General features: G+C 38.9%; 3 protein-coding genes and 1 pseudogene across 4 annotated transcripts; 3 read left to right on the top strand and 1 right to left on the bottom strand.

The window, feature by feature from the left end:
* Positions 1-11,954: 11,954 nt before the first annotated feature.
* GOPC (golgi associated PDZ and coiled-coil motif containing) lies at positions 11,955-53,953 on the bottom strand. Of its 2 annotated transcripts, XM_044917286.1 has the most exons (9): positions 53,456-53,953; positions 31,446-31,610; positions 29,880-29,903; positions 26,593-26,768; positions 25,384-25,549; positions 22,760-22,855; positions 21,135-21,299; positions 18,280-18,460; positions 11,955-15,007 (listed from the first exon to the last, which is right to left on the bottom strand). In XM_044917286.1, exons 1-9 carry the CDS (start codon positions 53,741-53,743, stop codon positions 14,877-14,879), a joined length of 1,392 nt encoding a protein of 463 aa, XP_044773221.1. In that variant the 5' UTR covers positions 53,744-53,953; the 3' UTR covers positions 11,955-14,876. The 2 variants fall into 2 exon arrangements, with proteins under 2 accessions (XP_044773221.1, XP_021548776.1); XM_021693101.1 differs by lacking the exon at positions 29,880-29,903.
* Positions 53,954-63,064: 9,111 nt separating this feature from the next.
* Positions 63,065-82,739, top strand: LOC110583517 (nephrocan-like). Its single transcript, XM_021693565.1, has 3 exons — positions 63,065-63,253; positions 72,181-73,082; positions 82,298-82,739. The coding sequence occupies exons 1-3, from the start codon at positions 63,065-63,067 to the stop codon at positions 82,737-82,739; spliced, it is 1,533 nt and encodes a 510-aa protein (XP_021549240.1).
* Positions 82,740-94,055: 11,316 nt separating this feature from the next.
* On the top strand, positions 94,056-121,870 carry NUS1 (NUS1 dehydrodolichyl diphosphate synthase subunit). The gene is made up of 5 exons (XM_021693245.1): positions 94,056-94,568; positions 107,268-107,393; positions 108,306-108,455; positions 114,908-115,007; positions 119,080-121,870. The coding sequence occupies exons 1-5, from the start codon at positions 94,154-94,156 to the stop codon at positions 119,168-119,170; spliced, it is 882 nt and encodes a 293-aa protein (XP_021548920.1). The 5' UTR covers positions 94,056-94,153; the 3' UTR covers positions 119,171-121,870.
* Positions 121,871-125,898: 4,028 nt separating this feature from the next.
* Positions 125,899-126,029, top strand: LOC123325545 (annotated as a pseudogene).
* The last annotated feature ends 6,260 nt before the right edge of the window (positions 126,030-132,289 follow it).

Below are 132,289 nucleotides of genomic sequence, written 5' to 3'. Positions count from 1 at the left end.
CCAGATTAGCCCAGACCTCAGCTGTACCTCATGTTCAGTGCTTTTAATCTGTTTGCTTTGAGTTCACTGTGGACGATTTGCCCTCTTTTGCCAAAGAGGAAAGTGTGTTTAACAAAAAATGTGGACCAAAAAAATACTTTACCTAAAAAATGTATTATGATTCTGTTTGTAGAACTATGACTTTCTGTGAAACTATAAATATTAAAATAGGGTGTTGGAAGTTGACAGACTTTTTGGGTATTTTAGAGGATAAACCGTTTACTTTGTGGAGTTTACGTGGTTTTATATGCATACTAATTGTAATAATAAACTATGCCAAATCACAGTGCCCCTGCCTCTCACTGGTGTCCTGCTGGCCAGGCTGTTGAAGGCCTCTGAGGCTGAGCCTTCCTAAAAGGGCAAGTGATTACCGTGGAAAGAGCTGGGTTTGTTGTCAGACAGGTCTTGGTTCCAGACCCTGCCAGCCACACAATAGCTGAAGGATCTTGAGCCAGTTATTTTGGAAATAAATGAAGACCGACCAAGCAAGTGAAGTCTCTTCAAGCTTGCTATAGCAAGGGAGTCTGCCACCATCACTTGCATTTTGGCAGAGAGAGGCCAAAGGGCAGCAGAGGGCTGGAAAGCTTCATGGTGGAATAGGAGGGAGGGCTGCAGGTGTGCCTTGATTGGAGGCTGTTGGCCTGGGGAAGCTGTAGGATGGGTTAACTAGATAACTGGTTAGGGATCCATATCTGGCTTTCTCTGCTTAGCCGTAGGTTGGAAGTGGAGACAGAAATTAGAGAGGCTATCAGTTAGTAATCAAATCTTAGTGATTTGGAGTTGACTGTAGCAGACATTCTTGCTTCCTGGTCTGACTTCTGCAAGCCTGACTTCTAGCACGGGCTGGCTTTCTGGGCTGGTTCCTGTGGATAATGGGTTGCTTTCCTGCGCTTATTGCTGTGGGTTTGTAAATCAGAGTTCTGTTTTTATATTTGGTCTGTCCGTTATCCATTTGTATATTCAGTCTGTCGTCTCTAACCCTTAGCCTCAGTTTCTTCTTGTGTAAAAATGATGTTAAGCGCCTTCCTCCAAGGCTTACAAGTTAAGAATTAGTCGGGACAACATTTATCAAAGTTTTTGTTCTATAATTGGCTGTTTGTCTAATCCAGGCCCTCGGTGGGCTGCATGTTGCCTTCTAACATTAAAATATTAGTCCACAGGAATAGACTTGTTTACCGTGAATTAAAGTTATTTTCATCCATCACATTTCTTCCCCGTACTCATGATCTAATCATGACAGAGAGGAGAACAGGACTTTGTTTTGGACCAGCACTTCCCCAGGGTGGCCTCACTGTGTAGACGGGGTGGTTGAGTGGAAAGGTCTGATAAAACCCTACACTGCCAAGCCCAAATTAGAGGATAAGAGCGGAAAATACTATGCCTTTTTCAGTGTTTTGCAACACTAGCACATGTGATAAGGTGAGAATGAGATCATTCTCATTGTCTGGTGTCTTCTATGTTATCAAGTCCTATTGGGAGGCTTTGCATTCTGTCACTTCTCACAGTTGTGGCTGCAACACATCTTCTCTGACAAGCAAGACTACACTGGCCACAGAAGCTGCTGAAACTGCTCTGGGTTTTGTTTCTATTTAAAATGTTATTAATATTTGTAATCAGCCTAGAAAACATCTAGAAAGGATATGATCTGTTTATTACACTTGCTTTCGAATCTTAGCAGAAAATGAAATCAGTTATGTTATAGACACAACTAGAGTCACCATGAATAGCCTTTCATAACTACATCCCCGCGAAGCCTTTTAGAAATACATCAGTTTGGCAGTCCCAGTGCAGGTACCGGGTTGGTCTCACTTTTCTCAAAATGCCTTTCTCTCATTCATTCGTGCACCAAATAGTTGCTAAGCTTCTGAGAGCAATGTTCACCCTGTACTTCCTTGAAAGAGCATGCCTAAGCTCGCTGGGACCTTGGAACAGTTGAGGCTGCGAATCGAGGCTAGGGCTGAGTACAGTCGTGCTAGTGGTCCTTGCCCCAAACAGAGCAGTCCAGCCCCACCCAGCCCCCCCTCCCCAGCGCTCTGCCTGCACCACACCACTGTTTACCACCTGCCCAGATCGCTCCTCTCCTACCCCAGGTCTCTCTCCCAGCTCTCCCTCTTCTAGGAATAAATTCACCTAGAGGCTGGTAAAGATGTTTGCTCTGCCTGTGGTGTGCCTGTGGTGTGCCTGTGGACTGTGAATTCTGTGAGTTCATTTGTATTCATGTTACTTGCGACCAACTCCTGCATCTTGAACCCTAGGATTCCTCTTTCTCCACGGTGACAGATTCTCAGCCATCCTGTTTTGCACTAACTACTTGCCTCTGCTGTTTTCTTTATTCACTCCTGGAATTCCTAGTGCATGTTCATTGGACCTCCTCCTTCCATTTCCATCCCTGTCTCTTAGTCGCTCTTATTTATCATCTCTTTTATCTTCCTGTGCTGAGTTCTGGCTAAACTCCCGAGAGACAATATGACACAGTGGTTGGGTGCATAGACTTGAGATTGTCCGGAGGAGAAGCCATCACCTCTCTGCGCCCGTTTCCTTGCTTGTTCTGTGGGGAGGAACAATACTATCCACTTGCCTATGCCTGGTGTGAAGATTAGCAGAAGCTTCTCAAGCATTGCCGGGCCCACGTGAAACACTGTATAAGATTCCGTATCATACTCCAGTTTACCAATTCCATCTTCTATCGCATCTGCTGAATCAAACCACTGAGGTTTTCATTTCAGTTTCTAAAAAATGTCTAGGTCTGTGGGTTCTTTTTCAAATCTGCCCTTTTTTACACTGTCTCGGTATCTTCTTGGGCTTTGATTCCTTCTTTTAATCATTTTATATTCTCTTTCTGATTGTCCTGTTCTCTTCATCTCATTTGGAGCAGGAGCCGCTGTGCTGTGATTTCTAAGGCTCTGGCCGCGCTGTTCAGTCGAACTTCTGCCGGGAGAGCGACATCGTCTGAGTTGCTCAGCGCGGCACTCGTTACTTACACGTGGCTGCCAAGCGCTGGAATGTGGCTGGACTGCCTGAGGAACACCTTTTTTATTTTACTGAACTTTATTTATTTAAAAGTAAACAGCCACCTGGGGCTGCTGGCTCCTGTACTAGACGAGAGCAAATCTGTGATCTGGCCCCCTCCGTCACGGTGTCACCCCTCAGACCTCTGTTCACCCCACTCCAGCCACATGCCTCTGGGCTGTCGCTTGAACCTGCCGGGGACACACCCATCCTGAAACCTTTGGGCTGGCTGCTCTCTCTTCCTAGAAGGTTCCTCCCCCACATCTCCTGCTTTCACTTCCTTCAAGTCTACACTCAATCTCCAGGAGGTCTTCCTTCCTCTCCCTGTCTGAAAAAGAGCGTTCTTCCCCAAACATTTTCTCTCTCCGTTCCTGCTTTACTTTTCTTCGTAACGTTGACCACTGTCCCACACGGCACCGCTTCTGTTTTCTGGCTCTCCTGCTAGACCCCGTCTGTTTGTCTGTTTTGTTCCCTGTAGACCCAGCACCTTGAACAGTGCTCCATAAATATTTGCTCAGTGAATGAATGGGCCGAGTTCTTGAGGCTCTGTCCTGTTTGTTGTTTCTCCTGACTCTTGTTCATGATGGTTTGTGTCTTTATATGGTTTCATATGTTTTATTGTGAGCCCTTCCTTAGCAGGGCTTTTCCCTCCCTGTGAAAAACCTCATGATAATGTCCTTTCTGAATGGTTTTGCGCTTATATCTGTCAGGTGCACCAGGTAGGGTTGCCAGACAAAATACAGGATATCCAGTTAAATTTGAATTTCAGAGAAAGAACAAATAATTTTTTTAGTTTAAGAATGTTCTGTGTAATATTTGGGACATATGTATACTAAAAACTATTCATGTCCTATATATTTTTATTTGCTGAATCTGGCAATACTAACACCAGGAATCTATCAGCCCTGTACCAGTTTTTAGTTTAACTTTTGAGTCGGTGGTTCCTAGACTGTGCTAAAAACGTAGACCCAAAACTGTGTGTGAGGCACAGGCCCCAGGTTTTCATTTCTCGGGGGAGACTTCGCTGGTCATCCAGGGCCATTCATCCTTTGTTGTCTGTTTTATTGGGCAGATTTTTTTTAGGTTCATCCTTTCACTGTTCCAACTCCCTGTCATGCCAAACTCCAAATCTCGTCTCCTATCTTTTCAAGGTTACATACGCAGCATCTGAGTAACCAATACCCTCCCACAGCCCCAGGATGCTCAGAGCCTCAGCTCCAGTGCTGGTCACTCTGTTTTAAAGTGTCTTCTTTAATTCTGATGCCTGGGTATTGCCCTGTATTTCTTGAGATTCACGGGGCCTTTTAAAGAACTCTGATTTTATTGTACCTAACATCCCTAGGAACTTACAGACAGGTTTGCGTCTCATCTTGCTGGAATGATGCCTCCCCAGCAGGCAGGAGATAGCGTATTTATTACAAATAGCAAAGCATTTAGAACCATATAGAACTCAGGTTTAACCTGGGATTTAATCTTTTTAACTACACATTTCAAGCGCATTATTGATGCTCAATCAATTAAACAAGTAGGCCACCGGCCTGAGGTGGCTTTAATGCCCTGGTGGCCTGCAGAAGCAAGCCCGAGTCTAAACCTGTAAGGGCCGCAAGGTTTTGAAATCAAATGCTAAGGACAACCAACGACGAACAGCCAACTAGGGTTAAAGCTATAGCCAATCCAATAATTTCCTTTCTTTGCTCCCCCATGTTCTCTAAGTCTTTCCCCGGGCCTCTATGGTGGAGTGCTCCTAACCACTCCTGGTTTGGCAGCACCGGGTTAGAATCTATAAATACTCAAATAAACTTAACATTTTTAAAATGCCTCAGTTTATCCTTTAACATTGGTGATTTCTAAACCCACTTCTTAATCCCTAAAGTGGAAATGATTATACAAGGGCTGCCGTGAAGATGAATTTATATCCGTCTTTTGCATACAGTAGGTGATCAATAAATACTAACTCCTCTCTTTCCAGCCAATCTGAAGTCTGAAACTGTCCTCCAGGGGCAGCTCAGTCAGTTAAAGGTCTGCCTTCGGCTCTGGTCATGGTCCTGGGATCCTGGGATCGAGCCCCGTGTCTGGCTCCCTGCTCAGCAGGGGGTCTGCTTCTCCCTCTCGCTCTCTCAATTAAAAAAAAAAAAAAATCTAAAACTGTCCTCCAGCACCACTTCCCTTGGAGTCCTTTTCCAGCGGAGGTGGCCTTTTCTCTTCAACAGCTGCAATGGCTGTGGCCAGGGGGCAGGGCAGACCTTCCTCCCGACACCCACTTCCCACCCATTCTCACTCTCTCTCCCGCTTGCAAAATCCTCTCCCTCTGTGATACTCCTGCCCCCTAGCTCTGCCACCTTTTCTTCTCGCTGTGGCACCTAATGTCCCCCAAGCCACATTCTCCGTTCGCTGAGGACTTTTGCCTGGCTCAAGGTCTTCTCCATTCTTTCCCTGTGATCGCACTGGAGAATTCAGTGTCCAGCATGGTTTTTTGACGTCTCCTCTAGTAACCTCCACTCTACTGAAACTCCCTGCACAGATGTCCACACTCCTGTCCACACTCCTTCGGCAAGAACTCCAGCTCAGAGAGCTCACTAATTCTGTCTGCTCCAAACCTCCTGTTCTTTGGATTCCTCACCTTTCACCCTACCTGTGCGTTGACCTCATGAAGATATTGGATGCCCAGATAATCACCATTTTCCTCTGGTTGTTAAACTTTTTAAGTTGAATTTCCTTTCCATCCAGCATGTGAACTGTTTTGTCTCAGCATTTTCATGCCGCTGTCTTTCCAGGAACCCCAAACCTTGAGGCCCTAACGACAGAAGTCCCCCTCAGCATACCACCTGCACCTGTCCACCACGGCAGCAGGAGAACACTGTGTAGTTATTCACACCGGGGCTCTTACCAACTCCTAGTTTCCCCACTTACCTGGGGCCCATTACTCCTCAACCTTATCAAGCTGATTTTCGATAACTGCCCCTCAGCAACTGTTCCAAAGCAGTGCCACTCCTCCCACCTTCCCGTACTCTGAGGCCTTGCCACACTCCTTCCCCTCGTGGTTCTTAAAATCAGACCGGGTACCTGCCTGTCTAGCCCTCTTCCTACAGAAAACTGCATCCACGCCAGTCCTTTTCGTCTCCCGTCCTGGGTCAACGGGAAAGGGGCTCAAAACCTTCACCGGTGACCTAATCCCCATTGGCTTCTCCCTCATCTCAGATTTTGCCCCAACGATTCCCTTTTCCCATGTCCTCACCTCTCCCTCTCAACTGGTATTTGCCTCTTGGCCTATAAAGTTGTTCAAATCTCAAGTGTAAAGAATTCTCCCTTAACACCCCAAGGCCATCTCCTTGCCTGTCCCCATTCTTCCAAGAGTGATCTAACCTGGCATGTTCGTGTGCCTCAGCTCCCATTCATTCTTGTCTGATGTAACTTTTGGTCATACGTGGTTATGCATTGGCTATACATACAAAACGTATAACGCTTTCCATTTGTTTAAGCCGCCTTTTGCATCCCTTTAGGGATTTTAAGTGGTTTTTGTGTAAGTACTGCACATTTTTTGTTTAATTTATGCTTAGGTGTTTTCTTGTTGTTGCCATCAGAAATGGTACCACCTGCCTCCTTTTATAGATCAAGAGCTGGTATAGCCTTGGTGGAAAAAAGTATACATTCTGGAACTGGACTGCCTGTGTTCAGATTCTGCTATCGTTGTGTGATCAAGAAAGTGTTATTTTTTCTCTCTGACTCCATTTCCTTATTTCTAAGTGGAGACTGTGGTAGGATATACTTCATGGGGTTGCGGTGAAGATTACAAGGGTTAATACATGTAAAACCCTTAGAACAGTGCCTGACCCATGGTGGGCACCATGTTGGTATTAGCTATTACAGACGTATTTTTTTTTCATTAAAAGTATTTTTAAATATTAAAACGTATTTTTTCTTCCTCTTTGATTTGTTTATATTCTATTCCTTTACTAAATTTCCTTGTTTCTAGTAGTTTTTAGTTGATTCTCCTAGTTTTTCTGGGAATGTGATCATGTAGGCCAATAGTGCTGTTGCAACCTCCTTTACCAAATTTATATGTACACTTAATTCCATTGGCAATACCTCCCTTACCATATTAAATGTTTCTAGTATCTCCCTACTCAGCATGATGCTGGCTTAGGGGTAGCAATAGATTACACTGAGGTGTATATTAAGAAAGCATCCGTTCATTCCTTTTTTTCCTCACCAAGAATTAGTGTTGGATTTTCACCAATTAGTTTTCAGCATCTATGGAACTAGAAGCAAATGATTTTTGGGGAGCCTGGGTGCCACAGTCGGTTAAGCTTCCGACTCTTGGTTTCAACTCAGGTCGTGATCTCAGGGTCATGGGATCGAGCCCTGCACTGGGCTCCACACTCAGCGGGGAGTTTCTCTCTCCCTCTGCCCCTCTGCGGTGCGCTCTCTCTCAAATAAATGTCTTAAAAAAAAAAAAAGCAAATGATTTTCTTGCCTAGGATCCCTTTCTAGACCCAGCCATATGATTAATTATATCATTGGATGTCCTAATATTAAACAGTTATGGTGTGTGAGTCCATTAAACTGCTGCTGAATTCACATCAATAACATTTTATTTAGGATTTTTGCATTAATGTTCTTTCACGAGACAGGTCTTGTCATTTTCTTTGTGTCAGTCTTCATCAGGTTTATTAGCTTGACAAAAATAATTTCATTTTCTCCTCCTTTTGGTTCTTTTCTTGCTAGGCATTGAAATAATCTGCTCTTTAAACGTTTGGTAGCATTGCCTATGAAACCATATATTTGTGGTAATTTGGGGAGGAGGCAGCACTGACAGTTTTTTCCATGGAAATCTATTTAGATTTTAAAACTTCATTCAGTTGGTTTTTTGTTTTTTGTTTTTTTTTAGGATTTTATTTATTTGAGAGAGAGAGTGCACAAGCAGGAGGAGTGGCAGAGGAAGAAGGAGAAGTAGGCTCCCCCCGAGCAGGAAGCCTGATGTGGGACTTGATCCCAGGACCCTGGGATCATGACCTGAGCCGAAGGCAGACGCTTAACCAACTGAGCCACGCAGGCGCCCCAAAACTTAATTCAGTTTTGGTAAATTACATTATCTTTGAAAAGTTTTCAAATTTATTCATATAAAATTAAAATAGTTTTTTATCACCCGTTCATTCCCTCTGTTTTTATGGTTATTTCTCCCTTATTTTGTACATTTGCCTCTACTCTCTTTTTTTCATATTAGTTTAGCCAGCAGTTCATCTGTTGTCTTTTTCCCCTGAAAATTAGGTTTTTTTTTTTTGGTTCAATTTTTCTGCTTTCAGAAGCAGATAACGCATTTGTTACGGTGCTCGGCAGAGAAAAAAATGTCCTTACTGATGGTGAGACTGACACTTGCCCAAATGTCACAAGTATCCTGTTGCAACCCAGCTCCCTGAAGACTACGGGAACCCTGTGCACATGAAGGGGCGAGGGAGGGAACGTTCCCGTTTCAAGAGTCTGCAGCTCTGCCATGGAATGTCAAGAGTCACCCAACTGCAGAAAATCTATTCCTAGTGAAATTCAAATCCAGCTCAACTGTCATTTTTAAAAATCAAAACTTAATCAATCCTAGGCTCCATAAAACCTTGCACCATTAAAAAAATATATAAGTGGGGGAGAAAGACTGAAAAGCTGACAGTTTCATCTGTATTTCCCTTTCTCCCTTTGTGGCCTATTAAAGTAGAATCAAGAGAGGGATTTGAGTCCTGGCTGACACCTACTAGCTGTGTAACCCTGGACAAGGAATATAACTTTCTAGTTCTCAGTTTATTCATTCTCCCAATAAAAAGTATTTTGACAATCTTCATAAAACCTTCCAGTTCTAATAGGCAGAAGTAGAATATCATATTTGGAGAATGTGCTGCCCCCTGCTGGCATTTTGACAAATTGCAAATTTTACCAATCCAAAGCAAAGACTCCAAGTTTGTGTATTTTATATTTTGTGGCTCTAATTTTCCTTCTTATACTTCCATTCATCTATCTTCCTATTTATGAGCCAGATTTTACAATCTTGTTACTTTTGCCATTCAAATCTTCCTTCCTTCCCAAATTCTTTGAAAGTTTTGTTGCAACCTCCCAATCCTGTGATGGCTTTTTATAATTTTCTTGTGGTTCTGGTAATTTTTGCTTTATATAATTTGAGGCTATTTTAAATTAATATATACAAGGTTAGAATTATTTTAATTTTGTACTGAGTTGATTCTTTAAGAATTGAAGTAGGTTTCTCTATCCCTGGTAATGCTGCTTTTTTTCCCCCTTGAAGCCTAGTTTCTCTGACAGGAATAATTATCTCGGTTAGCCTTTGGGGAATATATGCCCAGTGTATCTTCTTTATCATTTCACTTTCAGATTTTCTGTGTCCTTATGTTTTCAGTGTGGATTATTTTTTCCAATCTGAATTCTTTGTCTTAACAAGAGAGTTTAGTCCTTGATCAAGCCCTCTCAAATCCAATCCTAGTAGCACTTGGCACCTGGCAGTATATGCTAGCTAATTCTTACACTTGTGAGGTCTCATCTCTTTTCTCCCTTACCAGGCCCAGCACATCCACAGCCAGGCTGTGCTAGGATTTGAGCCTAGTTACTGGCCTGGCAGCCAAGAGAGGAGATGGGGACAGTAACTGTCTGAGGGGGCGCTAGAGGGACCCACAGGACTAAGCATAGAGCTGCACTCACAACTATGATATTACAGAGAAAGACCACTAGGCAAAATCAGCAAAGGGGAAAGGCACATGAACAAAGTCCAGAGGAAATCTGGCACAAGCTCCAAGAGTCTTCTTCTAATTAAGTCACAGAGGATGAGCTGAATTCCTCCAGCAACGATGTGTAACACATGAAAACTGTCCACCGGGAAGTCGGCCTGAGCCTGGGCAAGCCTGCAGTCCAGGGTTTTTACTGGGCCTCAGTCACGGAGGTACACTCGGCCTGGCATGTATCCAAAGTCCAGATTCCCAGAAGGAAAGCAGGCATTTAACATAAATCTTATTGTTTGTACAAAGGCTTCAGGCACAGTAAACCACCCTTATCAGTTAGGGAATGGGAGAGGGGGGACACTCCTGAAATCCAAATTGCTGGATACTAGCCAGAGGTGAACTCTGCAGGTAGGCCTTTCTAAGGGGAACAGGTTCAGGTACACCATTTATGAAATACGTAGTAAACTGAGCCGTGGTCTCATGCCAACCACTTACCGATCAGGAGGTCCTCCTCTTCAGCCTCTCGGTGGGAGATGAGCCGGTTCCTCACCTAAGAACCTGTTTCCTCACGTCTCACTCCTGATCCACTTGTGTTAGCCTGGGTCCTCCAAGAAGCAGACACCAAGACCAAGAAGGGATCTGCTGTGTAACAGATTTATCAGGAGCAATGCTGGTGAGGCAATAAGAGAGGAAGCTGGGTTTAGTGGGAAGCCAGAAGCAACCAGCCCCCGATGCAGGTAGGAGCTCAGCTGCAGGAGGGAAGGTGGGGAGGAAGCCACTGAGATTAGAATGTAATCCTACGGGAGTCTGGCAAGACTGTCAGGAGTCCTCAAGCCAAGGCAAGGTCCTGTCCTGGGGGCAGCAGTTGGAGAAGCCGGGATGGGTTTCAGAGTGCAGCAGCTGCGGAGCCCGGAGTCACTGTGCTGCACCTGCGGGACGCCTGCGAGCCGCAGTCTCCTAGCCGCCGCCACAGGGGCTACCACTCTCAAAATACACCTGAAAAAGATTTAGTATCAGACGAATATTTAGCACCAACAGCGCATGGTAACTTGCAATACTTTTAGTTAAAAAAAAAAGTTACAAAACCACCTAAAATAGAACACTTATTAAGAATGAAAATGTAAATAATCTTTTAAATTTCATAGATCGAACAACATCCTATGCAGATGAATTCTGGGGTAAAGACTTCTCCAAACTGCTTGCTGAGCTGGGAGCTTAAGCTGACCTACAGACACCATATTGTATGAGGACTAAATCAAGGTTAATCAATGACAAAAAATAAGTGTTTCTAAATGTTCATAACTTAAGTAGTCTTCTGAAATATGATTTGTATTCATCAATACTAAGAGTAAAATACCATTTGTAAGTTTATCTTGCTGATTGACCTCAAATACCCTTAGCAAAGCAAAGGCATTCCTACACATTTTACACCTAGTCCTTAGGTTGACTATAAGTGACCATATGTAAAACTTCTGAAGCAAAGAAACAGAACAATGTTTACAGATGTTGCTAAAAATTATTTTACACCTATTTTGGAAACTTCTCAACTCTGTGGGCTCAGATGATAAAATGGAAGAATGTCCTCTTACACGGTATCTAAAAGGATCGGTTTTTTAATTTGTTTCAATATTATCCGCTTAGAGAACATTGACTATCAAAATCTGTAACATAAAACTAACCCAAGGAGACTAGAGTCTTTGCCATCTGCTAAGTTTCAACAAAACGCTGGTCCCACAGTTGCTCTGACAGTTCCTTCCAACCACCATGTTTTTAACTAACCCAGAGTAAACATTTCCTATGATCACATAGTTAATTCCTACCAAAAAAAAAAAAAAAAAAGTTGCACTATAATAACTAGGTTTCAGCCTTCGCATGGACCTGATGGCTGTTAGTACAAATGATAGAAGCTACTAGAAATAAACCAAAATATTTAATGGGAAAGAAACTTAAAATGTTTGGGGTGCCTGGGTGGCTCAGTCGTTAAGCATCTGCCTTGGGCTCAGGTCATGATCCCAGGGTCCTGGGATCGAGCCCCGCATCGGGCTCCCTGCTCCGCGGGAAGCCTGCTTCTCCCTCACCCACTCCCCCTGCTTGTGTTCCCTCTCTCGCTGTCTCTCTCTCTGTCAAATAAATAAGTAAAACCTTAAAAAAAACCAAAAAACTTGAAATGTTTTTTTAAAAATGAGATCAATACCATTTTAATGTAGAAGATGCCATCTTTATTTACAGGCTAATAAAAAAATATTAAACTCAACTAGATATAATACATTTGTCATAAATCCTATAGATCTGAGGCCGACCCTATGTGGAAGACTGAATAAGTGGAATGGTGGAATACATAATAAAGATGTCAAATAATGTGTGACTTACACATGAATCAATGAATTTTGTTTCTTAACATGAAAACAAAGTAAGTCCACTGTGTGGGGAGTAAAACCAGCACCAAGCACAAGCTGTGTTACCTTTTGACAACTATTCAGTTATAATTACCAAGACTCAGAACCTTTCATTTCTCTTAAACCTGTTTTAACAAGCCTCATAACCCAAATGTTGCTGCTCCAGCATATTCCTAACAGATAACGTAGAAGAGAGTTTTAGAGGCTAAACTGTAAATACACACACCCCTACACACAACCCTCATACTGTGGAACATTTTTTCTCAGCTCCTCTGTGTGTGCATTTGTAGATTTTTTCTTTTTCCTCTTTCTAATGGCTTTGCAACAGTTCTCTCCTTTTCTATTTGGTTTTGTCCTAGAAACTTAGGTGCTAGGAATTTCTTCCCTATAAATGTGAAAATATAAAAACTGCTTCTCATTCAGTCTCTAATTCTTAGCTCATCCCCCAGAGACCAGTCTAAAATGAACTTTTAACTAGGTACTTTCTAAACTCCTGCCAGGAAGCTCACAGTAGCATCTGAGCAACAGGATTCTCATGCAGACTTCGCAAACCAGGGTGAAGCAGGAATGAAAACAGAACTGACTTAAGCAATCTTAAACTACCTGGGAAATCTTTCCTTCTGCTCTTCAGCCCTTGAAAGGAGTTTATGTCATAACCATCCCATATGATCCATATTACATAGCGTCTCCAGAGAAATGCCAATTCAAGGCTCTTAAAATACTCTTTATGGACTTTTTTAGATTGTTCTCGAAAATCAAAAAGTTTTAGCTAGGATCTCCTAAGGATTCTGTCTAGTAGATAAAGGATATTCTCTGGAAAAAAACAAAACAAAACAAAACCGCCGTGGTCATCCCATCCCAGGCTGCGTTTTAAAAAAAACAAGAACATGGTTTCAAGTCACAACAAAAATGTTTTCAGATACACTGCAATGGAAATTTTTTTGGCTAAGTGAATATACTGGCTCAACTACACCTTGCAGATTTCATGTCATGCCTGGGGTATGTGTTTGGTGTAGGGGGAATGCATAAGGATAAAACTTTCTTTTAAGAGGCCTAGCCTGTCAGGAGCAAACAGTAACATGTAGCTTGCTTATTTGGTTGTACAATTAAATACTAGCTTTTGCTGGGAGGCAACGTTACGCTACAAGGTATTTTAATATCAGTAACAATATACACTATGAAGTGCATTTCTATTACAAACTAACATGGTGATATACAAATGAACAAAACCATCGAAAACAAACCATAAATGAGCAATAGTTAAAACATAAAATTTATAAATAGCAAAACCACCAAATAAAGTATATACATTGTATAGATTTACCTATGAACAAATATATAGTGCATCTAGGAAAGACAAAAAAAAATGTGTTCTATATCACGTAACACCTGAATATTATACATGAAGATACTGGTAATATTCTAAAAGCCTCGTAGGCTTGTCCCCCACTTAATAGCCCCTTAAATGTATATCCTTTAAAAAAAAAATCAGTGATACTGGCAAAACTATCACCTCTTTAAATGCAATGTTTTCACTTTCCCCAAGCAGGGTACCAATGACCTGCAAAGCAATAAATAAGACAGCAGGCCCCCCATGCTTAGTCCTGGGATAAGAGAATTAACAAATCTGTAGTTTTGCATATGAGAGCACTTTAGTCAAGCAAACACTGAGATGAAAAGCCAACCCAAACAATTACTACATCAAAATGTCTTCACTTTATCTTGCCCACCAGTGCCTCGGCTTTTTAAATGATTGGCAAATAAGTTACTTTGAGAGAAAACTGCTGTGTAGATGCAATGTAATTTACTGACAAATAAATTTACTGCCAGAAAAATGTATCGTTACATACCAAGACTATCACAACAAGACAAACTTTATGAACAACTCAAAATGTATAAAACTGTCTTTTGTGGATCCCAGAAAAAAAATTATTGGAGTCTAAACATTAATAATGTAATGCTCCAATACCATGCACACAGATCAACATAATTGAGGACAGATATTTTATATTCATCTGCATTTCTTTTAAAAACCAAGAAAGTATAATGTACAATAACTTTTGAGAAAGTATTTCTAGTGCAGCATTGATTGATAAAGGATTGCTTAAAGAAAACTATTTTGTACTGCATTGAATAAAGCTGAAAGGCAAACTCATTACAATAAATGATCATTAAGAACTGATTTAGATATCAGGATGCAAAATAAATTAAAAACCTAAAGCCATTCTTTTAGTTAAAAAAAAATTAAGTCAAGCCTACATTTCTGCAATTCACTGAGTTAGGTTCTGTCTCTGAAATACCACACTTAACATTCTGGAATATATATAATATGAATTCATTTATTCTCTTGTATTTAAAGGCTATATCTTATAAAATTCCGGTTAGCACGGTCCTTCTACTAAATGGAAAAGGAGACAAATAAAACAGTCGTGCTTCATTTGGTACTTAAGAGCCTAGTAATATCCCTTGGGGAAACACATGCTTTGGTGCTTTACAGTTTTACGAAAATCAAAGCTGCTTTACATGCAATAGCTAATTATGGTATACCACAGAAAACTGGGAGTTTTATGCATTTAGAATTGTTCACATGAAGCCCTGAGGTACCCGCCTTTCATTTAGGCTACAAGCCTCCCTTGATCTTGTATAGTCTTTGTCACCGTTTCCCTAGTGCCCCAAACTCAGAAGAGTCTGGTCAACAATCTTGTCCAGAGATACAGTCAATTTAGTACGATTTTTTGTGATACAGACTGTGCAGATCCTCTAGTTTAGAAGCACTGTCTTCTACAGGAGTTTCACTTGAAGTTCCTAGGTCTCCATTTTCATGTCCATCAGCTACTGCCTTCTTATTAAACCCTGAAAGAAAGAGAAAAAAAGGCAGATACTTTCTAATCCAAAAAAAGTCTTAGAACTTGATTGAGCAAAGACAAGGAATGCCCACTATAATTAATAATAGTAATGAGGCAAATAATGGGGCCCTAAATTAATCAAGTTAGTAATTTCTGACAAAGGGATTCTTCCTTCTTCTGGCAGATATCAAACACTGTGCAGATTTTTTCATATTCTCTATTGGACCTATCAAAAAATTATATATAATTTCCTACCAGACTTTCCATGAAACTTAGAATTAATATACACAATCGTAAAATTCAGTTAATTCTACTTACACAAATATATAATGAACAGCCAACTTTATGTCTCTTCTACATTTCGCTTTCAGATTATTTAACTGCAGTGAACTGAGGCACATGCTAGCTTCCTGCTAAAAATCTAAGTTGTTGGCAAGACAATGTCCAGATACAATTTAAAACAAATTTTGGTTAATCTAAAAAATAGACACTAGGCTTGCCAATAAAATCAGAGTTGATTAGGTCATCTATTTAGTGAGCTATGAAGTATGGACGTGTGCTAAACAATAATCAGTGGATATATTTTTTTGTGATTTGAATCCATTAATAGTGATAAATCGTAAGAGCATACATTTTGGTTTTATGAGTCACATTTTAAGTGGTCTGCAATTTACAGAGGTGACACAGAAGTCTTTTAGCCTCAGCTGCAAAAAAGGAAAGGAAGAAGCCTTCTAATGCGGACAGAAAATAGTTGAAAGGGTGAAAGACAATGCAATCACAGGGAAAGCAGCCCAATGGTGTAAAGTTCTGACATACTGCCACAACAGTTTTGTTCAAGATGCATGGGGAGAACACTATTGCTACTGCTGTCTACATGTAGATAATTCATAAAAGCCAGGCTTACCACAAGAACATTAGTTCATTAGTTCACTATATAACTCTGTGCCAGAAATTTCTCATTTTTGGTTTTCAGGATGCCTTCACACTGCAGATTCCAAAGAGTTTTGTTCATGTGGTTTACTAATGTTATGTAGGTTACTGATGTTTACCATATTAGTAATTAAAACTTCTGAGAAATCTAAAAAAATTATGACTCTGTTAAAAATGAAAATAAGTCTAATAAATGTTAACATAAACAACATATTTGTCTCAGTGGAAATAATTCCATTTTCTAAAAATTTAGTCAGAAGAGGAGCATTATTTTCAATTTTGCAAATATCCTTAAGGTCTGGCTTTAGGCGCGCCTGGGTGGCTCAGCTGGTTGGGCGTCTGCCTTCGGCTCAGATCGTGGTCCCGGGATCCTGGGATTGAGCCCCGCGTCAGGCTCCCCGCTGAGCAGGGGAGCCTTCTCCCTTTCCTGCTCCCTCTGCTTGTGCTCTCTCTCCCTCAGTGTCAAGTAAATAAATAAAATCTTTAAAAAATAAATAAATAAATAAATAAAGTCTCGCTTTATAGATAGCTGGATTTTCTTATTTGCCTCGGCTCAATCTATTACAAGTATATTAAAAAGTTCACCCTCACACAGATACATAGTTGGAAGAGGGAAGAGTAGTTTTAATAAGCTTTTCGGATAACTGTCAATATTCTTCTTTGATACTATACCAAAATTGGAAACCACAGATTTTGAAACCATATCCATGAACTGTTCACACTGTTACGTTAAAATCCACTTGTCTATCTTGCTGTCTGAATGGCTCTTTTACCCATGCAGGATTTTGTAACATCATACACTGGTCATTTGAAAAATATTAGATCACTGAGTTATGTAGCAATTCCATGAGTTGACATGTTTCATTTTTACTATATCAAAAAAAAAAATCACATTTATTAACATCACCACCAATCTTATTATACAAAAAAGCTGTCAAGCTCATGGTGATTGGTACAGGTTTTACAAAATTCTAATTGTCACTTGAAAGCTGAAATTTTATCATTGGCACTAAATACTGTCAGCTGTTTCCCTGAAGTGATGGACTCATTTTGTTCCTTTTAAAGAAAATGGCTGCCAAACTGTCTGAACAACCATAATTTGTCAGTCATTCTTCAAGTCAAAACTGTCTTCCATGAAAAAAAACGGCCAGTTCAGCTAGCTACTTAATCACTTAGGTGCTTTTCTTTGAGACCAGCATGCAGATTCAGTGCTTTATGCATACTTCCCATCTCATAACACACAGTACGAAAAAGACAAGTATTCAAGGGTCGAGATTTAATAAAATGAAGTTTTACTATTTCATGAAACTGGCATTTTCTTCTTCTTTTTTTTTTTTTTTTTTAACTCTGAGTAGATGGCAAGAAAGAAACAATGATTACTTTAGTAGTAGTACCACTGCCTTGATTTGTACTAAAGGCAAACAGGTATTTACCCTCACTGCTTTTGCACCATCAGTGCAAATATCAATTCAGGAAAAAACCCACAAATAATGTTTTAGCATTATTATGAACCATTTTGGGGGGGCGTTTTATTTATTTATTTGAGACAGAGAGAGAAAGAGAGCACATCCGCGCGCCTGCACATGAGTTGGGGGGAGGGGGAGAGGGAGAAGCAGACACCCTGATAAGCAGGGAACCCGAAGACACAGGGCTCAATCCCAGGACACAGAGATCGTGACCAGAGCTGAAGGCAGAGGCTTAACAGAATGAGCCACCCAGGTACCCCTATTATGAACGATTTTTATCTCATGAATTCCCTAGAAGGGTCTCAGGGACCCCCAGAGAGTCATAGATCACAATTTAAGAACCACTGCTCTATGTAAAAGAAAGGGCCAGAATTTCTCTTTACAATATGTGTAAATAATAGCAAAGGAACTAAACCAAAAATTCTCAAGATCACATATCCTGACTCTAATAATAATTGCAAGACAATGGTCTAATAACATATTCATATTAGTCTACAAATCATTGTATTATGACAGAAGAATGTACATTAACAGCAAGATGACAGTAAGATGTATCTACTCTAAAAGGCATTTTTATCAGTCTATTTCAGAATCTAGAAAACTTGAATTTTTATTTTTTATTTTTCAAGGATCATTTGTAGTTCAGTAACTGGTAATATACTTGTCTTAAAATCCAAAATGAACCTAAGAGAACTTCTATGTAAATACATTTTAGCATAGTGATCAGTATGCAATGAAACTATAAGCAAAGGAGAGCTATTTGATCTGTTAATGATGATTTCCCCATCATTAAAACAGTGTTACTGAAGAAATCTAAAATTTTGTATTTTAAAAGTTTATTAATAATAAATACATTAACAATAACTTTTAGAGTAACTTTTACCTTGCAGCACTTTGATTTCCCCGCTTGTGTCTTTGCAACCAGCACCAGGATTACTCCCTCCCTCTAACTCATCAAGGTACAAACGGTAGCGATGTCCACTCTCATCTTCATACTCTACATTTTCATCATCAGAATCTACTTCGGGAGCCACATAAACTACTTCAAATTCAATCTCTCCTCTCTAAAATGAAGAAAGAAAATGAGGAAGTCAAGTTACTGTAGTTATACTCAAAAAATGGTTTCCAAATTCCTTGGGGTGAGTGATAGGCATGAGAAGCAGTCAGACCTCAAATGTAGCTCCTTTCAAGACAACCGATAATGAAATTCTAGAATCTCAAAAAGTAGAAAAGCACACAGAGGCCATCACGTCCAGATCAACCCCATGAATTCTAAGTAATTTCCTTTTAATATTACAATAGCTCTTTGTACTAGTTACAGTATTTTTGCTAACAGACCTAAACTAAAAATGAATGCTTAACTACTCAAAAAACTTTAGAACCAATGTTTAAAAGTCATTCTGCCATTTTGTACTTGACACAGCAAATCCATCTAAGTAGTCAGATATTAAAGTTGCACTTAAGGGCATCACACAAACTTTTCCTTGACTAATTCAAGAAACCTCTACACAATGATTTCTTTTTTCTTAGTGAATAGGTCTTGAGCCTTTACTTAACTTTCACTGAGTACCACAGTGTTAATAGTAATTATTATAATAGTTATTTTATTTATTGTACGAGACTATATCCTTCAATCCTTGAATAACCCTATTGTAGTACAGTCTCTTTTACATGAATGAGAAACCTGAATGAGTTCTGGAAAGAGCAGATAATTTTTCCAATATGATGAGCAAGTAAAATAGAAAAACCGAAATTTGACTCCAAAGTCCTTGCTCTTTCTACTAGACTAAATGTGTAATATTTGGGGGCGCCTGGCTGGCTCAGTCAGAAGAGTACTTGATGCCTGATCTCAGGGTTGTAAGTTCGAGCCCCATGTTGGGTATAGAGATTACTTAAATAAATTTTTAAAAATACTTATTATAAATAAATGTAATATTTGTACTGCTATTTTTTTTTTAAGATTTATTTATTTTAGAGAGAAAGAAAGTGCAAGCAAGGGGAAGTACAGAGGGAGAGGGAGGGAGAGAATCTCAAGCAGACTCCCCGTTGAGTGTGGAGCACGATGTGGGGCTGGATCTCGCGACCCTGTGGATCATGACCTGAACTGAAGCCAGACACTTAAGCGACTGAGCCACCCAGGTGCCCTTGTACTACTATTCTTTAATAAAACTTATGTTCAAGTAAAAAGTTACAGGTTGGGCGCCTGGGTGGCTCAGTTGGTTAAGCGACTGCCTTCGGCTCAGGTCATGATCCTGGAGTCCCGGGGTCGAGTCCCGCATCGGGCTCCCTGCTCGGCAGGGAGTCTGCTTCTCCCTCTGACCCTCCTCCCTCTCATGCTCTCTGTCTCTTATTCTCTCTCTCTCAAATAAATAAATAAAATCTTAAAAAAAAAAAAAAGTTACAAGTTATTTTATGTTTAAAAAACATTCCAAGTCATTTAATAAGAGAATACAATTACTACACACAAGTCTGGTATTTGCAACTCTGAAAATTATGGCCTGCCTTTGCTCCAAAGAACGCATGCCATTTTTTACTGCCACTCACTAAGTCAGTCTCTTTGGTGCTCTGCTTTCCCAGCAGTTTAAGGTTATGTTTCAGAATTTTAACACATGCTTAGCATTTCCTTAACAGTTTGTGACTGCCTGTTTGTATTTCCTTTACCACAGCTGCCATTCATCTCACTCTCGTGCTACTGAATATGGCCAGCTTGGACTGAGAAAACACTAACTGAAAGAGGTTAGGGTTGCATTCTGAGATCTCTCTTAGCAGATAATGCTTATAGATACCATCTGGGGGAGACAGATGGATAAGGTAGTAGTCTTCCATAAAGTTCTAGATTAAAGAATTAGGTCTGTGGGTGACAGTCATGGAGACAGATTTTAGACTTAATATGAGGAAGACCTTCCTAAAAATCAGCAATGTACAACAACAGAATGGACTACTTTATCAACAAGTTCCCTCCAATGTAAATATTTAATTAGTGATATTGTAGAGGTTTATACAAAGTAGAGTTGAACCAATAAGCTATAAATTCACTTTCAACTTTGAGATTCAATTCTACAGTGAGGACCCAACAAACATCTCAATGTACTATCAACATCTAATTTCTTCAAACTTCTTCTTGAAGGAAAAAAAGAAAACAAAACAAAAAACCCATCTTAAGTAAACTTGGTAACAAATAAGACTTGTGGGTATGAATTTCAGCTCTATGATTTATTTTCTTTGCAACCTAGAGCAAATCCCTAAGAACCTTAGTTTACTCATTTTAAATAAGAGGGTTGGGCTAAATGATTTCTTAGGACCCTTTCTGTTCTAACATTTATGTCTGTAAAACCAATCTGCTTCTAACATTATGTTTTCTATAATGCCCTCTATTTGTATAGTGTTTTAGTCATTAATGACGTTTTGCTTTCTAAGTACCAGGTCCTGTTCGGAGTACTTTCTATTATGAATCAACATACTTAATCCTTACAGCTTTCCAATAAGGGCACAGTAGCAGAGCAGAGGATTTAAGTAACTTGCTCAAAGTTATGCAGCTGTGGGAAAAAGCAAGTAAAATCTTCTTCAGTAAATCTGGCTGAATATCTTCTATAAAAGGCCCAAATCAAAGGGAACTAGTATCTATATATAAACACTTTACTACTTAAGAAGCCTCAAGTACTGGAAGTATAAAATCTTCAGTAGATTCAAGAAGAACCAACTGATAGATCCAATTTTAATTACATAAAGGGAACTTACCTGCTGGGAAAGAATGGTTACAGCTTCTTTATGCTTTGTGTCTCTTAGGTTAACTCCATTAACAGCCAGAATAGCATCTCCAACGTGCAGTCCTCCACATCTATCAGCAGGTTGCCCTGGGTGGATCTCAGAAATGAGGATTGGAACACCATGTTCTTTCCCACCCTAACCAAAAAAAAAAAAAAAAAAAAAGGCAGTCAATTAGTTTACTCTTTTATAGTCACAGACTTTCCTAACAATAAAATATCTTCTTAAAAATACATTTCAATAAGCATCTATCCTGTATAAATGCTGAGTAAAATATTATTTGCTACTTAGGTAATGGTAAATATATTATTACGAGTATCAAACAGTTATCTCTGAATAAAACAATAACATACATGTGCTTTCTAAAACACATTCCAAAGCCAAAAAAAAAAAAAAAAAACCAAATCAAAAAACTACAATCGGCTGAACTCTTTTAAACATAAGTAAAAATATTTTAGGTATTAATAGTCCACAGCACTATTAGATTTTATCAAATCTAAATCACTATAATAAGACTTACCATTATTTTATGTACTAGAAAAATCACTGAAAGAGTGTAAGAAGAATCTCAATTTCAGAGATATTAAAATGTGAAAAAATATGCAACACAGAATTGATAAAATGCAGTTATTTGGTACCTTTCACCTTTTAGCTTGTGTTATAATTATTTGTGTGTGTGTGTGTATATATATGTATTATTTGTGTGTATGTACATATATATTATTTGTGTGTATGTGTATATATACGTATTATTTGTGTGTGTATGTGTATATATACGTATTATTTGTGTATGTATGTGTATATATATGTATTATTTGTGTGTGTGCGTGTATATATATATATATATATATGTATTATTTCTTCTAAAATTTATGCTCTTTGAGGGCAGTGCATTCAAAAAGGTAGGTATGTATTCAATAAATACCCATCAGGTAAACTTCTTATGATAAAAAAAATTTCTACATTAAACAATACCAAAAAGCAAATGAACTTATGCAGTATCCATATATTACCAAATGAAAGACAGAATAAAGCCATCTTATTCATTCTTCTGGAAAAAAGTACTGTAAGGACAGCAAAATGACTCCAAATATATGTATTTTATAATATGCTGCTCTCAGAAATGTTGCCCAAGACAACTGTTTGTAAAGGCATCAAATTTAGAAAGGAAGAATATTTGGACTCAACAGCCAGTGAAATCTGACAACAAAGAAATGAGAACACGAGAAAGATAGCACATACTCTAGAGAAAAGAACAATACAATCAGGAGCCATTTAACATAAAGAAAACAGTCATATCCATTCTCAAAGGTCCTAGAGGCAATCACAGCATATTGTACAAAACTATAACCCAAGTCATAATGAAAATGCTAAATTATGCTTAATAAAGTAATAATTTTACTAAAGTAATAGTTAATAGTCATTAGGAAGATTTACATACAAAAAAAAGTTTACACAAAAGTGTTGGTGCCCAGGGGAATAAATTTAGTTATTTAGAGAACATATCCAGAATACTTTGTTTCCCAAGGATGTCCAACAGAGGAGCACGATTATACTAGTTAATTATAGAAGAGGAGCCTGGAAGCACTACTTCTTACTGTAATTGAAATGCCAAGGCCTTCATGATCTTCCTTAAGGAGAAGAACTTTTCTAATTGGACCAACACCCTGGCTTTTCTTTAAAGAGTCTTGATCCTTAATGGGGGGATAAAAAGAAGAAAAATTAGTACTACTTAAATGATATATCAAATAATGTAAACCCATGCTATATAACTCACTTTTAGAAATCTTCATTAATTTCCTGGAATGCATACACAGTAAAGTGTTAAGAAAATAATTTAACAGATAAAATGGAAAAATGAAAATAGTTTTCTGTTAATATAGCGAACGGATGGATGATTTTCTCACGCTTTTGTCAGTTTCTTTAATTCATCTCCTTTTAAATTGTAGGACATTACAAAGGAAACTATTGCCAGGAATTAACTGGTAAGCAAATATCTTCAAGAAATAAAAGTAGTAAAATGTTTATTTTCACTAGAAAATATCATAAAGATCTACATCATTTTAACTAATTTGTAGAATTAAAAAACCAAACTGCTAACTGGATCATTAATTACTTTTCATTCTGTTGAGCTCTGGAGTCTACCTCTTAAATAAAGGACTTTGGTCCATAAATTATTCTTTCTCTGGTACCTTTACTCTTTCCTTCTCTGCTAAGCTCCTCCCCCTGTCCAGCATATAAACAAATTCTAAGCCTCTTCCAGCTGTAAATACTGACCATGTGAAAACATAAAACAAAATAAAAACCCTTCAATTATCTACTGTCTTCTTTAGCTACCACCCTCCCTCATCTTTCCTTAACCTTCACACAAAGTTAATCCCTACAATATCTAGTTCCTTGCCTCCTACATTCATTATTCCAGTCACCACAATTAGGGTTTTGCCCCCACCTCCTCTATTAAAACTGTCTTCTCTACAGTCACTGGCAGCCAACATGGCTCTATCTAATGTATACTTTTTAGTCACTATCCTATTTAAACCTTGCAGAAAGTTGATACTGTTCACTACCCCCTTCCTGAAACCCTCTTTTCCTTGGTTTCTATTACACTACCTTACTAGATGGATTGTATCTGACAGCTCCATTTCAGACTCCCTCCTTTGGTGATCCATTTCTTTCCCTCACTCCATAGAAGTTTCTCTCCATCCATGGCCTCCTATTCTTTTTATTTTCTATATACTTCCCTGGGTTATTTAATCAATTCCGTGGTTAGGTTATAATAGATAATTTACCTAATATTTCTTCAACTCAGACTTCTCCTAAATTCCGGAGTCATATATCCAACTGCATCTATTTTGTTTGTCCCAATGGCACCTCAAATACTACATGTCTAAAACAAATCTCATATTTCCCCCCTCAATCTTCCTTCTCCTCTATTTGCTTTATCAATGAATGCCATCATCTCACTCAATAGCCCACACCAAAAACCTACACTCTTCCTTCTCATTTACCCACATACCCAAAAGCAGTTAATCACCAAGTCTTCTTGATTCTTCTTTTTTTTTTTTAAGTAGGCTCCACGCCCAACATGGGGCTTGAATTCACAACCCTGAGATTGAGAGTCACATGCTCTACTGACTGAGCCAACCAGGTGCCCCCAACTCTTCTTGATTCTAATTCTCTCAAACCTACCCTTCCTCTCAAATATACTTCCCCTACATTCATCACTTTCTCCCTAAGTTACTACAGTATCTTTCTCATGTATCTTCTTGACTCCAGTTAGGCCCTCTTCCTGGTATATCCTCTTCACTATACCAAATTAATTTGTCAAAGTTATGTTAAATCTTGAGTCCACCATTTTATTAAAAAAATCCCATGATTATCAGGTTAAAGTTCACACTCCTTTAGGTAGCATGAAATAACTTTTGCCATCTAGCCACTGCTTGGAATTTAATGGTCCCCAATGGTCCCCAATGTCCTAAGAGAAGACAATGGCGTAAGTGCTTATTGCAATCCCCACTCTTCTCCCACCAACTTCATGTACCTGTCAATTCTTCTTACAATACTCTTTGCAGAGGGAACAAATACTTGAACTTGTTTAAGGCCATGGTTTATCTGGTACTAAGATATGTAAGCCACCAGGAAGGAGCCAGACACGCTTTTATTATGGAAAGGCTTATATTATCAGACAGCTGTAGTAATGAAATTTAATAAAGATTTACCCAGATAGAAAAGCTCTTGTACAATGGTGGCTACAGACGCAGACAGATGGACACGGATCTCAAATTCCATCTTAATTCAAGACCAAACAGGTGGAAATGTTCATTCAGAAACTACAGTTGAATCTAGTTACCAAAAATTTCCTTTAAGAACTACCCCCCAAATACTTGCCAATTTATTAATATGACCACATGTTCTCTGCTAAGCTTAAAAATTTTTTTTTAAACATGCCTAATCATGATCCAGGAGAATTCTGAAATATGAGCCAAAGTATGAGCAATATGTATTTGCTAGCAATAGTTCAGTTTTCAGAAATATCACTTTCAGGGCATTTCAGGGTAAGTCAACCAAGAACTTTATGTATCTGTTCTAAATACGTTTAATTCCACTTTCCCTTTTTTAAATAATGGTTTTAAATACCACTAGAATAAAAAACATTGAAAGGACTTCTGACTACAGGAAAAAGGAAGAGGTGGAGTGAGAAACAGTAACGAAGCAGACATACGTGGCCTGGAGGGGCCTGCATTGGTCGCTTCAGGTCGTTACGTCCTCTACAGGCTCTGATCACGGTTTTGTGACGATGCAAATGTATTTCAGCTTCCAGCTGGTTCCAGAGCTTATCATGAGCTGGTCCCTTCATATCTCGTCCTAGTAATTGTATTTGTTGGACCCTTTATATTGAGAAAAGAGTAAATTCAGTTGGTTTTTCATTATTACAATTTTTACTACAGAGAGAATTCAAAAAAATTACTGAACACAGTAGCTTCTGCATAAACCTGTTAGTAATAAAACTAATACCTTCAGGAACCTCCTGAGGTCTCTCAGATTTGTAAAATACCAAAGTCTGAAAAAAACAGATGTCTTCAAGAGAGAACTAGTTTTTTTAAAAAAAAGAATGAATGAGACCTTTTCTAATCATATCCTTAATTCAAATACATCTAAAAACAATTTTTGAGACTAATGTCAATGAATGTGTTTCATGTCTTGCACACAATCAGGGTAGGTCAACAAACAGATACTACTGAATACTAGGTCTTTACAAGAGTCTAACTGTACAAAAACATTTCTTTTAATGATAGTTTCTTTTTATAAAATGATTATTTCAAATATGGCAAAAGTTATTAGAAAATGTGCACTTCAACATGATATAAATTATTTTTATTTGCTCCACATCAGTTCTTAATGTGATGTCAAAACAGTGAGTAAAAATTTATTATTTACCAAAAATAATAAATCACCAAAGTCTGTGAATAATTAACTGTAAAAAATTAATGCAAGCAGAACTTTTTATTATTATGATAAAGTCACTGTCATTCCAATGTGTCTGGAAGTTCAAGAAAGATTACGTTTCAATGATCACAGAAAGAATTCCTTACGGAAGTCATGCTGTACATGTGAACATCATCTTTTATGGTTTCAAGGCAGGAAATGGGTGAAAAGTGCAGATCTAGCGTTATTAGCATTTCAAAATAAGTTCCTATCAGTGTGTGTGTGTGTGTGTGTATGTGTATAAACCAGAAATACTTATGTAGTATGGCTAAATAAATCTGCAATATATAATGCTATCAATATTAAGTTAACAATAGCAAGCTATAACCAACTGTAAAATCTCTCTTAAAGATTAATGTTTCATTTACCACAAGAGGTTAAGAGTCAACCTCATTAAATATCCAATTTGTTACCTAAGAGTACCACGTAATCATTTTTTACACACCTTCCTGCTAGTTCCTTATCCAAGTACTTGGCAGCCAGTCTTGCCCCATAAACTTCAGCCTGGAGAACAGCTATATGTCTACGAAGGGCTTCATTCTCTTTTCTCAACAACTTCACTTCAGCTTCAAGTTGAGCTTCTTTCATTTTTTCTTTTTTGTTTGCTTCAAGTTCTCTCTCCTATTTTAATTAAAAAACAAAAACAAAAACAATACAATGTAAGGAAAATGCTTTTAAGGCTTTTTGGCAACAGACCATGTTCCTCAAAATACATAAAAGCGCACACAGTCTACAATACCAACAATGAAAGCATATGATAAGAGTTACCACTTCATTTCCATAAAATGGGACACACAAGCAAAGATTTGGATCCAATTCTTTTTAACTAGTACCAGAAGGTGTTGGGACCACCTCCACATAAGATAATTCTATGCTTTGGGGTACTCTGATACCGAGGATACTAAGAGAATTAGTCTTCTCTAAGCTCATGTCATCATATACTAATAGGAGTGGTTTCAATGAATGCATCTGCTCTCTATTTACTTTCTAAAAATGACTCAAGAAACTAGACTAAAATAAAAATAATCACTCTGGTGGTTGTACCCGAAGATTTAATTAACTTTAATGCAAAAATTCTTTTTTGTTGTTGTTTTTGTTGTTTTTATTTTATTTTTTAAAGATTTTATTTATTTATTAGAGAGAGAGCAAAAGCAGGGAGAGTGGCAGGCAGACGGAGAAGCACGCTCCCTGCTGAGCAAGGAGCCTGATGCGGGACTTGATCCCAGGACCCTGGGATCATGACATGAGCCAAAGGCAGACGCTTAACCGACTCAGCCACCCAGGTATCCCTAATGCAACAATTCTATAAACAAGTCAAAATCCTTCAGTTACATATATAGATTCTATAGCTAATTTACCTTAGAGGACTATAAGAAACTTACACTGTTTGAATTAGAACAGATACTCCAATTTTTTAAAGAATGTTTGATGGTCATGGAACAATGCTGGTAACAAATGCATTGAAACATTGACACATTAAAAAAAATTCTCTACTTAAGCATATCTATGGTGTAGATTATCACTGAATTTGGGGATCTGATTCATCTATCTGTCCATATGTCAAAGCGAGTGAAGTTAAAATGAATGTTTGCAGAGGAAAACAGGGCCTCACCTGCCTTCTATGACGTAGAATGGGCATCCATTTTTAGCTCTCATAAAAGGATGCCATCCTATGCTCCACTTGGTAGATAATCCATATATGTGAATTACAGGTGTTAGCCAGAGTATAAAACCACAAGATCTTTGCCATCCAATTTTTACCATAAGCTTACACATGAGAAATAATGTTCAATTTACCTTAAAAGTATAAAGTACAGTGTGTCTATTCCTATAAGTCAGGGGTGACAAATGTAAATGCCTTCAGGACCCAAGCACAGGACAGATAGGCCAATATAAGACAAAGTAGAGTGGAAAATGGAAGGTACAAAATCTTGCCTAAAGGCAGTCAAATTCAAATATACACACAAACTCTGTGGCTAAACAAAACTCTTCTGAGAGTTGAATAAGGGCCCTGATAGATATTTTAAGTGTTATTTTTGGATCAAGAAAACTATCCAAACACTGTAAACTTCCATTTGTCCTGAGCAGAAGTGTTTTCACTGCCTTACAGAACTTTTACTGACTCACTGATACACGGAATCTATAAATCTTGTGAAAATGTGGCTGTATTTGTTGACGAGATGTGGAAGACACTGTTCATGTTCACTTTGTGAGACTTAAATAAAGATCTACCTGAGCACCAGAAAAAAACGTTTCTCTTGAGCAAATTGCAAGTGATACTGTTTCTATTGTATGGGTACTGATTATTGTAATTATTTCCCTTTTTATTCTGGATATTAAAAAGCTGAGAAACAAATTTAAACAAACTTCTAACAATTCTGGAATATATTTTGGTACTAATTTAACTGTCTGCTTTGGTCTACTGTTTTGACAACAGTATATCAATATATGATATATTCAAATACAAGGCAGTGAGTACCACTTAAACACACACAAAAAAATACAAGCTAAAATGAGTAAGTACCAAGTGGTAGATGTATTTATCACCTCTTTGATTAAAAATATTTGTTATTATAAACAGAGGAAGATTAATTAGCAGGCCTTTTCAACTTCTGTAAAAAAATATAACCATTAGACCATAATTTCTAGATATTGTTTTTCAAGAATTTTAAGAACTAATAATTTAGAATCCTCCTTTTTCAACAACTTCGGAATTACTAAAATCGTAATTTATTTCAGAACCTATTTCCTAAAAAGCAAGTAGCAGTTCCAAAAAACCCCACAGTTTGGATGTGTTTTTCAGATGCTGTTTTTCAGAAAAAGAGTTCCCAGAAGACCAAGTATTCTTTGGTTTATGGACTAAATAAACTTTACGTTGAGAATTATCTACTTACAATTACTTTGAAGAGCTATTTATACAATGTTTATGAAATGTGAGAAAGACATATTAAGTCACCATTTTGCTTCCATGATTCAAACCCCTAATGAATCTGACAAACCCTCCGGCCTGAAAATAACATCTGCAAGCACGAATAGACTAAGAAAACTGAAATTAATCACTTTCAGTTTTAAAGAAAAAATATGTATCTTTAGTTAACCTGTTTAATAGGTAATAAGCAAGAAGCTCATTTTGTATTCAGAGTGCCAAACAGCATTATTTTCCAAAGAAATAAAGCCATAAGACAAACTGGAACCTGATTATTAAGAATTTATATATTGTTATTTTCTAAAATAAGTTCTGGTAAAGAGTTTCAAAATTCAGTTGTTTCAAATGCCACACAATTATTCCAAGACTGCCACTAAAAAGTTATAATACATGCAGTGGATGAATAAGAAACCAACATGCACATTCTTTCTCTCGGGATAAACTCAAATAGGAAAAGAGGGAAAAAGCTAGGTCTGCTTAATGTATCTTCCAAATACTCAAGTGGGAAAACCAATTGCTCTTTTGAAGTAGAGGTTTGAGCAAATTACAAGGCTCAGAAGTTGTCAATAATTGATGGGTTCTGCAAATAATGGTTACAAATCACAAACAAAAGAAAAATCTTTAACAGCATGTAGTGAGGAGAGAGCAATGGGCCACCAACTGAACTTTTCAGGTACTGGCAGATTAAAAAACTATCATCATGAACATCATTTCCAAATACAAAGTAACAACATGTAATACGCAAGTAAGACACTAAGAACACTTCAGCATGACATATTAAAGCAAAACAGAAATAACATACTTACCAACTCCTCCACAGAGGGGACAGACTTAAGATATAAGAAAAAAGTTTGATAATTAGAAAAATATCAAACAAATGAATTTATCTAGTGGTATAATCATTATAAGGAAAATTCCCGTATGCTGAATATCATTTGGGTGAAGTTCTTTAGAACAAATATATTTGCAAATCCATAAGCAATAGTAACTACGTAGTGTTAGATTAAAACTTTTTGTTTCACCAAAATTAGTCAACCTACCTGGTTCCGTGCCTTTCCACTACAGCACCCTGTTTCAGATCTAATGTTAAAACTTCAAGTAAATTCTTTTCTAGTGAAAAAGTACATTGTTTCTCAATGTTAACATCAAACATCCCAAAGAAGCCTCGAGAAATCTGACTCATTTCAGTTAAACAAGGTTACTAACTTAGATTCATAGAATTTCTGAAATTAAAAGGTTTAAGGAGAATGTAAATATTCCATTAAATAAATTCTAACATCAGTATTAGAAACCAATCAAATGAAATTAACTGAAATCAAGTAAAACTTAAAAATGTATGACTATCATCATCATCATTTCATCTCCTGCCTCTCCCAAGCTGTATCTGTCTTATTGCTGTGTCCCCTATGGTCAACAAAGTGTCTGGCACAGAGTGCACAATAAATACACAGGAGATTAAGCTGAAATGAAACTTTAAAAAATTTTCTACTTAAACAACCTGTATTAAGAGGGCAAAGGTTAATTATGGAAAATGTATATAATGAGTATTATACAAACATCACAGAATGTTCAGTGGCAGGAAAAATGCTTATAAGAGCCACAGAAAAATGTACTCCTGGTTGGCACCTAATTCCATTTTCCCCTTCTTCCTTATTAACAGAACTCCAAAATCCTGGAGGTGGCCATGTCACCAACTAAAAGGCTGAAATGCAAGCCGGGATTGCCAATGAGATGGCTAACTGGATGGGCAAAAATCGCTGAGGAGGATTTCATGAAAAGTTCTTTAAAGAAGGCTAATGCAGCCTGGAAGTATCCTTTTGCCCTTTTCTTAGATTCTTCCTTCTTCCTGCCTGCAATGAAGAAATCCTAAGGACGGAAACCATGAGCTAAAAACGGCAGAACACAACAACAAAAAGCACCGATATACCTAGTTATCTATAGGGCTATCATATCAGCTCCAGACTACCTATCTCGGGACTTGGGAGAAAATAATTTGTACTAATCAAGAATAATCCCAGTGTTATTTGGATTTCTGTTATATGCAGCCGAACTTAATCCTAACTGATCCAATAGGGCAAAAAAAAAAAAAAAAGTTTACATGTTATAATCACAAATACCTTTTAAATATATTTACACAGATACTTTCGAATAGGAAAAAAATCCTATTCTAAGTATCAACTGCCTATTGGTATTATCACTTCTCACCCCTAGGGGATGAGACTGTGGATGATCATAAAGATCTTTACATTTTCTGCGTTTTCTAGATTTCCCACAATGAGCACATATTACCTTCTATATTCAAAGCCTCATTAAAAACTGTCCTCTTCACCCTCTAAAAAATGTAAGTATATGTTACCTTCTAAACTACTTACCAGTTTTGCCTTAATGGTACCAGAGTCAACACTCTGACCAGTTTTAGCATGGAGCTGAAGCTGGATAGAGTGCAGCTGTAAAAGCTGATCATGGACTTCTTTCTCCAACACAACTTTCTCTGCCTGGGTCTCTGTCAGTTCAGATTTCAGATCCACCAACTGAGCCTTATAAAACAACAACAATGAAAAACATCAAGTAAGCTAATTTTCTTTATTTTGACTCTAATAATTATTCAAAGATGACACAGAAAGACTACCTTTAAAATGAACAGATGAACACCAGAATGAATAGACGAACTGAGTTATAAGACATCCAACTAAACAGTCATAAATTCAATAGCACATGTAAGTTATTTGAGTGGCAAGAGAACTAACTCTACCAGAAAGAGTATCTTCTTTTTTTAAAATAAAGTTTGTTTGTTTGTTTATAATCTCTACACCCAATGTGGGGCTCATACTCAAAATCCTGAGATCAAGAGTCCCATGCCCTTCCAACTGAGCCAGCCAGGCACCCCCATAAACAGTATCTCCTAATAACACAGAATGCTATTTCCATTTTACTTTGCTTACTTGAAGAAGGCTTTTCACTGTTTCACCTTTACCTACAAAGTTTATGAAAATATAAACATATGGGATGGTTCATCATCCTTAGAGATAACATGTGTGCCACAGTGGTCCACTAACATTAATGGTATATCAAAGGTGAGGCAAGTGGCCACCCCAGAGAATACTAGCCCATATCAACCAACCCATTATCAAGTAATTATTTTAGGTGCTAAGGTAGGAGCCACTGAGGTCACAATGGGCCTAAATATCAGAGTTAACTGTAAGCTACAGTTCTGCCATAGCAGAACAACTCCTCGGAACCACTTATCCATTCAAGCTGAAGTTTTAATTTTCACAATTAATGTGTTTTACAATTGTGCACAGGATGTGTTTCTTGTGGGTCTGGTCTTCCTAAGTGGTCAACAGATTAAAGTTCAAGCCTGGTGATGGGTATTAAAGAGGGCATGTATTGAATGGAGCACTGGGTGTTATATGCAAACAATGAATCATGGAACATTACATCAAAAACTAATGATGTAATGTATGGTGATTAACATAACATAATAAAATTAAATTTAAAAAAAAGGCCTGGGGCGCCTGGGTGGCTCAGATGGTTGAGCGTCTGCCTTCGGCTCAGGTCATGATTCCAGGGTCCTGGGATCGAGCCCCACATCGGGCTCCTGGCTTAGCGGGGAGCCTGCTTCTCCCTCTCCCTCTGCCTCCCCCCCCTGCTCATGCTCGCTAGCTCTCTGTATCTCTGTGTCTCAAATGAATAAATAAAATCTTAAAAAAAAAGGCCTGACTTTCCTATTTAATTCAACATAATTGTACTAAGCATCAAGGGGCTCAGAACTATGCCAACTCAGTGAGAAAAGAATTGTGGAAAATATGTTTAAAATTATAGATGATAACTATTTATGTCTTGGAAAAGCTTTCTTATCAACTGAGGTGATATAAATGCAAGCCAACTAAAGAAAAATGTGACAAGTTACAGATATATTTAGAATTGGTCATCCCAAGGAATTCAAAGCAAAGGAAGGCTTAAAGAGGGTTAGTGAGGGAAAGAGAGTTCAGAAGTGCTTTGAAGTTAAATGACAAGGACAAAATAGAAGTAGTAAAGCAGGGGCGCCTGGGTGGCTGAGTCACTAAGCGTCTGCCTTTGGCTCAGGTCATGATCCCAGGGTCCTGGGATCAAGCCCCACATCAGGCTCCTGCTCCACGGGAAGCCTGCTTCTCCCTCTCCCACTCCCCCTGCTTGTGTTCCCTCTCTCGCTGTGTCTCTCTCTGTCAAATAAATAAATAAAATCTTTAATTAAAAAAAAAAAAAAGTAGTAAAGCAGTCCAGAGTTGGAAAGAAGACTAGCAGAAGCAGAGAGAAACCTGAAGCAACTTAGGTAAATTCTCTGGGTACAGCGACCAAAGGACTGAAATACATCTCTACGAACTGCACCAATCAGTACCTAGTACATAAAAGATGTTCAATAAATATCTTTAAGTTGAAATGAATTCTAAGACTAGCCCTGTACTTCCAGATAAATCACTGTCTTCGCTGGTTTCCCCAATTTTAAAACAGGGATAATATCCATGGCTTTGACTATTCTCCTAAGATTATTAATCTTATACATGAAAGCACTTACTAGAGTATGAAGATGTTATTATCAAGGAGTTTAGACTACTCAGAGAAGTTCTCTATTGACAGAATGCCCAAGACTGGATAGGAAAGTGAAACTGGATAAATGACTAGCTCTGGATGAAAGACCAAAACTGAGATCTAATCCCACTGGAAATCACTGCATGCTCTCAATGACGTTCTTGGTTTTGTTTTAATGACGCTTTATTGAGATATAATTCCTGTACCATAAAATGCACTCTTTTAAGGTGTATGATTGAGCAGTTTTTAGTATATTCATAGAGTTATGCAACCATCATCACTGTATAACTTTGAAACATTTTCTTCAATTGACATTTTAGCGACATGTTATTTGCAGGAAAGGTGAAGATAGGGACATTAGCAACACCCTATTGTAGCTTTCCAAATGATGTTATAATGGTAACTTTGTAAATGGCAATAAAGCATTTCACAATGCTGAAAGGAAATTGTTGGCAACACAGATTGGATGTCCAGTGGAAAATTAGATCAACAATGACAAATATTTCAAGCTTAGAGAATAGTGAAGCCATTGAGGGAAATAGTAAGATCAGGATGGTAGCTTATGTAGACAAGAGGGAGGAAGACAGATGAATTAAGTTTTAGACATATTTGATTTTTGTGTCAGCCATGATATAATCAACAGGAACTATCCCACGGAATGTTGAAAATAAAAAAAAAACAAGTGATAAACTGGGACTAGGGTTGGCACAAGGAACACAGAGATAGGAATTTATATCCTAAGACTGAATTAGAGGGAAAACAGATGGCCAAGGACTGGGGCTTGGGTAACAACCAGAGGTAGAAGAAAAGAGGTGGCATGCTATAAATATAAACCAAAATGTTTCATAATATAAACACTGTTGCATCTTGCTTGTGTTACTTCTTAAGAGATCACTCCGTATCAGAAGAACTTCCTCACCTTTTTATAATGTTTTTATTCATGTATAACTTACATCAGAGAAGTACACACATAATGAATTCCAGAAAATAAACTTATCTATTTAACTACCACCTAGATAAAGAAATAGGACAGTACTAGCGCTCGAGGACTCTCCTTGTGGCTCTTTCCCAATCATTACCTCCACTTGATCCACAGACATAACTATTAGAGTAATACCCTGAATTCTAACATCACAGCTAGTTTTGCCTGTTTTTGAATATAACATAAATAGAATCATACAGTATGCATTCACTCATGCCTGGCCTTTGCCTTAAGATTATGTTTATGAGATTCATTCATGTTTTGTATAGCTACAGCTCATTCATTTTCACTACTACATAGTATTCACTAAATGAATATACCAAAATTTATCATTTTCATTCTTTTTGATGGATATTTATGCTGTTTTCCAGTTTTTGACTATTAAATTGATATTGGTATGAACCTGTCTTTTGGTACATATGGAAAACAGTTCTGTTGAGTATATATATCTAGGAGGGAAATTGCTGCTTTACAGTGTATGAATACGTTAAACCTTGGTAAATAAGGCCAGTTTTCCAAGTGATTGTGTAACTGACATGCCCACCATTTATGAAAACTCAGCTTCACATCCTTGCCTTCACTTGGCACTGTCAATCTTTTTACTTTTAGCTATTCTGGTAGGAATACAGTGGAATTCCATCATGATTTTAATTAAACCTTCTTGATTACTAATCTTAGTAATTAATTAGTAATTACTAATTATTCAGTAATCTTATTTACTAATTCTTCATTACTAATAACGCTAATCACCCTTTTCATGTTTATTGGCCATCTGGATATTCTGTTTTGTGAAGTGCCTATCAAGTCTCTTGCCTATTTTTCTACAGGATTATCTATTTTTTTCTTATTCTTGCAAGCACACTCTCTCTCCCCCTCCCTCCAAACACACACACACACACACACACACAATTATGAGTAGGGGAATGGGCAAAAAAGGGTGAAGGAGAATGAAAGGTACAGGCCTTCACTTATAGAATGAGTAAGTCACAGGACGAAAGGTACAGCATAGGGAATATAGTCAATGGTATTATAGTAGCACTGTATGGTGAAAGAGGATTGCTACACTTATGCTGAGCAGAGCAGAGCATATAGAGTTGTTGAATCATTATGCTGTACACCTGAAACTAATGTAACATTGTGTCAACTATACTTCAGTTTTTAAAAAAAAAGATTTAGATGCTAAAAGAAATAATTATGCTAGTAGTTGACTCTGTTCTTTAAATATAATAAACATATGCAAGATATTAAAGTAGGACTTCATTTCTGTTGCCTTCTAAAACGGTATGTAACAGTTTTCACACAGTATCTTTCACAAATACTCCTAACTGAAAAACTTAGAAAAGAAAAAAAAACTTACATGTATGATAAATGTGTTATAGATTTTCTTCCATTTAACAAAAAATATGCCTACCAAAAAAACTATAAACATTTAAAATCACCTTTTACTAGACAATGTTCAATACAACTTGAAGATTGCTCCTTTAAAGTACAAATAAGTCTTGGGGTGCCTGGGTGGCTTAGTCGGTTAAACGTCTGCCTTCGGCTCAAGTCATGATCTTAGGGTCCCGGGATCAAGCCCCACATTGGGCTCCCTCCTCAGCGGGGAGTCTGCTTCTCCTTTTCCCTCTTCCCCCCACCTCGTGCTCTCTCTCTCACACTCTATCTCAAATAAATAAATAAAATCTTTAAAAATAAGCTTTGTCTGGGGCACCTGGGTGGCTCAGATGGTTAAGCGTCTGCCTTCGGCTCAGGTCATGGTCCCGGAGTCCTGGGATCAAGTCCCGCATCGGGCTCCCCGCTCTGCGGGAAGTCTGCTTCTCCCTCTGCCTCTCTCTCTCTCTCTCATGAATAAATAAACAAAATCTTTAAAAAAAAAAAAAAATAAGCTTTGTCTGGGAAGTCCTTCTTAGTCAAAAAAAAAAAAAAACCAAAAACTCAAAACCCTATAGGGTTTTATAGTCTTTGAAACAAAGTAATCACAAAAGGAAAACAAATATTTGAATACTATACATTCTTTTTGAGCAGTATGAAGCTTATACTAAAGTGAACCTACACCCAGAAATAGTTTAAAATAAGCCATTTAATCTATCACAACTCTTACCTCTTTTTTCATTACAGTGACTTTCATTCTGCATTTGTCTTACTATTTCTTTATAGTGTTGTCTAATACATTCCTCCCCGCAGATCTGGAATATATTCCTCTATGTAGATCTATAACTGGAAATTAGATCTAAAGGTTTAATTAGGGGTGCCTGGCTGGCTCACTCAGTAGAGCACGTGACTCTTGATCCTGTGGTTGTGTGAGTTTCAGCCCCATGCTAGGTGTAGAGAGAACTTAAAAATTTAAAAAAAAAAAAAAAAATTTTAAGGTTTAATTAGATTTACTTAATTAAATCTTTGCGACAAGGGGTATACTATGTGTTTCAATAGGCATATAGTGTCTGGTGGTCCCAAACCAAAAATCTCATGAGTTATTAATAACTGAGTAAAACTCCTAGAGTTAAGAAAGAAGAGGCATAAGTGGTGTTCATTAATTAATTTGGCAGACGAATATTTAAGTCAGAAATGATTATAATTTTAAAAGGGCAAGGAAAACAGGGTAGTACACAGGTCTTTTCAATGTGGCCTATTACAAACATGGATTCTTAAGTCGAATAATTTCTCAAGAAGTTGACCAACTTAAAAAATAAGTAAAAGTCCTTTACAAAGAGAAGATGCAGATATTAAAATTCGAAGCCCAGGCTCTCTGCTCCTCCTCGTTCAACAGACAGCTGCATCTTCTTGTGCAGTGCCGGCGTGATTTGGATTTGGCCATCTTGGGCACCTGGTTACCAGGACTGCTCTTAACTCTGGCAAAGCTGACATTGTTGCCATCAACAACCCCTTCACTAACCTCAACTATATGCTCTATATGTTCCAGTATGACTTCAACCATGGCAAATTCAATGGCATGGTCAAGGGCTGAGAACAGAAAACTTGTCATCAATGGAAAGCCCATCTCCATCTTCCAGGTGGGAAATCCCTCCAGCATCAAATAGGGTGATGCTGATGCTGAGTATGTTGTGGAATCCACTGGTGTCTTTACTACCACGGAGAAGGCTGGGGCTCACTTGAAGGGTGGGGCCAAGAGGGTCCTTACCTCTGCCCCCTCTGATGATGGCCCACGTTTGTGATGGGCATGAACCACGAGAAGTATGACAACTCCCTCAAGACTGTCAGCAATGCCTCCTGTACCACCAACTGCTTGGCCCCCGTCCAAGATCATTCATGACAACTTGGGCAACAGGAAAAGACTAATGACACAGTCCATGCCATCAATACCACCAAGAAGACAGTGAATGGCCCCTCTGAGAAGCTGCGGCGTGATGGCTGAGGGGCTGCCCAGAACATCATCCCTGCTTCTACAGCCAAGGATGGAGGCAAGGTTATCCAGGAGCTGAATGGGAAACTCACTGGTTTGGCTTTCCATGTCCTCACCCCTAACGTGTCAGTCATCGATCTGACCTGCTGCCTAAAGAAAGCTGCGCAATATGATGATATCAAGAAGATGGTGAAGCAGGCATTGGAGGACCCCCTCAAGGGTATCCTGGGCTCCACTGAGGACCAGGTTGTCTCCTGCAACTTTAACAATGGCACCCACTCTTCCACCTTCAGTGCGGGGACTGGCATTGCCCTCAATGACCACTGCATTCAAGCTCATTTCCTGGTATGACAATGAATTTGGCTATAGCAGCCAGGTGGTAATCTTATGGTCCACATGGCCTCTAAGAAGTAAGAGCCCCCAGGACCACCAGCCCCAGTGAAAGGACAAGAGGAAGACACAGAAGCCCTAAGCTGCTGGAAGAGTCCTTGTCCCAAATCATCCCCTAGTACAATGAGAATCTCTTGACCTTAACAAGTTTCATCTTAGACCTTCTGAAGAAGGAGCGGGGCTTAGGGAGCCCCACTTTGTCATGTATATCAATAAAGTACACTATATCTACCCAGAAAAATAAAGTAAAATAAAATTCAAAGCCCAATTTTATTTTTCAAACAAGTATTTCAAATTTACTCTAAATTTAGTAATATTAAATAACTCGTTTCTTGTCCATGATGTAAGCATTTTAGCTGCTAAGAAAACAGTCATTGATAAATTTTATGTCAAGATTAGAAATTTCCATATTTTATTTAATGGTTACCTTCCTAATATCACCAAATTTTAGAATTTAAAGAGATCTTAGAGAACATAAAGACAATAATGATGACAATTACTATTTACATAATGAAACCAAGGCCAATCAAAATTGTTTTTATATCCAGGGCTACCCAACTGCTCAGCAGCAAAACAGCACTTTGAACCCAATTACTCGCAGGGCAAGGCAGTGGAAGTGTTATCAAGCAGCTGGCCATAAGGAGAAAAAAATGTGTTTCTATAGTTACAATACCTATGTTTAACTTACTAACAATATTCACAGCTACCACAAAGCAAGCATCTATATACCATATGGCAGGCATATACACACCATACATTATCTGTAATTCCTACTCTCCAACCTCTTTCTTAATAGTTAAGGAAACGGGAAGTCAGAGTTTAAATGATTTGCCCCAAATCACATAGCTAATAAGTAACAGACTCAAAATCAGCCTGACCATAAAAAAGCCTGAGTATTTTTCACCTGACTGTTTTACTTTGGGAACACTAGAACTAGTAAAGAGTGAAAGTTTAAAGGAAACAGCTGATTTCAACCTTCAACTCTTACTTAAAATTTTCAAGTGATATCCCAAAAATGCTTTAAAAAGCAAAATTGAGGGCCCCTGGGTGGCTCAGATGGTTGGGCGTCTGCCTTCGGCTCAGGTCATGATCCCAGGGTTCTGGGATCGTGTCCCGCATCGGGCTCCCTGCTCGGCGGGGAGCCTGCTTCTCCCTCTGCCTCTCTCTCTCTGTCTCTTATGAATAAATAAATAAAATCTTAAAAAAAAAAAAAAAAGCAAAATCGAAAACAGTTAAAAACTATGTTAAATACAGTCTTAATTTGGGAAACAATCTTTTCACTTTCCTACATTTGATCTTGAAGATTCATTTATAGAAAAAATAAAATACTGGTTAGCTTGGTGATGGGTATTAAGGAGGGCACGTACTGCATGGAGCACTTGGGTGTTATACGAAAACAATGGATCGTGGATCACCACATCAAAAACCAATGATGTATTGTATGGTGACTAACATAACATAATAAAATTTAAAAAAAGAAAAAAGATTTAGATTAACATACTTAAAAAAAGAAAAAAGAAAATAAAGCTAACCATCAAGACACTCTTTCCCTAGACAGTAAGGATAAAATGATCTTATTCCAGGAGGTCTCTGGGCCTTACTTAGGACCATGGCCTTCACTACACCCAAGCCATTAAATCAATGGTGAGATTTTCTAAAGTAGTAATTCTCAGCAAGTGGTCCAGCTGGAATGGAGTGTGGAGACAGATGAAAATCGAGGCGTATTTCGCAAAGTAGGAATGAAGTATTCCCAAAAAAGAAAAAGACAGAGAAGCAGTCTATCTAAATAACATTAGAACGTTATCATCACCACTTATTTGTATTTAATGGAGCTGTTACTTTTCTATTTTTCATCTCACACTCTTTCAAACATCCAAACTTTTCCAACAAGATAATTCCTTTCTAAAATAATCCGTCACTACTGGATTCCACTGTGTGACACCAAAATCAAAGGAATTTTTTATTTTGAGTTTCCTATTTTTCCACTTTGTCTAGACCTTAATTGTCTGTCCATGTTATCTTCTAAAAATACACAACAGTGTATTCTAAACATTAGCTAGTTTTTATTTAACAGTCTTGTGGATAAAAATGCCAATTAGTTTGCCTTAAGCACCCCTCAAAAACCTCTAGTTCAGGAGAGGATCAAACTAAGACAAGAAACTAGCAAACATCATCTTGTATGGCAGGGAACTTGGATCTAGATCAGTCATTAGTTTCAGCGTGTCATTCAGCTCTTTTGGTAACACATTTTAGAGGGCCCAACCTAAGAACCTAAACAAATCTGGTAAAATATCTTTATTTTGCACATGAAGAAACTGAGGCCCAAAAAGATTAGGTGAGTTGTCCCAAATTGCAAATGGCATTAAAACACAGACCTTCTGACATTCTGTGTAATCCTGGCAGTAAGAGAAATGGTGCTGAAGCAGCCCATGAGCTCCAGATGAGATCACATCCCCAATCTCAGAAAAACAGGGCTTTAAGCAAGAAACTCAGAACGTTCCTCATCTAGCCAGCAACTCCCACCCCCCAACACACACACAGGGACTCATGTGTATGCACACAAAAGCAGGCACAGACATGCATGCACACAAAAGCACACGTTCCCCAAGCTGTTTAAGAATTACAAAGAAAATAGCTGACTCCAAATAGCAGTTTAACTGAAATGAACAGCACAGAAAGCTGCTGATAAAGAAGTAAATATAATCTCACATTTACCTATAAATGTTTCTGCACCTTCTGTTTTTAAGTATGTGTACATAGGGGAAGGGAGGGAAAAATGAAACAAGATGAAACCAGAGAGGGAGACAAACCATAAGAGAGTCTTAATCTCAGGAAACAAACTGAGGGTTGCTGGAGTGGTGGGGGGTGGGAAGGATGGGGTGACTGGGTGATAGACATTGGGGAGGGTATGGGCTATGGTGAGCGCTGTGAATTGTGTAAGACTGATGAATCACTGACCTGTACCCTTGAAACAAATAATACATTATATGTTAATAAAAAATAAATAAAGTGTACAAAAGGTAATCACTAAAAGGAAACAAGTATGCTTTTTAAATGTATTTTTTTTTTATGTTTGAAAATGCAGTTTAGGATGGAAATAGATTAGAATTTAAATCTCTAGCAATTATATCATTTAATACCAATATCTAAAATTAATCATCTACACCCACCTACTTCCCAAAAGGCTTTAAAGTTCAGAAGATATAAATGTAAAAAATAAACATATAGAGATGGCAAGATATCACTATAAAAATATCATCCTAATACTGTGTATTGTGTATTAAATTTAATACTAGTTTCCTATAACTAGGAGAACCTTTATATTATATAATTCTCCTTGTCTCATTAAAAGAAGCAATGCCATTTTATCTGGTGAGACTCTTTCTTTCCTGGAACTAAACTTTTAAAAGAAAGCATCACAGAAATTGTTGTATAAAGGATCCTGAACGACAGCAGAAGCAGAACAGAACAATATTTTTCACGTGGCCTTTTCTCCTGTGACAAAAGTCAAGGGGATAATGTAACTAACAAGAGTATTTTGATCCATTCCCTGGTTTTTCTTCTACTCTTTCCACATGGCAGAACAAACTCTTAGAGCTAATTTGAGTTAACACACGCCTCTATCTTCTCTTTTCCCATAGGCCTGAAGTGGTCAGCATTGCTCCGACTACCCAAGTTTACAGAAAGCCAAGAAGTCCTATTTGAAAACAAAGACTCTGACCAAACAGAAAATATATCCACACGTCAAATATAAAAACCTCTGCCGCCCCTTGAGATAGGAAATAATATTCCTCTTTACAAGTTGGCTGCTGAAACAGTCCGTTCATTTGGCTTACAAAAGTTATGTGAGAAAACACCTATTCACTCCAATTTCCTCTCGATCCAAGCATAAGGACCACTAACTTCACCTGTCATCATTTCTCCCCAAACTGCTCTGCAGCTTAAGACAAGCAAACTTATTTTTATTTTTAAGATACATTCATTCAAAAAGTATTTATCAACCCCCAACCATATGCCAAGCACTTGGCTGGATTCTGGGGATACACTGGTAGATGACACATATGTGGGTCCTGCCCTGCAAAGCTTATGGTGGCCTTGTGCGGGAGGCAGCACGTAAAGAAAATGAACGGCACATGTGCCAGGCGCTGTTTTGAATAATTGTCTTAATCCTCATGCTAAGCCTCGAGAGACACAATTTTTTGTACAGAGAAGGAAACTGGAATGTGGAGAGGTTAGGTAACTTGTCCAAGGTCATTACAAGCTAGTAATATAATATATAATTACAAAGCATACGCTGTACGAAAGAAACAAGAAGAAGGGAATCAGTGGGGTGGGAGAGTATGGTTCTTCTTCCCATTACTATCAGAGCAGCAGTTCTCACAGGTCTGTGGGACCTTTCCAGGGCATCCACAAGGTCAAAACTATTTTAGTAATAATAAAACAGTTGCTTTTTTCACCATGCTGACATTTGTACTACAGGTGCAAAAGCAATGATGAGTAAATGATAACAGCATTTTAGTACAAGTCAATGCAGTGTACTCTTCACCACTATGTGCTTGCGGTTTAAAAAAAATAAAAGTTCATTTAAGAATGCCCATGATGCAGCAGTAAAAATTATTAATTCTTAAAATCTCAAGCCTTGAGTACGACTTTTTAATATTCTGTGTGATGAAATGGGAAGTGTGCATAAAGCGTATATGCTGCATATCAAACCATACTGTCCCAAGAAAAAGCACTTATGCAATTGCTGGAGTTGCAAAACCAAACATTTCTTTTCATGGAACATCATTTTTACTTGAACAAAGAGCAAATACAGTTATTAAGGTTAATGTATTTGGTAGACATAATCTTGAGAATAATTAAGTCAATCTGTTGCTTCAAGGCAAACAACTGGCAGCATTTATTGCCAATGATAAAAATTTGTGTTTTCAAATGAAAATTAGAATTTTGGAAAAACTGAATCCATCACCATGATCTTAACAGCTTCTAAACATTTAAAGATTCTTCTAATGAGACTGGTAATAGTAACAAATGTGATTTTTATTTTAATTTTTTTAAAAGATTTAATTTATTTATTTGACAGAGAGAGAGAGTACAAGCAGGGGAAGCAGCAGGGGGAGGGAGAAGCAGGCTCCCTGCTAAGCAGAGAGCCCAATGTGGGGCTCGACCCCACAACCCTGGGTTCATGACGTGAGCCGAAGGCAGACGCCTAACTGACTGAGCCACCCAGGCGCCCCCAAATGGGATTTTTAAAATATTGTATAATGAGATGTGCCCACATTTAGAAAATCTGCATAACTCAGCAAACCAGTATTTTCAAAATGACCAATCCATAATGTCAACATCATGACTCAGTAAAGGATTCTTTCAATGACTACACATTATTTTATTGTAACAGTGGATGAAAACTTCACTGATAAGAGCTTTAGACTCCATACTGTAAATAACCTTTAAGAAATTACCTTTTTTTAAAAAAAAAAAAGATTTTATTTATTTTGTGAGAGAGTATGCATGAGCAGGAGGTGCAGAGGGAGAGAATCTCAGACTCCCCACTGAGCGCAGAGCCCAACTCATCACTGGATCTCAGGACCCTAAGATCAAGACTTGAGCCAAAATCAAAGAGTTAACCAACTCTTAACCAACTGAGCCAGCCAGGAACCCCAAGAAATTACCTTTTAATATCAAAGAAAAATATCCACAACTATCTGAAAAGGTTATTAAATACTTCTCCCTTATCCAACTACTTATTTCTGTGAGGTCAAACTTTCTTCCTAGGCTATAACCCAAACCTTGAATCACAACTGTCTGAATGCAGAAGCAGATACAAGAATCCAGCTATCTTCTAGTAAGCCAGATATTTAACAATCATTTTTAAATGTAAAACAATGCTTTTTTTTTAAAGTTATTTTCTCATTCAAAATGATACTTACCATCTAATAGGCTCACTGTTGCTATTTTTAACTGATGCAATAAATAAGGTTTTCTCAGTTTTAATTTCTAATACCGTAAACACAAATAGATATAACTCACATAAAAAACAAAAAACCTCTTTGGGGACCTCTTAATTTATACAGTGTAAACGGGTCCTGAGACCAAAATGTTTGAGAACTGTTGTCTTAGAGTCTGAAGAGAGGCCTATGTGGCTGGACCATACAAAATAAAAGAGTAGTAAGATATGTCATTGAAGACATATCCACAGGTCAGATCATACAGAGCTTGTCAGCCATAATAAGAAGTTTGAATTTTATTCATAATATTATTGAGGAATTTTAAGCAGAAAAACATGATTAAATTTATGTTTTAAAAAAGGCAGCTGTGTGTAATATAGGAGACAAAGTGAATGAACTAAGATGGGGGGGAGAGATTTGAAATAGAAGCAAGTAGATAAATCCATGATGTATTTTTGACAGTTAAATTACTGATGTTAACCACAAAATGAAGTCCCAAATAACATATTTCTTGTTTCCACTGTAATGTTAAAGAACTCAGTTGCTCTATGATCAAACTGGAGGTAGGGTGAGGAGAATCAACTCACCCAATATTTTAGAAATGTCACAAGCGCACTAAATCCATACACAATACTCTCATACAGTGATGTTTAATGTTATTTTAGTCACAGTTCCAAATTTTTCTTAAGGTGGAATACCATGAAATCCTAACTCACAAACCATATCCTTGTGAATTACATACCAGGGGAATAAATGAACCTGCAGATTCAGTCATTCAACAGTGTGGTGGACACTGTGTTAGACACCATGGATATAATCAGACAGACACCAGCCCAGCTCTCATGAAACCTGTATTACAGAATGATTACTGGTAATCTTGGGAGGATTCACGACAGAACACTAAAGTGTTTCAAATAATTTCTTCACTCAGATAAACAGCTATTGAGTACATGCTGTATGCCAGGATCTGGAGACAAAAAGATGAATGACACGGATTCTGCCCTTCAGAATTTCACTGTCTGGTAAAGAGATAAAATGACATTTCTAATTATGATGGAGAGTGTCATAAACACTATTATAGAGGCATGTGTGATGTACCAATTCAAAAAGAAGTGGATTTGAATTTCCCTGATGGCTAATGATGATGAACATTTTTTCATGTGTCTGTTAGCCATTTGTATGTCTTCTTCAGAGAAGTGTCTGTTCATGTCTTCTGCCCATTTTCTGACTTGACTTTTTGTTTTTTGGGTGTTGAGTTTGAGAAGTTCTTTATAGATCTTGGATACCAGCCCTTTATCTGTAGTGTCATTTGCAAATATCTTCTCCCATTCTGTGGGTTGCCTCTTTGTTTTGTTGACTGTTTCCTTTGCTGTGCAGAAGCTTTTAATCTTAATGAAGTCCCAAAAGTTCATTTTTGCTTTTGTTTCACTAGCCTTTGGAAATGTATCTTGAAAGAAGTTGCTGTGACTGATGTCAAACAGGTTACTGCCTATGTTCTCCTCTAGGACTTTGATGGATTCCTGTCTCACATTGAGGTCTTCATCCATTTTGAGTTTATCTTTGTGTATGGTGTTAAAGAACTGAGATACCACTTTACACCAGTTAAAATAGCAAAAATTGACAAGACAAGAAACAACAAATGTTGGAGAGGTTGTGGAGAAAGGGGAACCCTCTTACACTGTTGGTGGGAATGCAAGTTGGTACGGCCACTTTGGAAAACAGTGTGGAGGTGCCTCAAAAAATTAAAAATAGAGCTATCCTATGACCCAGCAATTGCACTACTGGGTATTTACCCCAAAGACACTGATGTAGTGAAAAGAAGGGCCAATAGCAGCAATGTCCACAATAGCTAAACTGTGGAAAGAGCTGAGATGTCCTTCAACAGATAAATGGATAAAGAAGATGTGGTCCATATATACAATGGAATATTACTCAGCCATCAGAAAGGATGAATACCCAACTTTTACATCAAATGGATGGGACTGGAGGAGATTATGCTAAATGAAATAAGTCAATCAGAGAAAGTCAATTATCATATGGTTTCACTTATTTATGGAACATAAGGAATAGCATGGAGGACATTAGGAGAAGGAAGAGAAAAATGAAAGGGGGGTAACAGGAGGAAGAGATGAACCATGACAGGCTATGGACTCTGAGAAACAAACTGAAGGTTCTAGATGGGAGGGGGGTGGGGGGATGGATTAGCCCAGTGATGGGTATTAAGGAGGGCACGTACTGCATGGAGCACTGAGTGTTATATGAAAACAATGAATCGTGGATCACTACATCAAAAACTAATGATGTATTGTATGGTGACTAACATAACACAATAAAATAAAATTTAAAAAAAAAGTGGGAAAAAAAAGGAAGTGAAAGTCTGGGTGATGTATGCAAGTGTTGAATCACTATATTGTACACCTGAAACGAATATTACATTGTATGTTGACTAACTGGAATTTAAATTAAAAAAAAAAAAAAAGACGTAAAAGGGTCAGTCGGAGAGGAGAAATTCACCCGAGTACTGAATGGAGATCAGCTAATATACCGTGTACGGAAAGGTCTGAGAAACGAAAACCCCTCTCAAGTGAGATAGGGATGTATATAGGTCAGAAAGGTTGGTATTTAATGTGTGAGTTTCAAATTTACAATTTTAAAAAAGGGCAAGCGAAACACCAATTCTGAAATCCACATGTAAATCAACCGGGTATCAATACTCAAAGGAATTACTCACTACTCATTAAGGTTTTGAAAGCGCTACAGGGAAAAAAACCACCAACCAATTCTTAGAATCCAAAATGGGGGGTGCCTGGGTGGCTCAGTCATTAAGCGTCTGCCTTTGGCTCAGGTCATGATCCCAGGGTCCTGGGATCCAGCCCCGCATCAGGCTCCCTGCTCCACGGGAAGCCTGCTTCTCCCTCTCCCCCTGCTTGTGTTCCCTCTCTTGCTGTGTCTCCGTCAAATAAATAAATAAAATCTTTAAAAAAAAAAAAAAGAAACCAAAGTGGGTTCACAAAGAGAAAATGTTCCCACCCAAAGTCAGCTTTCGCGAAGCATGTGATATTAAGATTATTTCATATAAGCCATTGTCCTGACCCTCAAAGATCTTACCTTCTAGAGGTAAAGAGCTGTGGCAACCATTAATGGTAGTACAACGTAACCAATTTAACAGTCCAAGTGAGTTAAAGGTGTTGACAGCCTCTGCCTATAGAGAGCAGAGATAAATGGGGTGAGGACAGCCTTCAGAGATGGTGATGTAAGTGGTATCTTGAAAGACAAGTGGGTGTGTGATACTGTAGACAATGGGGCAGAGAAGGCATTATACACAAAAGCCTATGTTAAAGTAGCAACGCCATGCAAGAGCAAGGCCTGTTTAGACAACGCACACAAACCAGTTTTATTGAGAGGCAAAAGCAGCCACGAAGGGGTGACAAGGGGTGAGGACAGATGCACTAGGTGGGCACTGATGACCATGCTAGAGTCTGAATGTTAGCCAATGAGTAAAAGGGAAGTATAAAAAGAAGAGCGACCAGAATCAGAGTTGCCCCTTTTTTTAATATGAACTGTTCAAATGAAACATTTTAGAATGACGTTGACAATGAAAGGATGGTTTGGAGTGGGTAAGAAGCAACCAGGAGGCTATGTTAGGAATATGCAAGAAAGCATAAGGACCTTAACTATGCACAATCTCCTAAACTCAACTCATTATCTTTCCTGCCAGACCTGTTCCTTCTCCTGGATTCCTTACTTCTGTAAATGGTCTAAGTCTCCTAGGGCCATCATACCAAATCACCACAAAGTTGGTGGCTTAAAAGAACAAAAATTTATTCTCTCACAATTCAGGATGCCAGGAGCTCAAAATCAAGGATCGGTTCCTTCTGGATACCCTGAAGGAGAAACTGTTCCATGCCTGTCTCCCAGTGTTTGGTGGTCGACCTCAATCCTTGGCATTTCTCAGCTTGCTGACATGTCATCCCAATATCAGATTCTTTCTGCAGACAGCATTCTTCTCAGTGCCTCTGTGTGTCCTCAGTGTCTCTGTGTGTCCTCAGTGTCTCTTATCAGGACAATCTCATTGGATTTAGGGTCCAGTCTAAGCTGCTATGATCTTATCTCTACCCTTACACTAAATACATCTGCAAAGACTTTATTTCCAAATAAGGTCACATTCTGAGGTTCTGGGTAGACATGAATTTTGGGGGAGACTATTAAACAGCTATCAACTAATCCATCTGTCAAACAGAATTGTGGCGGCATCCAACCTCTTCTCCTCACCCTCTGCACGTACATAATTATCAAATCCTGTTTCTACTTCTTTAATGGAAGATTATCTCCTTTTCTTTATCCCCATTACCATTTTCATTTCAATAACACTCTTGCCTACATAGCAAACCCCCTGCTATAGCACTGGATTATTACTGTCATCACCGTGCCTGTTACTAACCACATAAGCATTGCCAGAGAAAAGTCACACAACAGGGCAGACTCGTTGTACCATGAATTTATGATAACTAGCTCCAAGTAAGTCCCCAACGGTGCCTGGCAGTCCTTCTATTTCTCTGGCCAGCTGGCTCTCCCACTCTTCCCTATTTCAAAACTTTTTACTCTCTCCAAGCTCTTATTACTCTCACCCACTTTCAGCAGTTGTCACAGGCTCCAATTTTACAGAGAATAAAGAAACCATCAGACAAAAACTCTCTCAACCTCCCACCTTCTGCTCTCACTGTTTTCCCCTCCCTCAACACTGTCTCCCTCTGCCTCAAAGTACAAAAGCTATCCTTTCAACATAAGGCCATTCTCTCTACATGTATCTTGGATCTTCTCTTCGTTCAGGAACCTTACGCATACTAATTATCCCTCTCTTTCGCTAGAATATTCAGCTTTCCTCTCCACTAGATGCATCTCATTGGCTTATAAACATGTTTAATTTTTATAACAATACCTCCCTGGAACCCCATACTCTTCCTTCCCGCTACCTATCCGCCCACATTTACTCTTCTGCCTGCTTTTCTTTCCACCTCCTGCTACCTCCCACCAGGCATAAATGTGTGTTTTGGAGAAACTGGTTTCTCTAGCTCCGGAGCCTTGGGCCCCTTACTTAACCCTGAGTAAAATGGAAATAATAATAATACTAAACCTATCACACAGAACTATCATGAGAATTAGATGAATCAATATATGCAAAACACAGAGTCTGGCCATTAGTAATTGATCAATAAGGTTAGCAATACCGTTATTGTTAATAATAACTCACATCTAGCTATTTATCCAGCCAACTGACATTTGGAGTCATCCTAAATTCCCTCATCCCTCCATTCCAGTACATTTCTAGACTGTTCATTTTCACCTCTCAAGTCTCCCCTGTTCCGAACACTTACCTCCATCTCACTATCCTACCCTGCACTATCCTTCCTACCCTGCACTATCCTTCCTACCCTGCACTATCCTACCCTCACTATCCTCTCATATGGATCAGAATAAGAACCTCCTAAATGATTTCCTGCATTCATTCTGTTCACTATCCCAAACTCTCTCCTTAACCTAGCTTGAGTGAGCTAATCTAATCTCATACCTGAGGTTACCATCTAGTTTAAAACATTTCCCACTGCTATGATACAGCCCCCCAAATCTACTGCATGGCCAATAAAATCAAGTAGATATGGTCCTACCCACCTGTTCAAACTTACCTTGCATCTCATTTCTTTGGCCCTTTGCTCTTGTAACACATACCAACTTTCTTTCAGTTCTTCGAGTGCATTATGCACTTGCCCGTCACAGGTGCGTTCCACTTTCTGTTCTCTCTACTGGAATATTGAATGATATTCCTATTTCTTGTGGCCTAATTAATTCCTACTTATCCTTTATGTCTTAACTCAATAGTCACTTCCAAAAGAAGCGTTCCTGATCCCCCAGAACAGGCTCTCATTATTCTAGGTACCTTTCATAATACTCATCAAAGTTGGAATTTCACACTTACGTGATAATTATTCCAATTAACTATCCAATAGAATCCAAGCTTTGTAACAGAAATGACTGTGTCCATTTTTGCTCTCCATTGTATCCCAAATATCCAATACAGCATCTGGCACCATAATTAGTGCTCAATAAATACATACTGAATCAATATTAACCTTCAAGTTCAATGCTACAAAATGGCCTCACTGCTTGTTTAAAAACAGGACAGCTTTAAAGCAGTAAAAGAACAGTACGTCATTAGTTCATTATAAACATGTCTCTAGACCAAAGTTAAAAGTTTCTCCACTGATGGCTGTGAACAGTAAATTGCTTTAAAAAGATATACTGATTCAGCAATTGCTGACAGAAAGGGGGATGTGACAGACGTATTGTTTTGCTGTTATTTTAAAGAAGGGGTAGAGAGGTAGAAAACTGCATTTCCAGGTAGAGAGATGGGTTTTTCTAAAGCACTGGTTCTCAATCTTTGTTCTACTCCAACACACTAATGCTACTATCACTACTACTACTCTTACTACTGTCCCAATCAGTACCTGTGACTCCAGCGCAGCTGTCACCAAGTAGCTTACCACAGCAGGGATTCTCAAGCAGGTGGGTAGGGTAAGTAAGAGAGATGTGAGTAATCTGAAATGGCACTACCTCAATATATTCTGATATTCTTTGCCCTCCCCTTCCCCTTATAAATAGCCCTCTCCCCAAATATAACTTATGGCAAGCAGGAGTCACATAGATGTCATTTATATTTTATTTTAAAATGTAACCTATGATTTTTTTGCAGCTAAAATTGTTCTCCTAACTGCCATGTTAATATTAAACATGGTGTTACCTAAAGACCCAATAACTGGGTCAGTTATTGGGTCTTTAGGTAAGGCCTATTAAAATTAAAAAAGGCCAATTTAAATATGAGTTAGCCATACTGGAGATATCTGTGTTTTGATTATAAAAATATTTTATTATGGTAATATGGTTTAAGGTATTAATCTCTAAAACCACTGAAATTCAGTGCACACCTGTTATATCAAACCACAAATGGCCTCAAATGTTATATCTTAATGTCCATATCCTTAAAACAATAGAACTAATTCAATCCACTTACTAAGAAATAAAACAGGGCTAGAAAGTATGGAAATCTCTTCTAAGATTTCAAGATCTCAGGGACTGGTAACAGTATATGAAGCAACCTCGGAAATTCTGCAAATAATCCAACAGCAGATCTACCTTGAAAGGCACTACAGATAAGGACCCTCTCTCCTCAGCAGTACATAACCAATTCCACGAAGACCGTAACACCTGCTAAATGCAGAAAGATTAACCCCACAAACAGATAAGTCAAATGTACATGAAAAAACACAAAAACAAAATGTCCCCTCCCCATCTTCTAAGATCTTCTAAGTCAAGGGTTTCGAGCATGTTGAAAAACATGCTCACATCACGACAGGCTAGCATTTCTTATTTTGAGAAATAACTCCACCTCCTAAGCCAGGATGTGGAGTCAGAATGTGTAACTACAATTTCTGAGAAAAAGAAAATACATAATTTATTACAGCTCTGAATACTCATCTAAAATAAAGATGAAAAAGACAGAGCACTACCTCCTACTCACAGAATAATCCTTTCTCCAAAATTAGATATTATATCTGACATCAAAATATCACTGTTGAAAGTATCCTTTGGTCACTTAAAAAAATCAGGTAGATAGTGTTTCATTTTTAAAAAGCTGTTTATCCTCAGTAGATACTTGCAGTTGTAAATGATATGAAAGTTCTCATGTGGCAAAAGCTACTTTTGCTCTGTTATTTAAAGCTGAAGTACTATTTCTAAAAACCATTAAATGCATTTTCACCACCTGAAAAATAAACTATCTTCTAGAAATAACTACTAATCAAGAAATCAAGAAACATTTTCATACACCTAGAACAAGAAGTGATTAGCTTCCTATCAGCACTTCCATTCCAACCTTTTCAAAAAGGATGGAAGAAATGAACAGTTCTTTCAACAAAATCTCTGATTTGCATCTATGCTAATCACAGATGAATTACACCACCTTTTTCATGGCTAACTGACAGGGAAGAGAAAGAATGCTAACCACTAATCACAGAGAGGATATATATCTGGTATTATTATTGATTTCAATCCACTGGGTACTCTCAATCATTATAACCGATAGCAATGATGATTTCTTAGGAAACCTAATGTTCAAAGAGCTTTGCACATTACTGATTATCCTATTTTTATCTACTTTAAGATGAAAGATTCATTCTCTTAAATTATCTAGTTAGCAAACGCTCTTTATGTAGTAATATTAATCTCCCATGTTTCTAAATACTGTAATAATGCGTTAATTTAACTTCCTGCACAATGTGGTAGGTGGTTTTTTTTTCTTTTTTGGAACCACCACCACCACTCCACCCCCACCCACACCCACACCCAAGATTAGAGACTAAAGCAAATGACCATTCTTCACACACTCTCACAAATAAATCCAGACTTTGGGAAATAGGGTGAAGAACAAACAAAACCTCAATGTTACAAGTCATGTGAAAAATTGTATAGAGTATTCTGGTGGTATCTGCCTGTAATTTAAAGACCAACTGTAAACTGAGAAGAACACTGATACTATCCTGTTTTTTTCCACTAAATTTTCCTAAGAGCTCTGACAGAATTCCCCTAAATCGTTCATGCATGCAAGGAAAAGTATGTCTGTGTGCAACAACAGACGTTGATCTGAAATAGTTAAAAACAATCAACGCTCTATCAGTCTGGTGATACACAAACCTAGTTTATCAATGTGAAAATCCATATAGGAACTCGAATGTTGCAAGGTGGGCTAAGATATTCTTAGGATAGAGAATCTTTGAGCTCAAGTCTTTGGTTTGTTAATGTTAGATGTACAGTAGGCTGCTGTAATCAGTTCCTGTTTCTTCCTCATAGAGATACTAGGAAGGTGGGTGACAGGACAGGACACCCACAGGTCGATCTACACCCCTTTTTCTACAACCTCACCTCACTCCTTTCCTTTACACATATACACACACGCACTCCCCTGTCACATTTGAAGCCCTAGTGCCCCAGTGGGTAGTTTTCTAGGGTCTTTTCACCGGTGCGTTAAATGGGCTCTGATGACGGGTTAGATGCCACCTCCTCCAAGGGCCCACAGCTCACCTCTAGCTTGTGGTTGATTTGGGACACAGTCTGGGCTTTATGGCAAAGCTGCGCAAAGCAGGAACTCAAGCTGGTCATCTTCTGTCTCCCCTCATAAGTGATGTCCGCCTGGTCCGGATCGATCTCACCCAGGAGCAGATCCACATCCACGAAGGCCTTGTCGAACTCCTTCTCTAGCACCTCCAGCCATCGGAACATGGATACCCCGCCGGGGGAGACCCCTACGGCGCAGGAGGCGCCCCCTGGGCCCCCTCCGGCTCCTGCCGGGCACGGGCCGCCCGCCGACATGGCGCCGTCTAGGGCCTCCCCCGACTGCTACTGACCCCCGCCGCCCACGCCGCGCGAGAGGAACTGCTGGGACTGCGAGGACCCCCGCGCACGCACGCTCCGTCGGCCCCCTCCTTTCCCCTCGCGCGGCTAACGCCGGCAATGCAGCCCCGCAGTGGCAAGAGCAGTGAAGCCAAGGCGGCGGCGGTGGCACACGGAAGAATCGGGCCGTCCCACCTCCCGGCCCGCCCCCGCTGCGCATGCGTAGCGAAGACTTAGGCAGACGCAGCCTGGAGGGATGAAATGGGCGGGGCTAGGATGAGACCTTGGCCTATGAAAAGCCTCTGCTTGGGACCGGCCCGTCAGTGGCCATATTGACAACGGGCAAACTCCAGCTTGAATCCCCGAGAAACGGGAACGCGTCGTGTTTGCTTCCAAGTTGGGAAGGGTGGGGAAGAGAAGGGTGTCCACGTCGCAGACATGAACGGCTTCCGCCCATTTGACTTCACAGTGGGCGGGAGCCTATCTCAAGTCCTCCAGGACAGTTGCTGCGGAGACTTCCAGGGGCAGGGAAGGGAATGCGAGGCAGGGCGGTGTGAGCATGCGCAATGGCCACGTTTTACCTTTCCATCACAGTGCCTGTGGAGGGTGAGGTGGATGGATATACGGGCTCTTCTTGCTAAACCAGGCCCTAAATTCCGGGTGGAAACTGCCTGGAGCTGTGCGTTGAAGGACAGCGGCCGACCAGGTTTTGCTGAATTCATGCGAGACCTTTTGTCTTGTGATTAAGAGTCAGGCAGACCTGGGTTCAAGTTTTACACCCTGTCACATATTAGCTGTCCCATTTAGTTGTATTCTTTAACCTCAAAGCCTTAGTGTGTAAAATTTACTTCGCTCAGTAGTAAGGTAAAATGCTTAACTTCAGTGCTTGGCACTTGGTATTCCTTAATATTACACCACAGGTCATACGTTTCCCAAGGAAGTGTTTTTAAAAGTGTACTTATTTCAACAACTGAAGTGTTCCCACAGTGACATTTCATTAAAAAAAAAACCTCTGAAGATTCATATGTTGGACACACACAAGTGAGACATGAGCCTCACTCAAGCACAGCTCGTAGGCTAGTGAGTCTAACCCTCATAGCTACAATTTTTATTTGGAATTTTGTAGTACTTTGGAATGTTCACAAACTGCTCTTTACCATTAGCCTATTCACTGTCAACCCCCTTCCACTTCTAGAGTAGTCCAGTCTTAGAAAGGGAAGGAGAAATCAGACCTTAGAGTAGGCTGGTGAGAACTGCCTCTCTTGCATTGCCTAAGGAAATATTGTACTAGCCCACTATAGACTCCCGTGATCTGGAACAGACTCTTCCAGTTGATCACCACCAAAGCCTGCATTGTGTACCCCTCGCCAATGCAATGACCCCTCGCCAAAGCAATGACTTTGAGGAATAAGAAATCATAGCTCTAGTTTGCTCTCTCGGTACTGCAGGGCACACTAGTTAGCATTGGTCAATAAAGTCCTTTGGCTTCAGCAAACTTAGCTAAGCAAAACTGTGAGATTTTGCCTTGAGCTTAACTAAATAGGCACCTTCACATAGGTTTTAATACACAATAAATAATATAAAACTAAAATATGTATCTGTTTTCATTCCATTTCAAATTAACTTTATTTCCATCTGCAATATTTGCAAGAACATCATTACTACAGCTACCAAGGTCCCAGCCACTTCCTCTGTACATATTATGGTTAGCAATGCATTTTCAGGAATTTGAAGTAAATAATTGAAAATTGGAGGGGAGCACATACATGGAATCACATTAAGAACAGCTTTCAGGGGGCACCTGGGTGGCTCAGTCAGTTAAGGGTCTGCCTTCGGCTCAGGTCATGATCTGGGAGTCCCAGGATCCAGTCCCTCATCAGGACTTCCTGCTCAGCAAGGAGTCTGCTTCTCCCTCTGACCCTCCTCCCACTCGTGCTTTCTCTCTCTCACATTTTCCCTCTCAAATAAATGAATAAAATCTTAAAAAAGAACAGCTTTCAGTTGTTTAAAACACTATGTGTAAAGCATTATGCTATTTGCTTTAATTCTTTGACACTAAACCATATGAGGTAGCTATTATTCACTTTTTAATAGATGATTTAATGGATGAGAGCTTAAGTATCTTGGTAAAGTCATACAGCTAATAATCAAGCGAGGTGAGATTTCAATCTAGTTGTCTTTTTCTCCAAAGTCTTAGCTATTAACCATGGAATATAGAGGGATGAGGGAATCCATTTCTTTTTGTATAAGTTAACAGCATAATAAATTGGCAAATCAGTCCAAAACTTTTTCTTTTCTTTCTTTCTTTCTTTCTTTTTTTTTTTTTTTTGAGAGTGGGGAGGGGCAGAAAGAGAGAGAATCCTAAGCAGGCTCACCCCAGCACAGAACACTAGTGGGGCTTGATCCCAGGACCCTGAGATCATGACCTGAGCCAAAATCAGGAATCAGTGCTTAACTGACTGAGCCACCCAGGTTTCCCTGTCCAAAAGTTTTTCTAAAAAAAAAAAAAAAAAAGTATTCTCACAAGCCATATACAAATCTATTAATATGTAAGAAATAGTACCCAAAAAGTAATTATAATACTCACTTTCTATTATCACTCTCTAGTTGGTATGGACTATACTTGGAAATAAATTTAATTTCTTTAAAAAAAATATCATTCAACTTCCTATCATACTGTGTGGGTATGGCTGAAAAGCATTTTAAGTGTTTATGCTTCCAGTGCTCTGATCCTCGGTGAATACCCCATTTTCAGGATTGTAGAACCCAGTTCCAATTCTGTTTACAACCTTTACAACTTCAACAAATCACACTCTCTGTGTCGCAGAATGCTTTTATCTCATGTTGTCCCTTCTCATGATCCCACTATGTAGCAGCAGCCACATCTCTGTGTGCTTGCTATCTTGGTACTATGTGACTATTTCAAATGTTCATGAGGTGCCCTCTGTGTAGACATTATCTTTCGCCCACCTCTACCAGGCATTTGCATTTCTGCAAGTCACAACCTAATATGGAAGGGAAAAGCAGAGTTTAATAGTCCAGTGCTGCCATCTGTTGTCAGAGTGCTTTGCCTACATTTATTGCCTTCCCCCACCCCTGCTCGATAAATTTATCTATCTATCTATCTATCTATCTATCTATTTATTTATTTTTGATTGCCTTATCTTGACCTACTCTAGAATTTGGAATTGTATGTAATCTCAATTCCTGTGGAATTTGTTTTCTTAGCAATAATAAAATGTTGATACTTCTATTTGCAATTGCATTGGCAGAAACTTCCAATAACTGTTCTATGAATCATGCTTATGTGATTAAAAATTTCTAATAGAACTTAAATGTGACAGTTTTGTTTTAGGAACTTATCCCTCCGGAGTTTTGCCACAAGGTATTTCTAAGAATAAATGGGGTGGGAACTGAGGAGACTGGGAAAAAGAGAAAGTGCTAAGGATTTCTTGGTTGAGTACTGGTACTTAAGCTGTGAGGTTAGTGTAGAGTTCAAACATGTATCAGAGCGTCTTCGATTGCAAAGGCACTGTATTGAATGGCCATAGAAGACCCACTCTGGACTGGAGAGGGAGACTACCATTCATTAAACTCTACTGTGTGCCAGGCCCTGTACTAAGCTTCGCAGATTTCATTTAGCCTCTAGTAACCCCACCAGGAAAAATGAAAAGGTAAAGTAAATGATGTTGGTTGCTATAAACAGTTGTATGATGAATCAAGCCAAGGAAAATCTACATTTTACTTGAGCAATGTGGATAAAGTCTTGGAATATCCTGTTCATACGTATTATTTAAATTATATTTATTCACATTTACTAACAATATGAAATTTCGAGATAGGCATAGTGAAGAAGTAAGTCTGGGCATCCCAAAGTGATTTCTGAGCCTTATTCTCCTTCTGATAATTTCTTTTATATATACATATAGAAAAACTATTTGCCCTCTTCTTAAAACTTGAGAATTTTGGTGCAGTGATTTAGGATTAGACAGATCAGACATCTCTTTCAGGAAACCTTCCTTTTTTCTTCTCATGTGGAGCTGTAGATACCATCACCACTTAGTTTCCTGCATTCACTTGCTACACCACTCATCATAGTTTTTTGGAGCCCCTTAGACTGTGAGCTCCTTGCAGTGGTAACTGTATCTTACTTATCTTTGATTTCTAGGTCCTAAAGCAGAACATAGAATATGGTCGGAATGATGTAAGTATTTGTGGAATCAGTTTAATAATTAAGATATTACAACAGTCTACTTAGGAATCTAAAAACTGTCACTTTTCAAGACATACCTTTGATACCTGCCAGAGAGCATACTTAAATGTATTTTTATATTGGCACAGGAGCTAGGAATATCTACAAAATACATGTTTGTCCTTAAAATCCAAGAAGTATTTTTTCTCAAGCAAAAGAGAAAGGTTTATTTAACAATGGTCTGCTTGATTTGACTAATAATGCACCCAGTATAATTTAAACTTTGAGAATTATTTTACCTGTTCCATAGTTAAAATTTATAAGCCACTACATTTTTGTGTGGTGTACCCAAACCTAAAGACAAAACATAACAAAAAACAATTTTCAAAATCTCTATTACTACATTTTTTTCCTTACTCAAGACCAACTACAACTGCTTTTCCACCTGTTACCTGATTTACATCCTTTATTTACCCTTTCCCACAGCTCTAGGTCTGATGCAGCATTATCTAAAACCACCATTTATCAACAATGGTATCAGAGTTTACTAATCATTGATTATTCCTCTTTCATCCACTGTCAAGTCACTGTTTATTTCTCAGATTGTCAGACTTTACAGATCAAACATAGACTCCCCCCTCATCAGCCCCTGTCATTTATGCTTCTTATAGATTAATTCTACAAGGGGCCCCAAACAAATGCATTCTGAACACCGTTTAACATCAGTTATCTTTTTTTTTTTTGCACTTAGATTAAAAAGTGTAAGAATACCTTAAATCATCTCCTTAGAATTTTTATAGTCTTCCAAACAATCAGTCAGGGAACTGTAGGGAAACAATTATATAAAAGCCACGTCACAAGAGTTGTTGGAAATGGAATCTGTTTGGCCCCAGTTGATTGTAACTCACTCAAAACTCATTTGGCTTTTGTGGCCATGGTAAGCAGAGGGGGTGAAGATGAAACGACTTTTAGAGTGGATATTCATCACTATAAATGGGGGGGTTGCCCATATTTGAGCCCCCTCGGTCTAGGGAATTCCCTACCTTTTGTAACTTGAATATGGTAAACGGAGTCTTCCTCCCATAATGAACTGAAGTTGTCTGACAAGCATACTGTCCCGACTCTGTGACTGCTGGAGCACAGGATATAATCTGGGGTCAGCTAACCAAAATAATCCACCTGGGATTTTTACCTTGGAGACAGTGAGGCAAGGACTGGGACAGTTCCTCTTGGTAGGGAGGAGAGATGGGGCTGGGACTTGCGACATCTTTTTTCAGTAGCAGCGGGGGCCAGCAGTGGTACCCAATTTCTGGTTCAGCGGTGGAGGCCAGGGCGTCCGTGTTCCTCGGTGACACGAGATGGAAGTGTGATTTTTGCCTGGTATTCTGGCTATAGAGGCTTCCTTTCATTCTTGCCATTTCCAAATCTGGTTCCCTAGGTTTTCACAATTCTGTGTGCTACCCAATTATCCATAATTCCTTTTTCTGCTTAAATTAGCCAGAATTGTTTTTCATTGCTTGTAAGTAATAACCCGAACCTGTACAACTACCATATCCTGAGACTTCCTTTTCACCCATAGACTCGACATGCCTTAGTTCATTTCATCTATTCCTTTCTGTAGAATGGAAATTATTTCCCTTCATTTTATCTTCAGTTACAAAAGAAAAAACTGAGATTTAGAGAGGTTAAGTAGTAGAAAAATTTTTTTTTGTATTACTTTAAACCGACTTTTTCTGCCACATTCCCAAGAAGGAAACAAGTTTGTTTGTTTGTTTGTTTTAAGATTTATTTATTTATTTGAGACAGAGAGAGCAAGGGTAGGGGACAGAGGGGGAGAGAGAGAATCCCAAGCAGACTCCCTGCTGAGGGCAGAGCCAATGTGGGACTCGATCTCACGACCCTGAGATCATGATCTGAGATGAAATCAAGAGCCTGACACTCAACTAACTGAGCCACCCAGGCACCCCAAGAAGGAAACAAGTTTAAAAAGAATCATACTCATAATTTTTGATTCTTTAAAACTTCTTTTATCTCAGAAGGAGATTTTCATAAATTAAAGCCTTCTGTTTAGCTCTTGGCTGATCAGTTTTATAATAGCAATCACAAGCCAATGCTTACAAACCTATATCAGAGAAAACTTGGGTTAGTCAGTTTCTTCTCTAGAATTCAGTTTCCTGTCTATAATGGGAACTAGCCCTTGGCTTTTAATAAACCAAGGAAGGCCAATATCCATTGCATTGAGATATACATCTGTATTTATTGTGGGGTTTCTTAACAAAGGCACTGTTGACATTTTGGACTTCTTAGTTCTTTGTTGTGGGGCTGTCCTGTACATTGTAGAGTTAGTTTAGTAGCATCCCTGGCCATTACTCTCTAGATGCCCGTGATACTGTCTATCCTCTCCCAATCACAACCACCTTTTATTGTCATAGAAAATGTCTCCAGACATTGCCAAATTGACCCTAGTTGAGAATCCTTGGGTTCTAGAAAGGAACAAATGAAGGGAGGCCATTAGGGGGAATAAAGATAAAAAAACATGAGAAAGCAAGTCAGGGAGGATCCTGGCTTGAGAATCTAAACAAAAGACATGAATCTAATTCAATCCAAATTCAAATGCGAAGCATATTCTTTGAGGTGGCAATCTTTCTGGTGCTGAAAGATTAAACCTAGATTCTGGGCTATATTTTGAACAGTTGCTAGGTGAATCATTTGTGTTTCCATTCTTGAGAAAGACACCATGTTTCTTTACTAGGTTTCTCCTTGCCCAAAGAAGCCAAGCAATAATGATCAGATAAGGTGTTGTTAAATCTTTTTAGAGAAAAAAACAGTATGTCTCACACTTAGCCTTAGGGATCCATAAACTCAAGACCTAAAAACACAAGCTAAATGTAGGGAATTTTACAACTGTAGCCCTTTGTTAATATGGGAAGACTCCGAAAGTCTGCAGAAAGCGTGCCAGGAGCTGAGTGTTTGTGGCTTCTTAGCACAACATAACTGCAGAGGGGCCTGTCGCCTCCAGAGCAGGTGCAACAAAACATGCGTGTCCTGCAAACACCAAGGCTGTACATTGGTACTCTACTTTCTTTGCAGTTTATGCTATCAATAAGACTTTGCCTTCTACCCGGAAAAAAATAAAAGACTTTTCAGCTTCACTCTAAATAAATAGGCATGGTCTGGGGGAACCAATAGAGCTTTTGTTCTTCAAATCATTTTCAAACTTTTTAATGATCCAAATTATTTATATTTGTCATGTTCAAATTAGGAAACAACCTACACTTAGTAGTTAATCAAACTGGGACAATACTCTTGATGGACTCTTACGTGTTTAAATTTATATTTATGGAAACTATACAATCACATGAAAAATATAATAGTAAAAGGGGCAGAATATATAGTTGTATATGAGTATGTTTACAACCTGATGAAATAATACTGTTCACAGCATAAAATAGTAACAGAGATAATGCCAAAATTGCAAGAAAGCTATGGAAATACCATGGAAGAAAAAAATGTAATACAGTGTAATTTCAGGGCTCAGTCAAAGCAAAGGGTATCCTGCAGTGACCAACAGAGGATAAGAAATGGAACTCATCTCTGTGCTACAAAACAGAAAAATTAGGTGTCAGCTGACGGCAGATGACAGCATAGGGTTTGGTAGGTATTTCCTTTTAAGTAACCATGCATTTACTCTTTTAGCAATACAGAAGAAAAAAAGTGTTCCATGAGTATTTCTCTTTGTTTTTTCAAAGTCTAGGCAGAGAAAAGAAACTGGAAAACTTTGATTGGGGCACAAGACTAACATTGATTTTTTTTTTCCCCTCCTTGCTCTTTTTTTCCAAATTTTCTTTTATTGAGCATGACTTTCCGATTTGAAAATTCTAAAATTTAAAAACAATAATTCTGTCACCAGACAAGAGAAATAAATGGTCAAGTTTGTTGAAAATCAGAATATTGATAGAAAAGAAATCTCTTATCATTTCTTATCTCAGATAGTAAAAGAAAACAGAGGTAAAAAAAATCAGAAAAGAGGAGCAGACAAGTCTTTTGAGAAAAGCACACAGAAATCCTTACTCTAGAAATAGAATGAACTGATTATTAGAGCAAAGAAACTTTTGGCTTCACAATGAAAACTGTAGCAAAGAGAGGTAGGTTGAAGAGCACATCAGAAAAGCTTTTCAATATTAGAAAGGGTTTCTTTGGAGCAATTCACTCAGGCCAACCAGCGTGGGGAAATTCAGGTCTTCCACCGGGCAGGAGAAAGCTTTTCTGTATAATCTTTTGCTTGAAATGCTTTTAAATTCCTCAGCAGGGATGAGCCCAGCAAGTCAAAGAGCCTCAACAAAGGCATGCCCGGGACAAATGAAGGCTTCCCTCTGCAGTGGGGCTTCAGAACACACAAGTTCCTCTGAAGAAACTAGAGGCCTTTTCTTCCATTACGACAAATAGATGAAGGTAAGGGACCCATTTTGATGTTCCATTCTCATCTGAGTCAACAGTATTTTTGAATGGCAGAAATATTGTTCAAATATGATAGTTGGGTGGATCGGGTGATAGATGAACCGAACAAGTTATCTGTGGCTATAAACCTCTCTCCTTGGTAGCGCATTGTTTCACCTAGCAATAAAATGTTACTGGAACAACAATAATAAAGAGAAAAGCTGCCCATTTCCCCGTACTGGTTAATAGGAGAAGAAAACACCTGCCTGTTGCAGGCCTACAAAAATGGTTTTAATACAGGGTCACAGAAAATTCAAAGGTTTATAGCCCACTATAAAACAGCTCTTTGTCTTTTCCCACTAATTCCCTAGTGTCACATTTAACAAAACAAGGAAACTACAGATAGTAGAGGTGTTTGCTGATTAGCCTCCCAAGCCATAAATAACCGAGGGTTTTGCTCACCTACAAATATTAAGGTAGCTTATCAATGTTTAAGCCCTTTGTAATTGTTGCTAACATTTTAACCCAGGCAAATTGAGAATTTTTTCTTTCCTGTCTTCTTACATTGACAGAGTACACATTCATAAGATTCTATTATCAGATTTCATGGTATAAAGAGTGAGACATCCCCCAAACACTCGTCCGCTGCCTGGGAGGCCCCATTTTGGAAGATGCATCTGCTTTATGCTTTCCTCGTTTTGCTTTCTCTTAGCTATGGTTTCCATCCTACCTGTCCCGGCCGATGTAGCTGTGATTCCGTGTACTCGGTGCAATGCTACAGGGTAACGGAGCTGCCATCCGCTCTTCCTTCCACCACCAAGAAGCTCTACATTAGCCACAGCAAAATTCCACACCTTCAGGTAACCGTTCTACGGTCTAGTTGCCACAATCTTATTTTTTGAGGCAGGGTGAGGGGCGACCGTGGACTGTAAATGATCAACACTCAAAAGTGGTGCTTATCAAGTTTGGGTTGTTGCACTAACTATCTGCTTGCCCTTTACTGCTGAGATGGGTGTATGCCTCTGGATATTTCTTTTTAGAGACACAGTCAAGAACCATCAGAATCTATCATTAATGATGTTTTATTTCAGTTTTTATTTTTAAAAAATGTAATTATGTTGTTGCAAAGTAGAAGTAAAGAAGTGGCTCTTTCTTAACAAAGAGAGTTTGAGAGCAAATGGCTATTTGCTGTCCCCACGATTAAGGATGAGTGCTTTTGGGGGATAAAAAGGAGTTTTGTTTGTGCCGTAGAAAGCAGGTGATCCTTAGAGCATTGTAAGACTATCGAGATGAAGCCCAGCATATGAGAATTATTTATAATGGACCCTACATACCTGCCAGGCATCAGGGGCTTTGTGGAAACATCTACGGAGGAAATACGTGTTTTTGTTTTGGCGTGTTAATGCGGTACTTGTTCTATGAACTTTTAATTTTGACTTTTTTATTTATGCCTACCTATTCAGAGTGCTGCAAAGAGTGCTATAGATTTGTCTGAATTTTATAATACAAAGGAATTTTGTTTTTGGCCTTTGATATTTTGGAAGTTATGGAGAGACAAGGGTTCTTATCCTAACTCTCCCCCTATCCAGAGATATAATCATCTTAAGCAAACAGTTAAAAAATCTCTGGGCCTTACTTTTTACCTTTGTGAAGTAAGAAGGTTGGGTTAGATTGGTGAACCCGGGCTCCTTTTACCTGTAAAATTCAATGGCTCTCTGATTTTGTCTTCACCAGTCACTGCTCTTCCCTCCTAGATCCAAACCCCAAGATAAGGAAATACATCTCTGATGCAGGTGCAGAGAGTCAGCAGGTGGATGTACTTTCCCTCCAAATAGAGACACCTTCCCCTTTCATTTGGTTAAGAAATTTGAATGTAGGTGCGCCTAAACACGGAGAGTTCAAAGTATGTGCCGTGGTATTGATTTCAAGGCTCAATAAGCAAAATTGCCTAGTGGACATGTTTATTGTCCTCTTGTAATCCACTAGTGCCTAATGCCAGAGAGCAAGTCTGACCCCGTCAGGTCTCAGTATTCAAGCAGGACAGCTGGTTAAAGGGCAACGTACTTAAATATTTGTTCTGACGGCCTGAGATGCCAAGAGCTGAAGTATCAGCTAAGCCTGGTAATGATTCATCACTGTTGCTTGCAGCCAGTAAGATGAAATTATACCTCTCATCAAATTCAGTGATTGAATGAGCACTTTTGTCATTGGTTTACGTTCTCTGAATGGTAATACTGCCACTTCTCTGACTTTAATCCAGTTAATTGTCTCTTGGAAGGGTAGTTTCAGCAGAGAGGTTGATGAAAGACAGGATTGTTTTGTGAAGGAAATAAAAAGCTCTAAGCAATAACACATCTCTTTTAAAAGCCCTTAGGTTTTAAATGACCGTATTTTAGCTGTCTTTGGTGAATATGATGTATGTTCTACAGAATCAGGTGCCTGTATACCTTAGAATATCTTCAGATTAATAGCAATAGAAATTATATACATATGTATACACACATATATGTACACATATATACGAACACATACATATATGCACACATACCGCATACGAACCATGTGTACGCCCATGGATACGTACATATATCTCACAATTAAAAATGTTTCTATTACTTATTTGTATAATTTGTGTTTGTGACTGTGAATGCTGTGTTTGAGACTAGGGATAAAAGATGAAAAATACACAGTTCCTGCCCTTAAGACATGAGGGCCTTTATTATCCATTCATCTGTAAAACTGCCTACTTGCTTGAGGTGCATGCCACTGGGCTGTAACACTCCTTGTTTCTTCTTCCTTTGTCTCATACTGTGCCTCAGCCCCTACCTCTCCTGGCTTCTGGTCTTGCTCTCCATCCCGAGTCCTGCATCTTCTTGGTGCCGTCAGCGTGCAATGTCCTAGCTCATAAGAATTCCCTGAGCTCATGAGAAAGTATCCATCTACGCTTCCACTTCACCACAGCCATCTGCTTGGAGATATCATAACCATTATACCTGAAACCCCTCCACTCAGAAATCTCGAATTCTCCCGCTCTCTGGTCATTATCTTCTTTGCTTTCAGCTGCCATACTCTACTTCTTTTGCCACCTCATGGAGACTTCTAACCCTACATCTACCCGGATAGCCGGGTGCCACTGGAGAGGATCACACAACATCTCTACACATATGTGTGTATAAATGTGTGGTTTGGAACAACCACAAATTTGTAGAAACACTGCAAATTTAAGGTCCCTGACCTCATCTGGGTCTTCAGTGTCACCCATCTGTCCTTTCAATTCTTCTTGGCCAGGCTTTCCTACATTCCATCAACATCTTCCAAAACTTCAGTACAGTTTGGGTTGTCTTCTAAATCCCTACTATCCTCATTCTCACCCATGGTTAGCCTCCCATTTTATTGACTAATCCTGACAAAACCGAGGCCATTAGTCTTGATCTCCCTCAACTCCTGCTCACTGTGGACTAACTTGTCTCCATTCAATTCTGCAAACTCTTTCCTCCAGACAGAGAGGATGAGACCTCCCTTGTTCTGCTCAAGGCAGCGTCCCACCCATGCCCTGGAGTCCATCTTCCTCACCTCTACCTGGAGCTTGCTCCATCATTCTCCCCACACCCATATTTTCAGTTGCTCTTTCCTTACTAGTGCCCTGTTCTAGCCTATAACTAGGCTTCTTTCATTACAATAAAAATAAAATTATTTGGGGGCACCTGGGTGGCTCAGCTGGTTGCGTGTCTGATTCTTGATTTCATTTCAGGTCATGATCTCAGGATCGTGGGATAGAGCCTTGCATCGGGCTCTGCACTCAGTAGGGAGTCTGCTTGAGATTTTCTCTCTCCCTCTCCCTCTCCCCACCACTTGCATTCTCTTTCTCTCTCTCTAAAAATACGTAAATAAATCTTCAAAATAAAATAAAATAATTTTAACTCTGTGTCTCTTCCTGCTACTGCCTCTCTTTATTGGCAAAACTCTGTAAAAGGATAATCTATACTTACTGTCTCTACTTCACCTCCTATTTATTCTCTAATTCACCACTGTTTGGTTTCTAACTACTCCATATAGTTAAAAAACTGTTCTCTCTAGTACATTGGCTCACTCCTATTTCTTGAAATTCTCACTCTTTTGCCTTCCATGGCACCACACTTTTATGTCTTCATGATTCCTCTCTGATAGTTCTTTTCTGCCATTTTGGTAGGTTTCTTTTCTTCCATTGCCCCTTATTTTTGGGGGCTTCTCCAGGGAGTTGCAGTCCTCAGCCTTTCCATTTCTTACTATGTACAGTCTCCTTAAGTGACTTCACTTTATGTAAGGAATGATGGCTCCCATAACTGAGTTTCTAATTCATGCCTTTCCCCCATGTTTCAGACTTATCCAGCTGCCTACTGGACCTCTTCATATATGTATATCATCTCAAAATAACATGCCCCAAACTGAAGTCAATCTTTTTCCCTAAACCTGTGGTCTCTTGTCACTGGCTTCTTTCACTTAAAATAATGCCCTCAAGTTTCATCCATCTTATAGCATATTTCAGAATTTACTTCCTTTTAAAGACTAAATAATATTCCATTGTATGTATATACCACATTTTGTTTATCCATTCATTAGTTGATGGACACTTGAGTTGTTTCTTTTTTTTGGCTATTATGCTCCAAAGAACATTCATGTACCAGTTTTTGTGTGGACATATATTTTCATCTGCCTTGGGTATATACCTAAGAGTGGAATCTCTGGGTAATATGGTAATTATGTTTCACATTTGAGGAACTGCCAGACTGTTTTCCAAAGTGCTCCATTGTTTTGTATCCCTCGAGTAATGTGTGATGGCTCCAGTTTCTCCACATTCCTGCTAACATTTCTTATCCTTTTTTGGATTATAACCATCCTAGTGAGTGTCTGTTAGTATCTCACTATGGTTTGACTTTCATATCACTAGTGGTTAATGATGTTGAGCCTCTTTTTGTGTGCTAATTGACCATTTGCATATCTTTTTGGGGGAAAATGTCTATATGACCATCCTTTGCCCATTTTTTTTAATTGGGTTCTTTGTCTTTTCACTATTGGGTTGTAAGAGTCCTTTTTATATTCTAAATACAAATCTCCTATCAGATCTATTATTTGAGAAAATTTTCTCCCATTCTATGGTGGTTGTTGCTGTTGTTCATTCTCTTAATGGTGTCCTTTGAAGCACAGATGTTTTTAATTTCCAGTAAGTCCCATTTACTATTCTACATGTGTGTCACTTTTGCTTTTGGTGTCGTATCCAAGATAGCTTTTACCAAACCCAAGGTCATGAAAATTTATGTCCATATTTTCTTCTAAGAGTTTTACAGTTTGGGCTCTTACATTTAGAGGACAAATAGGAGTGTCTCAATGACAGCAGTCAATTAAAAGGATTGTGCTTTACATCTTTTGTGGAAGGAGAGACCCTACTTCAAATTCCTCCTGGGTAAGAAATACATGAACAGAGTTGATCACCAAGCGGGGAGATTATGGATTATTTTTTTTTTTAAAGATTTATTTATTTATTTGAGAGAGCGAGAATGAGAGCGAGTACATGAGAGGGGGGAGGGTCAGAGAGAGAAGCAGGCTCCTCGCTGAGCAGGGAGCCCGATGCGGGACTCGATCCCGGGACTCCAGGATCATGACCTGAGCCGAAGGCAGTCGCCCAACCAACTGAGCCACCCAGGCTTCCCTGGATTATTTTTATATTCTCTCCATACTTGTCAGGACTTTATAAGTGTTTACAGAGAACAAGTATTGATGATCAGGAAGAAAAGTTCCAACATTGTTTTACAGACTCCTTACTGGCTTGATGCATACAGGTCTGAGGCTGTAACTATGAGGGTATTTCAGTTATCCTGTGGACATTGAACCTATAAGGATCCCAAGAAAGGTCTGTGGCCCTCTAATGCTTGCAGCAGAGGCTACCCAGAAGAAACCAGAAACAAAGCCTTTCATGAGGAAGCAGCAGGCCTTGCTTCTCTGCTCTACCTCATTTTACATGCCTTGCTTCTTTTTCACTTTTCGTATTTTAGTGTAACTTTTATCTACGTATATATTAGGTTCACTAAACTGTAAAAATGTATGGCAGGAATTATACTTAGGGAAACTTCCTACAACTAATCATTAACACCAAGCCCTACTTGCCTTGCTTTTTAAGCAACATTGAAAAAACTCACAGCAGCCTCAAGGTTAGCTCGAGGGCAAAAGCATCTCTTTTTTTTACATCTTTTGAGTACAGTTCAGCTTAGTCCAGGGAAATGGAAAACTGGTCTAGCAGAATTATTTTCCTTTGTCAGCTCTGTAAATTCAACTGAAAATTTGAAAATCAGTATCTTCCCCACTGTTTGTGGTGCCAGAATTTTATATTCTCCTGCTAAATGTAAGTCATGGTAGTGAGGTTAAAATAAAAATATGTGTGCTGGGGTAAGATAAATCTGGGTTGGGGGCTCAACTTTTCCACTTGCTAGCAAGACATACTTGGACCAGATATTTTACCTTCTCAGGCCTTAGTTTCCCTTTCCAAAAAGGGAATAATCGTGCTTACACACAAGATTTTATAAAGATAACCATAGTGAATACTCAGAAAATGACGGCCATTTTTCTTAAGATTTTAGTTTTACGTCATCTCTACAGCCTACGTGGGGCTCCAACTCACAACCCCAAGATCAAGAGTCCCATGCTTTTCCCACTGAGCCAGCCTGGAGCCCCAAGAAGATGGTAACCATTTTAATTAATAATAACCAAAAGTAATCTGCATTGACTGACAAAAAGAAAAAAAGAAGTGTCTCTATACTTAATAAAAGAAAACAACTGTCCACTGGATTCAGTTAAGAACATGAATTATGTTGACCGTTTAGGCCAGTCTGTACATTTGACGAATAGGAATGAAGACAAATTGAAGCTCTGATACTACACCTTATTTGTCTTGTCCCCAAATAAATTGCCCATTCAGGTCCATGTCACCCCTGAGACTTGTTGCATACTCAGCAATCTTTTAGGGTTTGTGGTCACTCAGATAAAAGTGGAACTATTAATAGCACCAAGTTCTTATGGAAGATCAGCAATCTAAGAAGTGAAGATCTATGTCTAGAGTCATTTCTGACTTTATATGCAAGAAAGCCTAGAAAGGGCACATAGAAATGAAAAGTCTACTAAAGAAGAGTCTTGGGCAGGTCTTTTTAATTTTGGGTGGGGGGGCTGAAATTCCTCATCCCTTAAATGGGAGATTTGAACTAGATAATCTCTAAAATTTCTGCTTTTCTAAATCTCTCTAATTTGTGTCTAGATTTTGTCTTTTTTGAAAAACATTAATTGTAGACCAGATGCAGTAGAAAATGTAAGTTGAGGAAGAAAGAGTTTAGAGTTTAGAGTTCAGTCTGTTTAGAGTCCAACAGACCTTGCTGAAATTCTCAAGTCTCTCAAGTTTGATAATAGCAAACTTGAAGGGTTGTTAGAAGAATTAGTGATAATGTATTGTTAATAAACAAAATTCAACTGAGTACATTTGAAGATCTAATAAATAAGCGATTCATGAATCAGGCAGCATCTCATCTAGCAGGCAGAGAGATGTTCCCAGAAGCTGTACCCAATGAGAGGACTTACAGGCAGGAGCGTGGAGCAAGGGACTTATAGACAAATCAGTAAGTAAGGATGGTTTCAGGTCCCGTCAAGTTCCTTGTGGGAAGAAGAGATGGGCAGGGTTTTTAATCATGATTATATGTCACTAATGCTGACCAGGAAATTTCAGGTTGACTGTTAAAATGTCACATTCTTAGGAGAGGTTATAACTGTACTTAAGTCTTGGTTTGCTGTCACGGGTGGGGGCAAATGACTCCATTTGGGGCTTGTGTTTTTTTCTTTTTTAACAATATAAAAAAAGCACTTGGCGCTTGTAGATATTCAAGTGCAAGAAAAAATTACTATTATAATTGGGACTAGGACGAATTAATACATCTGATTAATAATTAAGAAAATATCACATATTAGCAGCAATATACAAACCAAGGTAACTGCCAAAACTATTACAATTAAAAACATCTGTTTATGGAAATTTTAACATAAGATTCTTCTAACGAGTATCATATTAGGAGAAGCTTTAAAATATACCACAATTCACATCACATGTCCTCCTAGAATATAAGTACCTATAATAAATATGTGATGCAAAATTAACCCACCTTGAGGGTGTTAACCACGCATTGGTATTACAAAAGGGCTCAACTGCATAATTAAATCAAACATTTAAAAACTGTAGACAGTAAGACATTAAATTGTGCGTTGAAAAACATTTTTTTAAAGATTTTATTTATTTATTTGAGAGAGAGAGAGCACAAGCAGGGGGAGCATCAGGCAGAGGGAGAGGGAGAAGCAGGCTCCCCGTGGAGCAGGGAGCCCGACGCGGGCTCAATCCTAGGACCCCGGGATCATGACCTGAGCTGATGGCAGATGCTTAACCAACTGAGTCATCCAGGTGCCCCATGCTTTGAAAATTTTAACTCAGTTGAATTCTAAAGCAGGTTGAAAATTCTGTGAATCTTTATCAAGCTGAAGAAAACCTGGAACAATTCCTCTTTCTGCCTAGAGATGATCTTACTCTGAGAACAAAATACCAAGGATTACATCAACCTGAGAAGACATAGATGGCAAGGTAGGAGGTTGACAGATAGGTGGAAAGATAGGAGTACTTGAACTTGCAAACCACGGAGAAAGCATATCAGATTTGATCATTTCTAAAATCTAGGAGAGGAGTAGCACGAATGGAATCTTTGCTTTACAGACATGGAAACACATGTATCCTGTTTGTTTCTTCATGGATCTTTTTCATCAGTGAATGCAAATTGAGGGATAGGGAATAGGGAGGCTAGGCTAGTTTTTCCAACTATAATATAGTTGAAAAATGTTTCTCTGATAGGCCCATCCTAGTGATAGCAGTGTCTATGACATTTAAAATTTTTACTTTTAATGCTTAAAATTTTTTAAATGTAATTTGTAACTTAAAATCTAAACAATGCAAAAGGAAGATAATGAAAATCTCTTATAACTTTACATTGTAGAGTTAACAACTGCTAATAGTTTGGTGAAAGATTTCCAGATTGTTCCCATTCTGGACTATTATAAGATGATGCCAACAAAGAACATCCTATTGTATAAATCATTGTGCAACTTGTAAGTACTTCTGGCTAGAAATAAACTTGCTGGGTCAGAGAATATGCACCAAAAGTTAGCTAATATTATGTCCACCAATAGTGTGTGAAAGAGCTCAATGTATTTTTGATATCTTACACTGTTAGCAATCATAAATAAAAAATAGTTAGGACCTGGGGCGCCAGGCTGGCTCAGTCAGTGGAGCATGCAACTCTTGATCTCAGTGTTGTGAGTTTGAGCCCTATGTTGGGTGTGGAGATTACTTAAAAATAAAATCTTTTAAAAAAATAGTCATGGGGGCTCCTGGGTGGCTCAGTCAGTTAAGTGTCTGCCTTCGGCTTAGGTAGGTCATGATCTCAGGGTCCTGAAATTGAGCCCCGTGTCAGGCTTCCTGCTCAGTGGAGAATCTGCTTCTCCCTCTCCTTCTCCCACTGCCTCTCCCCCCCACTCATGCTCGCTCTGTCTCTCATTGTCTTTCAAAAAAAAAAAAAGTCAAGACCTGATTTTCCAAGAGATAATTTTAAATAGATCCTGAAGAGAAATCTGAAGTATCATTAGTATTGAATGATAATGTGTATTTTTTTTCCACAATAATCTTAATTTACTGCTTTTCTCTCTTTGTGACCCATCCCTGCCTTTTTTATAGATGTCTAGCTTCACCCAAATGTTGGCTTTAGAAGATTTTATTCTGCTGGCCAGTGGAACAGAGTCAGTAGAAAATGACACTTTCAAAACTCTGAGTACCTTGAAGACCTTGGAACTCTGCAAAAATAAGTTAAGACAAGTCCCCAGGATTCTCCCAGCCAGTCTTGAAGTGTTAAAACTAAATGACAATTCAATATATGTCCTACACGGATCCGATTTTGAAGGACTGAAGAAATTAAAAATCCTTGAGCTTAAAAACAATCTGATCTCTTCTCTGTCTCCCAGCACGCTCTCCTCTCTTGTCAGTTTGCAGAGTTTGATGTTAGATGACAACAATATTGAATCTGTAGCTGGACCACTGGCCCTTCCCCACCTGAAACACCTGAGCATGGAGAATAACAGACTCCATCTTGTACCAGCTAGTTTCTTCACTTCTCTACAGTCTTTGCAATTTCTCAGCTTCAGTGGTAACTTTCTGACTAAAATTCCTATTAATCTGCCCAAATCTCTGCTCTCTTTAAAAATGGAGAGAAACCAGCTCAAAGTGGTAAGTTTTCGAGATCTGAAACACTTGGAGCATCTCTCCCATCTTTATTTGTCAGAAAACTCACTCTCCTCCATCGATGGGGCGCAGATACTTGCCAATTTAACTACTCTTGAGTTGTCCCAAAACCAGGTTCAAATGTTGCCCCTCAGACTCCCAGCAAGGCTACAAAAACTCGACATTAGCAATAACCTGATTCAGAGAGTAACCGCGCAAGACTTCCACGACCTCCGAGACTTGAAACACTTGTTCCTGGACAACAACACTGTTAGCTTGTTCGAAGCTGGAGCCCTGCAGATGTGCTCCCAGCTCTCCAACCTGGCCTTGGAGCAGAACCTGCTGTTGTCTATACCGCTAAGGTGAGGGGGAGTTATTATTTATGGTGACCACTTTAAACGTTTTCTGAAGATCGGGGCAATGAAGCCCATTAGACAAGCAAGAAAAAATAGAGCAAACATAAATGATCTGATCAGGGCTGTCCTAGGACTCAAGTGTAGAGATTGTAGACAGGGTTTTGGAATCGCCAGTCCTCTAACTAAATCCTGCACTAACTTAATTTATCTTGCCTGTCAGATAAGACACCAACAGGTGAGATCTATGCTTGAAAATAGGCAATGCCGCTTTGGTGAAGTATGCTAACACACATAATGTGGGGATCTTTCTTGTAAAAGTGTGTTTTGGTTTTTAAGCATGTAGCCTGGGACCCAGCAACAGGCAGACTGGGTACATGCTTAGCCACTAGCCAAACAAGGATACGGAAGAGAAATGAAGGGGAAATGTAGTAAGATGTTTATATTTTTAAAAGCATTGAAATAGTAGTTATGACAAAAATCACAAGTGTATAATCTGATCTTGTATTTATTTTGAATTATGTATTTGGAGGCCTCGTATGCTTCTCAGCACTGCAATCTTTAAAGGACTTTAGCACAGCTCTGCTTATTTCTCTGTGTGTCTGCCTGTGGGTATGTGAGTCCATTTGGGTTGGTCTCACCTTGTGTTTTTGGTTGTCTCTCTCATAAACACATGCATATGCACACACACGCACACGTACACAGACACACACCCTCACACTCTGACATTTAATTTCTCTTTCCAAATATCCCTCTCTCTGTACCCAACCCACTGTCCTGTTTCCTCACCCAGTCATCATTGATAACTAATGTACATGTTGACATTAACTGATCCTTTTTTAGGTAAACCCTATTCCATGTCCTACATGTATGAAGTAGATAAATGAAAAAAACGGTAGAAGAATAAAGCCCTATTATTCTCTTAGAAAACGTTAATTATACATGCCTATCAGTGGATTCATTTTCCTTTTGGTGCTTTATGGGAAAAAGATGGCACTTTGCTCTGTTGACTATCATTATCAAATTTCTCGTAATTAGCATATCAACTTCTGGCTTCTGTAGAATCCTATGACACTCAATTTACTTATTTTCATTTTGTTATCAATGAGAAAGGGAAAAATTATCTTTGATATGTACAAATGTTCATTTTTTTCTAGTTGAAAAAAAGATATTTTATCATACAGTATGGTAAGTGTACCCAATGCAAAACACCAGAAGTGATTTTTATAATGGAAATCAGTATTTTAAAAGATATATTGAGGGTTATTTGAAATTAATCAATTTTTTAATGCATAAGCATGTGCATACAATTAATGTACTTTACCAGGCACTTGGGATACATCAGTGCAATAAAAAAATAAAACTTCTTGTTCTATACAGCTTAAATTCCTGCAGGGAAATGGTAATAATAAACAGAATGTGTAAGTATTTAACATCGAGATGGTGTTAGGTGTTATAGTTAGCAACAACAAAAAAGGGCAGGATTACCAGGTTCAGGAGAGTCAGGGTGGCTGGTTGCAATTTTAAATAGGGTAAACATGGTAACTCTCATGAAAATGTAAGCTTTGAGCAAAAACTGGAAGGGGGTGAGAGATTTAGCTGTGAAGCTGTTTGGCGGTGCGGGGAGTAGTCTAGACAGAACAGCCAATACAAAGGCCTTAAGGCAAAAAACATGCCTTCAGTGTTTCAAGACTCTAATACTTGTTATTTCAGTAATTTCTCTACTATGTTTCAAGTCTTATTTTCCATCACTGTATACCCATACTCCAAGAAAAATAATCGTGTATAGAATAAAAACTCATAAAACAGGTTGGGGAGTGACTGTTACCATCAAGGATTCTCAATGGGCTGCGAGAACCTTGGCAAAATTGGGAACGCAGTGGACTTCTCTATTCCGGCGGCTTTTAGAAAGCATTCGGTTGAGTAATCCTGCTAAGTTTAATGAGTGAAAAGTAGCTTAATTATTTACTCCTGCCAGGGCATTTGTGTGCTTTAATAAGTGACTACAGAAAGCACAATGCTTTTGCCAAATGGAGTGTATAATAGAATTGCAAGCCTGAGCTAGCCATAATTCTCAAATCTGACTCCACATTACAATTATCTGGAGAAATTTGAAAAAAGCATACTTATGCCCAGACCTCTCTTCAAAGCAGTTAAAACAGACACTCCAGGATTTGTGCCCAGGCATCAGTATTTGTAAAAAGCTCCCCAGATGAATTTAATGTGCAGCCCAGGTAGAGAAGTAATGGGCAAGAACAACAAGCAAGGGACATGAGATGAAAGTGGGCTTTTCCTGTGAGGCTTAAATTAAGCAGCACAACTGTCTGTTCTGTCAAAGAACTTGGCCAGCTATGAGAGCAATGTGTTCCTTGTAGAAAGTGATTTTTAAATTCCTCATCAAATCCCCCTCCCACTTTCCAGCTTTTCTCTGAATTGGAAACTGGGAATGGTCCAGAAAAGTTTTTCTGTAATTTTCCTCCCATAAAGCATTAAAACGCAATACTGTTTTTTATTTTTAATTGTTAAGACTCTTTTTTTTTTAAAGACTTTATTTATTTATTTGAGAGAGAGAGACAGCGAGAGAGGGAACACAAGCAGTGGGGAGAGGGAGAAGCAGGCTTCCCGCGGAGCAGGGAGCCTGATGCGGGGCTCGATCCCAGGACCCTGAGATCATGACCTGAGCCGAAGGCAGACGCTCAACGACTGAGCCACCCAGGCGCCCAATTGTTAAGACTTTTATTTATGAGCTCAAAACAGTACACTTTTATTTGCATGGGTCTTATTCATACACAAAATTGTACTTTAAAATTCAGTTTCCTATTAATAAACTATAAACACGGCAACCTATCCCTTGCCAGTTGCTAACCTAACCTAACTTGTTGCTAGTTGCTGTGTATCCTACCACAAATCACAAATCCCTTCTTTTGCCTACCATTCTCCGTTCTACATTTCACCAAGGAAATAATAGTAGATGGTTTTAGGTACACATATATTCAAATATCTACTACATTTGCCTCAATGTACTAATGGAAATAGAAAATAGTACCTGGTATCAAGTACTGACTTAATTAAGTACTGACTTCACCCAGCAGTGAATTTATATTCATGTGTTATTCCTCATTACTTCTTACAACAATCCTATGAATGAAGGCACATTTTTTAACTATTATTTTATGGATTAGAACATTAAGGTATCAAGGAGATATCAAGAAACTTCTTAAAACCAGATCATCAGTAAGTGGGGGAGTCAGAATTAAGCACAGTAGTCTAACTGCAGAGCCAGGGAATTTTAGCCACCACATGATCACCTGCCTCTGAGATGTACTCTGCTATAAACACTAGACTACTTAAAAACTTAGAACACCCAAGACCGGGCTCTCACTTTTGCTGTTTCATTCTTATTTCACCAATTTGCAGTTCAGTGAACAACTATAAGTTACATCATCTTTTCTTTATCCACAATTTGGATAATTCAAATCCAGAATAGCTTTCTACAACCTAACGCCGGCGTAGCACTTTATCTTACTTATACTCAGGTGCCATCTACTGGTAACACGGGGTGTACCCCTTTTTACTCTAAAAAGCCGCAGACCCAAAGAACAAGTAGCGTTTTTAGAAGCAGGTTTGTCTTAAAATCAGGGATACCTTTCTCTATAAATCAGACTTATAAAGACAAATTATATCAAAGCCATAAATGACTGCCCTAAGTTCACAAAACCAGGATATTGGTGATTTCCCTTACAATGTCATTTTGGTTATAACGCCCATCGAAACATGAAAGAAAAAGAAAGGAAGAAATTTGTACCTACAAATTTTGGCTCTGCAGCCTAGAACTCATCATCATATTTGCTTTAAAGGAAACTTGGCTTTCTCATTTTCATTAGCTAACATTTATTATGTGATTTCTGTGTACTGGGCACTTTCAACTATAGGGTGGAAAATCAGAGCTTTAAGCTAAATGACTTTAAGCTTTAAGCTAAATAACTTACCTGAAGCCACGAACTGGAAAATAGAATGGCCAAAGTAAGAACTCAAGTCTTAATTAGTAGACTTAACTCTCTGATTTACCTTATCATATCTTTCCTCAGTTGTTCTCCCTTGTACTTGCAAGGGTAATAGAATCTTGCTTCCTGCCATACCATCGGTAAATAGTCCATCTTTCCTTGCAAAACAAAACAACAACAACAAAAAACAAATGCTATACATAAGATTTTTCTGTATAACTTTTAGGGATGTACCTTATATCAATTGGTATGTGCACAAAATTACATTGTCTTGGGGACAATTTAACTATCAAATTGTTAAAATGTATGAAGTGATTTGCCCTGGTAAATTAATCTACATTTTAAGGTAAATTTTATTGCAACTAAGGAGAAGTCACTTTAAATAAATAAGACTATAAAATACTCAAAAGCACAAATACTTCTATATGTATATGCACTGTATAGCTTAGGATACAAATATAAAGTATATAATCATCAGATGACTGGGACCACAACAATAAATTTCACTGACTACTAAAAGGCATGAATGTACATTCAGTGCATTCACACTGTATGAAAATAGCATCCGAATGGTTCTTTCAAGGGCCTTTTTTTCCCCTATAAAACTTTCCCCCTTCTTATACTTCACAAACAGAATAGCACTTAATATGGAGCTGTTGAGTAGCAGAAAAATTTTCAGGTTCACAATTGTGATTCTTTTTTACTTTTTATCAATAGGCATTAGCATGACATTTTCCAAATTGGTATCCACAGTTAAAAAAAGTTTTTTTCCTGATTATAAAGCAATACCCATTCAAGGTTGAAAACTTAGTGTGCTGAAAAATGAAAATTCATCCATAATTGCTCAACTAGAGCCCATGTCTAGACATAATTTTTTTTATGTACTTTAGATCATTCAATTTTGTTTTTTTTGTTTTCTATTTAACATTATAGAGGATTTTTCTTTCCTTTTTCCACTTTTTCCAAGTATTACAATGGACCCTAGGGATCTTAATTTATTTGGTGTGTTACAATCATTTAAAGTTGCTAGTCTCTTTTGATTCCCAAATTGTTCCAGATTTGTCTAGTGAGAGCCTCTCCAAGCTGGTCCCTGTGTTCACGAGACATGATTCCATTAGTTCTCTTTTTCAAAAATTGCGGTAAAATACACATAAAATTTACTTAACCATTTTTAACTGTACAATGCAATATTGTTAAGTACCTTCATAGCGTTGTGCAATTGCTCTCTGAGACTTTTCATTTTGCAAAACTGAAACTCCATACTCATTAAACAACTTCCCATTTCCTCCTCCCCCAGCCCCTGACAACCACTATTATACTTTCTGTTTCTATGAATTTGACTATTCTAGATATGTCATATAAATGGAATTATAGTAGTTGTCTTTTTCGTGACAGGCTTTTTTCACTTAGCATAATGTCCTCAAGGTTTATCCATGTTGTAGCATGTACCAGAATTTCCTTCCTTTTTAAGGCTAAGTATTCCATTGTATGTACCTATTGTATCTTGCTTATCCATTCATCCGTCAGTGGACACTCGGATTGCTTCCACATTTTAGCTATTGTGAATTCAATATGGGTGTACAACATGTAAATAATGTGTAATATTATTTAATATGTTAATACCTCTTTGAGACCAATCATGCTTTCAATTCTTCTGTGTATACACCCAGAAATGGAATTGCTGGATCATGCAGTAATTCTATTTTTAATTTTTTGAGGAAGCACCTCATACCGTTTTCCATAGCGCCTGTATCATTTTACATTCCCACCGACAGCACACGAGGCTCCTAATTTCTCCACATCCTCATCAACACTTACTATTTTCTGGATTTTTCATAACAGCCATCCTGATGGATGTCCCATTAATCTTTGAACATGCTATTGCATTCTGACTCAGATGTTCTGGCTCACCTTGCCCCAGACATGGAATCAGTCATTTCTCTAAGAAGCCTTGCTTCTTTAAGTGGAAACTGGAATTCTGAAATTAAGATCTGGGTGCTCAGTGAGCTTAGGCTATTGGAGAAGCATTGCTATTAGGGTGTAATATTACTTCTAGCTTCTTCCAGTATGCACAACTAGAAAAAATACTTTTTTAAGTGATGAATTCACATTATCTCCAGTTCATATTTATCATTAGAGGGTTTTTCTTATTTTATATTTGTATCTTTTCTTTTACAATGAAATCTTGGTTCTTAATATATGAATATATTTACTTATTTGTTTTGTCTTAGAGCATTCATTGAAAAGATTTCAAATTTCATTTCTAACAGCAGTATGAATAATAAACGTGGTGAGAGAAATTTCCTTGCAGATCCTTTTGTCCTTAGTCTCTAAGGCTTAGACATATCCATTAAGGATATTCAGTCAGAGTACTTTTTCTTTCCTTTATTTGGTTATATACCAACATTACCATTTGATTAATTAATTAGATATGTTTGTTTCTGTTTGTGTTCGATTTTGGGGCTTGATTCTGTTTTATCTTATTTGTTTTGTGAACATGTAAACCATTAACATGATTCAAAAGTTAAAACCATATGCACACACTTCCTATAAGTAACCATTTTTATTCACTTCTGGGTTATCATTCTTTTTTTTACCCAATATAAGCAAATATATGCACATGTATTCTCATTTCCCTCTTACACAAAAACTGACATACATACATATTATTCCACTTCTTGCTTTTTTCCCTTTAACAATACCTTCTGGAAATCATTTTATGATAATTCTTAGGGACAAACCCCTTTCTTCTTTAAGACTGCATAGTAGTTTTTTACTGTTGTACTAGGTTGTTTCCAATCTTTTGCTATTATAAATAATACCATAATAAATGCACATATGCTGTTTTATATTTGTTGAGTCATATCTTCAGAGTGGAAGGGTAAATGCACAAGTTATTTCGTTAGACTTTGCTAAATTCTCCTCCATAGGGGCCATGCCATTTTAGCGTCCCACCAAGAGATGTGTGAGAATGTCTGTTTCTTCACAGCTTTGCCCAAAGAATGTAATCCTTAATGCTAAGGATTAAGATCTTTTTTTTTTTTTTTTTTTTTTACCATTCTGGTAGGTGAGAAATGGCATCTCTGTGTGGTTTTATTTTTCATTTCTCTTATTCTGGGTATGCTTGAAGACTTAAGGGTTTTGCTTTCCTGTTTATGCGGACTTCCATTCATGCCTTTTGCCCATTTTTCAGTCTCATTTTAAAACCTTTTCTTCTTACCTTTAAAAAGTCCTTTACATATTAGGGAGATTAGCTCTTTGGGTTATAAGGTGCAGATATTTCCCCCAGTTTATCATTTATCTTTTGACTTTGCATATGTCTTTTGCCATACACCATTTCTTTTTTTATTATTATTTTTAATGTAGTTGATTCACTGATCTTTTATAACTTCTGCATTTTTTTTTTTTAAGATTTTATTTATTTATTTGACAGAGAGAGAGACAGAGAGAGAGGGAACACAAGCAGGGGGAGTGGGAGAGGCAGAAGCAGGCTTCCCGCCGAGCAGGGAGCCTGATGCAGGGCTCTATTCCAGGACCCTGGGATCATGACCTGACCTGAAGGCAGACGCCCAATGACTGAGCCACCCAGGCGCTGCTATAGCTTCTGCATTTTCTTTCTTTTTTTTTTTTTTTAAAGATTTTATTTACTTGAGAGAGAGAATGAGAGAGAGCATGAGAGGGAAGAGGGTCAGAGGGAGAAGCAGACTCCCTGCTGAGCAGGGAGCCCGATGCGGGACTCGATCCAGGGACTCCAGGATCATGACCTGAGCCGAAGGCAGTCGCTTAACCAACTGAGCCACCCAGGCACCCTAGCTTCTGCATTTTCAAGTCATAGTTAGAAAAGCTTTCTCATAGAATTAGTATTTTAAAAATTATTTAAATATATGATTTTTATTGTCACATAAGTCTATTATCTCTTAATTTCCATATTAAGAGACATTAGTCTTTATCCTTTTTTTCTGTTATAAATATAATTAAATATGTGACAAACATATTATCAATAAATCTCTATTTTCTTCTACTATTTTCTAGGGTTGAAAGGCATGATGTTATTTAAATTTGGTATGTGTTACCTAATTGTTTGCAAGGTGGTATCAAGTTACACTCCCACCAACAGAATTTAAGTTCTTACCTCACAACACCTTCAGCAACAATAAATTTTTTTTTATTCTGTTAATCCCCTACATTACATCATTAGTTTTAGATGCAGTGTTCCATGATTCATTGTTTGTGCGTAACACCCAGTGCTCCATGCAGAATGTGCCCTCCTCAATACCCACCACCAGGCTAACCCATCCTCCCACCCCCTCCCCTCTAGAACCCTGTTTGTTTTTCAGAGTCCATCCTCTCTCATGGTTCGTCTACCCCTCCGATTTCCCCCCCTTCATTCTTCCCCTCCTGCTACCTTCTTCTTTTTTTTTTTTCTTAACATATATTGCATTATTTGTTTCAGAGGTACAGATCTGAGATTCAACAGTCTTGCACAATTCACAGCGCTTACCAGAGCACATACCCTCCCCAGTGTCTATCACCCAGTCACCCCCAGCAACAATAAATTTTAAAATTTAAAACCAAAACCATGTTCTAACTTCATACATAAAACATTGCATCATTTTTTCATTGCCTTTTATATTTCATGAAGAACCACACTTTTTTTAAAAAAGATTTTATTTATTTATTTTACAGAGAGAGACACAACGAGAGAGGGAACACAAGCAGGGGGAGTGAGAGAGGGAGAAGCAGGCTTCCCGCTGAGCAGGGAGCTTGATGTGGGGCTCCATCCCAGGACCATGGGATCATGACCTGAGTGGAAGGCAGACACTTAAGGACTGAGCTACCTAGGTGCCCCAAGAACCACACTTTTTCATGTTTTTATTCCATACTCTTACTTCTCCTATAAATTATAGACTCATGGCCTTTTCCAAGTAAAAATTGGCAACTTTTTTCTTATTGATTTGTTTACATGATCCTGTTTGACAAGACAAGAAATGAGTCTTATGGCTAGGAACCAGAAGACTCAGAGGGTTAGAAGACAAGACCTATGAGAAAGGTTAAAGACCCATACATAAGACTTAATTTTTCAAAACGGAGCTTGTTTTCTAGCTTCCACCAGGACACAATGGTACAGAAAAGGCTGGTGTTGCTCATTCTGAGTTGCGTTGGTAGATATGGAATGGTGGTCATGGCTTCCTCTCCCATCCTGTTTCCATGCTTTTGCAGGCTTCCAGGGACCTTAGCCAGGCTGGACCTAAAAGGCAATGCCATCCAGAATATTGCTGAGATGGAACTCAAGGATCTAAAGCAGCTTCAGGTTCTAAACCTTAGGAACAACAAGATTTCTGCTTTAGACCTCAAAGTCTTGGAGGGGTTGCCTCGCCTCAGACACCTGTATCTGGATGGAAATCCGTGGAATTGCACCTGTAGTCTCATAAGAGCGAGGGAGATCCTGAAGGCCAAGGGCACGGATGTGAGGGGAGGACAATGTGCTGCACCAGCTGAACGACAAGGGGAGAGCTGGATGTCCTCCAAGAAGATCATGAGACAATGTGAGCATCACTTACATCTGACTGAGAAAAACAAAGAGACCAAAAAGAAATCAAAACCGGAAGAACACTCCAGAATCAACATGGATGATGATTATTATGATTATGAAATAGATTAAGTATGGGCTTTGTTTACAGTTTAGAAAAGGTTTTTTTTTAAATAGACTTCATTTTAGAGCAGTTTTAGGTTCATAGCAAAATTGAGAGCAAGATATAGAGATTTCCCATTACCTCCTACTTCCACACATGCATGACCTCCCCGATTGCTACATCCCCCTCCAGAGTGGGACATTTATTACAATTGAAGAACCTGCATTGACACGTCATCATCCCCTAAAGTCCATGGTTTACACTAGGGTTCTCTCTTGGTGCTGTACATTCTGGGGATTTGGACAAATGTTTGATGACATGTATCTATCCTTATAGTATCACACAGAGTAGTTTCACTGCTTTAAAAATGCTCTGTGCTCCAGAAAAAGTTTTATAGTGTTCAATCTCTTAAACAGAAATATTCAATAAATTTAGATATGCAAGACTCTTTTTTTAAGTTTTTTTTTTTTTTTTAAGAATGAAATGAGAGTTAAGGTAAGTTGAGGTGGGGGAGGAAAGGGGAAAGGGACAGTGGTAAAAAGTGGTAAAAAGATATGAGATTCCTTCCACTTAATTTGTGTTTTATACTGAAATCTACACAAATAAAGATGCCAAATAAAATTGCCATCTGGTTCACTTCCTGCAAATAAAGTAGTTCATTTTATCACGTAAGGTGATGACTTTTACGTATGAAGCTGGTGACTGCAGGCCTACACTACAGGCTTTTGACTAAGCAATAGGAACAGATTCCAGCTTAAGCAAGAAAGAAAGTATTGGAAAGACTGGGAATAGCTCACAGAATCAAAGGAAAAGCTGAAGAATCTGGAAAGAACAGGGATCAGAACTGCTCCAGGGCCCTAGGCAGAAGGACATAATGGAGAGGCCCTCAGCTTCTTCAAGGTTCTCTGTGCAGAATAAAGAGCCCCTTCTATTATCAGTGTTATCTTCTCCACATTCATATCCTCAGAAGGAGAGGCCAGTTGGCCTAAGTCGGGTCATATGTTCACCCTTGGCTAAGGGACAGTAGGTCTTGTTTGACAGTCTGACCAAGACCAAGGGGAAACCAAAAAGGAAGTGTAAACTGGCACCTTATATACTGGGGATGTCCTTACAATGGACTTCCTGAAAAGAGTTGTATTCTGAGTTCCATCTGGGGTTCCTTGAGCGGACGACAATCCCCACACTCCCTTCCTTTTGATGAACTGCATGCTTTTGAGAGTTGCCTGTCTGGGGATAGAGGTGTGACTGTAAAATAACTTTTTTTTCTATCAATCTACTTATAAATATCATCTACTAGCATATAAATCTGAAACCCCATCTAAATTGGCTCCCTTTCTAATTAGTAAGACTTATCTGCTGCAGTATTTATTTTAGAAAGTTTTCCATCAAAATGCTCCTAAAGGCAAAGAAAGTAAATAATAGAGATTGAGCAGATGAGTTAATATGCCCACCAGAAGCTTGAACTTTCTTTCCAGGGTTGTGTTTTCAAATTTTATGCAGAATTTGTATTACTTGTTTTATATCCACATTTTCTTCTCCCAAAATCTTTATGAAATGGACATCCCTTGGAAAAGAGCCTGATTTTTACTGTGGCTGCTAGCACTCCTTGGCACACTGACAGGTATCTCAACTACATAAAGCATGGAAGTACAGAAATAAGGGAACTCGTACATGATTTTTCTTGTTATTGTGTGGGTTTCAACTCTTGTAATGTGTCAGACCTACCATTCTAAGAAAAACCAATGATTGGTGATATGTAATAATTTACACCCACTGCCATTTTCTGGGTATTAATAGTCAGAATTCCCAAGCTATGAGGGCCTTGAGGAAGAATCGTTTTACAGATGTGAGAAGGCTGTCTCAGAGGGGTGAAGTCACGGTCAGGTTCATACACATAGAAAGTGGCAGAAGTAGTACTTGACTGCATCTGGATTTTTTAACTTCCGTCCAGTACTCCTACTACAGCATTTGCTGTGAGATTCACTTAGGACACTCTACTCACAAACAATGTCCAGAATAATAAAATGTTCCATAAAATATGTGAATTCATCTGCTTTGGCAGCCATAACAAAATACCACAGGCTGGTATTTTCTCACAGTTCTAGAGGCTAGAAAGCAGAAGTAAAAGAGATCTATGGTGAGAGAGATCTATGGTGTCTCTTCTTCTTATGAGGATACTGGTCCTATTGGATTAGGGCCCCACCCTTATGACCTCATTTAATGTTAATTACCTCCCTAAAAGTCTTATCTCCAAATACAATCACATTGGGGGTTAGCGCTTAATGTAAAAAATTTGGGGAACACAATTTAGTCCATAACAGTATGTGTGTGTGTGTGTGTGTGTATGTATGTATGCATGCATGTATCTACATACATACTTATACTATCTATCTTAGTTTTGGGCTCTTGCTTAAGTTTATTGATAAACTTACCAAAAAAAAGAGAAAAAGAAATAAGAAAAAGGTAAAGGCTGGGGAGGACAAGGTAGAAAAGGATAAAGAAACTTTAAGGCCCGTTATCACACATTGATACTTACGTAGAGATTTTTTAAAAATCAGGTATTTAGCTACTAATCTGAGAAGGCAGCTAGAGGGCAACGTTGAGCTATAGGGCAGGTGAAACTTAGAAGGTAAGCGTGAAATATAGACTATGAGGTCATGCTTCGTGATCCCAGAAGGCAGGTGTAGGTTGAGTGTCATTGGAGTTGGAGAAGGGGCCATCATCTTGGGCACAAGGTCCATTTAATGCCTGCAAAAAGGGATTACTTGGTGGTAAATAAGGAAAAGGGGAGATAAACTTCTCGAGACTAGTTTTTCCTATGTTACCTTTTAGTGCCAGTATTCCCTCATCTGTAAAGTGGGGACTGTAGTACTAGCTCCTTACATTAATTCTTTTGAATTAAACTCATATGGAAGAAAAACATTTTCTTAATTGCCCCCATAATTTGCAAATCTTCCTCTCTCCAAATGGAGACATTCATTGTTCTATACCCCAGATGCCAATCACAGAGTGGCATATGTAAATGACACCTCCTGGGATTACACAGTGGATAGCATGTGTCCCTTCTGAAGGCATTTTTATTCTCTCGCTGCTTTCCCTCTCCCATTTCAAAGCATGCCTGCTTAGACCTGCCAAAAGTCAGAACTGAACCACTGCCTGGTCATAACCCTCCCCATGGCTGCTCCCTTGGTAATACAAATCCTGGTTGAAGCCTTTAAATTGCTCCCTGTAAGAGATTGATCGGTCTTAGATAAAAGACTAGTCTTGCACTCAGCCTTGGGAAGGGGAGTGAGAATAACCAAAATGAATGAATAACTGCAGTGAATGATCTGAATAGAAGGCACAGATGCTCCTTTTTGGCACACACACAGGGTCACACACGAAAGTACTACTTTTATCAGAGCTGATAGTCTCATTCAGGAGCATTCTTAGTTTCTACTTGGAAATGCTCAGAATGTATAAACTTTAAAGAGCTTTTCCTCACAGACTTTATAACTTTCTTTTATGCAATATATGCAATAGCAGCTACTCTGAACTTGCCTTCTTTAGATGTGTAGGTTTTCTGCTAATGCCTTTGCAAAGGGGCTCACAAGTCTTCTCAAATTCTCTGCTTTGTCACATTTCTGAATCTCCTCCCTGACTTCATGGTTCATGAATGTCCTGGTTTTAGATGAAAAAGGTGTCTCTAAGGCCAATGCTCAGAGAATTCTCCTCTCTCTAAAGAAGCCCTTTAAAAAAAAAAAAAAAAGGCTTTTTTTTTTTTTTTTCCTCTAGTTGTTCATGTCCCCTCATCAAATAATGCGCTGGTATTGAGGCTGTAACCAAAAATTCTGGTCTCCTCAATGTAAAAAACCGTGTGTGTGTGTGTGAGGGGGTGTCAGTCGGTTGACATTTAATGCTTTCATGCCTTTTAAATACATGCTATATGGATTTCACCAGCCCTGAAAAACAGAATAATCATTATCCTTTTAAAGCTCTACTGTGCCAGAGGTCATGACTCAGTTACATCACTCATCATTTAGTCAATTAGATATTTTGCTCTTAGCCAAATTTGCTTAAACAAATGTGCGCATAAATGAAAAACTATCTTTACAAGTCAACCAGAAATTCAATGGTTTTCCATCATATAATGGTGTAGTGAATGTTAAAAATTGGATTCTTGCTAGCCTATTAGTCGGAAACCTTAGGAAATGGTAAAAGTGTCCTAAAACACAGTTTTGTAAGAATGAACTTTGAGGAACTGGTATCATCCCAGTAATAATAATGGATTATCTTAGCAGTTTGATTTATTAACATTACTAGCACTGTCTCTGCAGTCTAGGATTGCCTTTATTCTAGATGGTATCTGTTTTTGAGAGGGAAGAGCTAGTATGATGGATTTCTGTATCCTTTTTCTAAGATAGAATATTGTTCTAATATTCTCTATAGGCTTTCACAAAACACTGTTTTTAGAAATCCAATACAGAGGATTTTACTTAATAACCACTATTCAACTTTTAAAACAGTCACTGACAATTGCCTCTAGAGTGTTCTTATCCCAATCTATCTTGGTTTCAGGAAAATATCTAATATGTAGTTTTTCCTTCCCACCTATTCTCTCCCCCCAACCCCACCCCCCCCCCCCCCCAAGCTGTTACCCAGTGTTGGATCATCGTTATTCAGGCTTACAGTACTCATTTCTGCTTTACGATTAATTTACCAACCACTTTTTTTTTAAGATTTCACAAATGCCACTGAAAATAATACTCTCTGATAGACAATAAATGTCCATTATTATATGAAAAGTAGCTCATGATTAATTGTTCACTTGGAAATGTAATGAAATTTCAAAATGGGATCCCTGTGTTACAGGCTATGTGTATCGTTAATTTTTTAAAATTTTTTTTAAGGATTTTATTTATTTACTTGAGACAGAAAGATACAGAGAGAGAGAGAGAGAGAGAGCATGAACAGGGGGAGGGGCAGAGGGAGAGAAAGAAGCAGACTCCCCGCTGAGCCAGGAGCCCCATGTGGGGCAAATGATTAGGCAAATGCCTAATCATCTGAGCTACCCAGGCACCCTGTATTGTTAATTATCATCTATTCTACCAGATCATTTTACAAAAATTACCTCCTCCAAATGTATCAAGTCAGCAGCAATGTTTGTAGATACCTGTTTCTACGTGGTCATCAGCATTTACCCTCGGTCTTTACTTTTTGCCAGTCTGATGAGTGAAAAAACAGTATCTCATTGTTTTGATTTTCACTTTACTGACTGATGGTGAGGTCGAGCATGTTTTTATATGTTTGTTCGCCTTTCTGTTTCCTCTTCTGTTAATGACCTATTCATCCACTTTGCCCATTTTAAAAAATTCAGGTCTTTGTCTTTTCTAAAAACAATTTGTAGATTTCTTCAAGTAGTAGGGATATCACCTCTATTTTGTCAGATATATTACTAACATTTTCTCCAAGATCATTTTTCTTTTGACTTGGTTTATGATGTCTTTTGTCTTATAAAAAAAATTTAAACTTTAGATAATCGAATTGGTCAATCTTTTTTTTTTTTAAAGATTTTATTTATTTATTTATTTATTTGAAAGAGAGAGAGAGAGCACGACCGGGAGGAGGGGCAGAGGGAGAAGCAGACTCCCTGCCAAGCAGGGATTCCTACCTGGGGCTTGATCCCAAGACCCTGAGATTATGACCTGAGCTGAAGGCAGACGCTTAACCAACTGAGCCACCTAGGCACTCCTGGTCAATCTTTTATATATGAAGTACAAGTTATGCACATTTATGTATATACACTAAGATATATTTTAGTGTATATATGTGTGTGTGTATACAATATGTGTATATATGCATATATATAGTGTACGCATAAGATATATATCTACTCTGTGGATAGATATATAACCTGGTGACATATGTTTCAATATTCTGTGCTACTTAGAAATTTTATATGTAACTCAAACCAATTATTCAATTATTATTATATTATTTCCAACTGTTAAAGTCAACTAAGGATCTTGGAAATTCTCCTTAAAATGACATACTACATATCATAATTAATGTTGACATACAAAGCTCATCAGAATTTATACAGTGCTAAATTGTTGAACATGTGATTTTACATTTTTCCCAATTGTAAACATTATGTAGGAGTAAATGTATCTGATCAATAACAAAGTGCAAAAACTCAGGAAGTTCAGATTAACTAGTCTCTTTATGAGAAGACAAGTCTAGGGAATAATCTTACAGACTTTTCAAAAACCCAAACTATCAGACAAGTGTGATTGATCTCTTACAAAGATTTTGGATGCTTTTTTTGGATTTTGGACCTAGCAGTTTCTGTGAGAAAGGGGCTTTTTTTTTCCTGTAAAAAACTACTACATAATTTTTTGTTTTTGTTTTTGTTTTTGTTTTTCCTGGGAATTTAGGAAGATTTGATTCATGTAAGTACTTTATAGCCTCTAGAAACCAATCAGAATAAGGTTCCTTTTGCTTAAGTAATTTGTAATCTAAGCCAGATTGGCTAACTTCTTTTTTTTTTTTTAAGATTTTTTTTTTAAATTTATTTATTTGACAGAGAGATAGCACAAGTAGGCAGAGCGGCAGGCAGAGGGAAAGGGAGAAGCAGGCTCTCTGCTAAGCAGGGAGCCTGATGCGGGCCTCAATCCCAGAACCCTGGGATCATGACCTGAGCCGAAGGCAGACACTTAACAACTGAGCCACCCAGGCACCCCTGGATTGGCTAACTTCTAATGTAAATGACCTGAGAGTACATATTTGTGACTCTGTGGGCCTTGCAATCTCTGTGGCAACTACAACTCTGCCATAGAAAATTCATAAATAAATGGGGGTGGCTGTGTTCTAATAAAACTTCTAAAAAACTGGCAGTAGATGAATGGTTTATGGTCCATCATGTAAGGAGTTTGGAAGTTGTCGATCTGTTGTAACAGCAAATAAAAAAGCTGAACAAATTCAAAAATCAACAACTCTTTTTTGATCCATAAGAGAAGTGGGGTCACAAGGCAGACTGCTGCTCCCCAAATCAGAGAGATGGGTGAATGCAGAGAATCACAGTTTACTGGAGCAGAAAGCCCTGAGCAGACACCTCCGCAGGGACCAGTGCTATGGCAGAAAAACCTGAACTGTAATTGATGAATTGCTGGACGCTCAGAGTGGACAAGTCTGAGAATTAAAAACGCTGCGTGGGTTCGGGAGGACAGGCACGGGAAGTCTCCCCTACTTATGTGCGTTTTACCTTCAGGAGATCAACCAGGTTCTCAAGTGAATATTACAGATAAAAATCACCCCATGCTTCTGGCAGCAGAAGGTGGAAAGGAACCTTTGAAATAGACCAGAGCATTCTATTCTTAACAAGGTGTGCTCTCAAGAGAAACTATTTCACCACAGTCTAAAGTACTGGGGTTTTATCTGGTCTAAGGGGAGAGAAACACCCGACTCCAGCCCTGTGTAGCCATCCTGGCCCACCTAAGAGGGGGTGGGTTAGGGAACTGAAAACACTTGTGAGTTCACAGACCAGAGGCACAGGCTCACTAAAAGACTGAGACCTGACCATAGGATTACCGAAGCCTTCCCACCCTCTGCATCTCACCCCCACATTGCTAAGGGACTCTTCACAGCAGTTCCTCCCCCAGTACATCATGTCCAAGTCTCAAGTAAAAATTACGACGCATTCTAAAAGGCAAAAACAAAGAACAAAACAAAACCAGTTTGAAGAGAGAAAGCAAGCATCAGAACTAGACTGAGATATAGCAGGGATGTTGATACATGACATATCAAGAATGTCATACACTTGGAATCACACAGTATGTATGTTCCCATAACATTGGAGACTTACTTTCTGAGGCTGTGGAATTCTTTCTGCATTTTTCTGCCCCTGGTAGAACTTGGGTGTTGGGAATTATGCTTAAGAAGTCCAAAATTTATATTATATTTATATGAACCCCTAACGTTCCTAGAAATGTCACATTAGCTACATTTTTTTTTTAAATGACAAAATAAGAAATCCTTTAGAAAAGAGAGAACTGCATAAACTTTGGATTGAATGGATATACATAACAGGATATTGTTATGCTTTCCTGTTATCTCAGAATTATAGCAGAAAACAAAATGCATCGAACCTACCTCCTCTTTTTTTAAATTTTATTTTATTTAAATTCAATTAAATAACACATAGTGTATTATTAGTTTCAGAGGTAGAGTTCAGGGATTCATCAGTTGCATATAATACCCAGTGCTCATTACATTACATACCCTCCTTAAGGCTTATAACCTAGCTATCCCCTCTCCTCACCCATCTCTCCTCCAGCAAGCCTCAGTTTGTTTCCTATAGTTAAGAGTCTCTTATTTCATTTTTGAGGGCTGAGTAATATTCCATTGTATATTATATATACCACATCTTCTTTATCCATTCATCTGTCGATGGGCATGGGCTCTTTCTATAGGTTGGCTATTGTGGACATTGCTGCTATAAACATTGGGGTGCAGGAAACCTACCTCCTTCTAAGCACAGAGAAGTAGCCAGAATTTGAAAGCAACCACCAGACACTCCCATCTCTAGCCCACTGAAAGATGCCAAAGCAGAAAAGTAGGGGCCCCTACTTCCTTGTAGAGGTTGAATATTTATTTATTTTTTTGAGAGAGAGTACGGGGCTCGATGCAGGGCTCGATGTGGGGCTTGATCCTATGACCCTGAGATCATGACCTGAGCTGAAACCAAGAGTCAGATGCTTAACCGACTGAGCCACCTAGGCACCCAGGAGGCTGGACATTTTTAAGCCAGGAGACCTGTTAACCTACCTCTGGTTACTCTTGGAGGAAAAAAACCAAACATTTGAGGAGAGGAGCCAGGATCTGCATGTTGGGGGCAGTGGTGGGTACTGTCAGATAGAGATGGGGCCAGAATCCCTTTGCTTAAATTTGCAACTCAAGGAAGTACAAACATTGTAGCCCACATGTGCCTGCAGACCTGGGAGTTGGCCACGGGGAGATGAGATTGATGGCTTTAATCTTGTCAGAAGTGGCAAACACTGGGGCATAGAGTACATCAGAGAAATGTAGCAGCGTGTGCGTGTGTGTGTGTGTGTGTGTGTGTGTGTGTGTGTGTGTGTGAGGGGATGTCCTTCGGAATACATAGCCGCATTTCAGAAGGACGCTCGTGCCTGGGAGCTTCCTTAACAGAGCATCTGGAATCACATAAACAACAGCAATGGCTAGGGAGGAGGAAGACTGCAGCTTTTCCTGCTCACTGCCTTTCCCATCTCCCTCTTCTTTGTCCATCACCAGAGATGCAAGTGCAGAGGACACAGAGAGAGGTAGAAGTGTGTGAAGGGTGTGCCTGCTGCTTAGCCTTCAGTTCCTCAGGCTGAACTGCCAAAGGGAGGAGAACTTTGAGATGGACATGAGATTCCAGTTTTAAAATAAAGTAAAGTGAGTCTTAGAAAATGAGACTGGTCCAAAAAGTGACAATGATCGAAACATGAAGGTATGTAGCCAAGGTGTTCACAGATGTTTCCCAGGGGGAAAGGGGGCTTGAGAGAACAAAGAGTAGGTAGGCATTACACAAATGTAATTGTTTTATATATATTATATTTAACATGCAATAATATTATATGTATATACACCCACATGTACAATTTTTAAAGATTTTATTTATTTATTTGAGAGAGAGAGAGAGAGAGAGAGCATGAGCAGGGGGGAGGGGCAGAGGGAGAAGGAGGAGCAGACTCCCCACTGAGCAGGGAGCCTGACATGGGGCTCCATCCAAGGACCCTGGGATCATGAACTGAGCTGAAGGCAGATGCTTAACTGACTGAGCCACCCAGGTGCCCCAACCCCCCACATGTACATTTAATCCTTGAACAACCCCAGTGTTTGAACTGTGCAGTTCCACTCTTACATAGATTTTTTTTTTTTTGATACAGTACAGTACTGTAAATGTACTTCTCTTCCTTATGGTTTTCTTAATAACATTTTCTTTTTCTAGCTTACCTTACTTTTTGGAGAATACAAATTATAATACATATAAAATACAAAATATGTGTTAATCAGGTGTTTATGTTACTGGTAAGGCTTCTGGTCAACAGTAGGATGTTAGTAGTTAAGTTTTGGGGGAGTCAGAAGTTATACTAGGATTTTTGACTGGGGGAATGGGAGTTTTGGCACCCCTAAACCCCTACATTCTTCAAGGGTAAACTGTATATGAAAATGGAAAGTGCTATAAATAAGAGCTGTGAAATTTACAAGGAGTGGTGCGATTTACAAGGAGGAAGAAATAACTTCTGGCTAGGGGATCAAGGGAATTTTCCTTGAGGATCTGGCAAGTGAGATGATGCTTGGGAAATGGGTTGGGGCTTGGGGAATGCTTACTTGGGGAATAGAAATTGAGGAGAAGGGAAGAGAACAAAAGGGGCAGAAATGGGACAGGACTGCTGCAGGGAAATCCAGAACTGGCCTGGAGGAACACTTTGTAGCCCAGACTGGCTGGAACATTAGGATGTGTGAAGGGGGTGATGTGGCTACATGGGCAATTTCCACCAAATGATGGTTACTCGGGTCCGACATACTGGTGGTTAGTGATCTCTTGCTGAATGAAGAAAAGAATAAACTGACTGGATTGCCAGGCCGTGGAACCCCCTTTTATGTATCAAGCAATGGACGGGCAGTAAGGATTCCATTTAGAGGGGAATGACACAAGCAAAATTGTGTCTCAAGAACATTACTAGAGATCCTCATTCACACTTTGGGAAGAATTGACCTCAGGTACAAGGCTTGACCAAAGAAGCTCTCTAAGGGGCACGCTCCTGTCTCTGCACACTTCCTTTTGGGGACCCTCGTTGATCCTCAGCATCAACACTTGCTGCGGGCTACCTTCTATTCCTAGGTTCTTTCTGGCATTTGTAATTTCCAATCCAGCTGGGCCACTTCTACTCCTTAGAAACCGTTTCTGGCGGGGCCATGAAAGGAAACAGTATAAGACGCCTAAGGCCCCGAGGGACGCGGAGTCCCTGAAATCGCCCATTCCAACCTCCAAGACGTGTACCTTTCTGAGGTCCTGCTGGCAAGGACTGGTGGCGTCTGCTCCTCGCCCTCCACACTACTAGGGGGCGCGCTCGGTCTCCGGCCCCCTTAGTTCTCAGGCGCTCGCCCTCCCTCGCCGCGCCGGGTTAGGCCACATCCTCGGACCCAGAGGCCGCGTCAGAGTTCCGCACCGGCCAATCCAAACTGTCCATGTACTAGTGGGGGCGGGGCTGCCGAGGCAGGAGGAAGATGGCGGCGGGGGCGAGGTGAGGTGTTGGCAGTAGAAAGGGGTTCGGGCGTGGGGGGCGGGGGAACGTGGAGCGATGATGGCCCGCGCCGGCCGCAGGGCTGGATAAAAAGCCGTCGCACCGCGGGTGTGGGAGGGAGGGAGGAGAGGGCGCCCGGGCGCCACGAGAGTATGACGGGGCTGTACGAGTTGGTGTGGCGGGTGCTGCACGCTCTGCTCTGTCTGCACCGCACGCTCACCTCCTGGCTCCGCGTTCGGTTCGGCACCTGGAACTGGATCTGGCGGCGCTGCTGTCGCGCCGCATCCGCCGCGGTCCTAGCGCCGCTCGGCTTCACGCTCCGCAAGCCCCCGGCTGTCGGCGGGAACCGCCGTCACTACCGGCACCCACGCGGGAGGCCGGGCCCGGCCGCCGCCCACCCCCGGCTGCGCTGGCGCGCGGACTGCCGTTCCCTGGAGAAGCTGCCAGTGCATATGGGCTTGGTGGTCACCGAAGAGGAGCAGGAGCCCAGCTTCTCGGACATCGCGAGTCTCGTGGTGTGGTGTATGGCTGTGGGCATCTCCTACATTAGCGTCTACGACCACCAAGGTGAGGTCCGGCGCGGGTAGGGGGACCGGGGCGTCTTCGACCGCGGGGACCGCACATCCGGCAGATGTATCCCGGACGTGCGGCTCACCGCGGCGCTCCCGGCTCTTCCAGTTGCCGGGTCCCGAGGCCCGTAAGTGCAGATTGCGGTGCCAGCGCTTTCAAGGAAGGGAGATAAGATTTAGTGAACACCTGGGCGCCTGGGTGGCTCAGTCGTTGGGCGTCTGCCTTCGGTTCAGGTCGTGATCCCGGGGTCCTGGGATCGAGCCCCGCATCGGGCTTCCTGCTCCGCGGGAAGCCTGCTTCTCCCTCTCCCTCTCCCCCTGCTTGTGTTCCCTCTCTCGCTGTGTGTCGCTCTGTCAAATAAATAAATAAAATCTTAAAAAAAAAAAATTTAGTGAAAACCTACTAAGTTCCTGCTTTCTCTGCATCTAAAAAATATGTCTTATTTATAATGCCTCAGTAAGGCAGATGGTATTTGTATACCCTTGTTTCACAGAAGAGGGACCTGAGGATCGCCAGCATCTGTGCTTTTTCACGTATTTGCCCTCTTGTTACACCACAGTGTTTCTTCAGAGATTCAAGGAACTGCTCTTAAGTCCCCGTCAGGCTGTGAAGGACTTAGGCATAAGCTGAGGGGTCAGGCCAACTAGCATTTGAACTGGGCCTACGAAAAGTATGTGAGAGGCTGGATAGGCAAAAATGAAACTAGTCACCTAGTCTTCAGAGGTCTGGGGTGGTGTGCAGTCGTGGATCCTTAGTGGCTAACGCAGTACTTGATAGAGTAATTCCCTCCTTTAAGTGCTGATTGAGGGAATGAATTGCACCGTGGGGAATTTTGTTAAGTACAAGAATTCAGCGCTTATTGGGTGGCTACAAACCTTAAGCACTGTGCTAAGCACATTCCTTGTAATTTTGCATTTAACTCCATGGACTCTGAGGCTTATGGGGGAGTAGACACATACCTAAGTGACATGGTTAGTAACAAGAGGTGTTGAGAGTAAGTAACCACTATGAGAATGGCGGAAAGAAATCCCGAATGGAAGAACCTGAGATGTTCAGGCAGAGGGAGTGGGCTTTCAGCTGGACATCGAATTATAAGTTGGCGGTAAGGTTGAGGAAGGCTCTGAATGTCAGGCTTGGGTCCAGTCAGATCTTGAAAGCAGTGGAATTTTCTTAGAGACAAAGATGTGGTAACAATGATTTAGATGTACTGGTATGAAGGAAAGGAAACTAATGTTTTATTCTCTGTTCAGTAATGTGAATTACTGGTATGCTCCACAGAAGCTACAGTTTGATTTTTTTCCTTAAAAATCTTTGTCAGATAGGTGGGTGTTAAGTGTGGGGATTTGTCAGAAAGAGTAGGTCAAGGTCAGACAATAACTCTTAGAGGGTATTAATCTTTGACCCGTCACCTTCCTTGCGGTCAGCAAGGAATATGGTGACTCAGTAGCCTGCCATCATCAAATGATATTTAACCTGTAGGGTAAAGTTTAATAGGGGCTGACATTTTCTCGAACTTCCCAAAGAAGTCAGCAGACCAATAGAAATCATGAGACTGTTAGGAAGGGACACAATCTTTGCTTAAACCAGTGCAACAGAAATACTGCCTGGGGAAAGAAAGAAGTGAAGCAGAAATGGAAATTAGTTGAAGCCATTAAGCAATGTGGTGCATTGACTTAAAGGTGAATCCTTATGCACAGGTGATTCTTTTCAAGCAAATACCTTTACATTCCAGAAGGGAAGGCAGATGTATAGCCAAACGGTTTAACTTGGTGACTATGCCTACTAACAGAGATTGTAATATTGCCATACTTCCTTGTTCCTGCAATTGCTGTTAATGAATTGCTGATGTGGTTCAGAAATATCTTGTGTCACATTTGCTACAAGAAAAATGGTTGTTAATGAAAAGGAAGAAGTCAAGCTAACCACGTATTGACAGAAAACAGAATGGAGGTTTGGTTTGGTTTGGTTTTTAGATTTTATTTATTTGAGGGAGAGAGTGAATGAGAGAGAGAGCGCGCACGCATTGGCAGGGGGAGGAGCAGAGGGAGAGGGAGAGGGAGAAGCAGATTCCCTGATGAGCCTAAGTCTGAGCATAAGTCTGACGCCTGGTTTGTGATGGCTGGAGTGGGTGAAGGCAGGTTGGTCATGTCTTCACGTAGTCTTTCTATATGGCTGGCTTGGACTTCCTTATTTAATAGTGACCTCAGGGTAGTCAGATGGTAGCTGACTTCCCTCCAAGAGTGTTCCGGAAGACCTATCCAAACTTACAAGGCCTCTTTGACTGAGCTTAGGAAATCTTGCAGTGTTACTTACTTTTTGGGTACAGATTTCTCACACTGACATTAAAAATGCCTGCCCAGTGTACTCCCAGCCTCCTCAACCTACTTCTCACTATTTTATATACCCTTTGCTGTACCCACGTTTAGGTTACTTGATGTTCCCTCCCACCGGAATGTCTCTTCTCCTTTTCCTGACAAATGGCTGTCTACTAGTCACAAGGCTGTCATTGATCCTTGTAAGTCCATCCTCACTCACTAACACCTCTTAGGTAGCCTGTCTTGACTCTTCCATTCTTATCTTGCTCTATCCTGGGATCGCCTCAGAACTTTGTACATCTGTAAAGGTGTTTCTCTTTTCTAAAGTAGTAGTCATGTATATGGGCCTGAATCATCTTACTAGGTTGTAAGCTCCACAGATGCTATCTGTCCTTTTCATTTTTGCTTCTTCTACAGTGTGTAGTTTGGTGTTATACATGTAATTTGTTTCCCAACATGAATACCCAGGAACCTTAAAATAATGGAGGGAAATGAAGGAAATGAACATAGTTTGCCTGAGTTATGTATTTGGCACAGTGACACAGATGCTGTTGGGAAGTATGGTTTTACTAAGTACTTATTGTTTTCCTCATATTGAAATACAGAGTTGGAAGAAGTGTTAAAGTCCAGTTGTACTGTGATTGCATCTTGATATAATGAGCAATACAAATGGGTGCTTGTCTTCCTTCATGTGGAAACTCCTGTAAGGGAGTATCTGTTCCTAATCTTCACCTTTGTGTACTTCATGTCTTGTACAGAATTCCGCATGTACCTTAGCATCCTGGAATGTCCTCTTGATTTTGTGCCACAGAGTTAGCTATCTGGCGAAAGGCTACCATCAATCCTTATAACGTCCACTCTGTAACCCCTAGGTAGCCTCTTGACTATTCCATCCCCAGCTGTGCTGACTTTGAAAAGCTGTATTCTGCTTTTGTTGACTTTTGAAATGACCTCATTTTCTTGAGTACCCTTCTGTTTAACTATAGTACTGGACCTGTGTATGAAAATAAACCTTTACTTAATAGGAATAGTTAGCCTTTGTTGAATTCTTACTATGTTCCAGATACTATGCAAAGAAGTGCATTAAATCCTTGGCAGTTTTACACATCAAGAAACTGAAAGCCAAGCACCCATATCTAGTAAGGAGCAGATCTAGAATTTGAACTAGATACTATTGCAAAGGTTTTCTACTTAATCGTTTTGCTATACTGACTTCCACTGGTAAGAGAATGTGACTATAATGTCACTTATAGTACTATTCCTAATTATGTTGGGTCATCTTAAAGCCTTGATTAAAGTGGTACTTATCTACAGGTAATGGAAATGATTTGTAACATATTTGAAGGCAGGTAGAATTTTTTTCATACCACTATTACAAAGGTTAATCCTGTGAATCATAGGACATACTTTTTTAATCAACTAGATTTAATTTTATGGAACTCCTGCTCTGTGTTGAACTATTTCTTTGTCAGGTAAGCAGAGTCTGTGAAGACACTCTTCTCACTTTTAAAATGTGCACCCAGGGGGCTGCGAAAGCCCACGGGGTGTGTTCATTTCACACCTCTCTCCTGGGGAAGAGCTGGGACTGGGCGCGCCCCGCTTGTTGCATTATGCTGTGCCACCCTCACACCTGTGTCTTCCCTTGCTACCGCGCGCTCGGCCCAGTGTAATTGGTGTTCTGTGAAGTATCCTGGGGCTCTCCCTTAAAATAAAATTGTTTAGTGGCATATAAGATTTATTTTGTTATGACTGTTTTAGTCATGTAAAATTTTAATGGTAGTTTTTTTAAATTTTAAATAATTGCTTCATATGTTATCTTCTCTGAAGATTGCCTCTGATAGTGTAATTGGATTGTTAGAGAAATTAAATGAGGGTAACCACTAGGTAATGTGTCTAGTTTAAAAGGATAAAAGGTAGGCCATTTTGAAGGATGGGCATTTATAAAGAAGTTAGTACATTAATTCTATAGCTGGTTAGATGTTTTATAATTAGGAGAGATTGTTTTAGTGTTTATCCCACTTTTCTCTCTTCCCTTATCTTTTTTTTAAAGATTTTATTTATTTATTTGACAGAGCACAAGCAGGGGGAGCAGCAGAGGGAGCTGAGCAGGGATCCCGATGTGGGACTCGATCCCAGGACCCTGGGATCCTGACCTGAGGTGAAGGCAGATGCTTAGCCAACTGAGCCCCCATGTGCCCCATTCCTTGTCCTTATAAATACTTGTTGTTAGGTGTTTCTTGAAGTCTGTTTCTATAGAAGGGAGGGGATAACCATGGTAAAAATTCTAATTTCAGTTAAAAGAAGATATATTAAGTATGCGCTTTAAAAGTCTCATTTTATGGAATTCATTATTCATTTCACATAAATTTTAAAAGAAGCAGTGTTTAAGGAATACAGATAAGATTTGCTGACTGAATACTTGTCTAATTAAACTCCTTCTTACTTGGTTCCTTTAATTTGAAAAAAGTATGTATGTCATGGTTGTATTACCCAGTTAATGTATGCATGCTTGAAAGGGTAGACTAAATATCGAACCTACAATTCTAAAATGTCATTTCAATTAATATAGTAGAGATTTCAAAAAGACTACAGTAAGGGTCCTGAATACAGTATATAATCTAATAGGTGGATAGAGCATACTTAATTCCACTCTCTTTGAAATACCTCTCCTGGTTTCCGTGACATCATGTATGCTTGGATTTCTTCCTGTCTTGCTCTCTGTTCCTTCTGAGCCTTCTGGCTTCTCTTCATTTGTTCCATTTCTAAATATTGGGGTGTCCTAGAGTTTTGTGCCGCTTATATGTATATATGCCCTTGTCATTCTCTTGTTCATTCTATCTCCTAGGTCAAGGGTCATCAAACGTTTTCTTAAAGGGCCAGCTAGTAAATATTTTAGGCCAAGTGGGTTAGAAGTCCTTGTTACAACTACTCAATTCTGCCAATGAGGCAAAAAAGCAGTCATAAATGAGTGGGTGTGGCTGCATTCCCATAGCAGTAGTTTGCTGACCCCTGTCCCAGATCCCTTTCTCCAATCTGATCACTTTAGATATCCTTTAAATGCTCGTACCCAGATTTGTATCTCCAATCCTCATCTCTCCCCTAATTCCAGACTTCTTTATCCAACTCACTGCCTAACAGGGTTCACTTTTATTCGACATCTCAGATACTTAACATGTCCAAAACAGTACTCTTGAATTTCCCCCCACCCCAGACCTGTCTCTCTCTTTTTCTTATCTTAAAAAAATACCAGTACCTTCCAACCAGTTGCTTGACTAAAAACTTAGATTTCCTCTTTGAGCCTCTTACATCATATTCCACCAGTAATGTGTCAACAGGCATCCTTGGCCTTTCCTCTAGAATATGTTTCAAATTCGACACTTGTTTTGGTTGTCCATTGCAGCCACCCCAGTTTGAGTTATTATGTTTCACCTGGATTATTGCTGTAACCACCTGATTGGTCTTCATTTATATTCTGGCCCCTGTATAATCCATTCTTTACTCACCAGTAAGGTGATCTTTTTTGTTAACATCATTCGAACTCTGAATGAACAGCTTCCTATCGTACTTGGAATGTTTTCTCAGCTCATTACTAAGGCCCACAGACCCCTTTGTATTACCCTTTTGCCTCCATCTCTGTCTGACCTCATATAATGCTCTTTATTCCACTTACTTTCTATGTTCACCAGTTATACTGGCATTTTTGTTTTCTTTGAATGTGATGAAAACCTAAATGCTGAGAGAATATGCAATAGCTATAGTAGTAATAATCTCGGTTCTGAAAGTATTGATTTTTGTATTTTGAGAGCTAAACAAAATCAGCAAAGACTTTTTTGTTAAATAATGCAGTTGTTATAATAATCAGGAGATTAGCACTAAGGAAGGATACATGTTACAAAAGTGAAAAAAAACAGGATACAAAATTGCATGATCATTTAAGCCAGGATTACACATGCAGGAGAACAAAGACTAGGAAATACTAAAAACTGGAAGTGTTATGATAGGAGGTTGGGGACATTCGGTTTAGGATGAATGGTTAGGGGACGTTACCTTACCTTGTTGATTAAACATTGAGCATTGTATGTAGATTTGAATACTAGAATTTAAAATAGTTCTTTCTTAAGACTATAAAAAGTTTACATTTGGCCCCCAAAGTGCACAGCTAATGTTTATCAAGAAATACCAAAAACATAGTGACCTTTCTGAAGTCCAGTTTTCCTGGCATAATATTTTTTTTTTTATGGAAATTATAGCTGTTCCTGGGTGTGTGTGCATGTGCATGTGTGTGTTTTTAAAAATAGTTCTTTCATATATCTTTTCTCTCTATATTTACATGTAGTTTATACTTAGGAAATTGAGAGTACATGAGCTATACTTGTAGAGCAACAAAACGTAATACAAAATTCTTTAAATTATTATTGCAAAAACTTATTTTAGATCCCTAAATCATTCTTAAAGAATTTAAATAACTGTTAGCCCTGTGAAACCTTCTTAAAAGTCTTTTAAAAAAGAGCTCTAGTCCTAGTTTTTTCAAAAGATGCTGCTTATTTGTAAAAAGGGTAGTTGTATATATTTAATAGAGTTCAACTTTGGGGGAGGGGAATTCAAAATGTAACGGGTATATTAAGTAAAGTGGGTTTAGCATTGTGTATTTATCAGTGTTAGAAATAGTTACGGAACTGAGTAAGTAGAATCCAAGAGACCTGGATTTCAGGCCAAAGTCTTAAAAACTCTTGACCAAGGCAGTAGCTTGACCTTTTGGGGTCTGTTTCCTCATCTGTAAAAAGATGAGATAAAATAATTATTTCAGCTTATTACTGTATGATTCTGTAAAGTATGATTTTCTCAAAAATGTATTTGCAATTGTTTTTCCCTTAGGTCAGTTATTTCTGAATGAATGTGGTCCCAGCTTCCTTTTCTATAAAATGACTTTTGTGATAGTTTCTTTTATTACAACATTTTGGCTTTTGTTGGGATTCTGTGAAGGCAAACAAGATGAATTATGATATGAAAAAAAGAACTCCATAAGTATAAATACTTGCATAATATCATGCTATGATATTACTAGAGGAATTGCCTATCTTAGTCAAAGGCACTCTTACATCTTGTTGCATTTCTTGTGTATATTGTGAAATATGTGTGAGTACACATTGAATCCTGAAGAAAATTTTAAGTTGATAGTATTGCTTATAGGTAAGTAGGATAGATATGGTGTATAATCAGATTTCTGGACAAGGCAAGCTATGAGGTATCAGGAATCATTTTGCTGATACTGTGCTTTGTCTGTGTATTTAGCACTTCTCAGAAGCTGTGCTTGTATATTTAATTTCTCCATCCAGATCAGCCAAGATAAAGGTTGTGTTTAAAATAACTTTATGAACATCTTTATAAAAAATACTTTGTAACTGTGCCTCTGTATTCTTCCGTTTTAACAGAATTTCTGCCTGTGTGCATTAAGGAGTGCCTGCTTTTATTGTGAGAGGTTCTTGGAAACTTCTTAGAAATTCCATTCAGTGACATGTCCCTTTAGGTTTTGTTGTTAGGTGGCACTTTGTGCACTGATAATTCAGTTTATTAAATAAACATTGAACTCCTGCTATGTGGAAGGTGACTCAAGGGAAAAGAGATGAGTAAGACACAAGTTCATAAGTAAGACTACAGTTCGGTAGGGGGATTAAGCTATAATTATAATAAAAAGTAGAATATTGTTTATTATGGAGTTTGGAGGGAGTGAGGGTGAGTCTGAGGAGGAATGGGGCATATCTGGCTGGGGGGATTTTGGAAGGGCTTCTTGAGGGTAAGTGACATTTTAGCTGGCCTCTGAAGAGTTTTACTAGGCATGGGGCTGGGAAGGTAATATAAAGGATGGAGGTTGGACTCACATCATATGTTTTGGGGGGGAACATAAGGCAATTCTGATTTGCTGGGAATAGAGTACTACAGCGAAATAGATTCATTTTTTTCATAAATATAAATTATTTCCACCCACCAAATGTGGAAACAATTGGCTGCAATCTTTTTTTTTTTTTTTAAGATTTTATTTATTTGTCAGAGAGAGAGAGATCAAGCACACAAGCAGGGCGAGTGACAGGCAGAGGGAGAAGCAGGCTCCCCGCTGAGCAAGGAGCATGATGTGGGACTCAATCCCAGGACCCTGGCGTCATGACCTGAGCTGAAGGCAGACGCTTAACCGACTGAGCCACCCAGGCATCCCTAGGCACAATCTTAATGCTGATCTGAGCAGTATGTTCTTAATACATTAAGCATTTGGGGGGCCATTGGAAATACTAAAATTGGAATATGTCAGGATTGAAGATGAACCCAAAGATTAATCTGGTTGTCAATCTAGTAATACATGCTAGAAGGGGCAAGAAAACCCATTGGAAGGTGATTGTAATATTTTAAAGAAGAGTATTGCTTGAAACCAGTTGGGGACAAGGAACAAATGGAAATGGATATGGGAAATATTGCTGTAGGCGAGTATATGGGTTTAGGGTATTAATAGGGCATTGGAGGTGGTAGTGAAAATACTGGAGAGTAGAGAAGATGCCTGGGTGACTGGGCAGATAGTGATGTCTTTATTAGAAACAGAACAGAAAGGGCTATGCCTTTTTTTTTTCTTTTAATTATATAGATAGTTTAATAGCAGTTATGATTTCAAATCACCTATTGTCCCATCATCCTTATACATTCACTGTTCTCATATTACCTATTCCCTTTCAGGCCTTGTCACTAAGTGCATGTAAGTTTTACACTTACAGTACTGCTCCATTAAAAAAAAAAAAAAAAACCAAACTTGATATAAGTGTTTGAGAACTAGCTTTAAAAGATAAGCTGCCAAGTTTTAGGTTGGTTCATTTTCAGATGCTTACAGAACTAGGTAGAATTAGATATTTGAATGAACTAGAATTGTTCATCAAATGCTGGTCCTGTTTTTACTTAAAATTTTAATGTTTTGTTCATCTTGGATGTTTTTGCATTAAGTTGTTAAAGATATTGCATTAAGTTATTATTTACTTAATTACTGAGTTTTTTTGGTGCCCCATTAAGTTTTGCCTCACCTATGTTACCCTTGTCTTGGCCCGCCCCAAGTAGTTATAAAGTCCTGTGGGTGACTAGACTTAGAGAAAGGAGCACGTGGACAGAAAGAGAGGGCAGAGATAGGAACTCTAGGAGTAATCTCCAGTTACAGGTGGGAAGAGGGAAAGGGCTCAGTGCAGAGTGAGAAGGGGCCATTTAAGGAGCATGTTGGGAGTGGAACCAAGAAAGGGCATTCAGACAAGCTGGGGTAAGGATAGAATTTTGAGAAGGAAGCAGGGTAGTCATTAATGGTGACACTTCAGAAAGACTGAGAAGGAAAGGATATAGATTGAGAAGAGGTGGTAACTGTTTTGGTGATAAAGAATAGCACCCATTGATTTGGAGAGAGCAAGAGTTCCTGTAACATGTTACCACTTAATCTGGAAGCTAAGGCAAAGATGAGTGCATTGGTGAGAACCGAAGCATAGGTTTTTAGAGTATCAAAGGAAGGATCAGTGTGGTGTAAATAGGCAAAAGCAAGGGTTCCTACTGGTAGGTTACTATTGAAATGAATAACCTTAGCTCATATGAGAAATTGATTTGTTTAACATTTTAATAAGTTCCATATGTCCTGGCAGTAGTGTCATAGAGATTTTGCATTATTTTTAAAATTCATATGCCTTCCATAATTTACACCTATGATATAGACCAAAGTGTGGTCTAAATTATCTTTTATTTGTATAAGTAATTGGAAATCTTGTAACATTACTAAGTCTGTATTATACAGTTGTTTTGTAGTATATGCTTTTGTCATACATGTGAATTTTATGATTGACTTGAAGATGTTTATATCCTACATATCTGTATTATTGCACAAGTATTACTATACTAAACATTGTTTTTCAAATAGCTTCTGATATTAATCACCTTTCTTTAAAAATTTTGTTTGTATTTGGGACTATTTTTTTGTTTAATTTCACTCTGGATATGGGTACTATACAGAGTTCGCTTTTATTATATTTCCTGGCTTTTGATCTTATGATTGTGGGCTTTCATAAAGGAACCACAGCCTTAGCCCCTGCTCTCCCCCATGTATGCTTCCTTACCTTTGGAGATCTTATTTCTCACTTCTTGTGTGTATGTTTGGCTTTCACCTCCAGGAGGATGACTCCCAAATGTATGTCTACGTCTCCATCCTCCATCTTGTGTTATGTTACCTTCCCAACCCCGCCCCTGTAGAATTCTCCTAATTCTTCATTGGCCAGCTGAAATGTCATTTACCCTAAAGAGGTCTTTTTTGAAGTCCCCCAGCCAGTGTCTGACCTGTCTTTTTCCAGCAGACACTTATCTGTTGAGTGTCTGTTCTATGCCAGGCACTGTGCTGGCCCCTGGTAAGCAAAAGAGTTAAGATCTCTACCCACGTGCTATTTATATGACCTCTTTTGAATGTCATTCCCTCATGTGTCTTAATCACTTTTTCAGTACCCCCTGCCTAAATATTCTGTCATCAGCTGTCTAAAACTAAGTTTATTTTCCTTCAAACCAGTTCTCTTCTAGAATTTCCCCACTTTAAAAAAAAGTCATTATTTTCTGTTAGCTGAGATTAAAGCCATGGAATTTTCTGTGTTCACCTCTAATTAAGTCATGCTCTTCATTCTCTCAGTTTTTCTTTTATAATGAACTCCTTCCATTGCTTCATCAAGTTATGAGTGGACTATTACAGTACTCTCCTGCCTGACTTTCTCTGTAGTGTTGTAAGGTTAATTTTCCTAAAGTTATAAATTTCCACCATTCCCACATTGCTTAGAAATTGTTGGTTACCTGTTTGGTAGACAACATGAAATGAAAGTTAGGTCTGTCCCCTTTTCTCAAATCCTTTGCACCAGCAACATTTGTCTGTCTTTTTGAGTATTCAGTGTTTTTTCTTAAAAACAGTATCCTCTCCATTTTAAGTTTCTCAAGTCAGCTCAGCTCAAGTCTTGCTTATTTTACAAAGCCTTTCCCTACAAAGCAAAGGAGACTGCTTTTTTATCTTTGAACTGCTGTTATACATATATCACCAAGTTGACATGTGTATACAGCAGATTCTGTGTTATTTTGTATATATATTTACTGTGTTCTCTCTCCCAGTTAATCTTTGAAGTGCTTTAAAGTCAAATCTGACAGAGTATAGAGTAGGAAAACTTGATAGAAGTTAAAAAGCCGCCACTAGAAAGCTGCCCCTCTGAAAACAGCTAAAAACTTGTCACTTATTTTTAAAGCTCTCTTTATTAGTTTTGTATTAAGCATAGTTTCTTCATCTTTCTCAATGACCTAATAGCAATTAAAAGTTTTAACTTTTCTGTGCAGCGTTAAAGGATCAGACACAGTTTTATGTAGTATATTTTCCATGCTTTGAATTTACTAAATTTTGGTTTTGTTACTTTTGTATATTCTCTCTACTTTTTACATAAGTCATACTAGTTCCTCTTATTAAAAAGAATCAAGGGGCTCCTGGGTGGCTCAGTCGGTTAAGCGGCTGCCTTCAGCTCAGGTCATGATCTCAGGGTCCTGGGATCGAGCCCCACATCCGGCTCCCTGCTCAGCAGGGAGCCTGCTTCTCCCTCTGGCTCTGCTGCTCCGCCTGCTGTGCTCTCTCTCTCTCTCTGTCAAATAAATAAAATCTTAAAAAAAAAATCAAGGGGCACTTGGGTGGTGCAGTTGGTTGGGTGTCCAACTCTTGGTTTCAGGTTGTGATCTCGGGGTTCGTGGGGTCAAGCCCCCATCGGGCTCCATGCTAGGCCCAGAGTCTGCTTGAGACTCTCCCTCTCCCTTAGCCCCCCCCCCCCCCCCGCACTCAGGCTCTCTCTCTCAAATAAAAAAAAAAAAATCTTTAAAAAAAACTAGTCAAATTAAGGTAATAGTATTGAATGCACGAAGTGAATCTGCAAGGAAAATTCATTGGACTGGGAGTCAGGAAGATAAGGGCTCTAGACCACTGCTGCAGTTTTTAAATTCTTGGACAAGTCTCTTCAGGACTTTGGGTCTCAGTTTCTTAATCTGTAAATAAAGGTTTCAAGTAAATGATCTCATAAAATGTCTTTCTCCGTCTAATTTTATCATATTCATACTGACTCTAAGTAGTCACTCCGTCCTTTTTTTTTTTTTTTTTTTTTTTTAAACATTAGCTTGACTCCAGACTCTTGTGTTAACAAAGTTTTGTTGTGTTTTTCTTTTATATTCTAGTTTAGGTTCAGTCAGTCCCTACTTTATTTGGAATTTGTTCAGTTCTGGGAGCAGTGTTGTTTTCACAACAAACATCCATTAATTGTTGAAGAGGATAAATTAACCTAGTCGGGATTTACTTGCTTTTTTTCTTTTTAAGGTATTTTCAAAAGAAATAATTCCAGATTGATGGATGAAATTTTAAAACAACAGCAGGAACTTTTGGGCTTAGATTGTTCGAAATACTCACCAGAGTTTGCAAATAGTAATGACAAAGATGATCAAGGTAAGCATGAGTGTAAAATTCAGTATCTAACTTATGCAGATGTGTTTTGTGTTTCAGGGCAAATTCTGTCACTCATTCATTCATTTTGCCCTCTAGGTCTTTACTGTCACCATCTTTAATCATCAGATTTAGACTTTTCTTTCTTCATCTTGTTCAAAGATAATTTTCAGAAAAAGATAAAATTATGAATTTCATAGATATTAAAAAATAAACACACGTTAAAGATTTTATTTAACTCATAAACAACCAGGAACCAGGCAGATTTTGTAACCAGTTCAAGAGTCCAGAGAATGGACACACAGACCAGGAATATTGAAATGAATATGTAAATGGAGGCAAAACTGGTTTTTCTATGGGGTTACAGAGAAGATAATTGAACCTCTACCAGACAAGAAAGAATTTGCATGTAGATAGATAAGAACTTGGCATTGCTGTCAGTTACCTAGAATCCTGTCAATTGTAAGATAGGTCCCCTAGAAGCAGAATCTGATCAGGTGGACAATACCTGTTCCGTTGAAACACACTTTTTTTTCCTACAGTCTTCATTTTGATCTTCTCTCATGTTATTGCTAACTGTACTATGATTGTAGATGACATTTTAGATGAGTGAAAATTGTAAACTAGCCTATAATTCCTATATTCTAGCGGTTTCATTCAGAGATACAAGGTCTCTGAGCTCTCTAAGAGGAAGGCAGTATATAAATATATATACACAAATGTGATGTGTGAGTCCTTTTAGAGGAGTGTAGATAGGTATGTTTTGATATTGAATTTGAAGGACTTAAATGATTCTTGTTTACTCTAAGAACTATACTTTTATTTTAGTCTGAACTTAATATTTCCTGAAATGGATTTTGAAATATGTCTGGAACAGGATGTTTTACTTAATAACTTGTATGTTTTTTCCTCCAGTTTTAAATTGCCAATCGGCAGTGAAGGTGCTCTCCCCAGAAGATGGAAAAGCAGATATTGTGAGAGCTGCTCAGGACTTTTGCCAATTAGTAGCCCAGCAGCAAAAGAGATCCACAGATTTGGATATAGACATGTTCGACAGTTTACTTAGTAAGTTTTATATATATATATATATATGTTTTTAGTTTTGTCCCACAGTATTAAGGAGAACATCTAGGTTCCGTTTGCACGATAAAGCCTGATTTTGTTGTTGTTACACTTGTGATGTTTCTGAAATCTTAAAGACCCACATGTGAAAATGGTTTTGAGATAATGAAATTTGTAGTCAACTCACTTGCATGAGAACTTACTGGTAAAGGAGAGGATATGAAAGGATTTTGGGGGGCAGTGATGAATATTCTTGAATATATTGCTGTCAGCCTTTTTCTGGGATGTTTTCCTATGCCAACAGTGAGTTCTCCAGTTATCCAGACACCATATGGGTGTCCAGCAATTCAGTTCACTTCTGATGCTAACCACCTGGAGTCCGGGTTTGATTCTCCGGGTTTAAAGGCTCAGTCACACAAGACTGCCCCTACTTCAGGTACCGGTTGCAGTTCTCAGCCACCTGGACTAGCCACCTGTGCAGGCCACCTGATCAACTGCCTATAAATAGGGGGTTCCCATGACTCTCTCCTAAGGTTTGCTAGTTTGCTAGAATGGCTCAAAGAACTCAGGAGGGAACTTCACTTCTGTTTACCAGTTGATTATAAAGGCCACAAAGCAGGAGCGATCCAGTGTAAGAGAGTCTAGGGCAAGGTCTTGGCGGGGGTGGGGGGGCGGTGCAGTCATCATTCGTGCCTTCTCTGGGCGAGTCACCCTCTCAGCACCTCATTATGTTCACCAACTTGGAAGCTTTTAGAACCCTGTCTTTTAGGGGTTTTTATGGAGGTCCCTTTATGTTAGCATGATTGATTAAATCAGTGCCTATTAGGGTTTGAACTCCATCTCCTGCTTCTCTTTCCCTCCCTACCTGGAGTTTGGAAGGGAGGGCTGAAAGTTTCAGCCTTCTAATCACATGACTGGTTTCTCTGGCAACTAGCTCCCATCCTAAAGCTATTTCTAGGTCTAGAGGCCCACCAAGAGTCATCATTAACATAAACTCAGGTATGGTGTAAGGGGGCTTATTATGAATAACAAAAAATACTTCTCTCACTCCTATCATTCAGGAAATTGCAAGGATTTTAGGAGCTCCGTGCCAGGAACCTGGACAGAGACCAAACATATATTCTTTATTATGTTATAATACCACACTCCTCTGTGTCTTTTTAGTTTGACCTATCTGTTGAGTTTGAATTTAACAGCTATTTAAGAGGCATTCCCAAGAATATAATCTTATCATTCATTGCTTTATTTTTAGTATTCTTTCTATTATGTGATACCAGATATACTCACTATATTTGTCATGTTGTACCAAGTAGAGCATTACACTTTTTTTTCCTTTAACTATTTATAAAAAAGCCTTCAATTTGCTTATTCTCTCTTGAGCACCCCTAGGAACTTTTTGCCTTAACTTTATGGTCCTTCTGCTTACTGGCATTATCCTTGATCCATTTGAAGAAAGGCCGTGCTTCTAACAATTTCATGTCCATTGGTAGTTTCTGTAGCCATACAATTTCAGATGTACATTTTTTGTTCATTCACATAGAGTTTTCATTTACCTTACTCATTAATCGTGCATTTTCTGTGTAACTCAGTCATTTAGTTGACTCTCCATTCTTGTTTCTTCCACTTTGACACATGTCCGTCCCAGAGCACAATCGTTCTCTGGCCACGTGGTCTCAACTAACTCCTGACTTTCACTGAGCACTCACTTCTTCCCCTACTCTCCTGTCCTCTCTTATTCCCTGTTGTAGTCAGTATTCAGGCTGAATGAATAGACTTAAAGTAGACCATTGTAGGGGCTCATTGTAGGTTACTGGAGTGTTGACTGTTTACTGGATTCTGTAAGGCCTCAACCAGAGGGTAATTTATGAGGGTGTCCTGAAAGTGATGCAGGGACCAAAGGTGGCCCTTCAGGTAGCCTGTGGAGACCTGCTAAAGCGTTGAACCCAGGTGTTGTCTTCAGGGGTAGTAAACCCATGATAAGTGAAAATCTACACGGTCCATAAGTTAACTTACTAATCCAACAGAAGCAAACCTCAATACTGTCACCCCCAAAAGTTCTCTTCTGACTGCGGTTAATCACCATTCCTACTCCTACCCAAGGCAACTACATGCCTGCCTTTTGACTATACTTTTGTCTTTTCCAGAAATTATATATAAATGGAATTATATATAGTCTTTAATGTCTTGCTTTGTTTCCTTGGCATATTATTAAGGTTCATCCATGTTCCATGTATTAGTAGTTCATTACTTTTTGTTGGTGAATAGTATTCAGTTTTATGGATGTACATTTTGTTGATCCATTCATCAGTTGATGTACATTAGGTTTGTTTGAATAATGCTGCGGTGACCATTCACATACAAGTCTTTGTGCAGGCATGTTGTCCTGTCGTTGGTACATAGCTAATAGTGGAATTGCTAGATTGTGTGGTGAGTGAATGTTTAACTTTTAAGAAACTGCCAGATTATTTTCCAAAGAGGCTATATACTATTTTTGCATTCCACTAGCAACGTAGAGGAGTCTAGATTCTTCACATCCTTACCAAGGCTTAATATTGTCAGTTTGTGTGTGTGTGTGTGTGTGTGTGTGTGTGTTTAATTTTAGCCATTCTAGTGGGTGTGTAATAGTATCTCATTGTGGTTTTAATTTACATTTTCCTAATGACTAATGACATTGAGCTTTTTTCATGTGCTCATTTGTCATCTGTATCTTCTTTGGTGAAGAATCTGTTCAAAACATTCTATTTTCAATGGGTAGTGTGTCTTGTTACTGAGTTTTAAGAGGTCTTTATATATTTTGGTACACATCTTTTTTCAGTAATAAGGTATGATATGAATGAATACTTTCTCACAATCCATGTTTTTTTTTTTTTTTTTAAAGATTTTATTTATTTATTTGACAGAGAGAGACACAGCGAGAGAGGGAACACAAGCAGGGGGAGTGGGAGAGGGAGAAGCAGGCTTCCCGCTGAGCAGGGAGCCCGATGCGGGGCTCGATCCCAGGACCCTGGGACCATGACCTAAGCCGAAGGCAGACACTTAATAACTGAGCCACCCAGGCGCCCCTTTTTCTTATTTTTCTTAATAGTTTCTTTTAAAGTATTTAATCTTTAAGAAATCCAATTTATCGGGGCACCTGGGTGGCTCAGTTGGTTAAGCGACTGCCTTTGGCTCAGGTCATGATCCTGGAGTCCCGGGATCGAGTCCCGCATCGGGCTCCCTGCTCGGCAGGGAGCCTGCTTCTCCCTCTGACCCTCCCCCCTCTCATGTGCTCTCTTGTCTCTCTCATTCTCTCTGTCTCAAATAAATAAATAAAATCTTAAAAAAAAATAATCCAATTTATCATTTTTTTTTTCCTTTTTAGATCACACATTTGGTGTCATATTTAAGAAATCTTTACCTAGGGCGCCTGGGTGGCTCAGTTGGTTGGGCGACTGCCTTCAGCTCAGGTCATGATCCTGGAGTCCCGGGGTCAAGTCCCGCATCGGGCTCCCCGCTCAGCGGGGAGTCTGCTTCTCCCTCTCCCGCCTCTCGTGCTCACTCTCTCTCTCTCTCAAATAAATAAAATCTTTAAAAAAAAAAAAAGAAAAAGAAATCTTTACCTAACCCAGAGTCACAGTTCTTTTCTTCTAGGTTTTTATCACTTTGGCTGTTATGTTTAAATCTGTAATCTATTTCGACTTAATTTTTGTGAATGGTGTGAGGTTAACAAAACCAGTTGTTCTTCTACCACCATTTTTTTTTCCCTTGAATTACTGTAACTCTTTTGAAACTCAGTTTACCATAAATCCTTGAGTTTATTTCTGTACTTCTTACTCTATTCCATTGGTCTGTATTGTCTGTCCTTCAAATGCCACACTGTCTTGATTACTGTAGTGCCTACTACGGTAAATTTCAAAATCATGTAGGGTAAGTCTTTCAACTTTGATTTTCTTTTTCAGAGTTAAACAACTTTGGCTACACTCAGGGCCCTTTCATGTTCATGTAAATTTTAGAATCAGCTGGTCACAGACAAACCCCAAAATGCCCTGTTTTGATAGGGATTGGGTTGAATCTAGCTCAATTAAGGTAGACTTGCCACCTTAACAATATTGAGTGTTCCAGTCCATGAACATGGCATATCTCTCCACTTATTTGGGTCCTAATTTTTCTTTTAACAATGTTTTGTAATTTCAGAATTTGGGTTTCTGCTTCTTTAGTTAAATTTATTCCCAAGTATTTTATTCTTTTGGATGCTATTATTAATGGGATTGTTTTCTCAATTTTGTTTTTGGATTGCTTGTTGATAATATATGGAAATATAGTTGTTTTTTTAATACTGATTTTGTATCTTGCCACATTGCTAAAATTCATTTACTAGTTCTGGTAGTTCATTTTGCAGAGTCTTCAGATTTTTTAAATACAGGATCATGTTGTCTATGTATAAAGATAACAACTGCTATCTCTGCTCAAATTTTCTATTTTTAATTTTATTTTTTAGTCTGACTGCCTGTGTCTGTCTAGATTTATGTGTCAGACAATGGTGTGTGCACGGGTTGTGCTCAAACCTTAAGTTTGTAAGGCTTCCCTGATCTCTTTGTGATGTGAGAGTGCATTCAGAGTTGCCGCCAGTTCTCAAGTCTTCTTGGCTGTTGCTTTTCACTGGGCTTTCTTGCTGCCCTCTTCCCCTGCCCGGTTTCCTTCTTCGCATGTGTGCAGTTCCCTGGTCACCCAGGAGTGTGTGGAGAGTTTGTATGAGCCCTTGTTCCCGGGATCTTCCTGGTAAATTCCTGACCATTATATTGCTTGCCCTCCCTGGGGCTACAGCATCAGGCTAACAGGCTGTGGGTTTTCCTCATTTGTTCACTTTTGAGTTTGCCACTAGCTGGCAAAACCCTAGCTTTTCATCATTGCCCCCTCTCTCTGGCCCACAGTCTCCAGTTCCAAATTGAGTCCATATCTTTTGGCTACAAGCAGCAAACCTGCTAGTTTTGCTCTCAGCACCATGCTGGTAAAACTCTAGTTCTCTCCATTTGATTGTTGGGGGTGGGGGGGCGGGGGCCATGGGGAGTTAGGACCATTCCCAGGCAGGAGAGACAAAGGCCCCTTACAGTAAGCTGCTCTTACCTGAAGCTCTGGCTGGTGTTTCATTATTTTTCTTGTTATTAAAAGAATAATTGTCTGCTTCTGGCCTGTATCCAGTCCCTTTATATGTTTGGTTTTATCCAGTTTAATATGTGGTTTTTGGGGGGAGGATTCATCACCTTCACACCACCATTAGCAGGAAGTTCCTTCTTGCCATTTTTGATTTAATTTTTTTTTTTTTTTTTAAACTAAAGAGAATTTGCTCTTTACCAGGTTGAGGAATATATATTCTTCTTAGTCCACTTACTTTACCAATATGGGCTTTTTTTTTTTTTTTTTTTTTTTTAAATTTTTTTTTTTTTTTTTGAGAGAGAAGAAATGAGAGACAGCAGGAGAGGGAGGAGGGTCAGAGGGAGAAGCAGGCTCCCTGCCGAGCAGGGAGCCTGATGCGGGACTCGATCCCGGGACTCCAGGATCATGACCTGAGCCGAAGGCAGTCGCTTAACCAACTGAGCCACCCAGGCGCCCACCAATATGGGCTTTAAAGAGACTTTGTTATGGAAATAATTCTTTATTACTGCTGGCTGGGCCTGTCTAATCTAGTCTCCTATTTAACAAATGAAACAACTAAGCCCTGGGGAGGTTGTGTGACCAAAAATTAGTGGCAAAACTGAAGTTATTAGAAACTGTTAGAGCCTGGGTCTCTTGGATTATAGCATCTTTTCTGTTCTACAATGACTATTTTAACTTTTATTTTACTTTATTTTTTAAGTAGTTGCACTATCCTTATCCCCTCTTTTTCTCAAACCAGGTCTTGTATGGAAACCAGTAATGAGACCAAATGGCCATGCCTTTACTGAGGCAGGTGTATGGTGTTTTCCCTCCCTAGGCAGGGGCTCTGGAGAAAACTTTTATACTGGATAGCTAGGAGTTGATCTTGCTGGGTCCTTAGCTATAAAATGAGGGGTATTGGGGAAGAGGAGGATAGTAGTTACTTTTATAGTTCCTTTTCATTTCTGAAGTTACATGATTCTCTGAACTTATATGATTCTATAAGCATTTGTGCCCCCAAAGCAGTGGTTCCCAGAATGCCAGGAGAACTCTTATGTTGAAAGGTGGATGGGATTTGGGGACTGCCTGTAGGGTTTAGAATGGGAGTAGGGTTACCCCTTCTTATCAAGTAATCACTTCAGTTAAATGGTCTTTAGACAAAACTTTGACATATGGAAATAACATAGGTATTAAAGTATATGTTAGGCAGTGGGGTGGGGGTTGGAAACCTTTTGAAGGAAACATACTCAGAGCATAAAAAGCCAATTTGATTAACAGATTTTGCCCTTGGTTATTTTATTTGTAAGCAATGTATGTTAAATTCCTGTGTATTTCTTTTTAAGGGTCAACTGGTTTTCCTGATCCTGATTTAGTATTGAAGTTTGGTCCTGTGGACAGCACATTAGGCTTTCTTCCCTGGCACATCAGATTGACTGAGATTATGTAAGTAATTAAAGTGTCCTGATTTTGGTTCAGTTCAGCAAGTGTTTCTCGAGCCCAGCACTATAGTAGGTATGGTGAGAATTCCCAAAGACTTAGAGTACTGGTCCTCTCCTTCAGGTACTTCACAGTATCGGTGGTAAGATAAAGACATATGTAAATGACTCAGACACAAGAGAGTGTGGTTGTGCAAGTATTTGGTATTGATTCAGATTGTCATAGGAGACCAGGAGTGAGAGATACCTCTGTGGGCCAGAGTTGTTGGTTTTACAAAGAAGATACGACTTGCTCCGGGGCATGTAAGATGGATAGAATTTTTATAACTAGAGAAAAAGGTGAGAAGTGTAGGGAATGATGGACAGGGAAAAAAAGAAAAGCTGGGAGGTGAGGAATGAACATCTCGTTTTCAAGAAATAGTGAGGGAACTGGCCATACCAGAGCGGAGACTTAGCATTATAGCATTAGATGGTAGAATAATTGACCCTTGAACAATGTGGGTGTTATGGGGGGACCCCCGTGTGCAGTCAAAAATCTGCATATAACTTGACTCCCCAAAAACTTAACTACTAATAGCCTACTTTTGACTGGAAGCCTGACTGAATAACAGTCAATTAATACAACTTTGTGTGTTGTATGTGTTGTATACTGTATTCTTACAATAAAGTTAGCTAGAGAAAAGAAAATGTTATTAAGAAAATCATAAGGAAGGGGCGCCTGGGTGGCTCAGTCATTAAGCGTCTGCCTTCAGCTCAGGTCATGATCCTGGGGTCCTGGGATCGAGCCACGTATCGGGCTCCCTGCTCGGCAGGAAGCCTGCTTCTCCCATCCCACTCCCCCTGCTTGTGTTCCCTCTCTCACTGTGTCTCTGTCAAATGAATAAATAAAATCTTTAAAAAAAAAAAAAATTATAGGAAAGAGAAAATACATTTATAGTATCATGCTGCATTTATCAGAAAATATCTGTGTGTAAGTGGACCCATGCAGTTCAAACCCATGTTGGTCAAGGGTCACCTCTGTAAGGTGAAAACATAATTTGGGGGTATCGATGCTGGGAAGGCTTTAAATACCAGCACAAAGAATATGTATAACAGTTTCAACAGGAAGTAGGAAACCACTATCCTTTGGATAGCACGGAAGTGGTGATTTTAGATTTGTTTGGCACCTGTGTATTAGAGTAGATTGGATTTGGGAAAGGATTAGGTAGAGAGACAAGTGAAGAGGCCATAGCTATGATTTAGGGGGTCATACAGTGATGAGAATGAAATTGCTTATTTAGAACAGAGTTGGCCAAACTTTTTGTATAAAGGACTAGGTGGTAAGTATTTCAGGTAAATACGTGGGCCATCCAGTCTCGCAGCTCCTCACTGTTGCAGCTACTCAGCATTGGTGGTGTAGCCAAGCGGCCAGAGACAGCACATGAACAAACGTGTGTGACCGTTGCAGTAAAACGGTATTCACAGAGACCCGTGGCGGGCTCGTGGGCTGTATTTGCTGGCCCCTGATTTGATTTGATTTAAAGATTTTATTTATTTATTTGAGAGAGAGTGTGAGCGCACAAGCAGGGGGAGCGGCAGAGAGAAGCAGGCTCCCCGCTGAGCAGACTAGAAAGTCAAGGGAACATTGATTTTTGAAGAGAAAATGTTGAATTCAAGGATAAGATGATTTTGAGGCCATAGTCTTATTTAGTGGAAACACTTAGGAGAGCAGATGAAGATGTAGAATTGGTCCATGGATGTGAAGTCAAGGCAAAAAAAATGGATATTTGGAGATTGACAGTACCTAAGAAGTAGTAGTAGTTGAACCTGTGAGAATAGAGGAACTTTCTCAAGTGTATATAGAAGAGCACAGTACCAAGGGATCTTTTGGTATTTATGTATGTACGTATGTATGTATGTATGTTATGTTATGTCATGTCATGTTACCATACAGTACATCATTAGTTCTTGATGTAGTGTTCCATGATTCATTGTTTGCGTGCAACACCCAGTGCTCCATGCAATACGTGCCCTCCTTAATACCCATCACCAGGCTAACCCATTCCCCTCACTCCCCTCCCCTCTGAAACCTTCAGTTTGTTTTCCCAGAGTCCATAGTCTCCCATGGTCTTTTAAAGAAGTGCTTCAAGTTCAGGGGCAGGACAGGGAAAAGGTTTGTCAAATCAAAAGGCAGAAAAGAACACATAGCTTGGCAGAATCAGAAAGAGCTGTAGATCATATGGTCCTGCCTCCTCATTTTATAGGTGAGGAGAAGGGGAAAGAGACATTGCTCTTACTATTGCTTGTAATAACGTGGAATCCACATCTCCAGACTTTGGGTTTCCTTATGATGGGTGTGTGTTTCTCTTGTTTCTTTCTCTCCAGGGGTTTTCTGAGTTTGATTTTAGGTGCCTTTTGGGTTGGGCTCCAAGAAAGGTAGCAGTGATCTCTTGTGAGGTTGAGCGTGGTTTGGAGGGAAGCGTGTGTTGTAGAACAGATGGATCTCCGTTTGAGTCCTGGCTATGCAGTCAGTAAGGTGACTTTGGATAGTTATTTAAGCTTCTCTGTATTTGTAAAATGGGTATTTTAATAAGTTGAGGATTTAAGTCTGATAACTGACACCAGATACCTAACTTGTAACAAACTTTCCCGTGGATCTTTGTACATATGTCTGTCCTAGCCCTGTCACATTATATTGAGGTCTGCTCTCTGTTTCTCTGCTGCCCACCAGACTGTAAGCACTGTGATGTCTTAATCATAATGGGAGAAGGGCAAGACCAGTTTGGAGGCACTGAGGGGTCCTGGCGCTAAGAGCTTCTTGAGGAGAGATAGGAGATGAAGCCGTTGATAAAGAGGATAAAACGAGAAAGACTTAGGAAAGTGGGTTGTTTGAGGACGACATCTGAAGCAAGCTTCAGCAAGAAGAGGGTCGTTAACTTTGTCCTTTGAGGATACTTACGAGCTTATCGCTGCAGTAGAGGGAATAAGATAAAAGATTGAGGGCAGAGATTATTAAGAGATATGGAAATGGGAGGGAAAGGAGACTTCTTTCAGAATTTTGGGCAGTGAAAGGAAGGGAAAAGATTATAAGTCAATTGTATTTCAGTGAAGCTAGGGAGGGGAAAAGGAAGGATAAAGAAAGCATAGCTATGAGCACCACAGGGTCAGGCCAGGAGGTCATTCATGGTAGGTTTGCTCAAGTCTTTTTTCTTTTGTGGTGCACGTGACTGGAACTCCGACCGTGGCTTGTATGCTGACCAGGTGTTTGGCTCTGGTACAGTTTGGAATTTCCAAAGCCTCACGATAAAGCTGTGTAAGTTAGAGAATTGTTTATGTTAATTATTGAAAATTATATTAAGGATTTCAAATACTTAAAGGGGAACCCTCTGGCTGTACATTCATCTGCCTTTACAGAGTTTGTCTTCACATCACACTGTAATTGCCTCCTTGAGCAATTAGAAATGGTGGAGATAAATATTCATTTATTGGCTGCTCACCATATGGCTTTAGCATACAGTCATAGAAGGATGCTGTGCTGTTCTGCGAGTGTTAAGCCTGGTTTTCATAAACCGTTCAAGTCATACTGGCTTTACTGTGACAGAAAGGAGTTCTTTTTTTTTAAGATTTTATTTATTTGAGAGAGAGCATGAGCAGGGGGAGGGGCAGAGGGAGAAGCAGACTCCCTGCTGAGCAGGCTTAATGTGGGGTTCAACACAGGGCTTGATCCCAGAACCCCAGGATCATGACCTGAGCCACCCTGGTGCCCCTAGCGTTCTTAAAGTGAATTTGAGGGAGATTCTTATAAATAGATCTCCAGTTTTGCATTAATTTAGACTTAGGCTTTGATATAGGTTCTGAATCTCTATCTCACTACAAGTTGCTCTTCTCTTACGGAAAGGAGGAGAGATTATTTTTTACTTGGACTGTTTCACAGTGAGTTTAGCAGTCGTTTAGTAGAAAAGGTTGACATACTCTACGCTTATAATTTACTTTCTTCTCTTCTTAACCTCTTTTGGGTCATTATCCTTGTGGTTCCCCCTCCAAATCAAATTACAGTATATCATTTAATTGCTTTTTCCCCCCCTGTGCTTTCTTTTCAGCTCTTTGCCTTCCCACCTGAACATCAGTTATGAGGACTTTTTCTCTGCCCTTCGTCAGTATGCAGCCTGTGAACAGCGTCTGGGAAAGTAGTGAACCCTGGTTGTGTAATTTGATTTCAGGCTTTTGGAGAAAAGGACTCAAGTGACTCTGATGTTTACAAAGCACCTATGAAACCCTGTACACACCTAGTTCATAATCCTCATAATTTATCAACAAACACAAAAAAGTGTCTTACTTGAGAGTAAGAGTATGTGTGAGTATGAGTGCGTGTGCGTGTGTGTGTGTGTGTATGTGTGTAAATAAATTTATAAATGGGGGAAGTATTGGAGAAGGAAAGACGTAGACCTGCAGTTTGAACAAATAGCAGCAGTGTTTTAGGAGCTGAAATTTCAGATTGAAAGGTTTCAGCCTCCACTACTTCCCTGTTTTTGTGGGGAGCAGAGGGGGTGACTAGAGCTACTTGGTTGTTGTTTTGGGGGGAGGGAAATAATTTTTGTTCAGTCTTTCCTAGTGACCAAACTTAATTTTTAAGAATAATATATTGACTTATTAAATGGAACCGTTTTGAGTTTGAGGGATCTCCAGAGGAATGGAGCTCTGTATTGGTCACGTGTTAAAAGCTTGCTCAGCTTTGGAGCGGAGGGCATACCTATTTTCGGATATCCGTCCATCTTCATCTCATTGTAGTGGAACAATGTGACTTGCAAGTGTTGCTCTGGTGTCTGTTCTGGGTTGTGAAGATCATCTGAAAAAGAACTCTCACTACATTCAAATGCAGAATTTAAAAAATTTAAATACTGTATTAGTCAAGAAAAGGTGAAAAGGTTATAATCTTAAAAGTACAGTTGGAAGATTTCCTAAAATAGGAAAGAAAGTGACTTCCTTTTTTATTCGGTGAGCGGTGTGTACTGAAAGTTGGTTTAAAAAATATTTCCATTAACTATTTTTATTTAAAATAAGCATTTGAGGGGTTACCAAGGCAGCTCTTTCCTTCAAAAGTAGTAACCTGTTCCTCTTTGGAATACCACATTTTGGGCCATGTTAGTACCCAGGATTCTTACTCATTTTACTCAGTAAATCCTGATGGTGACTTTGCCTAAAAGATCTTTAAGTAAGATTGAGGCCTGTGTAGGTAATAAAATATTACCAAAGTCTACAAAAGTAATTTAAATTAATTTTACATGTTCTCTTTCATGACAGAGAATTGCTCTGGTTCTGTTATTTTTTAAATGAATAAGTGATTTTTTTATAGGTGTTTAATATTTCTTCCCTCACTGCTGATCCTTGGACAGAAACCATTCTTTATATTTGATGGACCGTTTTCAGAAAAATCTTAAGTGTACAATAGTTGTCTAAAACTGGAGTAGCTTAAATACTAGGTCTCAGAAGTCTGAAAAATAGCAAAGAGGACTGGGTTTGGAAAGCAAGGTCTGAAGTTGCTTGTCATATTCTGAAGCTATGAAGAATAAAATGTTTCCACTTTGGATTACAAAACCCCATTTATGATTTTAAAAATTACACTTGAAATAAAATGATTAAACTAAATTTTGGTCCAGTGACATTACTTTGCACTTCATAGTCCTTTGTACATTTTAAGACTTTTTTTTTTTAAGTCTTAATTTATTGCTGAAAGTTTTGTGTGAAACTGTAGCATATCTCTGAACTTGACTAGACAGCTTCTGATTTCTGTCCCCCTGTACTGTGATCCATGTTCTATTGAGGCTTTTTTGCCTTAGTCTGAGACTGAATTTATGTCTTTTATAAACATGATATGTGTCTTTTATAAACATTCTGGAATATGTATGGCTTTAATGAATTAAATTTAATGGGCCTGATTGAAGTGAAGGGATTTAATATTTTTTAAAATGAAGTTAGTCAAACAAATTACCTACTGGGATATACCAGAGCTGCTAGAAGTTTAATGGTTGAGTCTTTGTATTTCTCTCCTTCCATTCATAGCAGTGTAGTATTTAGTATTATTACACATCAAAGTATCTATAACCTGTGACCTGAGTCTATTATAGTCCTAGGAAGAGATCCTCAAAACAAGTTGCTAAAGATTCTAAATTCAGATACAGGCATTCCAGATCCTTCTCCTCATGAGTTTAACCGCTAGTATCAATCTCCACAACTTGAATGGCATTGGTCATTCTGTAATTCCTGCCAAAATCATCACAGTGCATCACCAGGGCTCCCTTTGCACTCCCAAGAAGAACTGATAACATTAAAGAAAACTGTTGTTTGTCTTTATGTGTACTCAAGGTTTTTGTCTTTACATTGTTTCTTCTTGACATTCCCCACAATGGAAAAATCAAATTAAACCGACTTTAAGGATGGCAGCTTGGAGCACAGCAAAAACTTGGAGTGTTTGAATTCCATTCCCAATTCTGGTTGTGTTTTGTTTCTCAAAACTGATTACTGTTATAACAAAGTTCAAAAGCTGCTTTTGATGTGAATACCAACATTCTGGTATATTGGGGCTAAGGCTTAAGAATACCTGTCTCTGAGAGGAAGGTGTTACAATGTTAATGAGCAGTGCCAAATACACTGTGCGCATCTACAATTTAATCTTTGAATGTATGTTACTTGATTAGCTCCCTCCTCCCATGTGATGGTACCATGCATAGAGTCAAATCCTTGTGCTGTTTTGTATGGCTGTAGACTTTGGCAACATGTAAATAATGTGTAAAGCAAGTTTTTATGATTAAGGAATCAAATTTATTGAATTTTATTATTGAAAGTTGAAACTTAACATGTATGAACAAAAACAATAAAAGAATATACTCTTTTCATGGACTATAGTATTATGTGAATGCTACATTTATTCTAAACATTTAGGGCCTGCAGAAATATACTGAGAAACTCATGACTGGATAGCAATACCAATTTTTTTTTTTTTTGGATGGTATGTTCTTGATTTAAATATATTCTCATTTTTACCAGGTTAAACATTTGCAATCTTAATGGTATTTGCTTCTTGCTAGATAACAGCAAGATAAAATTCAGCTTTGCCATTGCTAGAGTTGTCAGAATTCCACAATAATTGAAATCTAAATTGATTTTTATTGAATATGGAATGCCAAATTAAAAACGTATATGTGTACTCTTTTAAGAAATTTAACAGTCCTTGTTAAGCTAGAAAATAGAAAGGTAAGAACCCTGATTTGTCTTACATTGCATAGAATATTAGCTTTCTATGTATCTAATTACAAGACAGTTTTCTATGCATAATTTTTATCTGAAATCAGGATTTTCAAAGGGTACATTTTAACTTTGGTTAATAGGAAATGCATTTAACAAAAATTAGGAAGAGTTCAGTATAGTTTGAAATAAAACCCAGGAGGGTGCCTGAGTGGCTCAGTCGTTAAGCGGCTGCCTTCGGCTCAGGTCATGATCCCAGGGTCCTGGGATCGAGCCCCACGTCAGGCTCCCTGTTCGGCGGGAAGCCTGCTTCTCCCTCTCCCGCTCCCCCTGCTTGTGTTCCCTCTCTCGCTGTGTCTCTCTCTGTCAAATAAATAAATAAAATCTTAAAAAAAAAAAATAAAACCCAGGAAAAAAGATTAATGTCAGCATTTGTCCAAGAATCCTACTTGATAGGCCATAAACCATGATTTAGTGGGAAAAGTACGAAAAGAATTCTCTTATGGTTTAGGAAAAATACACAGTAATTGTAGAAAAATAGAAATTTCAGAGAAGCAAAAGTAAAATAATCTCTAATACCATCACTCATTGGTTACATTTTTGGTGACAATCCTAGAATTTTTTTGTACTTCTATTTGAAAAAAATGAATTCTACTGTAACAGGCTTAATAAAGAGATTCTTTTTAAGCCACAAACTATAAATTGAGAGTCTTGCCTTCCATTTTGTATTTAGTTATTGTGTCTGGAAATAAGCAATCACAGGAGCACATGAAAATAAAATGGAAGAAATTAAAGGCCACATTCAGTTACTGTTAATGAGTATTTAACCTTGGTCCAAGTTCTTGTTTATACTCCTCTTTTTTCCCCTCCATCTGTCTTACAGGGATTCAGGACCTAAAAATAAATTTTAGCATCTGGATTCATACATCCAGATGAATGCAAAAAAATAAAAATTGGATATACTCCCAGATCAGACTATTTGGGTTATCTGCTATTGACCATGTTTATACTTTTCCATCAGTAATAGTAATAATTTAAGTTGCTTTAATGAGGACAAGGGAAAAATATGTTGTTTGGCTCAAAGAAGGAAAGCCTGAGCTAAATGAAAAGATCTGAATGTAGGTTAGTCATTAACAGCATAGTTATACTTGTATTGAGTAATATTTCCATTCTGATGAAGATTGACTTCAACTGCCTACGTCTTACGGATTTGGATCGATGAACCCTTCCTTTTTTTTTTTTTTTTAATAATTGTGTATTTTATCGTGTTATTCCTCGGTAACTGTTACGCATAACTGCCTTAAATTTCTTACTTTTACAAAATGTAATGGAGAAGTAAATAGTAGTAATAGTAATCAACTGTTTTCACCAGAGAGGAACCAATATTTTAATTAGATTTCAGATAATTAGAAAATGGGACGTCAAGAAAAACATGGAAGTTAACTGGAGATGCTGATAGCATTTGTCTAGTGCTGGGGTTCTCAACCGGAGTGATCACACCCCCCAGTGGACATTTGACAACATCTGGAGACATTTTTGTTTCTCGCAAGTGGGGGAATACTACTGGTATCAAGTGGAAAGAAGCCAAGCTAGGGGTGGTGATGTTGTCCAAAAGATGCTATAGCACAATTCAAACAACAATTCGAGTTTGTTTCGATTTGAATCTATAGATGGTAGTTTGGGGGGATGAAATAAACATTCACTTTTATGTGCATATTTTAATTATGTGAAATATATATATTAATTTTTTTCTACTTGTGAGTTCTAGTCATTATTTTCACATTTTCCCTCGACATTTTGAGACCCCAGTTTTCCAAAGCATGTCAGCTTGTTGTCTAAGCTTATTTGAAAGAAAGCAGTGTTTTTTAAAAATGGTAAATGTTATAAGAAATCCCATGCTTCAAATTACCCATTGTATAAACATCAAGTTAGCAATTTCTTTCCTTCATCCTGCAGGTAGTTGATTTCTACATTATAACCATTTACATTGTTCTGAAAAATGCTTGTAATATATCCTATGCTTGTTTTTGAGGTCATATTGCCAAGAATAATGACTAAACGTTGTTAAATTTCTTTTTTTTTTAATTTTTTAAATAATGTATCTGGTAGCCCTTTTTTAGTATTCTGAAAGTAATATTGAAGTGGCTTCAATCAATGTGATTTTCCTAAATGTTACCTGTGATTCAAATATTTAATTAGAGTGCTTCTCATGAAGAGATTTTGGTTGGCCTGGAGAAAGATGTCTTTTCTGAGGGATAATTACAGAGAAAGAAACCTGCTTACGTGGGATATATATGTGTATGTGAAAAATAGTCCTGACAAGTCTGTGACTGACTTTGGAGTTTGAGATGCAACACTAAATATAAAGCATTCAGGAGATTAACAGGAATGCACAAAACATCTCCAGGCAAATGATTTCATTAAATATTAATTTATGAGTTCCTTGGACGCAGAAGCTCATCTATACGTAAATATGCAAAATATCAAATTACTTGCAAAATCAGACCCTATCAGCTGTACTCTGAGGTCCTCAGCTTATCAGATGGGTAAGGCCAGCTACAATGCTCACAGCATATCAATTGGTGATGCTTTTAATTAATTTAAAAGAAAATCCTGGCTTCCCTGCTGCCTACTCTTGTGGGCCCAGGAAAGGGAAAGTGAAGTTAACTAAAGGAGTGCGTGTGCTTTGGCATGTGAGTTTTTGTCACTGTAAGAGAAGAGCAAACATGAACTAGTACTACTACTTGATTTCTGAACTGGTGATTATAACCAAGAATTCTCCATATTTTTTTGATCTAGCATGTCCAAAAAGATGGACATAAAATTTCATAGTTAGGCCTGGCATGGGGAGGGCTTCGCCAATCTAGGGGTCAACGTCATTTTTTGCGCCTCAAAATCTCTGTCTGTCTTCACCCCGTGTGAGGAAAAGACATTTCTTCTCCGCATCACCACTAACGCCCACACTGTACCTCGATACCGTCTCTTCCTCCCTTCAGGACTTTTACTTTTTCCTTCCCATTTCCAGTCTCTGCTAAATACGGGGGATTCTCGCCCTCTCGCCCTGAGTTACAAATGCGCTCAGCTTTTCCAGTCCCTCAAGTTATGGCCTCTCTCTTCCCTCCACTGCTCACCCTCTTGAAAGCCTGTAACTGCCCATCTCCTTATTTCCTTGGAATTCCTCATCCCTTTACCCCGCTCCCATTCCACTTCTCAGCGTCTAACTGTGATTTACTTCTATTTTTGTAGCCTGCCTCCCTGTGGAGTGTAAGCTCAATCGGGGCAGGAATTTTTGTTAGATTTTTATTCACATCCCAAGTGCTCAATAAATATTTGTTGAATGAATGAATGAATATCTACTTTAAATTTGTTTTGTTTTGTTTTAAGTAGTCTCCCCGCCCAACGTGGGGCTTGAACGCACGACCCTGAGATCAAGAGTCACATGCTCTACTGACTGAGCCAGCTGGGCACCTCTCTACTTATTTTTTTAAATCTAACTTTTGCCAACCTGCTCTGTTAAAACAATCATCCTGAAAGTGAACTAATGTCAAATCTCATAACTTACTGTTGTATTTTACAGTTCTGTGTTACAGTTGTGCTTTTTTTTTTTTTTTTTAACATTTCTAGTTTCTGTAAGTCTATACTCTCCCATTACTTGGGGTTTATGGTTCATTTGTTTAAGTTTTGTGCAGTGGCAGTGTCGTAGCCAATGAGGCTTATCCGAGGCGCGATTATTAATTGAAAACTTTTCATTTGTTTTCCTAAAAAGATGAATCCTAGAAAGACATAGTATTACTTCCTCAACCTGTGTTTGCCATCTCTTCTATTCCAGGCACTATGCTCGATAACGGGACATGAGGACGAATGACAGAAGGCCCCACCTTAACACATACAGTGTGAGGTGAGTCTTGCCAGGGAGGAGCACTTTTGCCCCAGACACAGGTCAAGATATGCTGAGGTCGTGGGAACTGGACACCTAGACGGGTCATCAGGCTGCAGTGTGATGAGCAAAAGCATGGTCACTGTACCATTTGGGAGTAAGACTACCTACTCCAGTGCAGTGGTTGCAAGGACAGGAAAGAATTCCAAGAGGTGGCGTCTGAGCTGCTATTGACGGTGAAGGCAGCCGGGGCACGTACAACATCTCAGGAACAACAAGAAGAAGCGAGCATGAGAGCCAACAGTTGATACTAGAATATAAAGTGTGAGGCAGAAAGTAATAAGAGGGAGGCTCCAGAGGGCCTCAGTCTTGAATGCTGAGTTTCAAAGCTTGAACCTCACCTTTCATGGCTGGTAGGCTAGGGAGTGAAATGGTCAGAATTGCACCTTGGATCACTGAGGCAGCTGCAGGAAGAAGAGACCTGGGAGGGACGATATGGAGAGACAGAGCACTCTGGGGCTAGCGAACCAGTCTTCAAGCCCTTCTCGTGTCTACGTGTGTTCTTTGGACAATCTCACCCGTTCTCATGGCTTCCACTACCACTTTAAATAAATGACTCAGTCTGTATTTTTACCCACAGTCTCTACTGAGTCCCTGGTGCCTAACTCTACCACATGTTGAACATCTTCACTTGAGGTTTTCTGGGCACCTTACCCGTCTCACCCAGTCTTCACTTATACCCCTTGCCCCCGCACACTTTCTGATGGCTGTCTCCCCTAGTTCATCTTAAATCCACCCAGTCGTCCTCTCTTCAACATCTCAGATTCACATTTGTAATAACTATTTCCTTTTTTAAAGATTTTTATTTATTTATCTGGGAAAGAGAAAGAGAGAATGAGTGAGAGAATCAGACTCCCTGCTGAGCAGGGAGCCCGATGCGGTGCTCGATCCCAGGACCCTGAGATCATGACCTGAGCTGAAGGCAGACGCTTAACCGACTGAGCCACCCAGAAGCCCCTGTAATAGCTATTTCTTTGCTCCCAAATTCACTTAATTTTGATCGATTCTTCATTCCCCAAACTTCTGGCTTTTCAGTTTCCATGCTCAAGACTTGCTAAATCATATGTCTTCTTACTAAACCATTATGCTAAACTCCCAATAATTATCCAGCCTGACATTTTCCTTCCTATGTGTTCTACAGACTAGTATCAGAAGAATTTTCTAAATCATTGTTTTGCTTTCTTTGTTCCCTAACTTAAGGCCTCCTATTTTCTACTCAGTAAGTTCAGCTGCTATACTGACATTCGAGACTCCTCTATAGGAGTCCTATAGGAGTCCAGGCATTGTGTCTAGCTATATTTCCTCTTACTTTCTTTAAAAACACCCAATAGTCCAGCCATGAGGTACCACTTTCTATCTCGTTATGACCCTTAATGACCTCTTATTTCCTTGCGTTTGCTCAAATTGTTCCTTTTAATTGGAATACCCCCCTTCTTTTTCTGCCTGTCACAGTGTTTTTCGTCTTTCAAAACCCATCTCACTGGTGCTACTTCCTCCATGATGTCTTGTCCATTTCTTCAAACTGGATACAATCTTGTCCTCATCTGACCGCCCCCCACCCAGAGCATTTTCCCCCTTTTTGCTGGACTTAACTTTACAAGGATATAGTAATTTGTGTTTTCTTTTTGTCCTGTACAAATGTAAGCTCCATGACAGCTGGGACATTATCTATCTTGCTTAACCCCATACCTGGCACATACTAGGTTCTCAGTAAATATTTTTAATGAATTATAAGTATTTTGTGAACAGAGATTTAACGTCATTTTTCTACTTCCTGCCATATATAATATGGTGCTTGGCATACAGTAAGAGATCAATAAACTGTTTAAAATAACTTGATGCCTTGGGATCTCCTGTGGATATACTACCATATTCATCTTTCTAAAATGTTCTTTTCCTATCACTTTCCTACTCAAAGGCCTTCCTCTAATCTACAACATATATATCCAAAATCCTGGATACCTAAGTCCAAGTTCTCTAACTCTTCTGAAAAGTTAATCTGTTCATTGATGACACCATCACTGTCTATTGGTGGGCTGGTCTCTTTCTTGCTCCCTAAGTAAGTCATGGCCAACTTCATGACTGGGATGTCACAACTCCTTCTATGCCTGTGCCCTTCCAAATTCTATTCATCTCCAAAGTTGCATCCAACTCAAGTTTTATCTCAGTTACGTTGTCTTGCCTGAGCATTTCAGGCCCCTTTTTCTCCTCTTCAGTTTGGTTTAGTAGAAATAGCAGGGACTCTGGATCCAGTTAAACCAAAGTTTAAAAACCAACTTTACTGTACGATTGTGGGCAAGTTACCCAATCCCTAAGGGACTCTCTTTCCTTATCTATACAGTAACAATGTAGTGGTCACAAAATGTGGCTATGGGTCTAAGGGAAACAGTATACCTATGCATCTAGGCACTTAATACCTGCTAGTTTATCCCCCTTCTTTTTCCAGTCTTTCTTGAGAATGGACATTATTGCATTATTGGTCATCTTTTTTTTTTTTTTTGAGAGCAAAAATTTTTTCCCAAATACTTTCAATAAGTTTTCAAACTTTAAAAATGTTGAAAGAATGGTACAACAAACACTCATATACTCTCCATTTAGATCCAACAATTGTTAAATGTTTTCCAGTATATGATTTATCTATGAATCCATCTTGGGTGTAGATGGATGTATGTATACATACCTACACTATATGTGTGTGTGTGCGTGCATGTGCCCATGGGTGTGTATACAAGTGTATACACTAGTAGCTCCCCCTTATCTGTGGAGGATACACTCCAAAACCCCCAGCAGATTCTTGACACTGGGGATAGAACTGAACCCTATATATACTATGTGCTTTCCCATACATACAAACCTGTGATACAGTTTAATTATAAATTGGGCACAATAAGAGATTAACAATAATAACTAATAATAAAATACAACAATTATAACAATAATCTGTAACAAAAGTTACATGAATGTGGTCTCTCAAAATACTAGTAGACTGACCTTCTTCTTGTGATGATGTAAGATGATAAAATGCCTGCGTGATGTGATGAAGTGAGGTGAGTGACATAGACACTGTAATGTAGTGTGAGGCTACTACTAAGTAGTACTACTACTAAGTACTATTAAGTACTTTGTGACCCTATGTCAAAACGACGACCTGCTGTCAGATCATGGTTAACTGCCAGGAACTGAAACTGATAAAATATCACCATGGATAAACAGGGACTACTATACTTTCTTTTGCTGAATAATTGGAGAGGAACCTACAAACATAAGACACTATACACATAAATATTTTGGCAAGTATCTCCTAAGAATAGAAACATTCTCCCACAGAACCATGATATTATTCTTACGATTCCCTGACCCATATCCGGAATGCCCTAACTTTTAGTGGGCCTGGTATTTAAAGACCAAGAAATGGGCAAGAGATGTGCTTATTTTTGCTGTCATTACTTCTAGGTCCTTTCAGTAAACAGAGCAAGAAAAGAAGTTCGCTTTTTTTTAATCATGAGGTAAAATTGATATTTTTTCAGTAGCAGTGGGTTTGTTCTGCATCTTGCTCTTTTGACTTCTCCTGGAAATATTTCTTTGCTATTACATAGAAATCTTCCTGCTTATGGCTAAATGGTACTGTGTGGTTTGGGTGTTCCAGAGTTAATTCCAGTAGCCCCTAGTGATAGATATTTGGGTTTTCTAGTTCTTTGCTTTTACAAATAATACCACCTATATTCTTGGGTGCATATTCTACTCATGGAGATAGAAGTAGGGTTATGATTGCTGTGTTGAAGTGTAATGACTGTCAAATTCCCCTTCTTGGGACCTTTCACTTGCAATATATGAGTGCCTATTTCTTCAGAGTCAGTTGCCAACTTGTAGATTTTTGCCAATTCGATGGATGAGAAATTTTTTTGTCGTTTTAATTTACATTTTATGGTAGATTGTGTTTCCAAAGATGGCTGTAATAATGGTTCCCGCCCCACATGCTTTTTTTTTTTTTTTTTACAATGTTCCCTTGCCAATTTTCCCTAAGGAAGTAGAGTCTGTTTCCCCTTTCCTTGAAACTGGGCTGACCTTGTGAGTGACTGTGATGAATCACCAGTATGTGCCAGAAGTGATGGCCTGCAACTTGCAAGTCTGCACCTTAAAGATCTCGCTTCCTTTTCCTTGGTCTCGGAGTCCTGGGATATCACACAGTGAGGTCTATCTTACTGGAAAGGGCACGGGGAGGGGGAGGGAGGAGAATAGAGAATAACAACAAAATAAGTCTTAATACCAATTAAAAATAAAAACTTGCAGCAAACAAGGAATAGAAGGTCTCTTTCCTAATTTAATAAACAGCCAACATCTTACTCAATGGTGATATATTGCAGTATTTCCATTAAGACTGGAGAAAAGATAAGGATGTGTACTCTAGCATTGTACTGGAAGCCCTAGCTGGTTTGATAAAGCAAGCAAAAGAAATGAAAAGAAGCACAAATATGGGAGAGAAAGAAGTAAAACTATCCTTAATCACAAGTGGCATAATTGTATATAAAGAAAACATGACAGGGGCGCCTGGGTGGCTCAGTCGTTAAGCGTCTGCCTTCGGCTCAGGTCATGATCCCAGGGTCCTGGGATCGAGCCCCGCATCGGGCTCCCTGCTCCGTGGGAAGCCTGCTTCTCCCTTTCCCACTCCCCCTGCTTGTGTTCCCTCTCTCGCTGTGTCTCTCTCTGTCAAATAAATAAATAAAATTAAAAAAAAAAAAAAGAAAACATGACAGCACCTACAAAACAACTAGTAAACTAGTAAGTGAAATTAGCAGTATCACAGGATATCATAAAACCCCAATTATCCAGAAATAAACCTATTAGATGTGCAAACCTCTACGCTTAAAAAAAAAACACAGAACGTTGCAGACAGAAATTAATGAAAATCTACATAAATAGACAGATATGCCATGTACATAGATTGGAGGTCTCCCAAATTTTAAGATTTGAATTCTTCCCAAATTGATCTGTAGATTCAATGCAATTCCAATCACAATTCCAGGAAACTTTTTGTCAGAAATTGAAGAGCTGATTCTAAACTGTATATGAAAAAGCAAAAGGTCTAGAATGGCCAGAACAAACTTGAAAAAGAACAAAGTTGGGGGAATTACACTCTGTGATTTTAAACTTAATATAAAGTACATTTATCAGGACAGTGTGACATTGGAAAAGCTGAAATAGATCAATGAAGCAGAACAATGAAATTGGAAAACAATCCACCTACATATAGCCAATTATTCTGATCAAAGTGCCACGGTAATCCAATAGGGGAAGAATAGTCTTTTTAAAAAAACATGCCTGGGGGCGCCTGGGTGGCTCAGTCATTAAGCGTCTGCCTTCAGCTCAGGTCATGATCCCAGGGTCCCGGGATCGAGGTCCGCATCGGGCTCCCTGATCGGCAGGAAGCCTGCCTCTCCCTCTCCCACTCCCCCTGCTTGTGTTCCTGCTCTCGCTGTCTCTCTCTGTGTCAAATAAATAAAATCTTTAAAAAATAAAAATAAATAAAAAACCATGCCTGGGGCAACTGGATATTCATATGTACAAAAATGGACCTCAGTCCTTATCTCACACAATATTAGTTCAAAATGGAAGTTCAAAAATTAGTTCAAATGGAAATTGACCTAAATATAAAAGCTAAAAGCATAGAGTATCTACCAAAAAACTTGGAAAAATACCTTTTGTGACCTTAGATATAAAATATTTTTAGACAAGACAGAAAAGCACTAACCATAAAATTTAAAAATTTATAACTTGAATTTAACCAAAATAACCATAAAGTTAAAAATGTGTAACTTGGATTTAACCAAATTAAACATTTTTGCTCATCAAAAGATATCATTAAGAAAAAGCACAGGCATGCCATCATTAAGAAAAAGAACAGACTGGGGATAAAAATAATTTTAACACATAGGGCCTGTATCAGAATATACAAAGAGCTATAAAAATGGGAAAACGCTTTAAAGATACTTGACAGAAGAAAGCATACAAATGACCGATAATTACATAAAAAGGTGTCTGACATAGTTAGTCATAAGAGAAATGCAAAAATAAAACTACAATGAGACATCATTTCATATCCATTAGAATGCTAAAAAGACTGGCAACACCAA

The sequence above is a fragment of the Neomonachus schauinslandi genome, chromosome 8 (genome assembly GCF_002201575.2).
Source record: "Neomonachus schauinslandi chromosome 8, ASM220157v2, whole genome shotgun sequence".
Lineage (NCBI taxonomy): Eukaryota > Metazoa > Chordata > Mammalia > Carnivora > Phocidae > Neomonachus > Neomonachus schauinslandi.
This window is presented reverse-complemented; position numbering and strand designations above follow the sequence as displayed.

What these genes read in the sequence shown, in the direction of transcription:
- GOPC (XM_044917286.1), bottom strand. Translation starts at nt 53,743, where the DNA reads ATGTCGGCGGGCGGCCCGTGCCCGGCAGGAGCCGGAGGGGGCCCAGGG. An exon ending in TCCCCTCTGTGGAGGAGTTG is followed by an intron (nt 26,769 to 29,879) that starts GTAAGTATGTTA and finishes TAATTAAAATAG; the next exon opens with GAGAGAGAACTTGAAGCAAA. An exon ending in GGAAATCAAAGTGCTGCAAG is followed by an intron (nt 15,008 to 18,279) that starts GTAAAAGTTACT and finishes TCTTTCTTTCAG; the next exon opens with GGTTTAATAAGAAGGCAGTA.
- LOC110583517 (XM_021693565.1), top strand. Translation starts at nt 63,065, where the DNA reads ATGCATCTGCTTTATGCTTTCCTCGTTTTGCTTTCTCTTAGCTATGGT. An exon ending in GCAAAATTCCACACCTTCAG is followed by an intron (nt 63,254 to 72,180) that starts GTAACCGTTCTA and finishes CCTTTTTTATAG; the next exon opens with ATGTCTAGCTTCACCCAAAT. An exon ending in CTGTTGTCTATACCGCTAAG is followed by an intron (nt 73,083 to 82,297) that starts GTGAGGGGGAGT and finishes ATGCTTTTGCAG; the next exon opens with GCTTCCAGGGACCTTAGCCA.
- NUS1 (XM_021693245.1), top strand. Translation starts at nt 94,154, where the DNA reads ATGACGGGGCTGTACGAGTTGGTGTGGCGGGTGCTGCACGCTCTGCTC. An exon ending in TAGCGTCTACGACCACCAAG is followed by an intron (nt 94,569 to 107,267) that starts GTGAGGTCCGGC and finishes TTTCTTTTTAAG; the next exon opens with GTATTTTCAAAAGAAATAAT. An exon ending in CATGTTCGACAGTTTACTTA is followed by an intron (nt 108,456 to 114,907) that starts GTAAGTTTTATA and finishes TTTCTTTTTAAG; the next exon opens with GGTCAACTGGTTTTCCTGAT.